General features: G+C 41.1%; 4 protein-coding genes across 8 annotated transcripts; 2 read left to right on the top strand and 2 right to left on the bottom strand.

The window, feature by feature from the left end:
• Nucleotides 1–38,624: 38,624 nt before the first annotated feature.
• On the bottom strand, nt 38,625–53,509 carry znfx1 (zinc finger, NFX1-type containing 1). Of its 2 annotated transcripts, XM_047584042.1 has the most exons (19): nt 53,222–53,509; nt 52,430–52,478; nt 51,430–52,340; nt 51,075–51,309; nt 50,611–50,963; nt 50,272–50,451; nt 49,490–49,596; nt 47,655–47,893; nt 47,415–47,546; nt 47,064–47,212; nt 46,753–46,896; nt 46,533–46,650; nt 45,544–45,773; nt 45,071–45,210; nt 44,439–44,571; nt 43,701–43,868; nt 42,167–42,277; nt 41,926–42,021; nt 38,625–41,682 (listed from the first exon to the last, which is right to left on the bottom strand). In XM_047584042.1, exons 2-19 carry the CDS (start codon nt 52,473–52,475, stop codon nt 39,232–39,234), a joined length of 5,943 nt encoding a protein of 1,980 aa, XP_047439998.1. In that variant the 5' UTR covers nt 52,476–52,478; nt 53,222–53,509; the 3' UTR covers nt 38,625–39,231. The 2 variants fall into 2 exon arrangements, with proteins under 2 accessions (XP_047439998.1, XP_047439999.1); XM_047584043.1 differs by lacking the exons at nt 52,430–52,478; nt 53,222–53,509 and having other exon boundaries at nt 45,544–45,776; nt 51,430–52,013.
• A 546-nt stretch (nt 53,510–54,055) lies between these two features.
• On the top strand, nt 54,056–59,668 carry tbc1d20 (TBC1 domain family, member 20). 3 transcript variants are annotated; one of them, XM_047583001.1, is made up of 8 exons: nt 54,056–54,521; nt 54,720–54,917; nt 55,053–55,133; nt 55,907–56,093; nt 56,239–56,340; nt 56,752–56,893; nt 57,215–57,393; nt 57,559–59,668. In XM_047583001.1, the coding sequence occupies exons 1-8, from the start codon at nt 54,425–54,427 to the stop codon at nt 57,821–57,823; spliced, it is 1,251 nt and encodes a 416-aa protein (XP_047438957.1). In that variant the 5' UTR covers nt 54,056–54,424; the 3' UTR covers nt 57,824–59,668. The 3 variants fall into 3 exon arrangements, with proteins under 3 accessions (XP_047438957.1, XP_047438958.1, XP_047438959.1); XM_047583002.1 differs by having other exon boundaries at nt 54,056–54,524; nt 54,732–54,917; XM_047583003.1 differs by having other exon boundaries at nt 54,057–54,521; nt 54,732–54,917.
• A 551-nt stretch (nt 59,669–60,219) lies between these two features.
• rbck1 (RanBP-type and C3HC4-type zinc finger containing 1) lies at nt 60,220–67,358 on the bottom strand. Of its 2 annotated transcripts, XM_047583000.1 has the most exons (14): nt 67,143–67,358; nt 67,003–67,050; nt 66,481–66,625; nt 65,410–65,506; nt 65,045–65,243; nt 64,660–64,811; nt 64,375–64,548; nt 63,731–63,891; nt 62,615–62,711; nt 62,313–62,492; nt 62,113–62,211; nt 61,786–61,929; nt 61,578–61,659; nt 60,220–60,951 (listed from the first exon to the last, which is right to left on the bottom strand). In XM_047583000.1, the coding sequence occupies exons 2-13, from the start codon at nt 67,040–67,042 to the stop codon at nt 61,579–61,581; spliced, it is 1,569 nt and encodes a 522-aa protein (XP_047438956.1). In that variant the 5' UTR covers nt 67,043–67,050; nt 67,143–67,358; the 3' UTR covers nt 60,220–60,951; nt 61,578. The 2 variants fall into 2 exon arrangements, with proteins under 2 accessions (XP_047438956.1, XP_047438955.1); XM_047582999.1 differs by having other exon boundaries at nt 60,220–61,659.
• A 737-nt stretch (nt 67,359–68,095) lies between these two features.
• Nucleotides 68,096–106,084, top strand: necab3 (N-terminal EF-hand calcium binding protein 3). Its single transcript, XM_047584259.1, has 13 exons — nt 68,096–68,410; nt 73,598–73,622; nt 83,255–83,363; nt 84,853–84,878; nt 85,867–85,964; nt 88,340–88,476; nt 91,219–91,340; nt 93,038–93,117; nt 96,353–96,406; nt 101,356–101,468; nt 101,848–101,925; nt 102,735–102,826; nt 105,007–106,084. The coding sequence occupies exons 1-13, from the start codon at nt 68,270–68,272 to the stop codon at nt 105,033–105,035; spliced, it is 1,104 nt and encodes a 367-aa protein (XP_047440215.1). The 5' UTR covers nt 68,096–68,269; the 3' UTR covers nt 105,036–106,084.
• The last annotated feature ends 435 nt before the right edge of the window (nt 106,085–106,519 follow it).

Raw genomic sequence — 106,519 nt, 5'->3', positions numbered from 1 at the left:
CATCCCTTCCTTCAAGCAGCATACTGCTCAAGTAACACCTCTTAGGAACGCTTTTCTCTTCACTGTCTCTCGTCTTGTGACTGTCTTAAGTAATGTGGCCAAGAGTTTCAGTCTGAATACTGTGCAGAAGCTTTGAAAGGTTTAGAATTTTACTGTAATTTTTTCTGAGTAGCCCGTTAGAAAACAGAAGTGGAAATTGGTTTAAAAGGAAAATATTTAAATCCTGCTGAGGTTAACGGACAACGACATTGACCTGTGTCCGAAGAAGAATGGGTGAATCAAACTTGGTCCAATGGTCTGTACTAATTCCTGTGTGTATACGTGCAGGCAACGGAATGACTGCTAGATCTAGGATTTGAAGAATAAACAAGTAGAAAGTCAGGAGCTGACAGGTTATCAGGCGCCACGTTTGAAAAATTGTGAACTGCAAAAGAGCAGCACAGTCTAAAACAGCTTGGACGTGTAAATTAGCATATGTTAAAACATTAAGCCAATACCGGGAACATGGAAACATTACATTTGCCAGCATAGCAAAATACCAGCGTTGTTAGCGTGGGTATATGCACACTTAGTACAAATAGAAGCTATTAGCAGTGTTGAAGCTGTGTTCAGAGTGCAGGCAAATCCGATTTGGTTCTCAAATTGCATCTTGAGGACAGACTTTCTGCCCCATGATTTGCAAATGATTTTGTGTGTGCAGACATCACCAACCTATCCGCGTGAGTTCTGCTAAATTTCTGCCAGTTTTACATGTTGTCCTTCGTAGCGATCCGCTAGTTGCACCATGGATTTTGATGTGTTTTGCATACTGACTCAAAAGACACTTGCAATTTGAGCAACTCAAAAAGCCTTTGCATTGTTATCTTTTGTCCTTCATGCTTTCTCAAGTAGATTCAACGCTCTCTAAGACGGAGCAAGGGGTCAAAGCGGCTTAATGAGAGCAAAAATAACATGAAATGAACCATAAACTATGCTTCAGTTTGCAGATTTTTTTTCAGCTGAGCACAGAGAAGACTCTGAAATAGTGCCTGAGATAGTCTACGTACTTCATCATCATCAAAAAGTCAAATAATGAAAATATGGTAGGTGTAAAATAACACTCAACTTAATGGCTCAATGCTGTTGCTCTAATTGTAAAAGTAATTTCTTAAAAGCTGCAGAAGCCTCCTATTAAAAATCAATATGTATAACTTCCAAAAAATGTCTCATCTGGCCTGATTATTTTTTACAGTATGTGCAATATTTACAGCATGAATGAAGCTGGAGTCAAGAGGTTCATGTGTGTGCAAGAACCTAGTGGGTGAAGCTTACGTCTTCATATTTAACCATCTAACTAAGTGTCCAGTTGCATTGGGATGTTTGACTGTTTATCACAAAAAACAGCACAGTTCAGTCACAGGCTGAGAGACTCATTCACTTATTCACTCAAGGCCGCAACATAGTCAAAGTTACACAAAGAGATATTTACACTGCGATGCACACAATGGGTTCTTGGTAACTGTGCGAGCACTGCGACACTAGAAGCGCAGGCAGTCAGAGTTAAAAAAAAATAAAAATAAAAATCTCAAATACACATCATGCAAAATCCATCCCCTGACCTCCCTTACTTTCTTCCTGGCCTATAGCAAACTCTTTTTACTTTTCACACTGATGCCAAACACACAAGGTTCTTTGAAGTTGCTTGGACAAACGAAATGGGTGGTCTCATCTAATGATCTTTGGCTGGGAAGAAAAAAGGATATGTGACAACAAACAGAGGCGAGACTGCGAGTCCGTTGATCGCAGATGCAGCGGGAGCAATTGGAAGTCAACCGCACAGGTGGTGAAACAAGGCAACTTAAAAGGGATCGAAAGCAGCATGAAGTTTTTGAGTTATGTGAGGATTCCCACTGGGAGTCTGGCAGTATACATCAGATTATCCTTCTTTAGAGCTTTGCATGTGCCACTGTCACTGTCAATATACTGTATAAACATGTTCGTTTTTAACAAATTACTTTAAGGACTCCAAACGCCTCAGCTCGAGAGAGACCAAAGATACTCCATAAATGTGTGTGAAAAGGAAACAGAGCTTGAAGCTAGCTGAGTTAATGTACTCGGCTAGCTTTTCACAGAAGGCAAGAAAATGAAATAAAGGCTGACAAATCTCTCTCTCCATTTGACAGAGAGTTAGCAGAGTAATATGGATGGCCATGTCAATACGACCGGCTCTTTGTTTTATGGCCATAACAGTCCACCATCCATCCTTAGTTTACAGGTTATTGATTGGAGCAGACTCAACATCATGTGAATTCTATTTGTGCCCTTGACCATGATGCAGAATAAAAGCATAACTGCACATTAAATCTCTTCCCAGTGCTTGGGATAATCGTGGCCCTTGTAGCAGCAAATCCTCATTAAGTTTCTTGTCTTACCTTTATTAAGTGACACTAACTCCTGCAGTGTAGTGCACAGTCAGGAAGTACGCTGACATGAGGATGAAGAAGGTTTTGAACCGAGGGTGCTGGACAGAAAATAGATTTACCAGAAAATAGACCCAAATGTTTATCAATCTCTTTATCCTGACACTCCCCATCACATATAATCTATGTGTTTATATGGTATCTTTGATGATACTGTACATCACCTCATCAATTAAGTAATTGTCTGTAATCCCAAACTGATCAAGTATCTGTGGGATGCACTAGAACAAGCCTGATCCACAGAGCCCCCCCAACCCATATTACCCGAAGACCCCCACTAACAACAGACACCACAGGACACCGTCAGAAGGCCCATGTTCTCTGATGAGTGGAGACACAAGGAAAACCTAGATAATATTAGGAAGGTAGTCAGAATTTAATGTCTGGTCGGTGTATAAACATATTAATTATTCTCAGTTTCAGCTATCATAATAAAGGGCTCTTCAAGAATTTAAGAGCAATTACATTAGTAAGATCCATCGCTGTATTATTCTATTAATCAACACTTTACATCTCTTTACTGTCTTGTAATTCTACTCGTCTTACAATGCAAACAGACCCAACAGGAGGTTGCTCACCTGTTTGCCTTTTTCTCATCAAACAAAACAATATTAAATCATATCTCCTCCAAAACAGAGGCACATTTGATGTGACTGCAGGTAAAATTGATGCTTTCCTACTGCAATTGTTCACAAAAACACTCAACTTTTCCACCATACTCGAAACAAACTAAATACTAAACTATATTTGTTCTCACTTTTTGAAGTTACAGACAATAGTTCTCATTCCTGCCTCTCTCCTGCAAATGCATACAGAAACATAAACCCTGGAAATTATAACTGTATCCCCTTTTGTGGGGAAGAAACACTTGCATCGCATGTCTCTCATATGTAACAACATTTTGTTATGAGGATCAGCTGCACATTCGTCGACGCCACACAGCCCCGTCACCAATAAATCAGGAGCGCCACAGTGTCAGCTGAGGCCTGCAGCTGATGAAAAATACACCACCAGAGATGCGCAACTGTGACATATACTGCACCGAATGTGCAGGCATGCATACCATTAACATCTGCCAGTCCGCCATCCTTAAAAAACAAACAACCTGCAACGGAGGCAAACAGATTTCCCCTACATCTGCACGCATCATTGTAATGCCACGCAATGCCGGGCAGCCAGATGGCGGCGAGCAGCAGTTGAACAGAACAGATCAGGTTTTGAACTGCAGCTCCTTCCTGTCTTGCTCAGGATGGTAACACAGAGGCTCATGGGAAATCGTACAGGCAATAAGGCCAGGCGGGCTCCTCATGAGGTGAGGAGCAGACCACCTGTGCCTGCGGGGTGAGCGAAGGCAGTGTGAAAGCGCGTGGGTGTGTGTGGGTGGTGTTTGCCTTTTCATGTGTGTGTGTGTGTGTGTGTGTTTGTGTGTGTGTGTCCTAGAATGAGGTGATGGATGAGAAGATCTACTGTATGCAGGGATACAGCCAACCAAGTAGGGAATGATATTTTTCTTTATTTATGCAGAGGACGGCCGCAAAGAAATGAGGAATTTACATTAATTTTTACACTTTAGAAGTGTGGCATGTTTTCGGGCTAACCAAATTTCACGAGGTTAACATGCACGGGATATCTCCTATTAAGAAGTCCTGAATAAATTCCTCGAACAGGAAGCTATTTGATGTCGGGTCCAAAGGCGGACTCGAGGTTCAGAGACCACAGAGGTTTTTATAATGTTGTCAAGTGTGCAAGAGGTGCACCTCCCCTAATATTTCCAAGTGTCCATTGAAGTAAAAAGTAATTTGGCACCACACACTCAAACACATACACACACCGTGAATGCTTCATTAAACAGCATCTATCCTCCCAAATGCGCCTCACTAAACCCAGAAGGGAGGACTACAGATAGAGATGAAGACCAATGTGTTTCTGTGGCAGTTCAGCTTATCTCGGAGATAAGATGGAGACCCTTCAGGGAGATGAGAACAGAGACTGAAAGATGGAGGGAGAGAGCTGGAGAACAGAATGTGATGGGACAGCTGTTGGAAGAAAAAGAAACAGACGGGGGGAGTAAGACAGGAATAGATGAGATGGAGAGAGGAAGACGGTATAAGACACTGGGCTTGACTTGCTTCAGGTCAGCACCCTCTGTGTCTCTGTTCCTTTATTTGGTGGTTATAAATGGGAAGATTAGGACTGTGCTCTGCAAATGTAAATCAGCTGGTGGGGAGATCAAACACTTTTAGTTGATTTTGCCCTTCGGTCCTCGCACTCGCTTCCTATCAGAAGAGAAATAGTTACAGTTCTGCCTCAGTAAACCCTGGGAGAATAAGAAGTCAGGAGACTGCAGGAGCATCAGCTTAACTTTCTCGTTCTCATCCTCACAGCTCAACTGTGACCCCAGATTTAAAAGAATGTGGCGAAGCTGCACAGTATGAAAACCGATATACTTGTCTACAGTGAATATATTAGCATGAACTAAAACCGGTTTTCAGTAGTGTTGATACTGCTGTGTGGAATGGGATGTCTAGTGGGAAGAATCAGTGGTAATTAGGGTTTGATTGAAAGGCACCCCGAGGAGTACTGTTCGGGACTCTCCCAAGCAAAATATTATGCAGCGTCCATCCTCGAATTTACAATGGAGTGGTTGGAAGTCAGGTTGGTAACCTATTAAAATAAACAAGTTGTTAAAAATTTGGACTGGGATTTAACTAAATCAGAACACACGCCATAAATGAATATACAAGGCACTTGATAGCTAAATATATATGCCATAAATAATGCAATAAGTAAATATCTAAATAAAATTATTAGTCAGACTTTTATCAGAAATGACAATTGAATATTGATGAGTTTCAAACCTGGTGGATTTCTTTTACATTAGCTTATTGGGAGCATTATAAGATTACAAAAAAAAAGTGTAAAAATGCCATAAAGGTAAGAATTGCTTTAACTTGGCCTCCGTCTAAACATCAAACCCAAATCAAAACCATAAAAGGTCAGTAGCTGTGTTTCCATTACAGATTTTTGCAAAATTAAAGTGATATTTCTGAAATTTCAATTGCGGTTTGAATGTGTTTCCCTTGAAAGGTGTTTTGCGAACGAGCTGTAACTCTCGTATCGCAATATCCCATAATTCTCTTAAATTCTCGTCAGACGAGATTTCCCTTTGAGGAAGATGGACTTGAAATTAACTGGTCACGTGACCCCCTGCGTCATCTCCGCTGACGCCGTTGATGGGAAAACGCAAAAATGGTGTTTCCGTTGCACTATTGCGATGCACTGTTATATTGTTACCTCTGAAAACCCACCTGAAACATTTGAGAAGTTTATTCAAAGTGTAAGCGCTTCATTCAATTTTCATTGCGATATTTAGGTTTTACGCATTTCTTAGGGTAATGGAAACACATCAACTGTCTACAGCTGCCAATGCCTCTACCATGCTGCTCTTAGAGACGGTTCTCTTTTTAATTAGCTGTAACATACTAATGTTCAGTTTTTAATTGGCATCACATATTCTACAGTAGTATAGCAGTGGCCACTTGAATAACCATTATTTCTACAGGTGTTTGACTTCCACGTACAAGTAAAAAAATAAATAGAAAGTTAATGACTTACTCTGGTGAAATCACCAGAGTAATTTCATTTCAACCTACTGGGACCATGAGTGTATTTAATTGGCATGCCATCTAATAGCTGTATTAGTATTAATCCGCTGGCAACACTGATGTTAGGTGTGTAGGACATTAGCAATGACAGGAAATAAATAAAAGTTGGACAAGGACATATATTAAGATTTTATTTGTTTGTGTTGAGTTAATTTAAGGATTAATTGACTATACACAGAAAGTAACCGATGGATCAGTTGATCAAAAAAGATATAAATCATAATATTTTTACACTATTTCTGTGTGACTCATCAAATCACATCAGTAGAGCAAAATCTAAAATTTAAAACATGTTGGTCACTATCATCAGGATTTGTTATTATTCTAGACCAGAAGTGGTCGAACTAACCAACAGACCAAAAATGCCATTCCCATCCCTCAAGCCTTGAGGTCATTGACTGAGAATATAAAATTATGTGTAAATTGCTTGGTTAAAAAAAAAGGCATATTGCTTTTATATTAAAACTGTATTGTATTGTCTGCAGGCAAACTGATTTCTCATTTGTCATTGCAAATAAGGCTGGGGACTGAACCCTGCAGGATGCAACTATAGAACCCATTTTCATTTTCAAGCTGCTCAAAGTCTGCCCGAACTCACAGTATAAAGCGCATCAGCAGTGCTGCAAAGGTGAGCGCGACTCTGGGGCTCAATGAGGGTCACTTTTAAAAATGTATGTTGCGGGGCATTTTAAATCTGAGCAGATGTTACCCCACATCTCCAAAAGAACTGTTCATATGAGTAGAAGATATTTTGTTGAGCACAAAGGGTTTAATGTCTCAAATGGACAACTGCTCAAAGATTAATGGTGAAAAAGGGAGGCTGAGATACTTACTGAACTCCGTATAGTCGATGTCAATGTGTCATAACGGCTGGTAGTGACAGATGGCTTAGAGTTAGACATTATATTTGTGTGCTCCTGACCTTTTTTTTAAGTATAACCTGGCAATTCATTCAAGCCACTTCCCTTCAGCTCATTTTCAGGTCTAAAGACCTGCACCTGGCTATGCAATGCATTGTGTCAATTGAATGTCCTAACAGAGATAGAGGCATGGGTTTATGGGCATGTGTCTGTTCCTGAGTGACTTAGTTCATATTTAGTCTGTAATGCTCCTGAGCGCAACCATCTGAGACCCATCACCGCAAGACTCTGCAGCCATGACATTTTAAGAAATTTTAATTCAGCCGCCTCCTAAAGGGAACAGGCACTAGAGGGAAAAGATGATGCAAATCACACTGGTGACTTGAGGTTACAATCTCTCTATAACATTAAGAGGACTTGCAAATCTCACACTGTGGGAGCCTGACAACGCAATTAGCATTCAGAAAACACGACATTACCGTTGTGTCCAGTGAGTTATATTTTCAGTGAATTACAGGACTTCACCGCCAGGCACCTCAAACCTGTGAGACCACATTGCCAATGTACTGAGATGAATAAAAGATTCTTCACTCATGATTAAGTCACAGTTCCAGCAATTTAACTAGGCAGCCACATTTGGTCTCAGGGAGAATAAGCTGAAGATTTAAAGTACTGTTATCTGGCACCAAGTGAAAAGTCGTTGCATTATTTTTTGCTTATAGTGTATTAGACTAGTGTATTAACTTAATAAAATCTTTCACGGTGTATTTGGCATTTTGAGCGTTGCCACCATGGTGGAGACAGACATGACATTATTCTGTGAAGGGCTGGAGCTTTAGGGAAGCCAAGAGGGGATCCGACAAAGAATGTGGGTTAAATATCTCTAAACTCCTCTAAATGCGACCATAATTTGTAAAATAAACATCATTCTGCACTGAAGAATACTTGAAACTATTGATTTGGAACCTAAAAATAAAATGAATTTAGTTCACATAGCCTTCTGTACAATTTCAGTGCTAGCCATTAGAAAGAATGCCTTTCCATTATCTTTGGTGACCGCATACATAAGAAATCATGAATTATATCAAGAAATATCAGCAATCAGCAACGGTTGATTAAAGTTTGGTACAACAGAAATCAAAAACAAAATAAAAACATAACACTCGACTGTTAAAGGAACATAAAATTCTCTTTACAGGTCGAGCTTGCCATCCATCTGCCAGTTGGTGAAATGTAATTATAATATGATTTAATATACACTGCCAAAAAAAAGTCACCACCTGTATCTAACTAAGCAAACAGGTACGAGTCTCCAATTGGATAATTACTGCATGGGTGATTATCTTTAAGCTGGAAACAAGTTAGCTCCAACTGATGAAATGAGTGTCTTCTCATTTCTTAAACAAACAAATATCTAAGGAGACTGAAGCAGAAACTTATACAATTTGGTTAAGAACTGCGCAACAAATTATTAAAAACTGGAAGGAAAGTGGAGAAACATCGTCTTTGAGAAAGAAATGTGGTCAGAAAAAAACATTGATTGATAATCAGCGATCAATTAAACGTTTGATGAAATCAAAACCAAGAAAAACAACAGTAGAGAACTCAGGGTTATGTTTAATAGTGAAAGTTAGAGCATACGTACAATGTGAAGGGAACTCAAGGGATTGGGACTGAACGACTCTGTAACCTAAAGAAAACCACTAATCAGTGAAGCTAACTCAAAGTCCAGATTTACGCTGTTCCAGAGTGATGGGGCATCAGGGTAAGAAGAGAGGCAGATGAAGTGATGCTCCCATCATATGATGATCTGGGGTTGCTGCAGTTGCTGAGGTCTAGGTTCAGCAACATTATGCCCAAAGAATGAGGTCAGCTGACTACCTGAATATACTCAATGAGCATGTTATTCCATCAATGGATTTTTTCTTCCCTGATGACACGGACATATTCCAAGATGACAATGTCAGGCTCAAATTGTTTAAGAGGGGTTCAGGGAGCATGAGACATCATTTTCACACATGGATTGGCCACTAGTCCAGACCTGAACCAGACTGAGAATCTTTGAGAGATGTGCTGGAGAAGGCTTTGCTCAGTGGTCAGACTCTCCCATCATCAATACAAGATGGTGGTGAAAAATTAATGCGACACTGGATGGAAATAAATCTTGTGACACTGCAGAAGCTTATAGAAATAATGTGTACTCATATCAAAGTTAAAGGCGGTCCAACAAAATATTAATGTGTGACCTTTGTTTGGTGGCGTTTTTTGTTTTTTTTTGGTCAGGCAATGTATAATATAATATTTTAAACCAAGTCTGAATTGCAACTACATACAGTTTATTTATTAAAGTTATCTGGGCCTCTTGAGAGCTCTCGCATCAAGCGTTCCCACGAATTTAACAAAAAACACCACAAACATGAATAATTCTCTAAGCAACGAAAGGTTTATTCTCAGGTATATTTCTATTAGTGCAGCTTGGTCTACTGTCTCTGACAAAACTTAATTAATATCAAAATATGAGTCTGGTTACACGCCATTTTGTATTTCATTGGTGAATGGGTTTCAACTGATACAGAGAAAAATAGTCCTACTACCAATCAGAGCCACTTGGTGCCGGTGTTGTTTTTGGCCGCCATTTAGATTCAGTCGAAGTCTTTTGGATGAAAATGCTTATTAGTTATAGTCATTTTAGTCTCTCTACATGCAATGAAAACCCAAGAAGGTTTTCTTTCAGTCTAGTTTCAGTCAGTTTTTCGGGGGAAAAAAATATATATTAGACTTTTAACAAATTAATTTAGGTCTATAAGTAATTGAAATTGAAATCAAGGTTGACAGGTTGTATCAAGTGCTGCAATTCATAAAACAACATTTAACCTTATCGCTTTTGTATAATAACCAGATTCGTTACCAGATTGATAGCTCTATCCTAGACTTTCCCATTGATGGAGATGTAATGCTGCCATGCAGTACTTCATTGCTGTTAAGCAGAAACTTTTATCTCCATCTCCATGTTTCAACTTATGTTTTCTTTTTCCATGAACTGATGCCCTACTTCATCATGTCACAGAAAAGTTGCAAAAATAGCAGATCTACAAGCTCAACACATTGTGAGCTTGTAGATCGTCTATTATCACCAATGATTAAAGGAATGGTTTAAGACATATGGTTTCCACCCAACAACAAATATTTTATGATATACTAATGATTATTCATTACACACAGATAAAGTGGTAAGTGGATTGTCACTGAATGTAAACATGGCTAAACATACTGCTAACGTTAGAGAAGCCAAGTGTGCTGTTCATTTACTCGGAAATGAGTCAATATGACACCGCATTTCACTTGCTGCCCAGCCAAAAATCCCTTCATGTTCCACATACAGTATACAGTAACATACACATAAGCTAATGAATTGATGTTAGCCTAATCAAGCTAATTTTGGCCTGAAGTTAGCATCCCATTTGCACCAGGAGTTATGTGGAAAACTTACCATGAAATTTATCACAAGCCGTTTGTCGAGTAGCATTCCATCACCGTCTCGTTATCATCATGAAAAAAAGGGGCACCACCGAAATAATTTCGTCAACAATATTGTTGAAAAAAAGACAACACTGCTTGATAGCAACTATTCTGTCCATCACCACATGAAACCTGTTGAAACGATTCGATTGGCCTGTCAGATCTTTGCTGGAGTGTCGTCAGCCCCCAACAGAGAGACTCCAGATCAACTTTCTGCAGCAAAAAAAGGGGGAAAGTTGGGCTGCCTTCCAGGCAACCATTGATGATGAATTCTGGCATCTCAAGTGCTAACACAGTAATCACAGAAATATACTGTAGTACTTTCAGTCATAACCAAGGGGAAATGAGTAAAATTATGGAGGTAATTATTCTTCCAAGCAACCTCCATTCTTTTATTACTGCAATGCAGAACCCACCTATTAAAACTGACACAGCATGTTTCACAGAAACCCACAAAAGCTGACTTAGGGACTTTCTTAACTTTTCAACATTTGGCAGTGGCCTTAGAACATACTCATCCAAAGACTCAAATCAACCACCCACGTATTTTTCTCAATTGTGCAGCCTGTTCTGATAACTGTGTGTCACTTCCTGTAACCAGCCAAGATTTTAATATAAAGCAAAGCGCTGAATAATCTTGATATATGATGGATACATATTAACAAATTTGTGGGTGAGAATTTACATATATGTATATATAAAATGTCTAATCAACCAAAGACTTTTCTAAAACTAAATTCAACACTCGTATGCCTTTTACTAAAGGAAAGAAGAGTTAATGTATCAAAACTGAATTTTGAATTCAGACAGCTATAGACACTTTTGGACCCAATATATTAGAAAAGCTATTAACTGTTATAGAAAATTGAGAACACAAGTTCATGTTCTCAATCTCAACTGCATTCGACCTGAGAGAGTGACATGTAAGTAAATAACCTCTGCATAACAGGACTCTACGGTTAAATATTCATGAATTCAACATTTGTGCCTGTGTAAAGAACGGCACTCCTCAAAAATCATGGCCTTGTACCTATAGTGTTCTCAACAACTAACAGATACTATAGATGTGTCAGATGTAACCTTGCCATCTATTTCTAGGCACACTTTTAATAATCTTTACAAACTCAGTCCTTGTACAAAACAGCAAAATCATGTATTAAAGTCTCATATGTTCACCCTGGAGGAGATATTTAAGTTGTATTATGCATGCTGTACTGAACATTGTACATTTTTCCCCATTTAACTTGCCTTTTCCCTGAAGTTTTCATATCAGCATTAGTCTAGTCCCTTCTTTAGAAAGAATCCATCCCTGTCCAATTTGAACGTTTCCAGTAAACCATTCATCAGCAAGCATCTTAAAGAAAGCAATGCAAAATCTAAGGAAGGTCCTCAGTGCTTTGATCAACTGCTGCATTTTATATAGTAGTTGACATTGCAGTAACGATGGGGCCTTTGCTCTTGCCATACCTAATACCCATTACATTACATATAGCTCCACAGGGATCAACATTTGGCCCAGTCCTCTTTTCATCATGCATGCTTTATCTAATTAAATAAGCAAATTATGACAAAACAGAAATCACATATCTTTGAGCTTCTACTTAAAAGGGCGGAATTCTTAGTGAATCTACAAACCTTTGCAAAATCATGTATAGAGGATATGCAAGTGATGCCACAGCAATCAAAGTCTCCATGGTTATGGCCAGTGAGTGGGAAAAAGTGACAGTTGTGCATGGAGATCAGCAGCATTAGTTTGCAATGTAGACTTTAATACCATCTACACTGTAAAATTAAATAAATAAAAAGGTGACGTCCTGTTGTGTGATTGACCTTACCAACAGATTTGAAAAGCAGTCAGAGATATATTTTTACAGATATCTCCGACTGCTGAAAAGAGAAAAAAAAAGAAAAAGAGAAGTAAAAGGATCGCTGCATTACAAAGAAACAACTGCAGGCCCACAAACCTGGTGTTGTGGTTCACATTTTGTGTCAGGTAATATTAATTTACTCTGTATTTTTTTTGTTTGTTTGTTTGTTTTGGGGGTTTTTGATCACGTCATACCTTAAGTTACTTCTTAAGTTACGTTCTGGAGGGCTGTCAGATTAAGTTTGTCAATGTTGTTTTGGTGTAGTTACAGCCGACAGTAGCAATAAAACAATAAACAGAATATTTGTGATCATTCCTCATCATGCTTTTAATGTCCAGTTGGAGGCCACAGTATTGTATTGCATTGTATTGTCTCAGTAAAGACATCTTTTAATATCAGAACTGCTCCATATAAATATCAGGAGGACTGATTTCTAGCCATATGTCAATGTTTTATTTGGTCGTTTGTATGGATCCTTTTTGAGTCCCATTGTCCTTAATTTGGCCTGATAATCCACATTTTCCCTGGTTTCCCTGTATTTACAGTCAAATTTCTCCATGTCATGTCATGTTTGACTCAGTGGGTCTTCAATATATATAGATATAGCTAGAGATAGATATATAGATATATAGATATAACACAAATCCAAACTAGGGTGTCATAGAGACAACTCTTAAAATCATAAATTTCAAAGTCAGACACTAAGTTAGTCTAGTAGTAAGTTATTCCGTTATGACTGATCTAGACTTGTGCAAAATGTTGCTGCCAGAGCAAAGAGAACATATGATAACAGTTTAAGCCTCTTTACATTGACTCTCAGTCTCATTTTAAAGTGGTAACAATGTTAATGGCATAACGCTTACTCTACATAGCCAACTGTCTCTCATGCTATATTCCAAGTTGTTGGGAAGCTGACCGGAGCGGCATAAGTAGGAGGCAGACTCAAGGCCGTTTGTTTAGAAAAAATCACCACAAGGTGTTTATTTACAGGTGCTTCCAGCTTTGTTTTGTATCAACAAAAGTATATACAACAGAAAAAAAAAGGTAACTGAACAGTTAACCGAGTTGAACTAAAGAAAACTCAACTTATAACAAACGCAAAATTCAACTTAAATCATGTGTAAATTGCTACACCTGATAAGCACACTGTCTTTTCCCCCTTGACGGACAAAAGGCCTCTGCTTAAATAACCTCTCCTCCTCGTAACACAGCATCCCTGGCTGTACCACTACGGGAGGAGAGTCCACTGGCTCCTAATAAAACCATTTACAAAGCTAATCTCTGACCTGACTACAGTAAAACACCTTTACCTACATTACTGATGATCCCATATTTAACCATATCTTCATTTAATAACAAATAAACCTAAATAATACTTTTTCGTAATTTCCCTTACCCTTACCCATTTGGACTAGTCCAATGACCTGCCCCCAATCATGTTACCTGAGTATAAAAGCAGGAAATATGGCCGCACTCCCTCTTTTGACTCTGGCCACATGGTGAGTATGGTAAGTAACACAAATGAATATCAACATAACTTATTTTAACAAGAAGTAAATCAATAAACTTAACTAAATCTAACAATATGTGTAAGTGTTTATTTTAACCAAGATGTTGAGCTACCAAATATAACCAAACATAATACAAAACACAAACAAACCCGGGATAGTCTGTATCTGCAAAATGGTGATTACTGATGGCAACATAACTGAAACAAACAAGTATGGTTAAACTAAAGATGGTAATAATGAGACAAATGGTCTGACCCACTTTGTCACACAAGTCTTAGCCATCAAATGTTAAGCATTAACGAGATCAACACTGATGATTAAAACATATAGAAAGGTGCGGTGATGGACGCAGCCTTCACCACAGCCCACACTCACTGTTAGTTTTAAATGCAGTAATCACCCTTAAAGTCAAGTCATCTAACTCAATAGTCGGTCTTAATTTAGTTCTTTATTGGCTTTTTGACCATGTTATATGGGTGCATAAATTAAAAATATGAAGTTGTTGGCAAGTTGTGTGTGTTTTGTTGATCTTTACTCACCTGGTAGTCCTGGTGCTTCCTGGTAAGCAGACGGTGAGGCTGAGGGTGGAGCTTAAATGAAAACTGGAGCCAGCTCAACAGGCTGTACCATGTACTGACATGGCATGGGGGTAAATTACTTGGGTTTACTTGGTATTTAGTTCATGTGTGTTTGTCTACCCTTTTGATTTTCATTTGGTTTCATCAGCCGGTATTTAACCCCCCTTGTGTGTCTCTTTGTTGAAGGAGGCCTATTTGGTAATTTGGTATTGTTTTGTTTTGTTAGTTTTTTTGCACTTGAGTAAATAAAACCCACTTATTGACAATCAAAAACAACTATTAGTCCCTAATCCTAGTCCCTTATTTTTATTTTCAATTCAACTTGGTTTTGTTTTCACTTTGGCATAATTTTTATTCATTTTTAAATTTATGTATAATTTGTGTATTGTTTGTATTTATCAGGTGCAATACAAAAAATATTAATATGTGAATTTAGGGAAAACAATAATGTAATAATGTAAAATATTCACACTTAAGAAGATGCATTTGTCCTAAAACGCATTATGTCATCATAAAACAAAAATGCTAATTTGTATTCTATGTTTTAATTGTTCAATGAATCAATTCCTTCAGCTCTGTCAAACAAACATAGTACTCATTCTCCCTGTTTTTTGTTTTCATGTTTTTGTCTCTAGCCTAATGCTATTTGGCAGAGCATGGTGATGCATCTGCTGTCCATCTACACGACGAGTACATCCGTTATCTATTCCCGACTTTAGACAGGTGTTTTCCTGTCATACAATATGTATCCAGTGATCTGTGCTCTATAATCCATTAAAAAAAGAAGGAAAACATCAACCTTGACCTTTCTTGAGCTGCTGAAAACTTTGATGAATGTGCAAGCTTTTGAAATAACCGAGGCTGGTTGAGAGGCACTGGTTAAAAGAAACTCATTGCTTATTTATTGTATACTGTACACAGTACATTATTCATACCATTCAGTTATTGCAGACATATTCCATATATTTGAAATGCCTTTTGTCTTACATGGGCTGTGCTGTGATTTCCAACACAAGCTCATTGATCATACAACAGGCTGTTTATCCACCACTGACAGTGTAGAGGTGCACTGCATGGGCTATTAGGGTTTACATCCTCTATTATATTTAGCTGCAGTTGTGTTCGTTGTTAGAAAAAATCAATGCTTCCTGCTTATATTCTTGACCCAGTGTTTTCCTCAGACAGTAATAAAGCATTCCTCATTACACCAAATAGCCAACGCACCTATTGTTGGATGCGGGTGACGTTTGTAGTCAGTTTTCATTCATTCACACTTACAAAACTTACATTTCAAAACAAATCATTTTCTAAAGTAGTGCTAAAAAAAAGAAATATTCAAATTGAAACAGTCCACACCGAGGTCATATTTCTCATGAAAGAAGTCTTTGTCAGGTGGCTCTTTCAGAGCCATTTCAACGCAAATGTCTTGCTGCAGTGGAAAAAAAAAAGGAAAGAAAAGAAAAAAGCCTCACGTGAATCCCCAACTCACCCTAGCCCTTAAGACATTTCAATAATAAATGTTCACTCCTTCCTGAACTTCTCCCATGGGTCAAGAGCTGATGTATGGGAGCCCACGGGGGACATATGGGTGTATTAGCTCAGCTCAAGTATACACAAATAAGTGAGTGATGGCAGAGAATGTTGACATCCTTTGACATCTCAGACAGAGAGAAAACAAGGCATTGGCATTTAGGCCCTTGACGGCTGCAGACAGTCAATTCATACCGAAGCAAAAGAGTGTCTGCAGGACTACGACGCAGGGCGAGAACATTGACCATGAGATAATTTCTTACCAAACCTTTGGCAAGCTGTGAAATGTTTATCATTATTATTATTATTTTTTTTTTAATCACTAATCACCCCTTTCTCGTTATTGAATCCCTGCTACGCTTTGCCTGCTTTGCATAGTGTCAGCCAATTAATCTAACTTGGCCTCTCCCTCTTTGAGTGCTAATGTGATTAATGGGATTGTGACTAATGCTAACTGGATGTTTGTGACCATGCTCTTGCTGCGGGATAAAAGATGTGACATACAGACACTCTGTATACTTACAGTCCCAAGGCCAAAGAAGACTAAAGAGATATTATAATACCCTCTTGGCAGAAGGACAGAAAGGACAGAAAAGTGGGGACGAAGGCCACCGGTGTCTCATTCCAGTGTTTGAGCAGACATTTGTGTTGAGCTTATTCATCAATCAATGGCTTGGTACCTAAGGAGTTCATTGTAATTATGAAAATTTTGTGCAGTATCTGTGAATTTGTTCTGTCTTTCAGGCCTCTCTGCCTTATTTTTTGAAAACAAACAAAAAAAAAATCTTACTTTTAGATAGTAAACCGGAAAGGCTATTTTTGTGACATTTCATGTACCGTGAATCATGCTTTCATCAAACATTAAACTCACTGAGCTGTGTGCAGGATTCTTTCAAAATATATAGCACAACAAAACTATAACTCAAGGTTTGCAGTGGACGGATAAATTGGAAGTGAGCCATGTCCTGATTGTGTGTGGTCAGTTCAACTACACCCGCACCCCCCACACCCCCAACCCCCACCTCAAAAAAAAAAAAAAAGAAAAAACGGTCCTCGGTAAACTCCATCCCACAGGGGCCGCTGCCCTCAGAACTGCAAAGCGGCTCAAAGTGTTTCACAAATCCAGAGACAAAAGGCAAGCAAGAGTGAGCAATTTAGTGCTAGCTGCTTTGTGAAGGGCCTCGCAGCCCACACAGCACCATTCAGGGGACTAAAACACAGGCCAGGATTACGCTTATCGAGCATCAACTGTTTGGTCGCACAGACAAAGGCTTATTGCTGTGGGACAACTTTAATGGCTTGTGGCTGAGTGCAGAGAGCGCCTCTTATAAAAAAAAAGAGGGTGAGTTAAGGGCGAGAAAGAGAGGCGGCCGCAGCAGCACAATCACTACTTTCGATAATGATGGGAGCAAATGAAGGGATGAGTAGTTAGGCTGTGTGGAATGGTATTATCTCTTCGGACCATAATGAAGCAGCACATGAACCACAGAGTGAGAGACGGAACAATGGCAATCCCTCATCGTCCAGAGGTCCATGTGAGTTTCAGAAGCTAATAATGGCTGGATGGTGGATGAAGGGTGTGCTGCTGGCTGGAGTATGAAGTGCGGTGGAAATGTTGTCATGGAATTCCTATTTGTCAATAACACGCTGTCAAAACAACACAAGGAGCTGTTCCAGTTGGTTTGGCACAGATCCATAAAAGACAACGTGCACTTGCATGACCTTGGAAAACAGGTGTGATTGCACCACCTTGCTGGTGCCTGCATGTGCTAAACGCCTATTAACACAATGCAAATCACTTTCTCCTTTGTCATTCATTCAGTGTTTTATCCTCTGTCTGACAATTTTTATATTTTTTAAAATTTTTTTTTTTTTAAGAAGTTTGTCAATTTTTCTATTTGTAATCCTACTATTGTGACGAGAGAGCTCCAACAATTTAGCAATACAGGCCTTTTTTCAGAGAAGTAAAAGCACTGGTCCGAATAATGGAAATAATTTCAACACAAAAGAGCTATTGTTGATTTTAGACCTGTGTATTCTAAGTGTGAAAAGTCAAAATATGAAAAGAGAATTCACATGGGGAAAGATATTAGTGAGTCAATCAATCAGAAAACTTGTAAGAAGAAACCTCTTGGGTGAACTGTTCGAAAGAGCTGTATTAAATGACAATTATTACCCAAATTATCCATTGTACTTTTCAAGATGACTTTTGCCTCAGATCCGGCCCCAGGAAAACCTGCCTGCTGCAACTGAGCTAACACAATCATCCTGTGTAACAAGATGATGTTATTCACATTCTGGTTAAAAGGAAAAAGATTAAAAGTGGTTATTCATTTCCTTGTTGAGATTTATGTAAGGAGGCAGACAGCTATCCTGTATCTACAAATATGAATCCACCACAAGCAACGAGTTACTTTGTGGAGAGAAAAAAAAAAGGTAACAGTAAATACAGTTAGCCCGGCTTTTTACTTGTTTGTTCTTTTCAAAAACACTTATTTTAACCTCTGGATTTTAGATTTAGAATTGAATTTTTGATTATAGATTTGTTTTGGATAGACCTGGATGTTGCTGACTTATTTGCAAACGCTGAATTTGTCTTGCATCCATGTGCCCAGAAATGAAAAATGACTCCATCATAACTATTAAAATTATGACTAAAACCACTAAGATTAGACCATTAGAGGCTGAAAACGTGAATAAAACAGTGGGGTAGCCTAGACCAGACCAGACTCTTCATCCCCACACTGTCTAGAAACCCAGAAAGAACACAGAGTAATCTCATAGAGAGTCTATACTGTGTTCATGGTGTTGCAGAAGTGTTTCAGAGATGAAAAGAACTCAGGTGGGATCAGGAGCTTAACGTCTTATCTCTTGACATCAAGCTACTGGCTTCATTGCCCTGTAATATCTAACAGTGTTGTTGTGGTTGGTCAGGACATGTTAGCAGATTTTCCACAAAAGAAAGGCTATGAGTGGGTGTGTTGAATCTTGCTTACAGCTGAGCCCTCTGCTCTGTATCGCTAAATGCTAGGCTATAGAGCTCCGATCGTCACGTGACTTTTGTTGTTGGTGGCGCCATATTGGCAGGAAAACTCTGAGGAAAATGAGGCGCCAGTGCTGATTTCAGGCAGTCAGCGTTTACTGCACTCTGAACAGATACATAATGACCAGTACAAGGCAAAACTCAACAGGTAACATATCACGGACGCATATCATGCCCCAGGTTTTTTTGAGCATTAAAACAGCCGGCGCTGACAATGTTCCTGACCTGGAATATCCCGATATATGCAACTACATAATTAACTTTCCTTCATCCTACTCCGGAGTCACTGAAAGCATTCGGGAGCCTGGAGGGGTCAGGTTCTAAATATTATAAGTACATTGTACTGTGACCAGTAACATAATCACAATAATAAGTAACTGTTCCAGAATCCAGAATTTCTTTCTCATTGTGAGTAGTTTTAGTGCCGAATGAGCAACATCCCTTTGTAATCCACGTTATAAACATTAGCCTAGCTTGTTTATTTAGCATGTTTTTAACATTATGTCCAAAAGATTTCTTTTCATAAAGACAAGACATTATGCTTGGAAAACACTGGATTCTGTCCCTGATAGAGTCAAACCCCTTTCTTGAGGGACCTCACCGCACCGTTTTCTCTTGTGGGATCTTTGGGAGTCCTACAAAACCATTTCCATTTTTTGGCACAACAACCCCAGGTTAATTGGTTAGCTGCTCACAGTTATTAGAGAACCGCACTTTCCGGCGCCATGATTAACCGCGCAGAGTGACGTCAGCTCCCGGAGCTCTATAGAGACTAGAGAGTCTCAAATCATAGTTGATCATCTCCTTGAACTTTAAAGAGCCACGCAACACAGCACTCAGATCCAAATCACAACCAGGATGATGACGCATCAGTCGTGTATATAAGCCAGTGCTCGTTGAGTGGGAGGGGCTTAGATGACGTACAATGAGAGCTGTATTTGTTTTCCTTTTTCCCCCAGATTTCTGCGTAGCTCACCTTTAAACCAGGTAAGACATTGGTAATATCATACACTCCTATCTGCCATCCTTGCCCGGGCTTGCTTTATTTAAAATCCATTACAGCTATCACCATTGCAATACTCTTCTAGACTCTTACTTTTGAAATGAGAGAGGAAACTGTATTTCTGTATGTCGATTCTCTTGTATCCCATCCCAAATGACATCCCATCCAACAGCTCTTATCTGCGCACGGTACTTTAAATTTATTTCGTCAATGCTTTCATCCTAACAACAGCAATACCCAGAGTTTGTCAACATATTGCTGTTACCATAGACTCTTCCAGAAACAGTCCTTTACTCTGTGGATCCAGTCTCTCTCATCTCCCCATCATGTCCTTCTCATCCTCAAATGACTACTCCCAGGCCGGCATCTACCCAAGGACAATATATAAACAAGGATAAGTCATTTGGCATCCCTCACTGCAATACATTTCTCTCCCAGTTCTCCTCCTCCTCTGTCTCTTGACTGCTTCTTGTCTAATTAAAAGGCAAAACATTATATTATGACACTGGAGCACCAAGCGCAACTCTTCACAGATCTATGGTACAGGGGTCAATTATATGAGGCAGTGCCGAGAAAGATTAAACCCAACATTAGCTGCTTTGCGCCATCTGCTTTATTGCAGGGTGCGCTCGCAGAGTGATGCTGTGTATCTCGGCCTGATTTCTCTTAGAAGGGCACGCACTGCTGACTTCGCTCTTGTCACGGTAAAGCATAATTATCGCCAAGGAGGTGTGTCCCGGTTAATCACATTCGCTGATAAGATGACAGATTCACTACTTACGCAATCACACGTCAGCCGGTGGAGCAATAAGATGTGTGTTTTTTGGTCGCACCGGCCCGCCATCTGAAATGACACGCAACGGACCAAAGCCTTCTATGCCACCTCGAAAACCAGGCCATTACTCTGCCCATTGATATTCCATAAGAGTTCAAATTCTAAGGCTTCTCCTCTCTTGCATCCCATGCCTTTGCTCTGATGTGACAATCTTTATTTGCACAAAAAAAAAGCAGCACAACATAGCACAGCGCAGCTCGACACTGCACAACCCAGCACACTTACACAAAGATTCAGTCAAAGGGAGGGAGGTCGATCAGCCATTCTTCATTTGCGTTTGTTCTCAACGTGACAGACTTTCCTGTGGAGTCTGTGGCAGCTGAATACTAAAGAGAGAGCACGGCTGTGATGTGGAAGAGGCGCACGGGTCTCAGTCACCTCCCCAGAGACACCAGGTGCCTCAGCGAACAAGGAAAGAAACGGAGACTTGGACTTTATTCATTGATACCGCCCACCGAGCTAAAGAGTTTCAAATAGGTGGAATTATAGGATCAATAGTGTGATTAGCAGAGGCCTTGTAGCTCCAGCGTGTTGTTGGCAATCCATTGCATCAAGCTAAACCCAGGGGATGAGGGGGGTCTGTTGCTCTTTCCAAGAATAGAGGCCTAAGGAGGAGGAGGAGGTGTGTATTAGACTGAAGTTTAACCAGTTGGCTGTAGCAAGCATTACAAACAGATTACACATAGATGTTTCTCAATGTTATAACAAAAACAAAATGTTTTCTTAATGGAATTAATTGCACATTTCCTTGAAGCAAGAGAATTTATAGGAATTAGTAGGAGAGATCATCATTCTCTTCGTCGGCTCCCTTCGTTGGAAGTGAAATTAAAATCCTTCGACTGGGGGCTTACCTGCCCCCCGACAACATGATCCTCGGATTGAGGAAGTGTTCTATAACATAAAGCTTTAGAGACTTAGGTTCTCACTCGCTGTTAAGACCAGTTAAGACGTTCCAAGACACATGGAGCAATTTTCTAGGAGTGGTAAACTCCATTAACATATCTCCAGCCCTGGAGGAGGACTGAGCGCCTATTTTTAATGTTCTATTCTCCCTTAGCAATAACAGCAGAGTGTATGTATGCATGCATACGTGGGTATGTTGTTTGTCTTACTGAGAGGAATTGTTTGGCTTTGACCTGAAAGGAGTTCAATAATAACTGTCCGCTACCGCTGTATGTCTGCATGCAAAAAACTCCTCTCAATAAAGAAAGTTGGAAAGAAAAGAAAATCCTTCTTCTTATACAGAAGGACCCTAAACACCAAGGTCCACCTTTAGTCATACTGCTATAGACCTAGAGACTTCCCATGATGCTTTGAACATCCATCCTTTGGCTATACATGCATTTGTATTCTATTACTGCATGAAACTTCATTATTCTCTATCTATCTATCTATCTATCTATCTATCTATCTATCTATCTATCTATCTATCTATCTATCTATCTATCTATCTATCTATCTATCTATCTATCTATCTATCTAATCGTGTCACAAACTGTATACAGTATCTGCATGTATGCTTTATCCAGATGCATGAATTCACCTCCTTGCTAGGTCTCCAACCTCCCTATTTTTCCTTCTATCCTGCTGGCCTCATGCAGATGGATTCCTCTATATATATCTGGATTTTGGTCAGAACCAATCATTTTGTTATAAACTAATTCACCTCAACGACTGTAATTCCACTCAATGTCGCTGCCATTCTTCTGTCGCATAAAACCTATCCAAACAACACCGACTCCAGATCAAGTCAGGGCTGGCTTTCTGGCTACAACTAAGTGGAAATTCAACTAAAATTGAGTGGTTGGAAACATTTAAAAAGCAAAATATCCCTGACAACAAAACAGGGCTAGGACCGAGAAGCTCTCTTCTCCTTTTATAAGTGAAGTGTGCTGATGGAGATGTGGAGATCTGACTGCGCTGTAAAGAGATGGGAGAAAGGCAAACTGATAGAAAACTGATAGACATATGGTGGAAATAGAAACTAGTTTCAATATTGAATTTGTATTTATTCCCGCAAGGATCCCGCTGTCAGTTTTGTTCTAGTTTCCTGTTTGAAAAGCAAATGCAGTCATAATATCCCACACAAACTGAACCACACTAAGATGTACATCCAATACAGTACTACGTACATCAAGAGGTTGAGCCTGATCACTGTTGTGTTATACAAACAACTGCGATACCAATAGTCGGATGTCTGCGTGTAGCTTCCCGAGAAAATTAGTTCACCTCATGTCTAATATGTCATGCATACAAATGAGCAAATCGAGGACATGTGGTTTCAGCTTCACGTTCGGCGTCTATGACTTTGTTGTTGTCCTTTTTTTCATGGGTGTACAATTACTGTCGCAGGATATTTTCTCTGTTAATGAAAAAAGTCATGTTGCACCTGCCCCAGCTGACAGTGCCAGGAAGGTCTTTCAAAGCACAGCCAGCGCAGTCAAAGCCACGCATTTCAAGTCATTTTAGGATTTTAATGACTCGATAGAATGGATGAGGACTCTGAAAATGGTAGCTCATTTTAGTAAAAATGACTCACTAATGCACACACTGTAAAGCCTTCTACTGCACTGTGCTTGAGTGCTGATGATTATTTATGATCTCATTAGTGTCTTGAACTTGAACAGTCTGTGTGTGTATGTGTGTGTATGTTAATGGTGTTAAAACAATATCCTGATTTGACTTAAATCAAGCTGATTTTTTTTTCTTGTGCATTGTCATGTATGTGCAGCATGACCTTTGCAAATGATCCCCTTTGCTCATTGATATACACTCCCCTTTTCAGCGCTACGTGTTCTTTTTTTTTGGCCATGCTTCTTCTCTTTGGTTTGACCAGACTGAGACCAGTGCCATCATCAATCTTTATTTTAACTTAAGCATCACTTTAATAGGTGTTTTTATACTGGTCCTAATTCAAATATCCGACTAAATGAGCCGTAGACACTTCCAACTTTTATCAAATTCTAGAAACAAAAATCTGGCATGTGTCTTTTTGAGCTGTGCACAGAATGAATTTGGCCTTCCAACCTCCCGTAATGGACTGCAAAGAGAGTGGTCCAGCTGGTTTTTGTTTTTTTGGCTTCCATGTCCAAATGTGACTGCCAAAGAAAAATCCCTAACAAACAGCTCAGTAAAACACAAGTTCATGACATTACATTAAAAAAAAATCCCCACGGGTCCGCGGAGCGGTTTCCCCTCTGAGCAAATTCGGGCCACTGAGGGCTAGTACATATTTAAAGAGGTGGAGCATGGATGCTAACCTCCGCTGAAAGTGGCACAACAGCAGGCACTCTGCCCCTTGTGTGTGTGGCTCCACGGTATCACCAGTTTACCTCAGTCCAGGCCAGTCTTTATGCACTCAGAGCTGCAGGCTGTGGCGTACTGGCTGCATTTCATTACATCGTGCTATTACACGAGCAAGCTGCTGGGCTGGCTTCGGGACGAAAAGGCCAATCAATACAGTCAGTATCTGCCCCCTCTAATCTCTGTCGCCTGTGTCAGCCCCACTATCTGTAATAGATCTTAAGGATTAGGGAGGCCCTTCTTAAGACACTTCTCTTTGCTGAGAAGTGGTCGGCCAGCAGGACCCATGGGGGACGGACCCAGTCATGCTGATCCAGCAGGCCAAACGCATGGGGAGCGCCGGCGGTGTGGTGGGAGCTACACACTCACGGCTAAAAACGAAGACAGGGGTGGGTGAAATAAAAAATGAGTCACGGGGAGGGAGTTGAGGAGCAGAGCCCCCATGACACGGAAAGACTGAGGAAAGACGAGAGGAAATGACATGATTGGGGAAATGGTTGGTAAACAGAGAGCAATGAGAAGGAAGCCACGACGGGCGGAAAAAAAACAAAAAACAAAAAAAAACAGGAGGGAGAGCGAGAGAGAGGGAGAAGGAGATGAGAGCAGAGGAGGATAAGCACCAGTCCAGGAAAGAAGAGAGTCTATGTAATTTCTCTAATCCTCCTGGCATTTACACTGTCAGAAGACAGATAATGAAAATGGAAAATAAAATGGAAAACTTCTTCACTCGGACTGGGCAGGGTTAGTTTTATTTTTTAATCTGTTGCACCGCTTAACTTTTTTTTTTTTTTTTTCTGTTCTCCTTTTCACAACGCCTCAGTGGGTGTGTGCCGAGTCAGCAGAACTGTTTGTGTTATTACTTTATGTCACGGAAGATGGGATTTACTAAGGCCTGGTATCATTAACTACAAAAGAACAGAAAATGCAGATAGATAGATAGATAGATAGATAGATAGATAGATAGATAGATAGATAGATAGATAGATAGATAGATAGATAGATAGATAGATAGATAGATAGATATGTGATTAGTGCTCAGGCCCACACAACCACACTGTTACAGTTTCTTCCCTCAAGACTCTCTCTGAAACTGGACTGAACACACACAACACGGCACACACACATTCACAACTGGGGGCTGTACCGACTAGTTGACTTTGAACTATCTCTAGTTTATGCACTGTCTGAACTTGTAGAATTTCTTGAAGACGTTTCACCACTCATCCGAGTACCTAGTCCTGTGTCTACATGTAGCTCCACAGTCCTGGAGGAACATCCTCTCATCTCACTATGTACTCACTCTCACTGCTATATATGTTCGAAATGACAGTAACAAAACAACTCTACTGACCTTTCTTTTTTTTGCAATATTTTTTTTTTTTTTTTACCCAAATGTATTGCTTTCATTTACTTTTTCGAATTTCTTTAAGCATTTCAACTTCATTATATAAATAAGGGGTCTGTTGATATAAAGTCTTGAAAGGAGGAGGACACGGTCTCTAACCGGACACTTCACCTGAATGCAACCAAAGCTTCCTTAAATATGGCCCGTACAAACTTCCAATACTACAATCTTGTCCCTTGCCTAAAGATTATTCACACTCCCATCCAGGGATTTACTTATATTTAGGTTACTATTATACAACTGTATAATTTCATATGAATCGTAGCAGTTGGTCTAAAATCTCTCTCTATGTCTCTCACTCACACACACACACACATAGACGGCAGATTGAACTGTTGTAATTGTGAGCTGGAGGGTAGGAGCCATGTCCAATTGCTTTTAATGTGCGCGGCATGAGAAAGCAGCTCGGATACACTTGTAAATCAGGACAGACGGCAGCCAGCCAATTAGAGAGACGTCACTGTCCATAACTCACAATACATGTTAGCGTTTTCTTGTCAGCATGACAAGACTTCACGGCACACACCGGTGGTCCAGCACTTCCTCAGACGGTGTTTTCCAGAGAGGGAATTTGTTCCAACAAGTAGATAATCTTTACATGGAAAAGGTGTGTTGAGCCTTCAGAGCGGTGAACGACGCTCCTTGCCACGATTTAGATTGTGTGGTTCGTTTCTTAACAGCCTTGGCTTTTCACTGCTATTCAACAGAAAGTAGCAAGGACTTGTGTGTTTACACTTCCTGCCAGGATTTAAATTCACTTGTGTGCTACGCCAAAGGATAAAAGGGCTCCTCCCTCTTGAATGAAAAATTAAGAGGAGAGAAAATTGCTGACTTTTTAGGCGGTACACAAAGCACTCCACTCTCATCTGCCGCTCCTTCTGGACTCAAACAAATCTGTCCCCTTTTTTTTCAAAGCACATCACAATTAACCTCAAGTAGAGCTGGGTCAGAACCAAGTCATTTCAGTCTTTTTCAGTTATTTCTACAAACTCTGATGCTGCCGTTGCCCCTGCATCTTCCTGAACACTCCCACTTCGATTGGTCCAGCCGAGAGGCCGATTGATGTGTGTGAAGCCCGAGGCAATCAAATGTAATTGCAAAAATAAAATGTAGAAATGTTAAATATACTCATCACCACTATAAGCGAGTAAGGGCTTTTATGTTGCCTCTGATGTGTGTAATCAAAATGAAATAGCAGAGAACTGAGACTTTATGTATCAGTGTTTGATCATAACCTTGAATTGTGTGTGCACAGAAGTAACAGGAAGTCCTGCACAATTTAAGCCTCAGCGTTGCAAGTCTCTTTAGCTGTTATTAATTATGAAGCTAGTTTAATTATCTTTCTCTATTCTGCATTATCCAAATTAACTGTGTGAGTCAGCAAATGCATGGTGTTTGAAGCTGCGTTCAAAACAGTCTTTTAAAGGAAACAAACTCTCGCCGGCTGTCACAGGTGTCTACAGTTTTCCAGGTGACTTGTTTGAATTTCACAAAGCTGTGCACATCACAGTTAGCATGCTTTTAACAATCCCCGCAGCCCTCCAAGCGACTGTCACAACTATTTCACTACAAACCGGACCTTTTTCCAAGCGACGCTGTCTGTGTTACTCTGTGACTCTGCGCAATCGTTTTTTTTGTTTCGTTTTGTTTTGTTTTTTGTTTTTTTGCTGTGTCAAATCACAGAGTAAAGTACGGCATGCTGTGTTCACAAGACTGCTGAATTTGTGCGTATTTGCTGTGACTGCAGCTGGACTCATGACAGGGGAGGACTGTGGGATGAACATGGCTGCGTGCCGGAGCTGACACAGCAGGTGTCGAAATAACATGAACACGTCGTAGTAAGTGCTTGAATTAGCGGAAGCGATCCCAACTATCTAGTCAGTCAGTCTGGCTTGCTGTTTCCAACTCTGTACCGCATAGCTCTTCAACAGTGGGTCCGCCACCCTAGAGGGACTGCACGGATACTGCAGGGGGAGTCGCAAAATCTTTGGTTGATTAGACATTTTTTATAAACTTTTACTGTTATACGTTTGAAATAAAAAATAAAATATGTATGATAAATGATCATAATAATGTATATTTTTAAATAGCACTAGGTCTAGTTTAATACATATAATAACTCGTATAATATAATTAACACATATAATAGGTAGGGGGTCCCTCCTTAGTCTCTCCATCAGTTTGGAGGTCCTAAAAATGTTGAAGACCCCTGCTGTAATGGGTTGTTAAAGACGCAAGATGTTATATTAATGTGGATAAACATGATGCACAATTAGGTGGGTGCATCAGGATTTTGCATTTAAAAGAATTTAACTATACGCAGGCAGAGAGACGATAACGTTTTATCATATTGCTATGACAAGAAAATTGAATTCAATATAATATGAATTTTAAAAATGCAGAAAAAATACAGATTCTTTTTTTTTTTTTTTTTTTTCATTTATTCATTGTCTATCTGTATAATTGGCACTGGATGTCACCAAAGCGCTATGGAGTGGCGAACAGGTGGGCGCGTGGCCCCTGTCAGCACGGGCGCCGTTCTGTCACTAAAGGGACTGACAGAGGTCTTTTTCAATGGCTTCTCTGCTGACTCCTGTTTTGCTGTGGCGACACAATGTGACTATCTCGGCCTTGACAGCTATCCAAATTCCTTTTTCGCTGCTCACACGATGTGCACGGACCAGACAATTTCCTCCCCAGTTTATCCAGGAAACAGGAGCAAGAAACTGTGTCAAGATCCTCAAACACAGGTCTACAATTGAACACTGGAACCAACAATTTTCCGCGGTAGACCTCCAGGTATTAGCCACGCCATTTCGCCACTTCAAGGTGTGAAAGTAAAGGGAGGGCTTGCACAAATTTTCGGCTCCATTTGATGCTTTGCTTCAGTGTAAATTTATTCAAATTGAAACAACCATTTATCATTTCACAACTCTTTGACTCCACTTAATGTCTCCGCTATTATAGCCTTGCAGAATTAATTTCATTTCACCCTGCATCCCTTCCGACGTCTAAGGCGGATCTGAGGTGCTGACATATTACTCATACCATGTCCTATATTAGTCTCAAATGGCAAAATGTTAAGTGCAAATTTATCAAATATCCAAGGATGTTTTCTAAACTCAGTGCTTGGCAGGATGCCTAATGAACATGGTTTCCCCACACAGTCAACAATAAATGAATATTACAAGAGTGAATGCTTTCGAAACACCTTATTTTGTTCAGAGGGGTATATTTATAAGTGAATAATAACTAGTAACATTTCACATTTAATGACAGCAGGCCTTCATTGTTTTACCCAGCTCAGTGGCTTTGAATGCACCCAGGGTGGGAATGACACCAAGCCACTCTTTGATTGTTAAAACATTTAGCATTTTCACTACAATTGTATGCTGAAATATATTGTTTAATTAGGTAAATCTAAACAATAATTCCTTCCAGCACATCGTCTACCCTTTGTCACAATAAGGCAACAGAACGAGGACGACGTAAGACCACAAGCATTTCAATGAACCCAGCAAAGCATAAACATGTGAATGAGACAATGGTGGGTCTTCCCTGCCGAGTGAGAAGCAGTCATGCAGGGTAAAGCTTACTGACTACTGTCACTAGTAATCAGATCTGGGTCTCACCTCCTTCTAAGTGATTATAGTTAAACTCAGCAGAAGGCTACTTGCTAAGTAGGATGTAACCACATTTGTTTTTCTTTTAAAGTGTAAATTCAGTGGGGCAAAAAATGTCTTTTCTATCAGCCATTACAGAGTTTAGTCTTAAACTATATGTGATTGCTAAAGGTTTGGTTAAAGCTGTTATACAGCTTTGGCTTTTGGATTAGTGTGGCGTCGGAGGCAACATTTGCAGGAAGAAAAAAAAAACAAGTTAAAAAAAACTCAACATAACCATTATTGCTTCTGCAATATCTGTAAAGAGATATCAGGATATGAATGCAGGATGCTAAATTGTCATTAGAAGATAGTGGAGGTGTTTTGATGCAAACTAAACACTGCGTGCAAACCAGCAACAACAAAGAAGGTATTTTATTTTGAAGTAACGGCAAGAAATACACCATGTTTTGTAAGTGAGCCCATTGTTGGCAATTTTAGTTCAGCGTATCAGAGTTTAATATTTCAAGGAAAAAATAAGGAGCAGACAAAGCGATCTTTTTTTTGTGAAGAGCTGCAGGTAATAGGCTGTGCACCTCCCGCTTCTTTGTGAAGCAACCAGCTGGAGTCTCCAGAAATTAGATCATGGTCGCTCCCAGGATGTTGGAAAAAATGATTGCTTAACTTTGTTAAAATGAAATGTTTCAGGATGCCACTTTAAATTCTTAATCTCATATTACTGAAATTATGTGAATGAGAGATTAACTGAATGCTTCACGTTGACTCCGAGAGAAGAAGTACCCCTTTGTTGATGTTGTTTTCACTTAAGAGACACTCACCCTGCTCTGATCGTACAGTGGATTGGCGTTAAGAGAGTGCAGGTTCTTTCATCACAAATGGTCTTTGACCAAGTGCAATCACCAGCTGGAAAGAGCACATTAACCAGACAGCAGACAACTTTACTGTTGGCCTGTTATCAAACACCCTCGCAGAATTGCCATTAATTAGTACAAGCTGATACAATCTGCTGCTGGCAGTATGCGTCATTTAATCAGTGAAAGTGGTGGTCAGCACCAGCGGAACAGGAAAAGCTGCTACCTGAATGTCATGTACGCTTCTCTTCGCTGAGAATAACTCGAGCCGGAGTGCTGCAAATCCAATGCATTTGTTAACCCCCATGTCTGAAGTCAGAGTGACTCAGAAGTGTGCAAATATGCTTTTTACCATTTACATATAATGTTCAGTCATACGGGGAAAGAGGAGGAACACCGCAACACTGGGAGAGTGAAGAAGACAAAACGCAGTTGATTTGAATAAAGACTGCATCATGTGTTGATTGGAGTTATTTTATCCCACAATTTCTTACTAGAAATAAGCCTTGATCAGCTGCTTTAAATCAGAATACATTAGTGGCCAGTAGGCAAAAAGAGTGTCAAATTGTCACTGTTCTCAGAATTGTGTCCATTAATCCTGCATATGCCGCAAACTAAGGAACACAACTCAAAATTCACAGTTCGAAGGTGTGATTTTTGCCTCTCTCTTCTTTCATCTGCTCCCTGTGTGGTTGCCTGTTTACAGGAGGGCAGGGCTCCTCACACGAACGCACACACACTCTCTCTCACACACGCACACACCGATAGGGTGAAAAGGGCTTTAGGTTATTTCTTACTTAAGTCGATGACAACGATGCTCGTTATCTCTGTAAGTGCAACAAAATCCGCCTGTAAGGGAGACAATGTGAGCAATTTATCAAACACCTGTTGAAGCTGAATATAAACAGCATTTGTTCCCCAGAAAACACAAAATAGGCAGAAAAAAAAAACTTCAATCACTCCCCCTTACAGTGAACACGCGGCTCCATCCAGAACAGGTGTGACTTAAACAGATAAACTTGTGTTCTCTATGCTAATGGGGGTATTTTTGAGAATGAGCTAGAAACAAATGCTAATTCCATGTAATTGGCTGTGCATCTTAAATTTAATTGAATTCATGTGAGACTGACCAGCTTCGCCTCCACTCTATCAACAGTACATGTTGACTTACACCTCTAAGTTATATCAGCAGCTTGCTAATAAGCAGGTTGATGTAATCATAGTTGCAAAAAAAAAATGTTAGTTCTAAAACCTATTTTCTGTTAATGTTAGTAAAATATACTGTATACTCATTTTCCTCTTGTATATCTGTCAGTAAATGAGTGGTTCAAGAGTCACAACCACAAGAGTCACAATAAGCCCTTCCACATGGTGGTAGGTCATGCATAACCTACAGTAGCCTGCTTCATGGTTGTCTTCTCATAGTCTGTGATGCTCTTTCACGAACAAATTTTGATTGAGTTGCAGTTAAGCCACAATGTCACAATGCCATATGATGCAACTGAGAGACGAAGTGTCAAGTCAGGGGTCTGCCAACTGACTAGTGGATGCTACAACTCTGTAAATGGCAGCACAGATAATAACAGTAGGCGTTTTAGGTCCTGAAATACTCTGTACAAAGCAAGCGAGTGTCACATTGTTTTTGACATAACTGCTACATTGTGATTCAGTGCTTTCCCTGGTCAGGAAACAACATACCCGCCTTTAATTTGAAAGTAAATATCTGTTAAGTCCCTTATTTGTTGCTAAATTAGGGGATAAAATGGTAATGTATTTACAGTATTCACAACTAACTGTCTGCTGATACATTCCAGTGCAAAAGTGAAGCATGTGTGATCAGTCATCCTGTAGTTATCTCTTAACTAGAGACAGCAGGCAGGTGTCTGGGTGGATGTCTGACTTTGTTGCCAGATTGGACGGGTACAATACATACAAATAAAATTTGGGCTGGTTTGGGAAGGTAGCACAGGAAGATGCCGAGTGCATTGTCATCAGTCTGTCTTCAACAAGCAATGTTTGGTTTTAAAAAGTAAAGAAGTGCCCCATAGGCCTCTCATTGGACTACACATGGTCATCATGAGGCTTTGTTATGTGTGAGTAGTTGTGACAGTTGGCCACTGCGGTTTCTTGCTCTTTGTGTGCTTCAACCATAATGCTTTTTAAAAAGATTTGAACACCTCTTGGACTGGAAGCTGTCAGCAATTTTAAAATTTATTGCTTCCTCCATCGATCCATCAGTCTTTAGCAGAGACCATTTTAGTCTAAGTTGCCTTAATGTTGATATCCCCAACACTTTCCCCATTATTATGCATTTCCCACGCTTGGTTAACCACTTGTTAGCTTGCTAAAGTGTTGGCCTCAGTTGCTTAGAAGGCAACAGTCACCTAGCAGTGGTGTTCTCAAAATTTCCATTCTATTCTGTATGCTACCACTTGAACATAATGACTTCCCTTGAGATAATCACAAGCTCACGAGTTCCATTTCAAGGCTTTATAACTACACTGGCCACCATTGTTAAGCCTGTATGCTAATTGCTAATACCAGTTCCTTACTGTAACATCTAACTAATTTTATTAGATCATATTCGCCCACTATGCTGCTGCATAGCTTTGCACGTAAACTCAAATTCTGTGTTGCCTGTCATTCAACCGAAATGCAAGAGACGTGTTAAAAACTACATGAAACACCTCTGGTGGTGTCATTGGCACAAAATGACTTCATTAGCTTGTGAACAGATCCTTTACGCTAACTCTAAGAAGACCTTCTGAGATGTACTGTTTTCTAAACTAGTTTTGGAAATGCAGAGTTTGTGGGTTTGGAGTGAAGTGACATGCTGATGCTGCAGGGCTATGTAAGGACCCTTAATGAACTAAAAATAGCCAAACATGAAGTGGATACTTCAGACAGCCATAGAATTGTCGAACCTTTCATCATGCGTGTTACTGTCCTGCCCCTCAGTAAATGTGGATATCTGTTTTCTGCTTTCCATTCAGCCCCGTGTTTCATTCATCCTGGCATAAAGAGGTGTAGTGACAAACATTTTAATGCAGGGCAGTAAAAAAAAAAAAAAAAAACAGGGGCTTGCCAGCTGTAATACTGTAGTTCCGTACTGTAGTAGTGAACAGGATTGAATCGATAATTTTGGTGCTTCACAAATCAGAACCGCACAGGCCTACAAAAATCTGAAGGGTAGTGTGCGTGCTGGTCTGCTCTCACACCCATTCAACTTCTCTGGCAGACTCAGCAGTACTGGGCTGGTGCCAGGGGGGATGTGAATCTTTGCTTAATGCTTTCCCTCGATGGAGCAGAAACATAGTTTGTTTTAGTCCTGTCATGGCCTGTTGGGGCTTTGCTCGATGCTGGGATGCCCTAATACATATTGATAATCATACACTGATGGTAATGGTAATAAACCACCTTTGTCATAGCACTCCAGCATAGCAGAGTAGAATGGATTAGCCTGGGTATTATTTCCCCTTTCTTGGCCATATTTCACTGCTGCTCTGTGAAACACTAAGCCAAGCTCAATGCATATTCTGAAAAGCACATATGGTCTCGTATTAAAAATTTGGAGGTAAATCCAGAGTTATGAAGCGGCGGGAGCAGCACTCGGAGGCCCAATGCAGCAAAACAACTTAATGTCAGTCACTAATCTAGTTGCAGGTGTTCAGAAGAGCAGAGCTCAATTAAACCAAATTGGCTTTCACACAGTTATTCAAATTAGTTTAGAATCAAACCCTCGCAAACTAAATATGCTTACCTGGGCAGAACTGCTCTCTCCGCTTCGACTGCCTCCCATACCAAGATGCTGCAGAGATGGGAGGAGCTGAAATAAAAATGAATTTACATTTAAATCAGCCTGGAATGTGAACAAAAAATGTGATCAGGGTCTCTGCTTTTCCCACTGCCTTAATCAAAGTCTTGATGTGATGACATGCACACCCGTGAGAAGTAGCCTGGCTAGCATCTCTAGAGAGGCCCAAGGTAATAAGTAATTAATGCACTGCCCACACTGAAATTAAGCATCAATTAAAACCACAGGTTGTGTGTCTGACACATTACCAGCTTCCAAACCTATTGAACTGGTCCCAGACTTCCCGCTCTCCTCTGAGTATCTGACAGTCATGTCATTCCACGGTTGTAATTATGTTTATAATTAAGAAAAAAAAATAGAACACATTCAGTGACACTTATCTGTTTCATGATATATGATTTTGTTTACTCTGAGTCGTAGGTCTTCAACAGGGGGTCCGCGGAGGTAATGCAAGGGTATCACAAAATCCTTGGTTGATTAGACATTTTTATATATATTGTTTTTAAATTGTCCCCCACAATTAAGTCCCACAAATTTAAATTTCTTTAAACACATGTGAACAAAAATCCAACATACTATAGTATGTTAGCATTTAGCTATGTTTGAACCTGTGTATTGTTTGAATAGACTGAATGCAAGATGACATAATAATGTATGTTTATAAATAGTAGTTTAATATAGAACACATATAGTTGGTGGGGGTCTCTACTTAATCTCTCCATCAGTTTGGGGGTCGTTGGCCTGAAAAAACGTTGAAGACCCCTGTGTTTGTAGCTAAGAAAAAGCACAGGACATAGGTTTCCGGATGCAGAAACTTATTCTGTTCAAACAGGGCTTGTGGTAGATACATAACATTGTGTTGTATCAGATTAAATAGCCATCGGGTTACAAGTTGTCTCAATTTGATGTTTTCGGACGCTTTGTAAATTAGGTGTGACTCTTTTGGAACGGAAGCTTATAAAATTGGAAGCAAACACGACCGTCTTTATGGAAAGAAAATCATCAGTCTCCTCGTGCGGTTAGTACTCGGTTAGCCTTGTGTGTCTCGAAACCCAGTGGCCACTTTGCAAATTTTAATTGTAAGTTACGTAATTCTTCTCTCTTAGGCTTAATTGAAATTAAGCATGCTGTGGATGGTGAGTTGAATCAATCAAATTACTTAAAAAGCTGCATTCACATTTGCCGTAATAGATGAGGTGTTTACGCCGAAATCTGAATTTCAGTGACTTAATGTTGGCGTCTCTTCATATGCTCCCACTATGAAAATGGTTTTCCTTATGGTGTCTCTTACACTGGAAGCCGACAGAGTATGAAGGCAAGTTGACAATATAAAGCTTAATCTGACAACCTGAATCTGAAAAATATGTCAGCCTCGCTTTTATCCTTGTTAGTTTTTAGCTCCTCCGCTGATTTTAACCTCCATTCACATATTTTTCTAGCCTTCACCATATACCTATAGTCTTTTGATCTTGATTCTCTTCTTCCTGCCTGCCTCCCTGCCTGCCTGCCTGAATATTTCTCTCTCTTTTACTGGTCCAGTAGAGAGTACGATCAGTCAAACTACTCCATTCACTTCATATCAAATCAAGCCTTTTCTTCCTCCATATCTCCCCTTTCTCTCTCTAGTATCTGGTGGACTGAAAACAGATCAGTCAATCAGTCCAGTACATCCCCATCCCATTAAATCTGACTATTTTACCCTTGATTTTATCTTCGCCTGTGAATCGCTGTGTGCCTTAGTTGCTGCTTGTCTTACTGTCCATCTCTTTGTGTGGCTTACTCTGTCTCTGCTGTCTGGTAGATAGGGATCAGTGAAATCCAGTGGGAAGTGAACAGCATGTTAACAGAGCCCAAAGCACCTGTGGGAAGGTTGGCCAGGGATGGGAGGCCAGTTGACGCTAAGTGAGTCTGCCACTGTCGGCTGGAGGGAGAATAGGCCCGGTGATCCGTTCGGTCTGAAAACAAACACCTGGGGTTGCTGACAAATTTGGAGGAAATTAGAGCCGGTGAGACTGCAGAAGGAAAAGAAAGGCGAAATTACGTGTGATTAAATTGTGATTGCTGTCCTTTCTTTGATAGCAACTTCAGTGGCTGATCCCTCAAAAGGAGTGCCAGGTGGACTCAGACCTTTTTGGATTTTTTTGCGCGAGACAAACTTAAAGTGGTATGTGGCTTCAAAGTGAATATAGTGAAAGATACGATTTAATTTCCTGAAATCATTAGGTGTGAAAACGCAGAAAACCGCATACTGTTTATTATTTAAAGAAATTGTCTGGGTAATTCCCCGTATTTGCAAGATGTATGTAATCATTTACCAGCATAAATATGCTGCAATTATGCAATGCAGTAACAAAGTTAAAAGACAACTTCTCTGGAGGACAGCCATGTAAACAACCTCTCATTTATTATTTAACATAGAGACATGCTTCACAGCAGCACAGAGACTTGAAGGTAATGCTTAATACTTGGGGCTAATGTTTTAGTAACTTTGCTTTAGATCTTTCTGAAAAAGGTTCCTGTGTGTCTTTGACACTGCATCACACACAGTTTCTGTCTGGTGGAGACTCCGCAACCTGCTTCACTGATGAAATGCCTCCAAGGAAACTTTAATGAGCAATTTTCTGATAATACAAAGCCATTACCCTTAGCCAGCATCATACCCGCAGTTCATTCTCTGAACGAAAACCTTATGTTTCCCCAGAAATAGATTAATACTGAGGTTTTGTATTTTGCTTCCATCGGATTTTTAATGCAAATAGGGAAATTGATGCGGATGTTTCGAAGGTGGCTTGAAAATTCAGAATTGAAAATTCATAGTTTATTGATCTAAGACCGTGGATGCATAATGCACTAAGAAGCCACCTAATTTCAAAGAATGTTTCATTTTAGTTTATATGACCCTGCACAGCGTAGGTCTTCAATAGGGGGTCCGTGAAATCTTTAGCTGATTAGACATTTGGTATATATATATTCCCCCCACACACAATTTTTCCATCACAAATTTAAAAACACATTAACATGAATCCAGTGAAATACGAGACGCATGCTGCAATATCAGCGGATGAGAAGCTAACTGTGCAGTTCGCAGCCAACTACTGAGTCCAACATGTCTTGGTTTTAATGCTTTCCCTCGATGGAGCATACTTCCCTGCAGCTACTTTTGGCTATGTTTAGGTAACACTTGAATCTGTCATCTGTCAGTACTCCACTTAGGTATGTTTATGTTTACGGCAGTTGCATGACCCTACTGTCACGTGTTTGAAATAAGGAAAATAATTTTTGAATACAACATGATAATAATAATGTATATTTATAAATAGCACTAGGTCAACTTTAATATAGAACATATACAGTAGGTAGGGGGTCCCTACTTAAACTCATCAGTTTGGGGGCTCTTGGCCTGATAAACGTTGACAACCCCTGCTGTACACTTTATACAGCATAACTATTACTAACTTGCAAAAACTCCATGCCCTCTGATTCCTACTGATGTCTTTATATCTTCGAGCGGCCTTGAGGATTCTTGTTTCAAAAAGCCTTTCTTTAATTTTGGTTGTCATACGAAAGTTTTTCACTTTAAACTCTAGTTAAAGTCAACATAAAGATCATGTACTGGCATACTTTGGAGCCTCCTTTGGTGCATCATTCCATTTAATTCAGTCATTGGCTACAGCCATCTGCTGTGGTCACATATTACTGTTAACCTGCAAGAGCTATTGTAAAATGTACAAAACACACCGGAGATACTAATAAAAGAGTGATTTTGTTTTGTTTTGCACATGACTGCCATTTACTACTTACAATAAGGATTGGTCAATTCAAGTCTTAATCATCTCAATTTTTTTTTCTTTTAATTTGATGGAATAGTAGTGAATGTCACCTTTGAAGGGAATTATCCTTTTTTACACTTTTACCAAATAATCACAACACCTAACAATATATGGAAGGGGTGGCGGTCAACTTTGAAGTTTTTATTGCAGAGTAACCCAAACTCCAACAATAACATACTTTAAGGCCACCTGACATGATAGATGAGACAGTCCGCCCTATAGGATATCACCATTTTTCTGCAGTGCCGACTTTTGCCCAGCTCAGTCTCAACCTGGCGCTTGAATCCTATAAATACTGAAAGCTTTTAAAGTTTGCTCAGTTTTAACACTTGCATTGACAGCACATTTTTTGTTGCCCTCGTTTTCCCTGTAGACAACACAGTTTGCATTGGAGCTGGTTTCGTGACAGGGACACATTCATCATGTAATAAAGTGATGCAAGCAGTCATGATACACCTAAATAAAGCTAAGCAACTGTGAGTTCTGTATAGCAGTGAAGAGGAATTGTAGCTATTTCAAGGTTTTTTTAAAAAAATTTTTTTTTTTTGGTCTTCACTGCCAATGATGTCCTGTCACAGACAAAAATGTTTAACTATTGTTCGTATGAGTTCAGTACGTTTGTGTGTCTACGACAGCATGAGAATGGAGGGGATTCCAATTTTATTTAAAGACAAGGAGAAAATCTTTTGCTTCTTTTATTTATGCAAAATAAAATCAAGAAAAATCTATGTATGACGATTAATATATGTTGATCACTTTTTCTGTGTAGGAGGAGCTCTTCCTGAAAGAATTTCTTAAATGATGGTGTGTGTGTGTGTGTGTGTGTGTGTGTGTGTGTGTGTGTGTGTGTGTGTGTGTGTGTGTGAGCTGTGTGGGATGTTTATAGGGGGACGACATTTAAAAGAAAGACCAGAATGAATGCATTTGGCAGGTCCAGATATTCTTTAATCTTTTATGAGCAGACTGCATTGTCATTTTGCAGTGTTTTACTGCCACCTATTGTTAAAATACAGGTCAGGTATTCCTCAAAAGAGTCTTGAACATAACAAAGGATTAAAGTCATCAATCAAGTGTAAATCATCAAGTTTAGCATTAAACACTATCATCCATCACCTATGCAGCCGCTTAGTATAGATCCTTGGCGCATGTTTTTGGCAGCACAGCATTTTTCAAACAACGCTACTCACTATATTTAAGAGACAACATGCAAAAAAATCCATGATTTAGAAGTCAATTCCATGTGATCTCATATAAGTTAAAAAGTATCATTGATATAACTGTAACTAGTCAAGTCAATCCTTTCAATAACTGATTTCATGCATGTACATTTAAGAAGATTGTGGTGTCAAGAGTATTCCTCTGCCCTATACATCTCTTAAGAGCCTTGAACCTGTCACACTCTTTTAATTACATTTTACCACACCTATCTTTGTACATCCTCCTTATAGATCAGCATAAATCGAAGTGGTCATAAAAACCACAACCTTTTGATGTCAAAGCTGCACGGACAACAGTAGACTTCTCTTGGTGGTGTTTACAAGTCAAGATTTTCAAAGTTTAGAAGGTTATTCCCTTCAGACCAAGCCGTGTGCAGTGACCCATCCATCTCTGTGGCAACTTGGTTGCCGCTGGCAAGTGTATGGTTTCCTCCACCAATAACTGCGCCACAGTCAGGGCAAGATCGTCTTTCCATAGCGCCTCCACACTCCGTAATAACATAGACGTGCCCATTGGGACATTTGTTCCAGTGTCCAGGCGGCATTTTCATGGCTGAGACTATCATCTTTCTCTCTTCGTCACTGATCCCCAAGCCTGTGACTGGAAGCTTTTTGTCTAGTTCCTTCAAGGCTTCTTTCACACTGTGTTGATCTTGGTCAGCAAATTGGCCAGGCATTTCCAAAACATCTCTGATTTGTTGAGCCTCAGAATGAATTTTGTCACTTTGTCCTCTCTTTTCTGCCGTGTAGCAACGGACATTGAGTTGAGCCAGAAGTTTCAATCTTTCTAGTTCATTCTGCAAATCAAAGACCTGTTGGTCAGTGAATTTTTGGTGGTGGTCACTGAGCCAGCGCACAAACTGTTCGATATTCTTCCTGAACAAGTAGCCCTGCGCCGATAGCATCTTTTCTTTTGCAACCTTTAGTAACTTTGCAACTCTTATCAGGAAATCCATCTTGTTTTCTATGACCCATAGATCATTTGCAATGAGGTATGGTCGTTCCAGTCTGAACTTGATTTGCATATACTCAGCTTGGTCATACATATCATGGTTTCTAAGATTTTGTTCCCACTGAATTTGAAGAGTGTTTCTGTGCTCTTCAATGTCTGACGTTTTTCCATTTATCTTCTCCTTTACCATCTCTATCTCGGCCAGACTGCGGTTGATGTGAGATCCATATCGCAGATTCTTACGTATTGGAGTTCGACACTTTGGACATTCCTTTAGTTTTATGGCCAGATGATCTCCATCACCTGCTTGGTTGTCACCCACTCCCATGTATTGGTCCATTGCTGTGTATTCAATGAAATGCTTACAGTCTTCCAACTGTATAAAGTAAGCTTCAGGCTCATCTTCAGTCCCAAAGAAAATCTCGGTGACCTCATCATGTTGACAGATGCGACATTTGCTTGGGCATTTGTCTCCACACAGACCTATGCAAGGGTGGCCACAACCCAGAGTCTTGGGACAGGGTTGGGTGCATGGTGGACGGTCGCATGGCTCATAGCAAAGCTTACTGCATTGTTGGTGTGGGCACTGCCAAGCACAGGGCTCAATGCAAGGAGCACAGGGCTGTCCGCATGGCTTCATGCATTTACTGTGGACACAGCAATTCTCACAAGGTCTCTGACAAGGGGGGCAGCCACGAGTACAAGGTTCCCTGCACTTGTGAGAACAAATCAGGAGACGTTCACATTGGTGTGAGCAGGGGAAGTGGTAGCGACCCTGAAAGCACTTGCCACATGTACCACGACAATCATGGCCACATTTTAGCTGGTGCCGACATGGGGTCTTACATTCAGGCCCCTCGTTCTCCGTTTTGTAAAAGCAAGAATCTTTCTGACTGTGTCCACACTTAAGTTTGATGGTGACCTTCACCTTGCACTTCCAGGTGCATGGTTGTCCACAGACCGCATCACATGGATGCCCACAGGGGAGCAGCTCCTGGCAAGGCTCCTGACATTCAAATGTCTTCGGATCCTGGTGGCAAGGAATCATTTGTGTGTGCTGACACCGAGGTATGACCTTCTCCACTTTCACTGGACATTTCTTTGGGCATTCTTTATGGCACACAAGATTGCACCTGTGTCCCTCATTACATAAAATCTTCTGACAAGGCTTGAGACACTTATATTTCTTGTGCTCTGGGTCATATGGGTGACAAACCCTTGCACAAACATGGCCACAATCCAAACGGAACTGACAAGGCTGGGTGCAGCCCCCCTCAGGAGCTTTTTTGAAATCCTCAGCACAAGACACTTGTGTTTGTCGGTCTGGATGATTTTGACAACACAGGGTCAAAGCCTTCCCAACCTGGTCCTTCTCCCTCAAGGTGTGGAGGATGTTGCTCCACAGAGTGACGTTGCTCAGCATTGAGCTGTTGCCAATACAGTAGAGGCCTTTCTTGGCCCGTGACAGGGCGACACAAACACGATTGGGAATGTTCAAAAAACCCACTTTGCCCTGTGGGTTGCTACGAACCAAAGAGAGCAAAACAATATCATTCTCTTCTCCCTGGTACTTGTCCACTACATGCACTTTGACCCCTGAGAACTCGCTGGCAGGCATTTGTTTGCGCAGACAATGAAGTTGCCCAGTATAGGTCGTGAGTATGGTAATTTGCTCTGGTTTGTAGTCCTGGAAGAGAAGGTAGCGACAAAGAGCAACCACAAAATTTGCCTCATGACGGTTTTGATGGCTTCTTCCATCTTTGATCTCTTCTTCCGGGTGGGTGTGTTCCACAAAGAATAGATTGGTGTTAAGGCCCTGCGGGATAGCATTTAATAGAACATATTTTATGTTATTCTTTAATATTTATCAAAGCCTTTGAATTCACTGTTGTTAACTTTGTAAACATGGGCCAACCTAGACTCAAAATGTGTTTAAAAATCTAGACCATGCAGACTTACGCAAAAAAGAAATTTCCCCCATGCCACTGAGTAAACAGATATTTACTGGTATTAAATAAGCATAATAGGAACTTTGCAGGAGAGCAAACAAAATATATACCTTGATGTTTTCGTACTCCAACACAGAGGGGTGATTTTCTAGTTCTGAGTAAATGTGTGGGGTCAGAAGACGGGCAATATCTGGTCTCATACGATGCTGAAGAACAAACACAAACACAGATTCAAGTCAAGTCTAATGGTTTCAGCTTTGTCCTTAATTACATAACCTAAATATGGCTAGATGTTTTCATTGACGTATTTTGCAATAAGATGAACAGATTTATATATGGCAAAACACAAACCTGGTAGTTGAGCCTGACAAAAGGCAGTCTCATCTTCACTAGCCTCTCAAACATGGACATCTCCAGGTTGAAGTTCTTAGCAAGGTCATATACTGTGGCACTGGGGCGCAGCTAAAAGACAAATTAAATGTTCAGCATGTGCATGCTCAGTTACCTTTCTAAACTTTTCTTAAATAACAACGTAGGATATGCATTTACTGTATCTGTACCTGAAACTCAAAATAGTCATTGACTTATAGTCATTGACTCATAAACCTTACTTGACTTTCCTAGACACATACATCTGATGATATATATAGCAAACTTGGTAGACATTAATATTATTCTATGTGTTGTTGTTGTTATTTATTTTTTATGTTTTTGTTCATTTCTCTGTTTGAAATTGAAAAAAAAATCTATAAAAAAAATTGTCTACTATGAAGTTGTCTTTTGGGGTGACTTGATGGGAATATGCAATATATGCAAATACACTGTGTGTGTGTGCACTTGTGCGTATGTGTGTAAACCTAATTTAGCTAGAGGACAGAGTGTGATTGTATATGTATGTGGGAGGGGTGTGGGGGAGGCAAGAAAAAAATTCTAGTATAAATGTGAAGCGCTGTGTTCTGCTCAATTCAACACCAAACTTGTGATTAATGAACAGCACAACAATGCCAAAGCTTATTTTACTTGGAGAGTGTGATCCATCCACCTCCATTACATGCGCACAATCAGGCTCCACAAAAACAAAGCTCGGAATGCTTTGTTGAGTCAAAATCAATTCTTTAGAAAACGTAAAACAAATAGACGGAGATTTGTGACCTCCGAAAACCTTAAATGATTTGTTTTTAGACTTATTTTTTATTTTTCTGTCCATAAATAAGACTTTAGATGTCAACACACCTCAGTCAACATGTGTCTGGCCATATTAAACTGTACCAATGTGTCTCAAACAGTGAAGCCCGCAGCAGAGAGGTAAATTACTTGTAAACTAATCTGATTATGTATAAAAATCTCAAAAATTATTTGAAATGTATTTTATGTAAAATTATTTTCAACTTTCAGTGACACTGTAAGGAATTCAGCGTTTTTTATACAGGCCAATGCTTGAATAAAGCCATGCATAAACTATGTAGCACAAACAAATATTAGTTTAGAGCAGACAGACGTTACACAGCACGAAAAGGAGCGAATGTTGTGTGATAGAAGTGTGTGTAGTTGTGATTGCATGGTGCAGATTGCTAGACAGGCTGCCTGGCCATATGTCCTTGGCAGGCCCTGACAAGATGTAGTATATAGTCTACTGATGTACACCATATCACTTCTGCCTTATCTTTCTTCTGTCTCTTGTAATAGTTATGTTTTTTCTGTCTGTCTTCAGGACACACAAAAATGATAAAACAAATTCACAAAATCCCTCATGGCATGCTCACCTGGGTAAATGGGTCATTTCACTCAGAAGATAGTGGCTTATTAAAAATACACCAGTACAGAACTGTCCATGCAGAGTTTAATAAGACACACGTCCAGGAAACAGTTGTTTGTCTGCCTTTACCTGCTGGTGGTCTCCAATGAGGATGAGGTGTTGGCACGCTTTGGTCAGTGTGGTGATGGTGTGTGCCTCAAGAACCTCTGCGGCCTCTTCTACAACCACCAGACGTGGACGCACTTCCTGTAGCTCTTTGCGGTACTTGGCTGCTCCTGTTGTTGTCATGCCAATGACCTGATGGACAGGGAAAGTGATTATTTACACATGATACAGACTTCCTCAGCTATTTGCGGTTTGTTCCATTCTCGAAAATCAGTTATAACATTGCATTTAGGAGTAGTCAGAAGCTAATTCGAATACAAGCACATTTACATTACATGTTTCACTGTCCGTCATTAAAGGAAAGATTCAACATTTGCGAAAATAACTTCAGGTGATCCAACATTTTCCTACACCTGTCCATTCCTCTTCATAGTCAAAATACTGGGAATGTGGGAAGAAAACCTGGCAGGCTCTGTAGCTTTTACAGGGGAACTTGTTTGGGGTGAGCACAGTCCTGGTGTCTCTCCTAATTGCCTAGAAACCTCAGTTTGCCTACATGCCCACAGGAGCTTCTCATTACTTTCTAGCCCAGCAACATTCATTCTGTAACCTTACACGGTTTGTGATTTATCTAATTACAACCATTTAAAAAATGTCATATTGCAGTTAAATTTGCACAAGTGCTGGGATTGTCAAAGAAATAATTCGCCGCTTTGCATAACAGGGGGTGGGGGAAAAAATGCTATTTAAAGTTCCAGTTACCGTGGCTTCCTTGAGGAGGCAGAGGCTCTCCTGGCGTTTTACATCGGCCAGTCTGTCCACCGCTCTCTGATAGGCATCTTCAGACTGGAGGGCCCTGGTGCGAAGCTCTATCCTGTACCGTGCCACCCACAATCTGCAGAAACAGAGTAATTTATTAGTAGTTTAGTAAAATACTGATAAGCAATAAGACTCTGATTATTTGAGAGCGAGAGCCAAGGTCAAAAAATGCAGTATAATGCCAAGGTGATATCACAGTTTGGTAGAACAATTACAGCAAGATGTACTGTCTCTCTCTCTTGGAAGGAAATTGCCCTATTTGTTAGTTTGAGTGATAATTATGACTATGTATGCATGGGTCCTTACAGTCTTGTTTTCACAGTAATAAAGATCTGGAGTTATGTCTTGGCTCTCTGTGGTGAGAAAATCCTCTGGGATACATTTTCCTGGTGATTAGTTGACTTAATTATACGCACTGGGAGCAGACTACTACTACAAGACATAGGTCGCCAGGGGATGAGAGGAGAAAAGCAGCAGAAGGAATACAAATGACGATGGAAGAACGACAGAAATGTAAGCAGTCGAGGGAAGCGTAGAGTTGAACGTAGGAAAGTGAAAGACACGTGCAGGCCTACCGATAGAGTCTCCATCTGTCTTGCAGTGGGAGTGACCACAAATCGAAGATGTTCTCTTCCTCTTCTTCACTCATGGTTGAACTTTTACACAGCTCTTTCCTGATGTTCTTCTTCATCTTTTTCTTCTGGTCCCGTGGCATCTGTATAAATCACAACAGGGTTGACCTTGAGACCATCAGTTCATTTTTGCTTTTCAATGATTGAATTAGGATGCTCCAGTCAGTTTCATGTGACAGATGAACACTAGAGGGTGTTTGGGGGAAGTATGTGGATTAAAAAAGCAGTTGATTTTTCTGTTGGTGTGACTAGCATACCAATATATTAAGTAATGCAACAAAAAGGTGAAAACAGAGACCACTTTTAATAACATGTGCATGTAAATATGTTGCAAACCAAACTTCAGTCGTCTACCACCAGCCTCACAGGAACTGCATAAATACTTGTTAGAGTCTCTGCATGAGGATTCGTCTTACCTCCCATCCATTCTCGCTTTGCTCAGCCTTTATGTCATCTTTATCCAGGTTCATAGCCAGCATCATTTCCTCCACTGCTCTCACAGCTTCATCCATGTCTCCCTTCTTTCTGCCATCTCTACCACCTCTGGGATTCCAGTTGTCGTCAATAATCCGCTCTGCCTGGATCAGATCTGCCTCCTCTGCAATTTCAATGAAGTCCTCTTCTTCCAGCTCCATTGCTTCCTCTGCTGCTATATAACAAATTGACCGAATCAGTATGTGGATTATGTTATTGTTCCAGTACAATACATTTACTGGCAACTTGGAACAGAAAGATAGCAGGGACTGAGTAAGTGGACAGACAATGCCAGACTACGTTCAAAATAATGTGTTAGTAGTAGTGCTATGCAACGATCAGCCACAACATTAAAACCACTGACATCATGTGGATGTTGCTTAGACATGAACCACCCACCTAAACCAGATCAGACACCCCCACCCCATAGCAATGACTCTCCTTGATGGGAACAACCATCCCCAGCAGAATGCAGCCCGACACAGGCACACACACAAAAACTGTTTAGGAACAACTCAAAAAACATGCCTCAACCCACAGGACCCAAAGCCCCCCCCCACTAACAACATCCTGTTGTCAGACACCACAGGACATCCTCTGTCCATTCTCTGATGAGTCACAAATGTTTTGGTGGCACAAGGGAGACCTACACAATATTAGGAAGGTGGTCATAATGTTATGATAGCAGGTGTACATTCAATTTAACGTATGTACTATATATGTGCTATTTATTGGAGGATGTATGTAATCCTAAATTCCTGAAATTGTCTAACTGAACTGTGTGCCCTATTATATTGTGATTATTCCGACACAGAATCCTACTTGAACTTAGATTTTAATGGTCGCTTTTCAGTTTTAGCTGCTCTGGAAGGCATTTATTAAACACTCTCACGCCGTTACAGTGCAGCATCACTTACAATAAAAGGCTTACCTTCCATTCTATTTGCATCCTCTGTCTCCCTCTGCAGGAAGACGGTGGAGCCCAAACCCAACCACTCCATCATCAGACTGAGGTTCTTCTTACCCCAGATGTCAAATCCATCCTGTGTCTACAAACCAAATTTCAACCATTAAGTTTGGACTGTCTTCCATTCTGTTTATTTTCACAGAAATACATATGCCTGGTGTATTCCTTTGTTGGAAGGACTCACCGGTGGTTCCTGCAGGCTGTCCCAGTGTATGTCTGACATGCATGAACATAAGTAGCTTTCACGCAATACACCTTTCAGTGAACACTCCAGCCTTGTGCTCTGTGCCTGGATCTCCCTCTCCATCTGACATAGCTCCTTGTAAATCTATTCAGCGGGAAGACAAATCCCATAACAATGTGTGTGATATACTGCAGCACTGTATTCTGAGTAAACATGAAATATACATACATATATATATGCGTAACGGAAATACTTGCAAGGCAACTTGAGACATTAAGATTCGCACTTTAGGTCAAGAAACATGACCTCACCTCATTATACGCTGAACGCAGGTAAGACGGAAGTGTACGTCTGAAGTTGCTTGAGTGGGTCAGCTCCCTTAGATTAAAACGCTTCAGGATCTCACTGTTGCTGCGACCTCCGACTCTCACAATGCCCTCTTCCTGAAATTTATGAATACCTGAAATGCAGAGTCAAATCAAATACACATTACATTCCATAAAACTGGAAGCACATTTGTATTACATAGTCAATTTCTGTGAAAAAATAAATAAATAAAATAAACTCTAACTTCACATATGTTTCTGTGGTTCATTATAGAACATAAATATATTCGCCAAGAATTGATATTTGCTATGCTATGAACTGGCAAAAGTGCTTACCCTCAAGGAACTGATCCAAGGCGTGGTTAGTGTAACACACCACCAGCATTTGAGCCTTTCCGCTTTCATTAGTCCAGAGTTCCTGATTGGTCAAAAGAGCCTGAGCAATCTTTAGGCCAACGTAGGTTTTTCCTGAGAAATGAATTAATGTAGTTTAGGGAGATCATTTGCCCTTTTACAGATATGTAAAGTACATTTACACATTAACAAATAAATAAAGTCCTCCCTTGAACCTCTCACCAGTGCCAGGAGGTCCCTGTATGATGGCCAACTCCTTTGTGATGGCCAGTTGGAAGGCTTTCATCTGAGACTCATCCAGCCCCAGCTTTTCCATCCTTGGCCAGGCCTCTTCATTCAGGCTGTGAAAGGGCGGTATTCTGTTCTTGTAGTCAGGGTCAGCGACGGATGACAGGTCATAGTCATCCATTTCTTGCAGGTAGGCTGGGGGCTGCACATTTGTGTTGCACTCAACAATGTACCTGGAGGCATGGTGGATGATTGTTAAATGGTTTCCACTTTGTCAATCACAAACACATAAAAGCAGTTTAGCATTTGTATAAACAAAGCGAGCGCTACTGTATATCCGTATTCTCTACACTAAGCCAAGCACATATCTGGTGGAGGTTGGACTCCACCAGGACTGCTTCTCTCCATTCCTGTTTATGTTATTCATGGACAGAATCTTAAGGCACAGTCAGGGAAATGAAGGTGTTCAATACAGGAACATTCAAATCACATCTCACATGATGTGGACCCGTTGGCTTCGTCAGACTGTGATGTTCAGCACACACTAAGTGAGACGGTTTGCAGTGTGAAGCAGCTGAGATTAAAGTCAGAACCTCCAAGCCTGAGGCCATGGTGCTTTGCAGGAAAACAGTGGATTTCTCTGTCTAGGTTCAGGGCAGGGAGTTGCTGCCCCAAGCAAAAGGAGTGAATGAGAGATGGAAAGGCAGTTTGGAGCTGCAGCAACAGCAATGAGGGCACTGTATCTGTATGACAAAAAAATACGTTTACCAGGGAATCCCCATGTCAAGCCATAGTCCCTATGGTCATGATCTTTGGGTAGTGACTGATGGCAAGTATGGCACAGAGAATGGAAGTTGCCAAAAAAGGTTTCCTCTCTAGGGTGACTGGGCTCTGCCTTCAAGATATTCTGAGCAAATCCTGAGGGAGCTCAGAGTGGAGCTGCTGCTCCCCTGCGCTAAAAGTGGCCAAATGAGGTAGTTTGGGAACCTGATGAGTATGACTCCCGATGTCTCATGGCCACCTGGGAGCAGTGGATTCAGAAGTCACAGAAGAAATTACATATCCCGACTGGCCCAGGAACACCATGGGATTCCTCACGAGTTATGCTATGCTATGGAGAGGGACATCTGGGATACTATGCGCCTGTCGCCACAGCAACCCAACTTTGGATAATTGCATAAAAATGGATGGAGGAAAAGATTCATACAAGGTAGGATGGATCCTTGGTCTTATTTTTTCCCCCAAAAGTCACACTGATTTGCTTTAAATCAGGCTTAAAAGCAACATGTGTGTAGTTATATAAAATATAGTAAAACTGTGGGAGACATTAAAACTGAGCTCGAAATACCCACAGTTGATGCAGGGACATTTGATAGAATTTACGAGAAAATAATTGCCACGGTAAACGATGATTAGACTGCACTATTTACTTAGCAACACTGTCATACCAAGAAAAACATCATGACAAATGATGCAGGACAGTTTTAACTCCCATGGTGTATGTCTTAGGGAAAGAGATGAATGCTGTTGACAGACGGTCAAAAATGATGATACGTTATGTTTCAGTGTCTGTGAAGGACACTGGAGGTGTAGATAATAATCAAATTTTTTGTTCATCCAAACATGACAGCTTTGGGAAAAAGCAAGATGATATAATTAACTTCTAAAAACTGACAATTAAGGAGCGTGATCTGTTTATTCTTTAACTTATTCTCTGCTACCCCAAGTGCCCCTTCCAAAACATTTGTTTGGATTTCATTAAAAAACAACAACAATGACCTTGACAGCAAAATCTGAAACTCCTTCAATGTATAGGCACATGCTCTTACCGCTGAAAAGGCAGGTCATCCTCCTCCTGCTCTTTTAGCCCCTCTAGGACGTACCGGTAAGCCTCAAAGTAGGCAGTGGTCTCAACCATCAGGAACGACTGATCTTTCTGTGAGATAAAGTTTTGCACTTTATATATCCATTTCAAACAGTACCACTGTAACTGTAAGGTATCTACAAAATTGGCAAGTCAGCATACACTGATCAGCCACAACATTACAACCACTGACAGGAGAAGCAAACAATATTGACCATCTTGTGAAAATACAATGTTCTACTGGGACACTTTTAGACCTGGCATTCATGTGGATGTTACTTAGATATGTACCACCCACATGGACCAGACCAGGCACCCCCACCCCAGAGTAATGACACTCCTGGACGGCAGGAGCCATCCCCAGGATGCAGACTGACACAGACACACACACAAAAGCGATTTAGGAACTCAAAAAACATGGCATTCCTCTTCTAAACCCATAGGACCCAAAGGCCTCCACTAACAACATCTCATCTCATCTTCCATACTGCTTAATCCTCACTAGGGTCGTGGGGGGTTGCTGGGCCTATCCCACTAACAACATTCTGTTGCCAAATTCCACAGGACACCCTCAGAAGGCCTATGTCCATTCTCTTATGTGTCACAACTGTTTTGGAGGCACAAATATTAGACAGGTTGTTATCATGTTACGCCTGATCGGTGTCTGTTCCTTTAATAGCTACTGGACATTTGAGAGGAAGGAATCAGGCATCATGGATCTGATTACACACGTTGTATCGTCCTCACCTGAATTCTGGCCAACTTCAGTCTGCTTTCATCTGTAAAGGTAAGCTGAACTAGACCTTTCTCCAGATATTTAGGGTCTCGATCTGACACTGTGGCAAACAAGAAGCTCTCAAAATTGTCATATGACAGGCAGACCAGAGAACCGTAGATCAGTCTCTTGGAGTTCTGCCAGCGTACAAACTGAAAGAGAGACGAAGGAAGCATCATTAATCTACATGTTAACATATGTCTTTACATATTAAAGTGCTTGATTGTATTATTTATAGCATTTAAATAACATGTAAATGACATTAAATTATGCTGGGATATCTAAATATCTAAATCCATTAAGACGCTAACCTTAAGTGGCTGAATGTCGAACTGGGCTATGTAAGCAAGGCCTGTCGGTGTGCACTTGGGCACAATCATCTTTGTGTCAAAGTATATTCGGATATCATCAAAGCGCTTCGTCTTCAGTGGACTGTCAGTCCTTCCTCTGTCCATTTGATTCCTGAGCAACTGCTGAATCCCCTCACGGAGTGGCCGCACAAAGTCCTCTCTGAGCAAGCGGAAGTGTGTATCAAGGTAGAGGTGGGTGTTCGTGTAACGCTTGGTGGTGAGGTTAGGTCGAAGGAACGGCCTGTGGCCCTGCTGGAACTCCTCAGGGGTTGGGTAAATCGGTATAGTCCTGAAATTTTGCACATCTTCTTCGTCTGGGTTAAAAATAGACAGAGTTTCAGGCACATTATGCCAACGTTCACAACTCACAAATGATTTTCTAGCTAATAACTGCACAGTGTGATGATTTCAATGGATGCATTTACCTGGATTCTCAACACCGCTGTTTAGGAGTGCATATGTGTCCTTGTCTGAGCGCAGGGTCCCCTCCCTGGATCTCTCCTGGAGGTGCTTGATCAGGCCTTGAAGATTTTGTGCGGATTCCTCCATTTCAGGCTGTATGACCACACCTGATGCCCTCAGGGTGTTGATGGAGGCTTGAAATATTATCAGTAGCAAACTCACGGGCTGAACAGAGCTTGCAGGGAAGGTGTTGAGCACCTAAGAAGTATACATTGAGGACAGTTAGTTAAGATATGACCGTGTTTGTGTATCCCTTCATTTATCATTAAACGGTGTATTTTGTGATTGCCTCTTTTATTAATTCATTGCTTTCTTTACCTGTGAGAGAATGGTCAGGATGTTTTCCAGGTGGCGTGGGTACTGTTGTCTGCGGGCATGATTAGACTCTGACCCCATGTTTCCCACATAGTGAGGCAGGATGGTGCGGAAGAACCCTGAATCTTTTATGATGCCAGCGAGGTGCTGCAGGGTGCCTCTGTCAGTACGTGATTTGAAGGCCTTGCTCAGCACCAGGCAGAAGAGTGCAATAAGATCCGGCCTCATGTTTGTCTCGCCCAGAACATCCTTGAGGGCAGGGTTTGAGGAGAGAGTAATGGCGACCGTAGACGGGTCTTTTTCAGAGAGTTCTTCCAGTGCTTTATAGCCCAGTCCACGGCCCTGTGGTGCCCTAGCGGTGTCTGCAGAATTTGATCTCGCCCCATTTCTATCTTGTCTTTGTCTCACACCGTCTCTTCTTTCATCCCTCCAACCCTCTCCTCTGTCCACACTAACTCCTTCTCTCCTTCCGCCCACTCCTGCCATCCCCATTCTCGCTCCTTGTCTTCCATCTGGCTCTTGATCTCTTCCTACTCCAAATATCTGCCTGTCTGCACCCTCCCCACCATGTCCACCCCTCCAACCCCCTCTCTGTCCTCCTCCTCTTTCTGCATTTCTCTCGCCCCCCCTGCCTGGATCTCCTCCTCTTCCTCTTCCCCTTCTCCGCCCTCGCACCCCTCCACCTCCACCTCCACCTCCACCTCCACCTCCACCTCCACCTGTCTCCGGCCTTCCTCCTCTTCCTGCTCCTCTTGCTCCTCCTCGCTCTCCTGCTTGTCCTCTTCTTCCTCTGCCTCTCCCACGCAGCCCTTCCCCTCCTCTGTCTGTTCCCTCCCTTTGGCCTTGATCAGCCCCATGTGTACCTCCTCGCCTCCCATGTCTCAATGCGTTCTCATTTTGACCAGTATCAGCATCTGGGAGGAAATATAACATTCATATCATGAGAGTTTGAAAAATAATCACCTGGGTTGTGCTGCAGGAGCTGGTTTGATTGTATAGTTACCATTAACAGCTCCTCTTCTCCCTGTTATTAAAGCGAGTAGTTCCATGTTCTTGTATATGGAAATGTAGAGTGGCGAGAATGAAAGGAAACACAAGATAAAACAATATAGTGATCAGTGAGAGCAATGTGTGATTTATGCATAAGCCCAGAAAAACATGATGGCATAAGACGGCACTGGATGATGATAAGTGGTTACTTTCACTATAATGCACAGTGCCCAGGCTGCCCTTTCAATAATGTGTATGGACAATACAATCTCCAAGGTCACTCATCATAGGAGGGAAATCAAGGAGATCAAAACAACCATTAAACTTTCTTAGCTTTTCATTGCGAAGGGTAAAAGGGTACTGTGAATGACATTGAATGTGGAGATTAGTAGAGAGACGTTATTCTGAGACATCTTTACTTGTAATGTTTTTTCCCTTGCTTTTCCGGAGTGTGCTCCAGTTCAAATTGCGGCGACTTAACATAGGTGAATGGGCGCCCTCCACTGGCAGCCTTGTCCGCCACTATAGGTTTCTTTTCACTGGAAACGAATGAATCATCCTCACCAGAGGGTATCTTGATAACTGCTGCTGAACTAAATAACCAATGGATCTTTATACTTACCCAGCAAGCTTTAATGTTAGGTACACGATGTCTTTTATTGATACTTCTTATCTGATATCATATATTCTTTACTAATTCTCCTCTCATGTTACTTTAGCTGCAATTCAGTCGGTTTCTTTCTTACATAAAAAAACAAAAAACAACAACAACGAAAGAGAGAAGGAAGAAGAAGACATAACTTACATGGTTGGAATTCCTTTGACATAATATTTGCGTGTCAAGCGTGGGCCGTCATGTATGGCATCTATTGCCTCGATGAGTGTCCAGACTGTCTTCCTGCTTCTCACAGACACTCTGACTGTTCAGTTCAGGAGGCTGCCTTTTATATGCTTAGTCATTTTCGTTTTCGTTTCATCAGAATAACAACGGAGACGGTTCTGAAGGGAAGTTCAACGGGGCATGTAGAGTCATGCACATGAATTACTGACAATAATTATTTCTCGTAGCTATAACGATGTCATTTACAGTATATCTAGGCATATAGTGCCACGGCTGTCAGTCAAATACAGTAGATCTACAATGTGTCATTTTATTTATTTAATATTGCAGTGTTCCAATAACGTTTGTCAGAATAGTATATTTAACAATGGATTATTAAGACAGTCAATCTTAATGGGTTATCTGGGCCTCCCAGTTGTTGTCAAAGGCTACCCTACAACTAATGTGGATAATAGAAAGCTATATTATAGCTCACGGATTAAACTGTAGTGTAGTGGAATTGATATTCTAACAGCTATTAATAATAGCCATTAAGGCAGTAACAGCAATAACAACATTTTAATATTTGTGACAGCATTTGTATTGGGTTAGGTTTAAACTATGCCCTCCCTCGGTAAATGGGCTAGACACACCTATGTCAGACAACCACTAAGCCAATAATACTTCTAATTCTATTATTATTATTATTATTATTATTATTATTATTATTATTATTATTATTATTATTATTATTATTATTCACCGTAAGGCGCCTCCTCTCGTCGGCTTCATAGATATCTATGGTCGTCTTGAGCCTACGTCACCACTAAGGGAGGGACGCTAGCTAATGCAGATATAGCCTTGGACGTTTCCGCTATGGCTTCCGCCAATGTAAACATGTAGCCGTTTCCTCCGACTGAACATATTACTACTCTGGGGTGTTTCATTTTCGTTTCTTTTCTTTTTTACTCGCTTTGTCAGTGGTCCACACAGCTATGGCGGTGCTGCTGAAAATAGCCGTTTGGGACCCGGAGCAGCGCCGTGTTAGCTTGGTAACTAGCTAACACCTCATAGCTAATAAACTAACCGTATGGGGCTGGCCTAGCTAATCACACAGCAAGCTAGCTATCAGTTGGCAGCCACTACGGGCTAAACCGAGCTGAGCCGAACTGAGGAGGATGGAAAACAATGACAATGTCGTCTAACGAAAACACACCGAGAAGAGGAGAAAGAATGCAGAGGTCTGGGAGTGTGGGTGTACCGTCACCGGTGAATGGAAAACAAGGTAGCGGTGGCTAAATAAACGTGTCACGTAAAGTCAGCTGTTCTCAGTCCAGACTGTATCTTATGATATGGAGACGTAAGCCGTAAAAACAGTCTCCAGATTGTTTTAATGTCTCATCATTTCTGGCGTCCACGAATGTATTAGCTGCGTGTAAAATTGTTGTTTGTGGGGCAAAAGTCAACAACTAATAACCACTAGTTTCTGTCTCAGACTCTGAGACGAGACGCAAGAGGAAGATTGCAGACATCACGCAGGCCCTCAGTGTTAGTCCAGTGGATGTAGCAGCCCTGAGGAGGATGGCTATCAGTGAAGGAGGACTGCTGACTGATGAAATACGATGTCAGGTCTGGCCCAGGCTCCTCAACGTCCCCCCTCACCTTTTGGATCAAGAGCCAGGTACCATATTAGTTACACAAACTGTGCAAGTATGACTATCTGCGTGCCCCTTTCGTTCTGTGCATGGGAGCATTAGCAGATGTAAGCACTGTTATTTACTGTGGTTACTGATAAGAGTATGTATGTCTTATGCAGAAACAGTAGAGCGGGAAAACAACAAGGACTTCAACCAGGTGTTGCTGGATGTCCAACGCTCTCTGCGGAGGTTCCCACCTGGTAAGTAAAACCCATTCCTGATCAAACAGTGAAATGCAGTCCAATCTCACACCTCAGCCATACATACTGCTTTTAAAAAGCTTACACATTTTATCCTGCTCAATATAATGCAGTTTAGTCCACTACCGCCTACTAGAAGCATGTCATTCATTGAAAAAAGTAGTGGAACGTGAAAGTACCTCTGCAACTACTTTCAATCAACACGAGCTCTGTACGGTTACATCTCCTACTCTGCTACTGAAATCTCTGCCTGTTTGTGCTCCTAGAACTAATACTCAGATTCATAAAGTAAGATCTTTTAAAATAAGACTATACTCATGAGGAATTTCACCAACAATAAATAAAAATATGATAAAAGGAAAGATTTCTGCACAGTGGAGGTTCTATGAGGTGCAAGTTTGGTGATGTTTGATCTGTGCCAAAATGTGTCAACTGTCAGTGATGAAGTGGAAGCCAAAATGTTTTCCTTCAGAGTAGAATTGTATAATTATCTTGGTGTGTCTATTGGAGGGGTTAGAAACTCTGTGCCATGTTACTAAGCATCATGCTCTATGCATCATGTCGACTAGTCATTGGTCATGTGACGATAACAACATGGATGCTTCGACAAGTGAGGAGCTCAGTGGGTTGTTGCAGAAAACTAGCAGCAGTTCATCAAGATATATATGAAGTATTTTTGTGCATCTCATGAAAATTTTATGTTAATGGGGCCACTGAAATAGTGGCATACCCAAAGCCTGTATAAGGTAACAGCTGTAGGTGGACCTTTACAGGTATGCCGGATGAGCAGAGAGAGGGTCTTCAGGAAGAGCTCATCGACATCATCCTCAGAGTCCTGAAACGTAATCCCCAGCTGCACTACTACCAAGGATACCATGACATAGTTGTCACCTTTTTATTGGTCCTGGGAGAGCGCCTAGCAACTGCTCTAGTGGAGAAGCTCTCCACGCATCACCTCAGGTACCTACCAGAGAAATAAATGAGTCTGCAGCAAGTTCTTTATTCTGTAACCTACTTTTTATGTTCTTTGTGTGCAGTGTGTTCTTATTACTTCGTGCTTTGAAGAAGCCTTCACAGTGTGCTCTTCGTTTTATCCCTTCCCTAGGGACTTTATGGATCCCACCATGGACAACACAAAACACATTCTTAACTACCTGATGCCCATCATTGAAAGGGTCAACCCTGAGGTGCATGACTTCATGCAACAGTAAGAAACAACAGGCATTAATGTCTGTCTAATGTTTAATTCATATCCAATAGAGTTTGGCATATGGTTAAGAAATATAATTCTACAAGTATCTGGTCTAATTTTGTGAAAACATACAGTATAATACAAGCATGGCAACTTAACAAGACACAAGGCATGCATGTGCTAGATTTTATCATTACACGCACACAGCTTTGTGTTGTCATGTAAATAAACCCCCAACAATACTAATATTTATTTAATCATCATCCTTTACAAGGTTAGTATCTTTTTCCAAGTTTTTGTCAGCTTAGGTCAATGATAAAACTCAACATGCTCCACTCAAAAGGTGTCTTGTAGAGTCTTTATTCATCAACTGTTTTATGTGTGAGTATAAGTCGATCTCATTATCTGTCGTGCATTGATTTTAAGGGCTGAGGTGGGTACAGTCTTTGCTCTCAGCTGGCTTATCACCTGGTTCGGCCACGTGCTGTCAGACTTCCGCCATGTTGTACGGTTGTATGACTTCTTCCTGGCATGCCATCCATTGATGCCCATCTACTTTGCTGCTGTGGTGAGTTTCTTGGATTCACCGCGCCCGGTGTACTGAGACATTTTTTAATAAGTTAAACATTTCCTTGTATGATCTTCATCTGTCTTCTGTGAGTCACAGGCCATGCCTTGTGGATGTGTAAAGGTTGTAGTTGATTATTGATTTTCTTTCTTGATACACGTCCAATAAATAGACCAATCCCTTTATAATAAGGTCACTGCAGTTATGTATGGTATCAGCTAGGGATTGTATAGCTGACCCTGGTTATGTCAGTTTACTGTGTCAGCCCTTACTAGCGTGGCACTTCGTAAATGTCACATGCCTGTGTGATATTCATTGCAGATCGTGCTGTACAGAGAAGAAGAGGTGTTGGAGTGTGAATGTGACATGGCCATGGTTCATCACCTGCTCTCTCAGATTCCCCAAGACCTGCCCTATGAGACGCTCATAAGCCGAGCAGGAGACCTCTTTGTCCAGTTTCCTCCCTCTGAATTGGCTAGAGAGGCTGCTTCACATGAAAGGTACTTTTGTCCTGCGGTAGGACACATATCACTTGTTATATAAAATAATATAGTATACATTTAATTTTTTTCTACTTTTCAGTAACTAATTACTCGTGGTTCTTATGTAGACTCTTTCATGTCTCATCTCTCTTGGTCTCTGTGTCTTTCCTTTGACCTCACAAGCACGGCGGCCTCTACCTTTAAGGACTTCGACCTCGCGTCCACCCAACAACGGCCAGACTCAGTTCTCCGTCGCCGACGCAGACAAAAAGAAGCTGCAATGGAGAGCTCCGCAGTCAGCTCTGTAGTGACGGTGGCTCAACCTTCAGTGGCGCGACGGTTTGTTCGTTTAGCAGTTATGGGACTGACGGTGGCTTTAGGAGCAGCCGCTCTCGCTGTGGTCAATACTGCCCTGGAGTGGGCCCCAAAACTGGACTTATTTCCATGAACCATTTTTGTTTCACCACTACACTCCACCTTATCTATGCTTGACTGAACTGGTGGGGACTTGTTCCAGGAACCTTTACTATCAAACCACAAACTGTGGAGTCTGTAACACTGTCTGGAAAATACTGCTGAACCAGAGTGCTAGGATGTGCCTAAACACCCTACTCTACAATGGCTGCTAAGGCCCTTTCAATGATCCCTGATTAGTGTTCACAAGATCAACAGCTGCTGGTGTTCTGCATTGAAGGATCCTCCTTGTTATAACAAAGAACTCTTATTAATGGTGTCATAATAAAAGTTTATTTATATTTCGTATAAGAATAATCTGATATTGCGCTCCCTGAGATTAAAGCTAAAAGCTTGGTGAACTCACTACTGCTGCCAATTTAGAGAGCTGGAGTGAATGTGGATGTGTGTGCGTGTAAATGTGTGGTCACAACACAATTGATATCTATTTGATACCCAGACTGAGACCAAACAGAGGATTCTAATCCTCTCTTAGTATTATTTACTGTTTGCTTATCTCAAGGTATGCATCGAACGCGTAGGCACTTTTAGGATCACCATTTTCTTGTTTTGATGTCATTTTTTTAAGTTGTTTGAAGTAGGCTTTTCAGTCCAGGAGAAGTAGATTGTTGGACTTGAGTAACTTTAAAATGCAACTGCCTTGCAGCTCCATAGTCACTTTTTAAGGCACAGTTTACTTTGGGCTGATACCTCGGGTTAGCTAAACTTATCTGTAATGACCAAGTGATGAAACACAATTGGTGTTACTGCAGTCATGGTAAATTTATGTAGCATAATTGAGACAAAAAAAAAAAAAAATTGTATCTCTAAAAGTTAATCTGGAGACCCAACAGTACAGCTTTCACAGTCCAGGAAGTAAACCGTGTCAAAATGTTTTATTGTGAGCTTTCCAAAAGTTAAGTTGGACAACCATGGAAATGTTTCCCCGAATGACTAGTTTACATTTCCTGTGACTGCGCAGATGATCAGATATGTCCGTATAGTTGCGCAACATGTTCTTTCACTTAATGCCTGGTTAGAGAAAATATCAGAAATGGGACAGGCAAAATAAGTCTTCAGATTGGCACGGTCTGGGACCTAATTTGCACTGACTGCATTAGAAACTTGATACATGTTTTTCTTTCTCCAGAAAAAGCGCCTGCGCCTCCAGTTAAGTGCTGTTTAAGATTTTTATTTTTAACTTAAGCTTCCATTCAACATAAACCAGCTACAAGAAATGGTGTGTTTTGACAGTAGAATGGGCAGCATTCGCAGCTACATGACAGTCCAGCTCGTTTCAGTGTCTTTTTTTTATTTAACCACATGCTTAAATAGGGGATAATGTATGTTTCAGTTGTTTGGCACTCAGTCTTAAAGCAAAATACATAGTAAATAGTTTGTCAGAGAGCTTCATTCTAACACGGCATATTTGGATGTGATGTCTTGTTTTGCATAAATATTCACAAGTACTGAAGTGAAAACGTCTCACTGGACATGAAGTGACGCTAAGACGCCCTTTTTGCCACCATATACCGAGACCTAAACACTCTGCATCCTTTGCTGTATTATGGTTGATTGGTTTATTGGCCTTGTAGTGAAGTACTGACTGAACAGGTGAAGGATCTACTCAAGTCCAAGGGCACCCTTACGCTCCTGAGACAAATAGGCCGTCAAAAGTATTGTAATGCACCACATACCTGCACTCAGTGGTATAAATTTATTTTCATTGCACTAAATGATTTATCTGCCTTTGTTTATTTTGTTACAATGAAACTGTCATACTAATGTAAAGTTGTACAGGAAAATGCTAATAAACTAGAGTGATAATGTTGTATGTAAATGTTTGAATAATGTTTTAACATGAACTAACTTGGTTAGTCATCTTAAACCATACTTTAACAGGCTTAGCTGGACTGAAGTGGACTTCCTCAGCCCCAGTTTTCATTTAGCAGTTTATTTTTTAATATACACTAATCAGCCACAACATGAAAACCACTGATAGGAGAAGTAAATGACATTGACCATCTCGTGACAATCCAATGTTCTGCTGGAAAACTTTTGGAACTGGCATTCGTATTGATGTTGGATATGTTGGCTACCACCCACCCCATATCAATGACACTCCTTGATGGCAGCAGCTAAGAGAGACCTGCACAATATTAGGATAGAATATTAGGAAGGTGGTCATAATGTTATGCTTGATTGGTGCATGTTTTAATGTCAGCTCTTTTCACAGCAGAAAAGCAGTCAGTGACGCCTAACGTGACAGTGAACCTGTACAAGACGGTCAAAGCAAGTCTTTTTGCTTTTCAAACATGAACTATTTTTATTCTCAGTTTAAAGGCACAACAATAAGAACCTTTTGATTTCACATTTCATACGTGCTGCATGAGAGGTCAAACCCAACAAGCTTTAATGATACATGGCATGAACAAACTGTTTCTCATAGTACATGTTGCCCCTGCATTTCTTGAGGGACAAGCCCGTCGGAAGTCCAGATGAAGAGCTGAATTAAGGTACAGCATCATTATTTTCCCACCACGCTACGACTTAAACCTGATACTTCAAAGTCATTAAGTGCATCAGAGCAGCCTGGTTTGCATTATCAATACATTCATTCAATGTAAACACTGGAAACAGCATCCTTCACCACAGTCCGATTAGTCGACTGAAAGAAAAGCCACCGTCCACAATTAACACAGTCAATCAACACATTCTGGAACTTGTCAAGCAAAAAAATATACCTATTTCACAAAACACTTGGAAGACGATATTCTCAGCTCTGGCAGTTGCCTCCAATAATTATTTGTCAGTAGTTCTCTTTTTAAAGACCAAACAGTGAGTCTTAAAATAACAATAAGGTTTTAATAAATGGAAATTAATGTTTTAATTAATTAGTTGTTGCCAGGAAACTCAGGAAAAAAGGGGGAAGTCCTTAATCATGGATTTGTTGTCAGTGCGTGTTCACTTGTCTAAGTATTTTCTTGCTATTTTACATATGCTTGTCTTCAGTTAAAAAAAAAATATATATATATTATGGCTCATCAAAATCATCAAAAAAATCTGTGTTATTATGTTAGAAGATTCCAGTAAAACATCTTTTTCTCCACAATGACAGTTGACCTGTAGATAGATGTAGAAGAAACAGCCAGCAGTTAGCACTGCTTGGTAATAGCATGTTTTACAGAAGAAAGGTGCACTTCATTATTAGGACACCACAGCCCTGAGTCCAAAACTAGCTCGTATAAAGCCACTGGTCCAAGCATCTGAAGAGGTTGAAAATTTCCCAGACTCTGGTAGGGCTTTTTGAGCAACATAGAACCGCTTATGTTCTTATTCACAAATACAGTTCTGGTCATACTGACCAAAAATAGATTGGTTTGCAGACTAAAATACTTCCAATCGGAAATGGGGAGTCATAGCCATGATAGAATCACAAGTGGGCACGCACTTGTACAAAATGAAGAATAGGTTTGTTGCTTGGATAGTCCGTAGACTCTACTCAGAGAAACAAATTGCTTGCTGAAGAGTTGGTCGGGTTTCTCCGAAGTTTAGCCAATTCTGTGCAGAACTGATAATAATGCTGTCAAAAAATGTGTCCGTCTGCTACAATACAATTGTGGTTCTTGCACAGAACTGGAGCATTAACAGGAACCGAACTGATTCTTTGTAGGTCGAGAAACCCTGTTGTCGTGCTTGCAGCAGCCCATATACTGTATATACTGTATGTGTTTAATTAGTGTGCTTGCCTCAGTGGCAGTTTTGGCAGTTAGGATGACATGGCTGGTTATTGACTCGGCACCTACAGCCTCCAGATATGTCGCCATGGCCCTGTACAAAATAAAGAAAGCAAGCGTTAGTTGCACAGCTCACCTGGCAGCCTTCTTGAATGCATCAACACAATGAAAATGTAGTTTTCTGCTTCTGTGTATGTATATGTAACGTGTACGCATTTACATTTGGTCCCCATCGGGCTTGTTTGGTGACCCAGCAAATCTCTGTCCTGCACATCAAACAGCAAATCCAATCGCAGCCATCTTTTTTCTGGACGATGATGTCACATCGCGGGCATTTCATGGCCTCCCCATTCAGCAGCATGCCCTGCGGTGAGACACAGTGAAACGTCACGAAATGTACAGTAAGGAAAAGGATGAACTGCTCACACGATCACAACATAATGGCAGTTAAATGCCACTGAGACGGTGATTTTAAAAAGCACACAAAGGTAGTTTAATTAAACAGTTGCCTTTCATCCACCTGACAAGATCTTCAAGGGTGGCCTACCTCTAGCATCTGCTTGGTTTTCTGCGCCGCTTCGTCGTTCTCTGCTCTGATGCGCAGGTCATCCTGGTATTGCTTGCAAGTCATGTCTTTGTGGATAGCCTGAAAATATACACAACATCCTTTATGCTTTCGCTGCTCTTCCATTCCGACACAAGAACCACAACCTTGGCTGGTTAATAATGTAAACGTCACAAAGCTACCCTGCAGAGGATGCAGTTGGCTTCACCACAGAGTTCACACTGGAACTCGTTGACGTCGTCCTCGTAGATGCACCACCCTCGACAGTTAGGGGTCTGGCAGTGGAAGCTGTGTTCGGAGCGGCTTTCGGCGATGCTCAGACGCAGCTCCAAAAACCGCTGGTGCTCCTCTTCTGTGAGCAGCTGTGGGATCATGAAACATGTAAAAGGTTAACAGTCCACCTTCAATATGAAGCTAGATACTCTTATAACTCAATTTTCTCCGATTCACACTGTTTATTTTAGGGCTCCTGGTTTGCACTCACCTCTTTGATCTCTCGGTCCAGTAGCTTGCTGTCACAGTTGTCAGGACAAGACACCTCAGCGTCTTGACTGTTTACTATTGTGCCTTTTAGACACTCCCTGATGAAGGACACAAATATACGAATGTGTGAATTTAAAACTGTGTTCAAACTCAACCTGCAGTCTGTCAAAGAATATACAGTTAAAGTAAAGACGGGCATTTTGGTATATCTGCTCTGGGCAAATGAATCAGTGACCTGAGTTGGGCACAGTAACAGCAGTTATGTCTGACAGCTGCTGCTAAGATGAACCTGGAAATGTCATGACTTAGGGTTCCTTTGTTGCCGCAGTTGATTGAAAAGTTTACTGTCATTTATTCTAAACTGTGAATTCTGCAGCATATCTGAGAGTGCTTGATGATAATGTGAGGCCATGTGTCTGAATTTTGAAACTGCACCGGTGGTAAACTTTTCAACAGGGTTATGATCCTTGCACACTGGCACTGGGAATGGCTCAGCCAAAGCCAGGTTCAGATTCAGATCCATTGAGGAAAAATAAAAAAAGGAATTCAAGAAGATATTTCTGCTAAAGGGAACGAAACTAGCTTCCGATGCCCAAGAAATACAGATGTATGGCATAACAGCTCCTCAAAAGTGAAGCCAGGGCAAGTAGAGCTCCCCCTGGTGTTTGGCTGCAGTATACCATGAGAGAAGGAATAAATAAATAAATAAATAATAAATACAGTGTATTATCCAACATTTCTTTGTAACTGGCGGAATAAGTGCAAGGTACAGTGTTCATTGAATGAAAATGTGAGTGACTATACTGCGCAGACTCTTGCTCCAAACTTGGAAGGCGGTGCCACCCGTATTATCCCCATGAATATAGCATCAGTTTGGTCAGTGCAAGGGGGTGGGGACACATTGGCAAAATTTATAAAGAGTCTATGATGTAAAAAGATTTTCCTTCTGGGGCCACAGATACCACCCTCTTCTGCCGTTAGTATGCTAGCCAGTGGAGGGCAGATCAGCATTAGCTCCACTGAAAGCACCCTCAACAAGAACAGGAAGTCAGTATAATTATATTGCTTTTTCATCATGTACAAAATGAAAAAAATACAAAGTGGTTTCCTCTCATACGTGCAGAAGGTGTGCAGACATTCCCTGAGCACGATTCCCTCTCCTGGCTGAAGGGTAGAGAAACAAATGGGACAATCCGTCTCCACGGTGTTAAGGATAAGATTCTGGTCCTCTGTTGCCAACAAGTACAAGTAGTTCTGCTCTCGCTCCTCCTGCTTGGCCTTAGTTACATAACATAACACAGAAACACAGAGACTGAAATTACAAACTGTTCATGACTCACTTCCAGAAAACAGAAAGTGAAACTGCTGAGTGGTGTTCTTAAGCCATGGCCCTCTTCTAACAGAAGTTGTGTATTAAAAGATTGTGTTGTGGCTCATTTGAACGTATCATAATCTGTGAATTTTGCTAAACTGAACAGCAGCACTATACATCTTCAAAACTGGAATGTAAACAAAACTGAATAGAACAAAAATCGTGCTGTTAATATATGGCATGCAAAGCCCTTGATATTATATTGCTTCAAGTTTTAGCAATAAAAAGTATTCAACTTGGGCTCAGATGCCAGCTGCACTGTGCGGCATGGCTACAGCCAAAGGTCCTCCAATAACCATACATTTTAATGAGTCTGGGAGATTGGGGTTAGGTCAGATTTACACATATTCCTGTCACCAGGCTAAAATCATTTCAGGAATCCTGGTTACCTGCTCATACTGCAGCAAGGCCAGCTCTTCCTGATGAAGCCGTTCGACCTCGTCTTGGTCTGGCTGGTAGATGTCGGGGACCCGGTAATCCTCAGGCCGTTCGTGCCCGCACATCTCGCACCCTGGACGCGTTGGCTTGTTCATGAACGTACACAATGAACAGGCCCAGCCCAGCTACACAGCAACAAACACAGAGATACTGTTACTACACAAAGATATGTACCGTTCCATAGGGAGTTACAGGCTCATTTACACTACTGAGAAAACACCTGGCTGCTTTCTAACCTGAGGTTTAGGGGGAACAGCGGGTCTACCAACGTTCTGGCCTCTCGGAAGAAGTGGAGGAGGAGCGTCGTTGGTTTCTGGTGGAGGAGCCCTCTTCCCACCATCAGCTCCTCTGGGCAAAAGGTTCATCGTCTGCATCGAATCCACGATACCTAATAACACATTATCATTACATAAAACATCAGTGTTGGTTCTGTTGACTATACTTTGATTAAAGGACAGAGGATTTTACAAACTAACAATGTATCTGTACCAAACACCTCTGTCAAATAGTACAAGTTTAAATCCTTGCATTGGTCAATTTACTAAACTGTCGATCCAATTTTGCCAAAATAATGATGATTACTGCGAGTGTATTTTTATGCAAAAATGTCATTGCACTGACTGTCTAGACGGTGCTGATTCTCGTCCAGCTTGTGCTGATGCCGGGTGAGGTGAGCATTATTGGCGGAGAGGATGAACAGGAACGCCTGGTCCCCGCTCTCGCGGATGCCGTGGCTGTATAGCGTTTCCCGGTCACGAGCCAGCCGCTTCCCGATGACCCAGCGCTGCAGCAGTGGGTGGAACCCAAAGTCATGGTTGATCTGTGAATGTCAAGCGGGGGGGAACGGATCATCCAGCGAAAAAGTTCAATTCAACCAATTTAGGGAATTTGAAGGAACAGAATAATTGGTCGACAGAAGCCAGTTGACCTGCTACCACAACAACAGAGTGTTTCTGTTGAGAACAATGCATGCGCAAGAGTTGCACCTTGTCTTTAAGCTCCGCGATTGTCATTCCAGCGGACACCACAACGGTCACTGGGACGTAGTCGTCTGACTGAGCATCCTCCACGCCGACCTTTAACCTGCGGATTAGAAGTAAATATTCATGTCAATCTTAATTTTACATGATTGTTGCAGAACATTCATATACGAACACAGCAGACAGTCCATTAGGTACACTAGTGAAAACAAATACATTCCACAAAAACAGCCCGGCACTAAATCTTAGCATCACGAAGTTACGGCAGTCAGATCCTGTTTAAAGTAACTGGTTGCGGTTTGTAGCTTTGTAAGTGAGCTGGGCTAAATAATGGAAACACTTATTGTGTTTGGGTCAGTGTGTTTAACGGCACCACAAACTACATCCTCCCATGATCATACAGTTGAATCGTCATCTTTTCATTTTACACTGTTTCAACATTATAAAAGTCACAAAGAGAGATTTAGTGTGAGACTGTTATAATAGAAGTGGGCCGGTAAAATCTCCACAGAGCCCTCACACCCCAGACGCGATCTATTTAGATTCCTCCCCACAGGCTGGCGTTACAGAGTACTGTACGCCAAAACCACCTGCCACAAAGACAGTTTCTTCCCTCCCACCCTGATGAACTCTGAGTAGTCAGTGTGAGACCATTCACATGATCAATAACTCTACATTAAATGTACTCACTGTTCAGCTGCACTGTACATACTTTTGCCCTCTATTTTCCAATTTTGTACTTCCGCAAGTCTATTTTATGCTGGACAGTCTTAATTTTACATGTTTATTTTTACACTTATTTAAATTTTGTGGTTTTGCACAAGTGAGCAAAGTGGCCGGAGTCAAATTCCTGGTATGTGGCCAATGACGCTGATTCTGATACTATTTTGTCAAGTGACAAAATGTTCATCTACCACTCATTTCCATATCCCCAGCAAGTAACCACTCGTTCATGCATGCACACACGTTTTGTTTTCCATTGTCTCACTCATTGCCCTCTGCCCTTTCCTGGATGTGATCTGTCCAAAACAAAAGTTCGTGGTTTACTGTTTTTTTTCCGAAATAAGCAAGACCCACCTTATCGAGTCCTGAGGGTACACCTGACCGTTGATCGTGACGCACACCGGCACGGAGAGCTCAGACAGCCTCTTGCACAGTTTGACCGCTTCTTCGGAGTCCCCGCTGCTCAGAGCGTCACTGAGGGAGGACGCAAGCTGCTCCGCTGCGCAGGGAGCGAAGGAAAAGTTCAGCACTCACGTGACTTATTGTCAAACACAATGCATTTCTCTTAAGTGACAGTAGCTGCCATCGGATGACACTATTTTTAGTGGGGTGTACTTCAGACCTCTGCACTTTGCAGAATCCGCACTTGCAGATTGGCTAAAAGCAAAATACGATCTGGCTGTTTTTTAGTTTGGAATGATTCCCATATTAAGAACTACACCTTATAAAATAAAAGCTAAAACCTTTACGCAGTTAAACTGTCACACAATATAATAGGACGATCCTTTAACTGGTATGCAATGCAGCGAAGTTGTCGTGGCGTAAAATGCGCGCTGATCCCTCGCTACAAAATCGAAACTATGTCGTTCAGCTCACCTTCTTTCAGATCGACTTTCGGCGCAACTTCTGAGGCCATGATTACACCTGAAACGACAGGCAAAAACAAACGTGTGGCACAAACATCGTAAATATTGTGACAAAACAGAGCTGTTAATAACACAAAGTTCACATCCAACCTCCTCAGCTCGTGTTGCTGCTGCGGTTCGGTCCAACATCCAGCAGACGCTCCGTCCGTTCGACTCGACGGCAAGAAAGGTGCTTTTCTGAATCCAACGAAAAGACAGAAGTAAGACTGACACGGGCTGTTTCCAAGTACTTGTTTTCTACTCCGGTTTCGGCGTCGACCCCTCTCTTGACGGTCGCTGAACGGAAACTGAAACTGACTCATGTTCAGGAAGAGAAAATTTAAAAGGATCGCCTTGGAATTTCTCTGCTCCGCCCAATTCCCCCTCAAGAGTTTCTATTTTAGGATTCTGTTTTGATAAATTACGCAAAAAACAAAACTCTTGTCAAAAAAATCTTATTTTAATGACTCACAGCTCAGCATTTCTTTGCGCCTCTTACAATGACTGGAAATGGTCGAGTTGCACATGTTAGGCTCTGCAGCTCTTTAGTTTCAATTCAGTATTTCCGAAACAGAAGACTGCGTTATAAATGACTCGCTGACATGGAATATAACTTGATTTTCTTTTTCTTTTCTTTTTTTTTTTTGAACAAAAGAAAATAATTCAATGCAATAGCTTCCATCAGCCAGCAGGGGGCAGCGTCTGTCAGAAAAAAAAACTGTTTTAAAGGTCAAATTCTACTTCCACGTGAATAGTTCCAGATTTCACAACTTCCTTTTTAAAATAAATCACCTCACATTGTGGGCTGACTTTATGTTCGAACTATACGGTTTAGACGAGGCACTACATAAAACGTAAATCATAGAAATCATGTTAACAACATACTGCACTGTGGCAGCCTGTGATTAAATTGCAGTCCCGCTATTGCATTTTTAAAATACTGATTCGTGCATAAAGCGAAGATTTGGTTCAAGTTTGATCCAGATGCAAGGTGCAGATAAACGAGCCAATCACAGCGTCTCCAGCAGGAGGGGCTGGAGGCTCTGCTCAGCAGCGCAACACAAAGTTGCAGAGCGTCCCTGAGCCCCCGCCTGCCTCCCTCCCTGCCTCCCTGCCTGCTTCCCTTCCTCTCCTCTCTGCCTTCACTTGACATCTCTCACACCTGCAGCCCGCCTCTCTCGTCCACGGCTCCTCTGACACCCTTTAGACTTCAGCGATTCCACGGTCAAGTCTCGAAGATGCTGGCTTGTACAGAGATGATCACCATGTGCCTGCAGTCGGCCAAACAGAAGCACATTCGGGCTCAGCAGCAACAGCAACAACAACAGCAACAGCAGCCGCTGCACAACGCCGGACAGGGTCTTACTATCTTTCATGATGTGAGTTGATCTTCTCTCTTACTCGTGCGTCACAGTTAAAAGTGGCATTGATGCACCATAATGGTTCTTGTTGCTAGTCTAAGAAGCATTTTCAGTGTTTTTCCATGTTGACTCAAAAAGTCAACTACCATTGTTAATGGACTAAATTACAGTAAACGGGACGGAATAAATTGACCCCAAATTGCCCGCTCCCCTTATACTACTAGAAAAACGAATGAAAGTAAAAGCAGTCATATTAAGCAGTGTTATTTGATTAGATATTCTCCTGTGTGTGTGCGTGTGTGTGTGTGTGCGCGTGTGCGTGTGTGTTTCAGAGGAAAGTAGGAAAGAGCTGCAGCTGCTGCCTCTGCATGATAAATTAAGCTCTCAGTCGGACAGGTTTAGGGGCTGCTGGGGGTTCTCCTCTTTTTGTTACACGCAGATGCACTTCTGGTCTTTCAAAAGCTTGAAAAAACACATGCAGTGTGCACACACAACCACCTGCACACACACACACACACACACACACACACACACACACAGGCAGAATATTGATGAACGGATAAAGCTTTAATGGTGTGATAGGTTTTATGGCACTTTTATTCTTGGTTGCTCTTATCTCACACAATTTGCACACAAGCTTTCTCGCCGGCACACCTACCACAAACGCCGCTTAAGTCAACGACACCCGCTGTCTGATTAACCTGCACCGCTGCCATAGAAACCGTACATCTTGCTGGAGGTTTGCAGGCCAGTGATGAGCCCGGACCAAGGCTCTCGGCATCTGACAGCTTTCCATCTAGCCTCGTCACTGCAGTGTCGTCAAGAAAGCTTCACCTACAGAAAGGCCTTTTAGCTTTGCACAATTGTCAGTGTAACAGTGCACACTGTCCCTGAACGGGGAACGGCACCTTAGTGTCTCTAGTATTCAGTTTTCAACCTTGAGGTTTGTTTTCTTCTTCTTTCCAACACACTGACAGGAGAGATTTACTTAATGGTTCCATCCTCAAAACATAATTATTGTTCCAGCTGCCTTAAAAACAACCTCCATGAGAGATAATGTGTAGAAATACCCGGTTCCCGTCAGATATCGACATGCCGCCTACGTTTGGCTCGCCATTTTTCCGTGTTCGGTATCTTTTTTCACTTCATTTGTTCTTTTTCATTTATTTAATGCTTCCCCATCTCATTACGTGAAGGAGAGCAGTGTGCGGAGACTGGAAATGCTCCCGCCTGTGGGCTGCCCAGTCAGTCCGCTGGGACAGCTGACAGATTCTTACTTGAGAATATTTAAAGGAGACTTTACTGTATGCTGCCGTGGCATTTCCATCGGTCCCAGCAGTGAGAGGGAGGCGGGAGAAAGTCAGCAGGACAAAAGCCACGCTTCAGTGATAGTGTTTGCATGCCTCCAGTAAAACTTGTTAAACAAATCAGAAAAGGATTCATTTATCAGAGTTTTAGGTTTGTAATAGTGCACATTGATTCTCGGATGTAATGATCAGAAGAATTTGTTTTGAGAGTTCATGGTATAGCTGTGCACGCAAAAGACATAAGACTGTTCACAGGAATCTATAATGTAAGAGATGCAAAGACTGGAACTAATCATAGATCATGCATCAAAATGCCCAGCTCAAAGGCAAGGGACAATTAAAAATGCTGCCTATTTAATCACTCACATCACTGGCTGCTTCTGTAATGTACTTGTTAGCTCCGCGTTCCAGAGGCTTCCTCGATTCCCATCAACAATTTATTCCATCTCTGCCTTCCCACTTCAAATGTTCATCCTTTCCACCCCTGATTGGTTTGCTGCTCTCGAGCAGTAGAAACAAAACACAAATCTCACTGAGCATTCATCGATAATACCACGTAACATTTACTCGATAAAATATGATAATTGGCTCAGGTTTTTTTTTTTAGTAGCATGTCAGTGGGGCCTGTCTTAAAACCTGATACCGTGACATCAGAACAGCAGCGCTCTGGGAAGCAGGTCTGACCTTTTCCGGGCTTGCTGTAAATGATGCATTATCGTCTCCTGACTGAGAGCCCAAAGACACAGCCAAACAACAAACAAGTTTAACGCCACCGGCCCTCCACTAGAAGATCAAGGCGGTGGGGGGGGGGGGGGGGGGGGGGGGGTGCTGGTTAGATGGGTTACAGTGCCAGAGAGAGAAAGGACTAACTAAACGAAAGTATATTTATTGTGTAATAATCCCTAAAGCAGCTAATGAATGAATATCAGATTCTTGTGTTAAATGAAGAAAGACCAGGATCTCCAGTCATCGTGCCCTGGGGAGCAACGTTCTGCCTTAATCAAACAACATGCGGCAGTTTGCAGCTTTGCAGTCACCTTGGGATCTAGACAGACGAATCAAAAATAGAGCAATGAGGGTGCTACGGAGGGTTCGCGATGACCTGGCAGCACGGAGGCTGTAAAGAGGTCGAGATTGACAGACGCAAGGGCAGAAGTGCAGACCTTCAGCTCGTTGACCTATGGGAAATGAAAGTGAGGGGAGCAGATTCTGCTGTTATTAATAACCTGTAGGTCGAAACTGACAAGCGTGTCAGTTCTGACCGCTGCCTAACAATGGAAACAAATCCCTGAGGGAGAAGAATACAATCAATAAAGGAGCGCAGATGTTTGTTTTTTTTTTGTGTGTGTTTTTGCTTTTATTTTATTGCATGCTGTTGCAATTGCGTTCATGTCAGAGTTGCATTTTGTGCACCTCGATGAGTTGCATACAGGAGATCAAATACAGAAATATATTTCCCGGGCCACTCGTTTCAGTTTTGAATTGCCTCAAATGTGGAGCCGAATAAACAATTTCAATATTCAGATTTTAAAGTCCTTCTCGACGCAGAGTGTAAAATGGATTCCGCCGTGCTAGTGACTCGTCCATACTTTAACCATTCTGTTGGTTTCTGTTGATCCGTCTTATTTCCCTCACTGGGGAGAGGCTCGTTACAGCGCTGCTGTGGTGGCTGGGAGTGTTTAAACCTCATCACTTAAAAAACAGGCTTCTTTTTAAATTGACTGCTACGGTGCCTGCCAACTCCTGACCAGCCGCAATCAGAGGCCTGATGCCACTGACAGCTTCTCAACAGTGAGGAAGAACAAGAGTTCAGAAAAGGAGGGGTTTGGCTTTTTGGAAATGTCAAACGGTTTTGCATTTTTGTGTCGTATAAATGCACAGATAAATGCACATGTACCAGTATTTTTCTGTGAAGCACAGACTAATGGTTCCTTCATATGGGGTCATGTTTGCTTCATCCATGAGAAAAGTCCATTTGGAAGGCCTGCTTGTATTCATGAAGTGGAAATGTTCGGAAAATTTGTAACATAGAAGAGGTGCGTGGCAAGTTTAATATATCATCATTTAGTCAAATAAAGTCTTAATTTTAAATTTCTGGGGAAAATGTTGATATTCTCTAACAGCTTTATCGTTTCATTACGCAGGGTTCTCAAATTTAGAATTTAGCTTGGGAGTGAGATTTTTTTTTCACAAATAATATAATTATTGTTTGTAAAATAAAATAAAAATAATAGTTATAAATTGTAAAAGTGATGAAGTGACTTCATACCGGATCACAGACTTCCTCTTCTTCTTTGACGAGTACACATTTTTGCGCATTTGTGGAAGGCGTAGTTATGGCGCTCCTGTTTCACCTGGCCCGCTGATATTTTCTGATTGGCTGATTAGTCGCTGATATTTTCTGATTGGTTGCTGATTGAAGCAGAGCAGCGTGCCTTCGCCTCATCTATTCGTAGATTAAATTCCAGATAACTAATCTCTTTCGAAGTCTGTGTGTGGCGAGTTTTGTCATTTTTCGGCGTGAGTGCGTGTGAACTAACTGAAATGCGTGACACTGTCTTTGGATTTTCTACATTAGCGTTACCCAGATGTTAGCCCGTTGAACTGTTAGCCTCGGTTGCTTCTAGATAGCAACAGCTACCTTGTGACTTCTTCCCATATTCCCACTACTACTCTCAAGCACAAAGTTTCATTAAAAGGCAGCCATATATATATATATATATACTTTGGCGGTGGTTTCATGTTAATATTAGATTTTTGTAATTTGTGTTTGTTAAGTGTTCATCTGTCCCTCGTGCATTCGAAAACAAGCTCATCATAGCTTCTATTATAACAAATAGGATTGACTCATAATTACCAGTCTCACCTGCTAATTAGAAGCAACAGTGCACCAGAGCCCCATTTAGGAGTGGAATGAAAGCAACCAGCCCTAATGTAATTGCCTCGGTGCTGTTTGTAAACTGTGCAACATTATTATAATTGCTGAAGTTTAGAAGATACTTCATGAATCAGCTTAAACACCATTTGAGTGGTAAAGTAGGAACACAGCGATGGCTGTTGGCCAGCAAGAAGGCAGTTAGCAGAAACGACAGCAGCTGGCAGAAGCAACAGCTCAAGTAAGCCGTTTATTTTTTTTTCACAGCAGAAATCTTGACTTGTCATAACAGGAAAGGCGCAGTGGTTAATAAGGACAATGTTGTCCTCACTGAATTTAAGTGTAATGAGCCAGCATGCACGGCAACGTGACTCCAGAGCTGCAGCCTGGACTGTGATTTCCCTTCCCACGACACGTTTAAATGGCCGCGATCAAAATGAACCTCACACCGGCGAAAGCTGGAGTGTTGGGTGGGTGTGGTGTTGGTTCTTGCGGTGCAGCCGAAGCCAGCTGCCAGTGAAGGCAGCGAGCTGCAGCCCAGGCGCAAAGCAGAGTAGTGGCCTAATGACTGATGTTTGGAGTCATCATTAGCGGTTTCCCTGGCAACAGCCTCCCTTCCATATGAATGTATTCAACAAAAACGCTCATAACAAATGCAACAAACCTGACATACTACGCTACGTATGAGTGCAGTTTGTGTGTGTGTAGGGGGGCAGAACAGGAGGCATTTTCCCGACTAAGGCACCTGCAGGATAATGACTGTCTGCTGTCTTTGCTCCACAGTGGCATCACGGGGCTCCAGAAATGACTTTTTCCCTGGAAGTGATCATATTTTGGCAAAGACATTATCAATTGGCATTCAGTGTAACATAACAGCTGCTGTGAACGTCCTTGTTGTTGTGGTGTTTCTGTTCGGTGCAGCAGGGTAACTGAACTGTTTTGTTAACTATCCTGATAATTAATGATCTGCTTATTGCAAGAAGTGACCATTTCCTCCCCTCTCGTTTTTTTTTTCTTTTCCAGATTTTCCGCAGAGCAGACAAAAATGGTGAGTAAAAACAACACTACACACGAATACTTGCTGTTTGCACACATCCTTCCATTTCGCTATCATGCCTCAGACGATCTGGGTGGAGCAGAGGAGGAAGAAGAAGAAGAAGGCATTTGCATGAATAACTCTTCAAGTGAAGCTTCTTCTCCCCTTCATGCTTGAACAAGTTTTAGTGCAACCAATTAAAATGATGCCCAGATTTTGGATTACAGCCAAGACTTGGAAGAATGTGTCACACAAAATAAAGCCCCCCTCGTCAGTGTCAACACAGATGACTGGGCGCTGTTTACAAATGAATGTGAGTCATGTTAATACAAGCGGAGCCGAATGATTTTTTTTTCTCATGGCTTTATTAGCGAGCAATCGCAAGAATGTTTTGCTCCTTTGAAATGTTCTTCATAGTCAGACATTTGTTCAAAGGCGTACAGCTCCTGTTCCTGTATAAACGAATGATTTCTTTAGTGCCTAAAAGCAGCCGTGCTGCCCCAAACCAGTGCTCCAGGAGACATGTACTGTATTTAGCTGGACTGGCCTGTATATGATATATACACTAACTGATTTCTTCCAGCATTTTTAAAATGTTGCATATGTAGGGTGCAATTATCTACAGGGTTGCAATTGCAATTGCATTGATCTACAGTGAGGATAACGCTAACCTGAACATCCACGTTAATGAGTTTTACCTCCCGCAAATATTTCACAATAAGAGCATTATTAAGAAATGAATGGTGTGTGGCCGCTGAAACAGTAGAAGCCTCTAAATTTGAAATGGATGCAGATTGTGTTAAGTTTGTATTAACTGCATCGTGCAGTAACTTTGAACAATGCAACCCGGGAGCGAGATCTCTTAATAAAACGAGGTAAATTACACTTATGAAACAGAAAAAAAATCCTGTTACACTCACTGTCACTGTAGTGACTCTCAGTCACATTTGAGTAAAATAATCCTGTTTCTATAAATATCATATGATCTTTTTTAAAAGATTTAATTTTCAAGGATTTCAATTATTTTATTTTCACAGACCCCTTGCAATTACACAATGGACTAGTAAGGGTTTAGGGAATATAAAAAAAAATTGCAAAAAATGTTGAAATATCAACCTCATGTCACATTGTAGCAACCATGTTGGTGTCATTCTTTTTTAACTTTCTAGTTTACACATTGTTGCCCATAAAGTTGGAATAGTTTTGCTCTTTTTATTCCCACTTATGCAAGTGTTTGGAACAGACTGAGCAATAAAGTTTTGAGAAGATATACACTTTGTCCATCAAGAATAAATCATGATGATCATTTGATCAGGAGAGGTAAAATATATTCCAACTTTATGGGCAACAGTGTGCATGTTGGACAACATGAGACATGAGACTGAGACTATATTTAAGCAGTTTAATCTGGCCAAGTAGATATTATTAGGCTCTACAGGTGAGTCCGACTGCACAGTGTGCAGTGGCCTTAAAGATATCTCAAGCATAAGTGTTATAGAAGTTTGTTGTGGCACCCCAGGATACCTCTTTACTGCTATGTCATCAGTCTGTGATATTAAATGCATTCCGGGAATGTAATGAAATTATTATTTTTCTTTTGTTGCTCCCACGTTCCCCTCAAGCTGTCTCATCAACTTTTGCATGAGCAATTGTTTTGACTTGCTGAGTCTTGGGAAATGAGACTGAATTGAAGCTGTAGGTTATGCCGGGTGCTCATTTTAGATTTCACTTCAAAAATAGTACAAAAATAATCGCGGCTTTGTCCGGTGGTAACCTCTCACAAAGAAATTGGGTGCTTCTTGCGGTGCAAATGGAGCTAAATGGACACAGAAGTCCAAAATGCCTCATAGCCTTTGGGCACCCGAATCGAGACTCTGTGACATAACTGTCCTCCCTGCTTCTGCAGGTGCTTTGCCGAGCATATACTGTCAAAGAGAGATTTATTTTATTCTTAAAACAGATGAAAGTGTTCATTAAACACGTAGACATTGTTATGTTTACCGAACGCTCAATGAGCATGCCTCCGATCAGCAACTGACTTGAAGAAACCCCGATGACTGTTGCTGCCTGGCAAATCTATTCCCTGTCATATTGTTTTTATAATGAGCTCATTGGAGAGGGCTGCCATCGCTGAACCGACTCCGGAGAAGGAGGGGGTAGGAGGACCACTATTAATATAAAAGGAAAACCCAAAGAAAATATACTGTCTTACATCGACTGCTCATTATCTTTCAGCTGTGAATACCACTGGGATTAAGCAGAGTATCAGATGCAAAACCAATAAGATGGTAGTGTGAGGATGTGTTGAATAAATAAAAAAGTAATACATTTTAAAAGATATCTAGGTGACATTTACTGTAGAAAAACAAACACATCATTAATTGATTTACAGGATGAAACAAGAGAACAGGGATAATGATGATACTGTGGTGCCTGTGGGACCACGTGCTGGAGGGGGTTTTCAGTTGTGTACCATGTTGAGCATTATGTTATAGCTCCTTTGTCATGCAGATGAATCTGTGAACATGCACTTCAGCAGCAGCGCCTGTGTATTTTTTATTCAATGTGAAACACCAAACAGTACTTCACTTAATCTGGAAAGAGCCAAGAGGAAATAGTCTCATTTAAACAGGTGGTTATACCTGGATGAAGACAAGCGAGCGCAAGTGGAGCGACTGAGCTCGGCACAGAAGGCATGCCTCAGAAAGACAGGGTTCCCCACTGATGCTGAGAATCATTCCTTATTACCGTGTGTAAGAAAAACGGTTCCTTGTAGTGACAGCCCCACAGATATGTCACATGAGTGTGTAGTGCCCATCTTTCAGCTGTTTGTTTTAGGCCCACAGCTCGCATAAACATCCAGCTGCACCAGGAGGCTGTTTTTAGTTTTCTTAAGAATGACTGACAGACAAAGTTAATGAATGGTTGGTGAACGTAGTGAAGTGTTCAGTTGGAGATGAATGTGACTCATGGGGCATGTTGCTCTGTGTATGCAAGACAGAGTCAAAACATCACAGTGATGGATACTTGTGTATTTTTACTAATCGATTGGAAATATTCACTTATTAGCTTTTTGCAAGCAACATATACAACGATTAGGTATAACATTATGACCACCTACCTAATGATGTGTTGGTATCCCTTGTGCCTCCAAAACAGTTGTGACTCATGGGCCTTCTGAGGGTGTCCTGTGGTATCTGTGGGAGTCTATGGGTCCTATGGGTTGAGGGGAGGGGTCTCTGCAGATCATACTTTTTCCAGTCCATCCTATAGATACTTGATCAGTTTGGGATCTAGTGAATTTGGAGGCCAGGTCAATACCTTGTGCTGTTCTTCCTGTTTTTTGAGTTGTTCCTAAACCACTTTTTTGTGTGTCTGCATCCTACTATGGATGGCTCCTGCCATCAAGGAGTGTCATTGCTATGAGTTGGGTGTGCCTGGTCTGGTCTAGGGCGGAGGTACATGTTTAAGTAACATCCACATGAATGCCAGGTGCAAAGTTTCCCAGCAGAACACAATGAATTGTCACAAGGTGATCAATGTGAAGCACCAAAAGCAAATAGTCGACTTAAGGCTGCAAAAGCAGAGTCAATCTCCACAGACCTCCAGTTTGAAATTCCCAACTTTAAATACAGCAAGCATTAAAAATGCTGAAACCTGAGATTTTGTTCAGATCCCATCTGTTGTATAGTCTCAGACTTGTTGTACCACTAACAAGTTAGTGGTACAACAAGTCCATCCATCTCTTCGGCAGATGAGCACATAACCACCAGTGATGACGGATGCGGATGAAACCTTAAAGGGTTATTTTTGCCCCTTGGTATTGGAATGGTTATCAAAGAGCTGACATTGACCTGTTAAATAGAAGTTTATGTTTAACACAGTTTTACACTGTAAACACATCCTGCTTTTAATGACTGCTGCAGCACTGATGTGAAGCCCTGAGGATAATCAGAACACCTCCCACTGTTTCACTGTCTAGTTGCCTTAATGGTGCCGGATTAGGTGATTTCAGGTGAAAACGCCAATTTAAGATATACAGATTTGCTAAAAATTGTTATTCCCCTTTTTCCAGAATTTCAAATTTACCATATAAATGTCAGTGTGGTAGCTGACGTCATGTCCACCCTTTCCACTCAGCTTTTAATGAACCTCCTTCCGTCTTGACGTCTGTTCCAGTGCAGAGGAACAGAGTAGTCAGCTTGAAACCTTTAGCGAAGAAGCGGAGAATCTAGAGGCACTCTATGATACGTGGTCTAAAAGTGGCATACAGGCTTAAACTGGGATATGGATCATAGAGAGGCAGCTGCACAGATGGCCTGGTGGAACACATCCTAAGTAGAGCATTGATACTAAGAATACCAGAACCTGTAAGGGTTTGGGTGGTGCACTGGAGTTTACGTAAAGAAACAAGACTCATCTCTCTTAGCAATACTATTGCTATTGAAGCTGTGGTGCATTCTGGGGGAATTTATAAACCACTTAGGAGAGTCTGCAACGGGACCAGCCTCTAGATAGATAAGAGTGCGGCCTACTTTGTGCCCTACATTACGGGTCGTCCTCACTTTCAATTTGGTTCCTGTTTACTCTGATCTTGTGAAGACTTTGTTGTAAAGTAAGCTGACTTTTTAAAAGAAGGAAAGGCAAAACATGAGCTGCATGTGTCCTGTTGTATTTAAGAAATGACCCTCTATTACCTATCTAACATTTGTTTTACCTGCGCAATCCAAGTGTTTCTGTATTAAAGAGCAAATGATGCATATGGATTCTGCAGCATTGTACTGTTTCATAAAGCAGTATCTGGATTTAACTCTGATATCAGTTCAGTTTGTACTGCCTCTCCTCTTATACGGCCCCCTCTTGTGGTATTCACAACCTCGTTAAGTGGAAATCTTAACGAGTTGTGACATGTCGCCTCTGACGCTTTCAGAAACGGCAGAGGCAGATGATAAGTTAATGTCATTTTTTCCAGACACCACTGGTTGTGTAGCAATGATGTTCCTGCGACTGACGGCTGCTGCTATCACTTTAATGTCAAGCGTTTTGTGTACATGACTTCACATGTCTTAACGACAAGCCCACGGGTTCCATCTGAAGGCAGCATGAATATTCTCCGCCACATCTATGTTTAGCATTCAGGCAGTTTGTTGTTGTCAAACCAATCAGCTTCAAATGACAAAATTCCTTCAGTGATAAACAGTTAGAGGGACTCCGCCTTATCATGCTCCTAGAAATAATGAGATATGCAAAAATCCTTTGTGTTTCATTCCCCTTTGTGTTAAAAACACAATCATTACATATGTAAAAAATTTAAACGGTTTTGTGTCTAGATTGAAATGCACTGAATGTGTTTTCTTTCAGAGAAGCCACATTTCCTTTAAAAGCAGGCCAACAGCGTGTGCACATGCAGAGAAATGAGACATTTTGCAGAATGTGATTTGAGTTAATCAACAAAGAACTTATTATTGTGTTCCCCAAAAAAATAAAAAGTCCACGCAATAGGCGCTGTAAAAAAATCACATTACATTCACATTATCTGGAACCAGCAGAATAACAACGCCGTTTCCATAAAACGTGTCTCAACAGTACACAGCTGGACTGATTTACTCATTTAAAGGCATCAGCTCACATTTGGTGCTGGATCCATGCTGTAACCGGGTACTGTAGCTGTTTAATAGCAGAGAGACGACAGTGACATTTAAGGGCACCTTGTGTTTATTGTAACACAACGCTGATCAGTGCTCAGAATATTTCATGTGTTTGGTTACGTGAAAAAGTACACATTCAAGGTTAAAAATCTCTTCCCTGAGTAAACAAATCGGTGGACAAACTGCACAACCAATACAGATCCAGTGGTAAATATTGCCACTTCGTTAATGATAAACATGTCTTGAATGACGCTTGACTGAACAAGTCCCATTTGGTAAATTGCGTCAATTCCCCCATACGTCCTTCTCGTCCTCTCATCCCTCAAGTCATTGGAAGAGACATATGTGACAGAAGTGAGGATGCATAAATTGCAATTCAGAGGAGACCAGCAGGTATGCATCTGTAGATAATAAACGCATAATCCCCCCACCTGATTGCAGATTCTGTTCCTGAGGCTTATGATGTCGTCTTTTTATGCCATCTGTCACCATCGTCACTTAAGATTTTTTCTATTGCTTATTGCTTGATTTAGAAAAAGAGACACCTGAAGAGACGCTATCCTCAGGTATTCCCTACACAAGTCTAAGGGGTGTCAGTGCTATGCCACGGGTCAGCATCATGCCAACATCAGCCTGAGTCTGAAAAATCGCATGGAGGCCACGGCTTGTGTGTTTGTTGCAATCATCTTCCTTTAGCATGAAGCCATTTAACCCAGAACTGTCAATACGATCAGAGGAGACTGTCAGTAGTCATCATTAGCCCATGAAACGAGGAGTGTCACTTCTGAGCTTAACTGCTGTCTGTCTAGTTTGGCACTCTAAATATAGGAATCTTTCCAAGTGCAACTTTGCAAGGATAGAACGTGGAGGGATTTTGAGTTTCTTTCTCTGCAAAACCAACCACAGATGGCATCAAAATAACACAAAATATAAACTGGAAATAGACAACAATGCATGATTTGAAAAAATCTCCATAGAAAACCAGTAATTAAGAAGCCTCATTATTTGATTTATTTATTTTTTTCTTTTAAACAAAGAAGCAGCAATTCTAGATTACTAATTTTGCTGTTCCATAAAAATGCCAAAGGCCCTCTCTGGTCTAGTCTGTGTTTGTTCGGTCTGGGCCAGTGGAAACATGAAGGGCAAATTTGACGGATAACAGGATTCATAGTTAGAAGTGACTATACTAAAAGCATAGCAGTGAACAGTCTGTTTCATTTAATTTGTCCGTTAATACTACACACGGGGGTTTACAGTCTTTGTATTCCACATATGCAGTGTGCCAAATTGTGAACACACTTTCCTTTAAATTGAGTCTTGTTATCAATTTGGTGAAATTAAGCAGGAAAAGGCGTATCAAAAAGGTATGAAGTGGATCTGAATGAGAAAGTGGGCCAAGTGGGCAACGAATTGCCTCAACGAGCACATTACATATTCTGGTGTGAGGTAACGAGGGTCAGTGTCAAAGAGGCTCCAGATGAACAGATGGTCTCCGAGCTTGCCCTTGAGATTTTCATTGTCGGTGAGTCAGCCAACTGGAACTCCACGACGTGTTAAACTACTCTCATTTTACCTTGTCTGTGGGCCGACAGGGTGAGATTTCTCAGAGAGTCTGTGACGTTATGAAGCCAGTAGCCGCCCTGCACTCAGGAGCCAATTTACAAATAAGCGGTGATAATTTAATGGGCGCAGTAATGACATAACTGGATTGCCTCTGTTTGTTTCAGTTGATGTCTGACTGTCTGAGACAGAACCAGTCTGTTTGTCTGATTTAACGACTTCACAGTTACACTCATTTGTGTGTGTGTGTGTGTGTGTGTGTGTGTGTGTGTGTTCAACTTGGCTCTATACTATCGCTGATCATTATAGTCTGTCCTTGAGTCACATTGAGTGAGGATCCAACTCCTCCCAGTGTACTTCTGGTTGCTTGAGTGCCTGTCATGGCTCGGAAATGTTCTCTCCAGATACCAATCTATCTGTTCATCTGGACTCTTATATGAGCATTAAAACATCTGGCAGTTTCTCTCTGGCAGGCTAACTGCTGACTGATCTGCCTGATCTGTGCCAGCAGACAGACTGATAGTGGACTCACGATGGAGCACTCCTTCACAGATGACAGCCAAAATTTATCTTCTGCTATTGATTTGTCTGTGTATTGCCTGTCGTAGTGAATTGCACTCAGAGTTAAGTAGTCTCGATAAGAGCAGAACATTCCAGTCTGTTGACAGTCTGTAGTCTGTCGACTGTTTGTGATAATTCAAAAACAGTTCAGGAACGACTCAAAAAATGTGAAGAACAGCACAAGGTTGACCTGGCCTCCATAGATCCCACTAGATCCCAGACTGATCAAGTATCTGTGGGATGATCCTCCCCCGGGACACAAAGGTCCCCACTAACAACATCCTGTTGTCAGACACCACAGGACACCCCCAGAAGGACCATCCCCATTCTCTGATGAGTCACAACCATTTTGGAGACCTACACAATATTAAAGAAGGTAGTCATAATGCACACATGTCGCTTGTCAAAACATTTGATCCTAATCCTAAATCTGGCTTCATGATCGGTCTAATGTTTGATTCATGTTGGAACAGTGTGAGAAGGGTGGTGATTCAACCCTACGATCGCTTTGGAGGATGGAATTTGTGGTGGTGTTAAACTTTAGAGCATAAAACACAAAAGTGTTTCTGTAATTTAGCCTAGGCCACTGACTAACACGGGATTGTCTTGATAATGGGAACATGTGTCGGCACAACACAATAGTTTCAGCAGTGCTACAAACTGCAGCCTTCACAATGTAAACACAGTTGAATAAAGAGCTCTGTTGTTGAATACTGTAACCTTCTTAAACCTTGACTATTTTACCTGAACAAATTAACCGGCAAGTGAGCATTAATACAATTTATTTTAAACATGATAATTGTTGTTAGGCGCTTTGATTCATGGCAGCATGACTCACATAGAAAGACTTAGAATAAAGACTAAATCTAGAATAGCTTCACAACTACCCATATGCATGATCCTAGCGTCCATGTGCAGGTAAGACCTCAGCGAATGCCCCGGTGTCTTTCTGAGTGAATTTGGTAAAAGAGTAATTTACATTTTCAATCCATTTTTAATTTAGATTAGACAGCAGATACCATAATGACCACAATGGTCGTATGCACAGATGTGCTACAGTAAAGTAGATTATAAAAGTGTGATTAATTTTCGCAGCAGGATGATTATCACTTAACTGATTTATTCTCGTCTCCCGTTCTCCCGCTTCACTGAGATGCAAGATGAGCTAAATGCGTGAAATACCGATTGGCAGAGTCTTGCGAGCTGGTTTCCTGGGCACCCCTTCGCTTTTGTTTTTGTTGTTGCGAGATTTTAATGCCTCGTGACCTTCTAACAGAAGCTTTAACTCTGCTTGGGTGAAAATCTGCACCCTCTGTCTTGTGAAGCCGTAGAGTTGCTGATTATGACTTCCGGTCTTGATTCATGGCCAAGTCAATGACTGAATCTGCCCACTCTAATCCAGTCCTTGTGTGTTTGTGCTGAGTAAGTGGATGGATAGATGGTGAAGAGCTATACCTTTTGCATGTAGTATACAGACATTTTATAAACTAAACAAGTAATTGGCCAAAAATAATAATAATAATTAGTATCATTTGCATCCTGCCAGGCCCTGGTAGTTTTTTACTTGTGCTCATACTGTAAACTTGTGATTAGACGTAGCTGTCACATCACTGTCAACAAAGGGGTTTAGACAAAGGATTACTCTTGAGACATTAGATTTAGATTATAGGGGATTAAGTTAGTGGATTAATAGTTGAAGCTCATAAGTGGTAGATACAAGGGTTCTGAAATACTCATGGACCTCCTGGGATTACCTGAAGATGACCCTCACGAGAATTCATTCATCTGGGCTCTTATGATTGTTGAGATTCGACCTGGTGCAGGTTGCAAGTTGTTGTTGTGTCTGCAGTAACAGAGGCCTTTACTTTGTTTCAGATGATGGGAAGTTGTCATTTGAAGAGTTCAACGCTTACTTTGCCGACGGGATCCTGACCACCGAGGAGCTGCAGGAGCTTTTCTACTCCATAGACGGCCGACAGAATAAGTGAGTTTTTAACAATTTCAATCTGTGTCGTTTTAAAAAGCTTCCCGCCAGTTATCAACTGGAGATTTCACAATCAGAAATGAGGCCGAACAAAGTGTAACTTAATATGTGCCTTTCAAGTCGTCAGTTATGGGCTAATGCCGCACAGCTGGAGTCAGTAAAAAGGAGCCCTGTAACCGGCTTCAAGCGGTCTGATTTAATGTTTACGGCCTTTATTTTGGATATAAATACTGCGGAGTACACTAGCCACTTCAAAACCTACTTGTGAAATCGCAATCGAGAAAATCAGCCTCGGGTTATTGCTGAAATCTGTGGTCTGCAGTAAACATGTCAGTCGGTGCGGCGATGCAGGCAAAGACCGTTCCTGCCTCGCAACGTGAATGATTTCATCCTTCATCTGAAGCCAGTTTACTTTATTGCATTTGACAGATAAGAATTTGTATTCATTGGATGTTTCTCAACTTTTGCTTCTACCCAATAGTGGGAGGCTAAACACGGTTTTCTAACTTGGCTGTCAAACTGTTTGTATAAGCTTGTGTGATAGCTGTGATCGTTGAATCACTCAAAAGCATAAATAGACCAGAAAACACACACACACACAAAAAAAAACTGGGAACTGGGATGCATTGTGCATGTTGTTGCTTTGCACCTAAACAATTAGAGTATTTGGCTACAGTAACAACTCTGCATTTATGTTATTGATGTGGTGCCAGTTCTTCTATCACTGTGTGATAAATTGCTCTTGGACGTGCTTTTAGGCTCGGACTGTCTCTGAGGTGACACAATAGCCCAGAGACTTCTCTAACCTTCCTCCAGGCTTTGAGGCAGTTGGCATGTCCCGAGCTCTGATGTCTAATTAAAGGTCTTGCTTGTTCTGAATAATGATAGTGTTAATTACATGACAACCTGCATAGGTTTTGGTGGCAATGCTTCAATTTACACAGCACAGCTAAGAATCCCCTTCAACAGAAAAGAGAGGGACGGAGATCAGAGATGTTGAGGGACTGCAGACGCTGTGCCATATCAGGCCATTAACCAGCTTGACGTTTGGTTTGAGATAAGATATGTCTTTACTCATCCCACAATGGGGTTTACATCAGACAGTGAAAAAATGACCAGCAAAATGCCATTAACGTAACAGGGGGACGCTTCCGTTATTAGCCTCTACCAAACTGTGACAAAGAAAACAGTTTAGCCTCCAAAGCCATTATTTCTGCCATGACTGGTAACCAAAATGTCAATCTTTTCACTTTTTACGGCCAAATACTGTACTGTTTTTCTGTTAAGTTTCGAGTTAATAGTTTAATGATGCCTGTGAAAGCATGTCTAATTTATATGGTTTTAACACTGTGTGTCTTCCGGTGATATTCAGACAGTTAGGAGGCACTAAGTCTCTCGAGCAGAAATGAAAGCGACAGGGCTTTGAGTTTGACCAATTAATTTTTTCAGTGCTTTCTCCATTTATCTCCTCCTATGTCCTGCCCTGCAGCAATCTGGACACCGACAAGTTATCAGGTTAGTGGGAAATTTAATGTGTCACAGTACATTAGTTCTTGTAAAGCTCCTTCCTTAATATTCACTGACATCAGTTGGGAGATTTTGTTAACTTTGGACCTAACTGGGTAGCGTTTTTTCCCATTTCCACCCATATGCTAACTGCACATACTGGCTTCCCTGAAAGTGTTGTCAGTGGTCACTTTAATCTGTAAAAATTAAGAAAAATATGACTCAAATCTATTAACCTATTTTCTTTTCTTTTTTTTGTATATTGTAAAATTACGCAAGTGTCAGACGACCCGAATAAACTGCAGAAATAGAGCAGAGTCTGGTAAACGCCAATTATACCCAGAATAAAACCTCTGCATAATTTATGTCTTCCTATTGACATCGACAGAAGTTGACCGTTTTCTATAAGAGGATGCCCCTCTTATTTCAGATTTCCCCGGACATTTATCCGTCAGGGCATGTAGTTCGCTTGTGCTTCAGAATGACGTGGGAAAGTCCGTTAGGTAACATACTTGATTCTAATTGAGGCCAGTCTAAACGGTGGTGCTGATCCATTAACCTCGGAACGCACTGTGTGTTATATCGAGTGCACTCTTCGGATCAAGTAAATTAGGTTTTTAATTAAGTGTAAGAACTAATTAAGACTGGATTCTTGCACCATTTAAAAGGTTTGGAGAACTTTCTCCACACAGATTTGTACTGTGATTAATAAAATTAATTAAAAATATAGTGTAATTTTTTACTGTGAACTATATTGTGACATGAATATGAATGTATGTTGGCCATATCTGGTATGAGGTTATTGTATTATATACACAATGTTCATTAACAGCACATAGGAGTGGCTGAGCTACTGTTAGCACTGAGGGATTGAAATGATTAATATAAAAATGTGTATTTTTACCCTGTGGTAAGACACTGGAATCTGTCATGGCTACATATTGTGTTTTTTGATTGTTTTGACAATGACTGACATTGTCTCTGCTTCTTTACTTAGATTATTTTTCACAGCACCTTGGCGAGTATCTAAATGTCCTCTCAGCTCTGGAGAGCCTGAACATTGCCATTCTGAAGGCAATGGATAAAACTAAAGAGGTGAGATCTTGTCGTGTCGTGAACCATTTGCAGTGATTTTGTGGCAGTAAAACCTGTGAAAACAAGCAGAAGATGCACGCACACACACACACACACACACACACCTCTTGTGATTCCATCATCACAGAGGACATCCTATTGATCCTATTGACCCTTTTTTTAATGAGGGTTTAAATTTAAACTTCACAAGTTAAACATTGAGTGGTTCTGCTGTAAAAATGTCCTGTGTTTACCTCAGTGCTGATTCCTGGCTATTGCAGGAAGCATCAATAGAGACACACGGAGCCGATGCTGCTCTGAGGTTACCAAAAAGTGATGAGTTAAGATTTTAAAACATTTCAGCCATGGACACAAAAGCAAACGTGGAGTTTTCAATACTAAACTGAACATGAACACAAAGCAGCAGGGTTGTATCAGTATCAGGAGGAGGATCACAAATGAGGAAGAATAGTTTGGAGCTTTCATGTAGGGTGGATTTGCTCCTCTGAACACACATTTGACACATTTGAACAGATTAAGTCTTTTAAGATGTTACTTTGCTATGTCTCCTTACTAGAAATCTGTCATGCTTTCAATTAAATCATGTCGAATGTAATGGCTCAGTCTTTATTTGTGAACCTGTAACATGTGAAAACTGTTGTCAGTGATAAATGGGCTAGTGCTGTGGTGCGAAGCCAAAGCTGGTTACTTGAGTACTTGCCACTTGCCCTCTGCTGCTCTGGGGAACACTTTCCAATGTGCGTTCCTTCCCTGCAGCCGAGCTCCACTGGTCCTCTTTGTTGCTCCAAAGATGCTGACTAGATTTTGGCTGGTGGCTGCTGGTCAAGTGTGCTCAGCTCATTTGTGCAGGTCCAGTAGGGCTTTACTGCGTTCAAGCCGCAGGATTTCCAGTTTGCCACTTGACAACCACCTTCTTTTAATGTTTAACTTTAAGAGATTGATCAACATAGTGGCAAGCATGGGTGCAACTTAACTAACATGACGATACAGTTTTTTGTTTTTTTTCCTGAAAAATCACTCCATTTGTGTCCAGTGTTCGCTGTCACAATCAATCCGTTCCCTGTTAACGTGTAGCTCTATAGGGTGACTGACAGAGACAGCCTGGCTGCTTCCCACTGCAGTCTATGTGCTGAGCTAAACTAACAGCTTCTGGCGGCCTCGTATTTACTGTGCAGAAACGAGAGTGGTATCGACCTTCCCATCAAAACTCTTGGCAAGAAAGCAAACAACCACATTTCCCCAAAATGTCAAACTACTATATTCATTTGAATATAGACAAGGGAGCATTTGGTGTCACAATTGGTGTCAAACTCATTTTTGTTCAGGGACTACATAAAGTCTAATTTGATCTCCAGCGAACCGTAACATAACAGCATAATAACCTATAAGTAACGACAACTCCATTTTTTTCCCTATTTGTTTTAGTGCAGAGAAGAACAAGTAATTTAGGAGAATGTTTATATTTAACAAACTATCCTTGAAAAAAAATGAAATCTGCAATTCTGTCTCATTGTTGTTTGCTGTTTAGTCTCAGGGTTGTGTTCTGTCCACGTGTTTGACTAACACAGTGGAAACATTATTAATAGCCATTATTTTCAAGTCTTCTACGTAATTTTTGCACTTTGCCAATTCATGCTGGAGGCCAGATTAGACCCTCTGGTGGGCTGCTTTTGGCCCGCGGGGCGTATGTTTGACACCTGTCAAAACATACGGCAAAAGTCTAACATTTTGATCCCCAGTCATTATACAGATTTATTCGGGACTTACTGACGTAAAAACACTTGAGTTTGGGATTGTAATAGAACAGAGAAGGAGAAGAAGGAGGAGAAGTGTGCTGAATAATTAGCCATCCTGTCTTAATTAGAATTAGACAGACCTTACTCCTCTCTTCTGGCTCTTCTTTAAAGCTGTCTAAGTGGGGATACCCTCATAGGACTGTGCAATCACCAGTTAGCAGCTGCAGCCTATCAGTGCTCTGGACTGCTAATCCCATGATGCATTTTCAGTAGAGGCTACTTGTCATTATAGGGCCTGCCAAAGAGCCCTGCGCAGTTCCTACATTAGCACGTTGCATGAATAAGACTCCTGTGAGAGTGCATAATCACACTTGTGTTTGCAGACTTGAGCAGCAATTATATCTCCTATTAAAGTCCTTCCACCTTGAAATTGGGCTACACGCCGCTGAATAATGTATTACTCGTTCTATTACAGCTGTCACGCATTTCACAAGCGGCGGTTGTTGTTGTTTTGGAGAATTTGTCAAATGATTTATCTTCATCTGTGTGTGGTCTGTCGGAGCTGCTTTCACTTGTTTTGTTGCTCCGTTTGAGAAGTTTAAGCTTTAACCTCTCGTTCCTTGTGTCACTGTGTCTCAGGAGTACCAGGGTTCCAGCGTGTTGGGCCAGTTTGTCACCAGGTTCATGCTAAGAGAGACGTCCAGTCAGCTGCTGTCTCTACAGAGGTCCCTGCAGTGCGCCATGGAGGCTGTGGAAGAGCAGAGCAGCCCTGCCCCGTTAGTACAGCCCGAGTTTTGTTCTCCTTGAAGTCTTGCAATACATTATTTACAATATTTTATGGGTTTGGACCACATGCAAGCAGAGCCCTGCTGTCTGACAAGCCGTCTGAATGGCTATCTGGTCACTGTGACAAATTTCCAGGGCAAAATGATACTTTTGTTTGCATTCAGTGCCGAAACAAGAAGTAGCGTGCGCTGTTCTGCCGCATCCATTTTACTGGTCCGGCAGATCTTTTCTGGGGCATAATCAGCTCCCAGCGGAGAGATTTAGTCTGGCTTCCAAGGCTGACTACATATCCTCAAGACTGAAAAATGATTTGTCTGCACCACGTTGGAGAGTACAAAACCAAATAATTTCCTTAGCACATAAGTAATGCTACTACTTTTATTTGGTATTATTTCATCATCTTCATAGGCCGCTATTACTCCAGCTTGTTGTGGACCGGCAAATTCCCAGGAGGTAAAACTGTTACAGCCTGGACCACAACAGAGAACTCAGAGGAGCAGTGATCAGGGTTTTTAGATTTAGATTTTAGATTTAGACTTAGATTTTAGATTTTTTTTGCACATACAGAACACACAAAAACAAGTTAAATTAATTTAAGATAATAGGAAGTCGGATAATTGTCAGATAATTATCAGGTCGTTTTGTCGTTCTCAAGAGCATTAAGGTACATGTTATCAAGTGTGAAATAATGTATTCAATGAATGAAATCCCACACAGCATGGTACGGCAAATAAGCTGTTGTACGCAATACAGTGTCCAGATAAACCATAGCAATGAAAGCCAATAGTGACACGACAGTAGGGATGATTCCTCTGCCAGACTTTGAACTCCCACGTTAGACTGCTGCATGTTATGTTATTCCATTATATGGTAATATAATGATATGCTAATCTAATCAGTAAATGAATTACACAGCTCACTGTATAATGTCTCTTTTCAATCACAAAAATATACATTTTTCTATTGCGCTATTAAGAAAAAGCTGCCAGAGAAGTTAGTGTCTGTCTGAGCAGTGAATAAAATCAATTAAGCAGTCATACCTCAGACATCCTTCTTTCAAGGCGAGCCTTTCAGTGCGCAGCTTTGAATGTATTCCCACAGTCATTGAAACAGTCGTCTCACTAATAGGCAGAACTTCTCTCCGAGGCCTTTCATCAAATGTAAAAGGGGGCTGATGGAAAAAAAAAATTTAAAAAAGGAAAGAAAAGCATGTTTAAATTATTGTCACCTGTTTGAGATTTGTTGAACCACAGAGAATGAGTCACTGTACACAAGGCATCAACTGATGGCGAATTGTTGCTATGTGACGTGGACTTTTTTCTCTGTAATTGTACTATGTGAATATTTTTAGTTCATCAGAGGTCTCCTGCAGCACGGCCTCCCCCTGGTACGTCAGATTCAGAGTAGAAGATGTTCGGAGAGACAATCCGTCAGCATTTGATGAGATGATTATGATGAAAGAGTTAATGCTACAAATAACAAGGGACGCTTCCTTCATTTTTCACGGCTAAACAGTTTCCCATTACAACTTGCTGATGGGGTTTGTCTGTTGCACCGCATGTGTCGGGACTCGGTAGAGCTCTCCTCTCCCCCCTCTGGGTGCCACACTGGCATTATTGGAAATAATAGAGCGATTATAGCCAAGGTGAATTATTGAGAGGGGACCGGAGGGAGGCGGAGGTGGGGCTGAAGGAGAAAGGATGATAAGGGCAGCGATGGCTTATAGAGCAAGTGATTCACTGAGGAAGAGAAAGCAAAGAAAGAATAAATTAATAAGACAATGGACAGTCTGGGACATACCATGAAAAAGGTATCAATTAGGCATACGGACATGACAAGGAGGGACATGGCCACAGATTGTTCAACAATGATATAGATTTTGGAAAGACAGAGTGTGTGAGTCTGGGGTGTGATGGAATTAGGGGCGCAGAATCAAACAGTTTATATCGCTCTTGTTGCTACACTGCAGTGGATTTATGGCTGATGCAATGGCCTTTGGGCTCCAGGCTGTTCTCAGCGTGAGAACCTCCTAGCAATGCGCTCCCTCTGCGCTGCCAGCGGGACGCTGCACGCACACAAACGCGTGCACGCGCAGAGACACAACAAAAAGCAGGGACAGACTGGCGGGCACTAACGAGAACAAACAGATGTGCTCGTGCATTTAGACGCACGCAGAGAGCAACACACACACACACACACACACACACACACACATTTGTTGTGACTGTCACACTCTTAAAACCCAAAGAGCTTGAGGTCCTGCCCTTGGCGCTTAGCATATCGCACAGCAAACACTTTCCATCTACAGCTGAGCTGTGCGTATGTCCATCCTCCTTAAATCCCTGCCTGCAGGGTAATAAGTGCTGGTGTGTGTCCAACCCCTCACTAAGTGTTTTCACCTCTATTTAACACTCTTATATCTGGTCATTGTGTCTGTCCAGTGTTGACTGAGCTCTAAGCCTCTTGCACCACACATTAACCTATCTCAGTTTCTGATTGGGATCCATTATTCATGTCTCCTTCTCCTCACTTCCCCTCCCTCTGTATTGCTCTTGCGCTTTTTCCGCTACCCTCTCTATTTCCTCCTTACGTTCATTTTATATCCGCTTTCCCCATGTGAATACTTCTGTCTGCCATATCTTCACATTCTTTTTTTTTTACACACTCCTCTGACAGTTGCTGTCTTTCCCTGTGATGTTTCTCTCCCTGGGTTTCCACCACTGTCATGGCAGGAGAGAGGCGAAGGCACCGGAGCTGACAGCGGTACAGACAAATGGCAGGCAGTGCGGTCGCAGGGTCCATAACAACCTGTGCATGTCCCCGTCAGGACCCTGCTCTGGAATCCTGACCACGGGTATGATTATTACCTCATTATATTTAGACTGGCGAAGGAGAAAGCTGATGTTTCCTTTATTCTCAGAGGATTAAAGGAAGGCCAGCCTTCAGCTTCTCCTTTTTTTAGGCTGTCAGTTTTTTGTTTTTCAGTAGATTAAAGGTGGCTGTCATTGCTTTGTTCCTATCTAAACTACCATACATTGTTGATGGCTCTCAACCTCAAGATCAACTTCTCCTAGTTAAAATGCTGTCTTCATATGTCTTTTGTAAAGTTGCCTAAATACCTTTTGAAAACAGCTGGGAAATGTATTTTTAGCAAAGCGTTTTTCTGCTGCACACTTTAAATAAACTCTCTGGTCCGTTTTAGTCCTAATTTAGAAGCACTGACACTTAGTGTAATGTTGTCATTGATTTTTGGGGGGTGACAGCAATAGAACAGAGCTGACACAAACAAGTAAATTAAACCAAGCTTTGGCTGGAAAATATTACAAATGAGAAGCTCGGCGTTTTGTTGTTTCATGCATACACAGGATTAAAAAAAAAAAAGAAATACCCCATTGTTAACCTCCTGAGACCTGTGTTTTTATTTGGTCTGCGTTTTTCTCCACAGTATTTGGTAGTATTAGTAGAGACCTATGATGTATAAAAACTAAGCACCATCTTTGAACAGGAAGAGTAGTTTTGAAAAAAAAAAACAATGTCCTCGCATGGGGACACTGGGATTGTTTCACTATTTATATTACAATAAAATCAGCCAATGTGTGACAAAACATAAAACTATTTATTTTAATGGCTGAACATGGCTGAGCAAAGACAGAACAATGAAGTCCCAACGTCCTCAAATGAGTACTTGCTAATAAGCGACATTGTAGCTCGTTGCTATTGATAGTTTGTTAAATTTGTGCGTCTTATCAAACTAGAAATGTTAATAAGAGTAAATAAAATATATAACTGTAAAATTCAATGATGTTTTCTACCTCATACTTCTGTCCTGTGATCGTCTGTAGAATGAATCCGCTATCGTTACGCCTAGTGTATTGATCATTTGCTACCACTTGATGGCAGACTAAAGCACCCACTAATGAGGACAACGGATTTAAATGAAGCAGAATAAGATGCAATAAAACCCAAAACTTTATGTCCCCATATGAGGACGCAGGGTCTCAGGAGGTTAAAATGCTAAAACACACTTTTTTTGATGTCCACATTCGAACATTTTCACTATTAGTTTTATATTGCTCCCTAAGTAATGAGAATTTGAGACTAATCAGATTGACTTTTTAACTATGTTGTGTATATATTGTGCTCAGTGGTGTATACAAGGACGGTTCTTATCACTGATATTAGCGTATTAGTGCATAATTTAAGGATGGCACCTAGTTTCACCGGGAGATATTTTTCACCTGCAAAGATGATGTTGACATTTTCTAGAGATAATTATTTAGACATCAAAGCATGAGGCTGCAATGGATGACTTAGCTAAGGTTCTACATAAAAGTAGCATGAATCAAGAACTGAATGTATTTTTACATAACAAGAAATCCAGTGATATACAGTACAACAATTCTAATGTGAGAGAGCAGTTTTCTACATTGTTCCCTTCGTCGTTTTTACATGATGGAATGGTCTCTTCTGCATACTGTTAAACAAAAACTTGAGAAATAACTATCTTATGAGTCTGAGCTCTATCATATATAAAATATATGTTGTCTCCAGGTGTCAACATGGAAGATGGAGAGAACTGGTGCTCTCAGATCAACAGGCTGCAGCAACTTTTGGACAAACTGGAGTGTCAGGTTAGCGTCAAGCTTTTCTTCCTGTATATTTAGATGGATATAACATTTTACCTAGTAGTATTTATCCTGCTACTTCAAAGGCTTCAATTTCTTAATTCCTTTACCCTTTAGTTGCGCAAAGGTTGAAAGCAAAAATTTTGAGACAGCTTTTGACATCAAACTGTGGTGATTAAAAATCTGAGTGCACTGAGGTTCAATAAAATAAGCCCCTGTGTTGTAAAAATAAATTTGTACCCAGGGGCAGCTACTTCCTACTACTCAGCAGAGCTTTCAGGATTTCTTTTAGCTCCTACTCCAGGCTTTCCAAGCACAAGAGGAACCTGTAGGGCAGTGTTTTTCAACCACTGTGCCGCGGCACACTAGTGTACCATGAGAGATCGTCAGGTGTGCCGTGACACATTTTCCAATTTCACCTAAGTGAAAAACTAATTCATTATTATCTGCAAATAATATGCCATTGTCATTGAGTCTGTGCTGTAGTAGTGACTGGCAGCGTAATCATGCAATACTCTACCTTATCACTAGATGGCAGCAGGTAGCGAAGAGCCAAGAGAATTAGTGACGCATGAACGCGACCGGTAGCGGTGACATCATTGTGTCTAGTAAGACTGCGATGACAGTGATGGAGAAGTTTTTGAAAAGGAAAAATGCTAAGTCCGAACTGGGCCCTGGACAAAATTCGGACCCAGAAGAAGCCACACACCTGTACGGGGTACGGGGATGCTCCATTGTGCTGTGTTGTGTGGCGGTGAAAAGCTATCCATCAGTGTTAAGTTACCAAGCAAGCTAAAACGCCATCTCCAAACGAAACACCCTTCGCTGTAAAACAAGAATGCAGACTTTTTTGAACACATGGAGAAACAGGCAACTTTTATGAGAAAAACCACAAAGGTAAATGTGAGAGCCCTTAAAGCTAGCTAGCAACTCTTCATATTTCTCAGTGCCGTGCAGTGACATCTTTCCCACATATAATTGCTTCTCTCAGAATAAACACTATATTTCTGTATTTCTGCTAACAGAATGCTTTTGGACAGAATTAGCGTTTGCAAAACACTTTGAAGTATTCTTCTACCTCTTTAGTTTTAAGACCACATTGTTGTGGCATTTCATGTTCAAGCTGTATTTTTGAAGTGGGCATGTTAAGTGCACTTTATTTGAAAGAAGAAATATAACTTAAAGGATGATAAAGAACTTTTTCTGTGTTTATTTGATTCCTATTCAAGACGCTTTGATGAGAATGGCTATACTGTTAATTAAATTGCACTTTTTATTTGAAAGAAGAAACATAAGAGATCATAAAGTACTTTTTTGTTTGTGTTTATTTAATCCATATTCAAGCCACTTTGATTTTGACACTTTTGGTTGGTGGTGTGCTTTGTGGTTTTTTTCAATGGAAAAAAATGTACCTTGGCTCAAAAAAGGTTGAAAAACACTGTTGTAAGTAGGTAGGTAAGTTTCTGGGGTGACTGGCCCTGTCACAAGCGTGCGGGGATGGCATCCGCCGCTGTAACGTGTGAACATGCTTTATCGAGCCCATTCACAAGATTGTTGAATGTTGTTGTGAAAGTTTACAGCATAAGCACCAGCTCCTTATGCCATCTTTAAAAATGAACCGTCCATGTAACAGTGTCAGTTTAGCTATAACTGCGGGACGCATTCATTTGTGTCAGCCTTGCCAAATAATTTGGAGCAATTATCGTGTTCCAGTATTTGGTGCTTCTCTGTAATTTTCGCCCTGTGAATCAATTTGTGATGTTGTTTTTAAAAGCGTTATGCTAAAAATACTATTTGCCTAAATGATAAAAATGTGTGTTGTGGCATACTGATCCCGGTGGTCTCGCAAAAACTAAATGAATGCATAACTGTCATTTGAATGCAAATAAACTCTTCATGCATAATTAAACAGCGGATTTATGCAGAGACAAAAACAAAAACATCTAATACAAACATAATTTGCCTTTGAACCCCAGGAATATTAAATTGTTCAAAATAAAGGTATCTGTGTCGCGTTACTTACAAACCCACCTGTGAGGCTGCATTTGTACAGCCACGAGATTACCAACAACACGCTGATTTCACAGGACTCGTCTGGTCTTGTGTTTTCATTGTTGCGTTTGAGGCGAGGTGCTGGCACGGCGCCTGAATGCCTCCAGCTGTGATGTGGAAAATGACAGCCTGCTTGAGACAAGGCCTGTTGTGTGTTTCAAGTTGGTTATGTCTGTTTTCGATGCGAGTGTGTGGTGATAAAAAAAAAAGAAAGCAGAACGGGTGGAGTCATTCATGAATTTAGAAAAGACTTTTCTAAATGGAGTTCTGTGGATCTGTTTGTCCGTGAAACTCACGACGCTGTCCCCTCACTACGTCACTCTGTGACCCACCACCACCGCATCCTGAAACCTCTTTCACGCTCTACTGCCCCATCTTCTGCTCCATCTGATCCTCTTTCCTCTTTCGTTTCTTTATTAACTCCTGTGATTCCCACCTTTGATGTTCATTCTTTCCCTCCTTTCTCAAGCATTTTTTTTTTCTATCTCCAGTCCAGATTTGTCAACCCGGGGGGACTCGGAGTGCAATATCAAAGCAATTCATAACCTGCAGAATGTTCTGAGTGCAATATCCATCCCCACACCTCGACGCTGCCGCCGTGGCGCACACACCCTCTGTCCATTTCACTCCTATTCGCTCCTCTCTCAGATGCAGCACAACGAGTTTTCTGCCCCAAAGGTTATATATTATATGTGCACACGCACAAGAACAATAACCTTCAAGACAGAGAGCTATTTTATCACATCAATATTATTTCATTGTTCACATACCACATATATATATAGTTGCAAAAACTAAACAATGAGTGGCAAATTACATGTTTTCTACATTTCATTTTCTTTGAAACTTATTTCTCTGTCTCATTGAGTTATGACTGTTGATATAACTCATCTGTTCAAAGTTCAAAGTTAGATTAATTCCCTCATTTATGTTTGATAGTGTTGTAAGAATTGTGTTTATTTTTGTTATTTCTTTTCAAAGTGGAATTAAAGTAAATTGGTTTCTACATGACTTTAGAAGGAATATAGTTATTGAATCAGAGAATATCCAGTGTGTTCAGTATGTTAATGTGTTCACGTAGGTGGTTTAATTGTAGTTAAATATGCTCGTTCCTCACTGATATTTGTTTCCTGGATGAAAGATTTGAGCTTTCCTGATTCCTTTCCTGTTTGATGTCTTCTTCTTTCAGAGCCCCAAGTTGGAGCCACTAAAGGAGGACACACTGGCCAGCACGTACAAGTCTGTAAGTCAGCGCTGATTGCAAGATTTCAACTGGAGTACTGACCTGAGTGAATCACTGATTAGACTTTTTTTTATTTTTTCTGAGTGATTAATGTTGCCTAGTCACCTACACGCAAGAAACTGACATAGTTTTTTTTTTTTTTTTTTTTTTTTTTTAATGCAACTTAGTTTTTTTGCAGATAGAATTTCACAGTCATCAAACAGTCAAGGTCGTACCATGTGGTGAAACCTGTGCAGTGTGATGCTGAAACATGAGAGTTCTCTGCCTGAGGCCACTTGTGTTACGGTATAACTCTGTCTTTGACAGACTGTGCTGTACCCTGAGTGCAGACTGACAAATGACTCACTTCAGTTTTTATCTGCTGATTAAAACAGCTCAAATCTAACAGCTAAGGATGTTTTCACCTTTTGGAATCTGAACTCAGCTCCTTTTTGTTGAAGGACCGCTGACTGCGCTTACACCATCTCATAAATGCCAGGCACGCACTACCACAGATTATTTCATTCAGAACATTTGTAGAGTAATTCACCTCTAACTACATATACAGCTCCTTATTCTCTCCACCTCAGTCTCACAGAAGTTTGTAAAACAGTCCCGACTTTTTATTTAACTGTTTCGTGTCCTTGGATACAAAGTTTTAGTTTTTTTCTCAGAACAACTTTTACATAATGTATTTCAGTTGGCAGAATCCACTTTCTGGAAATCGTGTATTTGAAGCCAGACCATTTTCTAAACTCATCCAAGTGCTTTAAAGGTTGCTTTCACACCTGACCAAGAGGACGCGGTTCAGTTAACTAAATGTAGCAAAGCAGCAACAGAAAATGAGAGAAAAGAACCCCAGCCTCCTCGTGAAATTCCTACCACACCTTACAAGTACTGTCAACTGAAACTCATGGTCGTCATGAATCAGTGGTATTCAATGAATATTAAAATATTCTCAAACACAAGAACACTGCATTAACCTGGAAGCCAGGATGAGCTTCTCCTAACCATAAGATTTTCATGTGGGGGAATGTTAGTCCGTGCTTCACTCCCTTGGTAATGGGGTTATGCCCTGGCAAAGATCTGCCAGGCCAATCAATTAGGGCAGGCTTTATGTAGTGATGGATGGAAGAGTAATGGCTACATAGTCACACACACTATCTGAGTGCTGTAGAGTTGACTTTGTTCACAACAAAACGGCTTAAATGGCTGGTGTTGCAGGACTATACATTTGGGTTTCTTTTTTTCACTTTGTATCATTTGAGTCATGCCCAGATTCAAAGTAATCTGAATGCCAAGGCAATTTGTTATCCACTATTTCAAATAGGCTCCAAGAAAGCTCATAAAATGTGATTTAAACTCTTTGTCATAGGTCTTCAACAGGGGGTCCACAGAGGTACTGCAAGGGGTTTGCAAAATCCTTGGTTGATTAGGCAGTTTTATATATATAGTATATATTTTTAATTTTCTCCTACAAATTTCTACCCATTAAAATGAATTAAACATATTTTAGAAAAGGGTTTAATGGAGGTAGAAGACGTTATCTATCTTTCAGTCAGCACTCAGTCAGTGATACAGGAGCTGTTTCACACAGACCGAGTCGAGACCTGTCAATCTAAGCTTCCTGTACACAGTAGGCCCCGCCCTTATTGCTGCTGAGCCAATCAGGAGTCTGCATATTACACCCTGACTCTGTCAGGTTCCCTGCAATTGGCCCAGAGCCTATTCAGTCCCCAGTTGCACAGTCACCCTACTGTGGCACGTTTGAAATTAAAAAAAAAAAAAAAATGAATATTTGTACCTGTGTGTTATTTGAATAGGTTAATATAGAACACAAAGTGGTGATAATAATAATGTATATTTATAAACAGCACTAGGCTGAGTTTAATATAAAACGCATATAGTAGGTAGGGGGTCCCTATTTAATCTCTTCATCAGTTTGGGGTCCTTGGCCTGAAAAACCCGTGTTCTAGAAAATGCATAACGTTGGAATTAGGTCACCGTCCAGACCGACAAACCCCACAACAACCTGCACCAACAGTTCTAATGGATGTTACTAAAGCTCAGTCCAGCTATGAAAATCAGTATATCACAAGCATGAAGGTAAAAAAATAATGAAATAAAATGTCAAGTGCACATGGGTCGTTTTAAGTTCACGGGGATCCCATTGAAATGAGAGAGAGTTTGTTCTAAATTGTCTGATTTTCGGTGTGAGTACATTTGACATGTTCACATATGGACAAAAGAAATGACTGAGTCACGATACACTTGAGAGGTAGAAATGCTGTGCAAACACCCACAGACAGGTGAAAGCCCATTATTCAGTTTAACAATGGTGACAGTTAAATAAACATAGTCATAACAGTAATAGTAAAGCGCTATTTCACACTAATTACTAACTGCGGGAACGCATCATAAACACAGCATAAATTGTGCTTAATTATAGAAGTGATTTTATTTAATATTGTTAACACTTGCAGTGGTAAATGCAATAGGTAGAAAGTTATTCAGCGATTACTCTCCACAGTGATTGTGTTTGTGTGCTGTATTCCATTGGTTTAAATGCTGTGATCTCCATAAATTATCTCCAAACTACTCCACTGAACAGGGGTGGTGACCTCCAGAGACTTTCAGAGATCGTCCTCTCAAAATAAAACCTACATCGGACCTAAGAAGGTTAAATCTGTGAATCGGAGCTCACGACTTAAGTTTAATTTAGATGCGTCAGTGACTCACTGCAGCTTTGAGTTGTTAAAAAAAGTCAAGCAGGACCTCAGTTCAAGCCCTCGGTGAATTGCTGCCAGTTGTGGGGAGGTTGCTCTGTTTCCAGGTGCATCAATCGAAAAAGGGCATAAAGTCCTGTCTGTTCCTCTGTCGAGAGGTCCATGGACTGATGTGGACAGCAGGCAGGGAACTGAGCTTGTCATTTTATTCTCATGGCACATTTCATTGAAGGGTTGCAGAAAGTGTGTACTGTCACTGGCTGACATACTGTTATGCCCTCCTGAAATGGACTAAGGCGTGAGGGAAGTGACAATAAAAACAAATTCCTGCGAAAGAAAAAGGGAGTAATATCCTAAGCTGAGTACGCTACAGCGTCTCCCTCATGCAACCTGACTGCTGCCCAACTGGTCCACACTGACGATGGCTGCAGCTTCTCAACTCGTCTCTTTGCTACCAACGCTAATAAGGAAGTGGGAGCGCACTGCATGAAAAGGGAACGAAGGTACCTAAAGCACATAACTGTTGCCGTGACCCAGTTTACACTTGGTATAAATCAATAAGCTGACATTTGAGAAGGAGAAGTCCAGCGTTAGTTGCTGTTGTCAGTATGTCACGTGCAGCAGAAAGTGACAAACTACTCTGAATGACACTCTGAGTGAGATGTCATGGCAACACGGTTTCTTAGGTGCAGAGCTGGTGATGGTATTCTGTTTTGGATTCGGTTTGCTTTAGCATCAGAAATGAGGAATCTTTGAAATCCACAAAATCAGCCTCAGAATCAGCGTCTCCATCTTGCCTCGTGCAGCTACACTGTCAAACTAAACCAAAAGCGCCTTTAGTGTTGGCGTCAATAAATGACATAACATTTATTTATTTATGTGTCATCTATTGTTAGCGATGGTAAGATACGTACGTACCCTTAGGAAAATACATTCAGTTCTCCATCAAGCATATCTGTCTTGACACACACATGCCTGGATCTCAGGGTGACGCGAGTTTGATGCCTTCACACACACACACAAACACACAGTGATTGGAAATTGGCGGAACACCTTTTTTTTTTTTTTTTTTTTACAGAAATCCTTGTAATGCAGAAAAGACAGAAAGCATCCGTAGATGTGCGTAGGAGGAAGATCTAGGCTGAATTTTCTGTTTTCTCGACCGGCATTTCAAGACATGTAAATGAGGAGATGCGTGCACTATCAATCACAGCTGTTGCTCTGCTACAACGAATACTTTTCTTTTCTTTACTTTGGAAGGCACACATCAGGCTGCGGCACAGGGCACATACACTCACTTGCCACTTCATTAGGTACACCTGTTCAATTGCTTGTTAACTCAAATAGCTAATTGGCCAATCACATGGCTGCAGTTCAATGCATTTAGGCATGTAGAGGTGATCAAGACAGTTTCAGAAACTGCTCATCTACTGGGATTTTCACGCACAATCAACAAAGCATGGATCCATCCTGCCTTGTATCAGCGGTTCAGGCTGGTGCTGGTGGTGTAATGGTGTGGGGGATATTTTCTTGTCACACTTAGGGCTCCTTAGTACAAACTCAGCATGGTTTAAATACCACAGTCTACCTGAGTATTGTTGCTGACCATGTCCATCCCTTTATGACCACAGTGTACCATCTTCTGACGGCTACGTCCAGCAGGATAATGCACCATGTCACAAAGCTCATATCATCTCAAACTGGTTTCTGGAACATGACAATGAGTTCACTGTACTCCAGTGGCCTCCACAGTCACCAAATCTCAATCCAATAGAGCACCTTTGGGATGTGGTGGGACGGGAGATTCACATCATAGATGTGCAGCCGACAAATCTGCAGCAACTGTGTGATGCTCTCATGTCAATATGGACCAAAATCTCTGAGGAATGTTTCCAACACCTTGTTGAAAGTATGGCACAAAAAAATTAAGGCAGTTCTGAAGGCAAAAGGGGGTCCAACCATTTACAAGCAAAGTTGTCTGTGAGTGTAAATCTAACCTTATTCAGCCACGGCCAACCACCCCAACCTAAACCTAATTCTAACCTGACCCCTAAAACCAAGTCTTTAAGATCAAGTGTGTGCAGTCGAAAGTGAGGGCTGACAAAAAAACATCCTTGCTTTCCACCACCGTCCTCACCTTCGCCGTCTAAAGCTGACATTAGACACACAGGAGAGCAGATACACACAGATAAATCCGTTGTCATCTCCTTTCATCCACTCCTCTCTGTTTCTGGTTGCCAACAGAACATCCTGCTGGTTCAGAGGCAGATGTCTGTGACTGATGACGATCTGGACAACTTCCAGAAAGTTCTGAAGAGCTACATCGATGCCACCTCGGCCCACTCTGACAACCTGCAGTGAGTGTCTTGCCAGTTTCCTGGAAAAGCAATAACCATTGTGTCTGGCTCTGCTGCCGCGGCAGCTTTTCCAGCGACGAGCGACGTTGAGTCAGGGGCTCGAGTTTTCAGCTGTGCAAAAACTGATGTCAGTGAATAGAAAGGGCAATGGGAAATATCATGTCATGTCAGCTTTTATGTGGTGATAAAACGTAGTTAGTTATAGAGTAATAATGGTTTTACAAATTGACACCGCGTTGCTGTCGCGCCTTGTTCTAACTGCCATCGCTCAAAAGATTCAAACTTTTTCATGTGCTCCATCTTTGCCGAGGGTAAACTCTGATTCACTTTGTATCCTCTTCTTGCCCCACTCTACTTTCCTTCTTGATCTCACTGTCAGCGTGTCTGTTCAGAAGCTCCCGGGAAAGTCGTGTTACATAATGTATGAGTTCTGGCAAGATCGCATCTCCTGGATGAGGTCAGTACAGTGTGTACGTGAGTCTGTGTGTGTTTGTGCATTAGACATTGGCAGACTGTTTGGCACTCTAAACTTTTTGATGGAAATGTTCCCCGCCAGTGAAGATGAGCAGATGGCCCATCTCTCAGTTTGCGCGCACTTGCACAAACACACACACACACGTTTGTATGGCTGTCTTTATGAGGACATTCATTGACATAATGCATTACCCAGCACCTCACCCCAACCATCTCAACCATCTCAACTAAATGCCCACCACCAGCTCTTACTCTAGTCCTAGCCACAGTCTAGTTGTAACCTTTAAGTCTTAACACTCAAACAGTCCTGTAAGGACGTGTGGACTGGAAAATGTCCATACTTGGCACAAATGTCCTCGCATCAGTGGTATTGAACTCAAACTGGACATCAGACACTCACAGTCACACACACAGACACACACATACAATGACGCAACTTAAAAGATTTCAAATTATATCTGTGATGTCATAGCACTGGAATATATATATGTGTGTGTGTGTGTGTGTGTGTGTGTGTGTGTGTGTGTGTGTGTGTGCGTGTGTGTGATATATATATAATTATTAATAATTTATTTAATTTATATAATAATTCAGCTTGCACTTCTAACATTTTACATAAAATAAAAATAATCAATAAAAATCCAGCTGTTTCTTGCTTTTCTGTCTACATAACATGAACATACAGGCTTAACCCCCATTTCACCCAACAACTATCATTACTTTCATTTGAAATTCTTACACTACGATTGCTTTTTTTCACCTTCTTTTGTTTCTTCATTTCTGTCTCTGTAGCTATCTCCAGTCCAACAGCAGTAAAGATTTCCAGCGCTGCGTCATTGACATGTTGGAGGATGCTGAAGTCGTATCCACTATGTTGCTCCCAGGTTTGTATCTCTGTCTGATGGCATATTTTCTTAAAATCCTGTCTTTAAATATCATAAATATCAAATGTCATAAATGGCACTATCTTAGAGAACCAGGTCCCGGTGCTCACGCAGTGATTGCTCATTAGACCGCAACGCTCGCATGCTGAGACAGTGTAAACAGCCCATGCTTTTCTAACTGCTCGCTTTGGCCACCGCTTCCAAGATCTGTTATTTTTCAAAGGCTTTCTGAGTCATTTGTGATCATGCGGGGTCACTCAAACTGAGACTCGCTTCTCCCTCTGTGTCAACAGCAGCAGTGACTCCTTTGAAGAATTTTTCTCTGAAAAATATAGCTGAAAATGGTACACTGAACTTATCGGGAGCATGTTCCACCGTATGGCTGTGAAACATCCTAATGACTTCAGTTAGTCAGTCTGTTAGTTACTGTTTCCACAGAAAATCAAAGCCATTTAGTGTACAAGACATAAACCCATTGAAACTCTGGTTACCAAAGTCTCTCTGAAACTAGTTTCTTAAAAATAGCAATTAAAAAAAAACAAAAGAATATAGCATTGTGGAACAATAGTACTGAAATCAAATGTGCACGCACTGCAAGCTCATAGGTCCCCTTTGGTACAAATGTCTTTTTCACATTGGTATAAGACTAGTTACTGTTGTTGCTACTGTATGTGAGCAGCCTCAATAATTCACTCCAACTTTATCTCTTAAGCCGAAAGGATGAACATCTCCTCATAAAAGCATGGATTTTATATCCTGTCCAAAGACATGAGGCTATTTTCTTGCATCCTTTAGACAATTTAATACGCAGAAAAATCCAAATAGGAATGTTATATTTGGCAAAGTGACGCACATGCATCATATTTTACTCGTCAGCGACTTGTCAGCACACAGCGCAGTAGCATGAATCACCTCCAGGCCACCCTAGAATCATGACTCCTCTGCCATCTTGACATTTGGTTAATTTATTGCTGATGACACCGTTAATGTACTTCATAAAGCAGTACGGTTAATCATTATTATTTCTGCCTCTGATTTAGCTGTGTGGGCCGCATGGGCTGTGCTTGTTGCTAGGTTACTGTACACGGTTGTTTACTTCCACATCTGTGACTCGGATGTGGTGTGCGCTTTGCTGACGTTTTCAGGCACGAAGGCGTCACTGTAAGGAAGCAGGTATGAAGCAGAACGAAATATCAGAGAGTCAGAGTTGAAAAAGTAGTAGGTGTTGATTGCTTCACTATGATAGTTTCACATTAAAACTTGATAAATAAACTTAGTAATGAACAGGATTAACTTATGAACAGATGGAGTCCTGTAAAATATACCTCTGCTGGTTTAACGAAAGTCCTGGCTTTATCTCCTTGCATGCTATGTTTTGACGAGTTCTGATCTTATTGTGGTGTTGTTAGTCAGAGAGTTGCTTGATAGGTGGTTGGTTGCTGGTGATTCCAGGAAGGGATATGAGAAAACTAGCAGAAAGTAGCAGAAAACTCCTGGAGGCTGTTATTATTCTCTCTCGTTGCTGACAGTCACTGGACACGTGCAGTGTGTATGTTGAGAGCCTGATCTTTTGGCTCTGCTCCTTTATTAGACACGTTCAAAACACCATTGATCCTTGTTTGTTGCTAGCGTGGAAGCCAGTTCGACTGTAGACACCCACAAAATTTTCGGACAGACATGTCATTTGACCACCGTGGACTTGAGGTTGTTTACAGCAAAATCCCTCTGATCGACTGTAGGACCAACTGTGAGTTTTATGACAGTTTTTTATGTTTGTTTTTTTCTCCCTCTGTATCGGTTGAAACACACCCAATAATGAAAAACAAATGTCGTATTCAACATAGCTAAAAGTAGTAAGGACAGTGAATCACCAAGACATTAATAAAAATTTAAATTTGTGATGGAAATAAAAAAAATAAAAATCTAATCAACGAAAGACTGTTTATCGGACCTAAAAGAATATGTGATGAAGACAGAAAAGCTATGTTCACACAATTTTACGACCGCAGTGTTGTGTTTTTTTTTTTTTTTTGCTCTTGTTCTTTTTAATTGTCACTATCTCTAATTTGTGGCACATTCATTAATAAGCTGGTGGAAATGACGCCCTGAGGTATATGTATGTACGTACGTATATTGGTGTGATGTGACCTAACTTTGGCTCTGTGTGTGTGTTTCCTCAGCTTCCTGGTGGATTATGACTAACAACTAGCAGCTAAATCCCGAATGTCACATCTACTGCCTACACTGTCACACGGACAAAGACACACTGGCGCATCAACCCACCCACCCACATGCACTCTCATACACACACATGCATACAAACACACGCTCACACACACACGCAGAAGAATTCAAAAGGCATCCATGTGTTTGAAAGCAACAGGAGACGGAGACAATGGCTCCATCCAGCACTCTCCAGCAGCATCTTTTAATGTTCCTGTCTGCGAATGCTCATTATTGTGCCGCTTGTATCAAAAGGAATAGTTGCGCCCTACAGCCAATCTATAGACTTGAAAGTAATGGAGTTTTTGCAATGCAAAAGCCATTTTATGATTTTTTTTAAAAAAAATTCTGTCTCTGGCTCGTGGTATGACCCTTTTTCTCTTGCAGTGTTTGTCTGATATTATGCCAGTGGAGACCTGAAAGGCGCTCGTATAGGCTACTAGAGCAGACCCAAATAGGTTGTAATGTAAAATTACGATCTCAGTAGTGTTTTGTGCTTTTAATGAGTTGTTTATATTCGAATTAAGATGAGAAAGGAGGGAAGAGGAGGAGATGGAGGGTTCCTGCAGCCTACACATGCATGTTGATGTGGCCACGTCGTGCTGTATGATACTGTAGCACGTTTTACGTTCATTAAGCTGTCCCACTGTCATGTGCACAGAATGCCAAAAAAGCTATTATCAAATACGCTGCATCTATTTATTGCTGAATATACTAGTGACTAGTGGTCAGTTATTAGTTACATCTCCTCCTATCTTCAGTCTGAGGCACATTCTCAGTGAAAAGAAAAATATCAATCGTATCTTTAAGGAACTCTTTGTGAGGCGATCTCATTATGCTCTTTATAACTTCGCTAAGTTATAAAGATGAAAATATATTTAATGTATCATGTGTTTACTTTGATCATGGTAGAGTTGATTCCATCTGTAAATACAGAATTCACATACAGCATATTCATATTTCTGTTGTGCTTTGGTTTGGTAATGTACACCAACAAACGCTTGAAAAGCAACTTTAATAAAATTATTAAAGATACTAATTGTTTGTGGAAATGTCTCCTAATCATATTTTATCATTTACAAGCTTTCCAAACCCGCTGTAGACTGTTAGGGAGTGCACGGAGAACATAGTTTAGCATTTAATAGCTAAAGAGTCAGATAATTCCATCTGGACCAAATTTTGAGCAACCAATTTAGGTTGTAACAAAAAAAAAAAAAATAGGTGTCACCCATTAGTTTAGTTGGATTACTGCTTTGAAGTATCAAATTTGACCTTTAGTCGTCCCCATCTTGGTATTGTTTTCAGACAATTTTGTGGGAAACAAATTCGCGGCCAACTGTGGTATTGCTCTTTAAAAAAAAAACACTTCCACATTAACTTCATACAGGTGACCATATGTGAACAAGAGGAGGAAGCTTAGTGTGACTATGGTTTGGTTTGATTATGCACCACAAGATAAATCTCAGCACT

The sequence above is a fragment of the Mugil cephalus genome, chromosome 4, assembly GCF_022458985.1.
Source record: "Mugil cephalus isolate CIBA_MC_2020 chromosome 4, CIBA_Mcephalus_1.1, whole genome shotgun sequence".
In the NCBI taxonomy this organism is placed as follows: Eukaryota; Metazoa; Chordata; class Actinopteri; order Mugiliformes; family Mugilidae; genus Mugil; species Mugil cephalus.
The sequence above is the reverse complement of the archived record's forward strand: the minus strand, read 5'-3'. Positions and strand labels throughout refer to the sequence as shown.

Excerpts from the sequence above, each read along its gene's own strand:
- znfx1 (XM_047584042.1), bottom strand. The coding sequence starts at position 52,475 with ATGGAACTACTCGCTTTAATAACAGGGAGAAGAGGAGCTGTTAATG. Across the intron at positions 49,597-50,271 it reads TGAAGTTGGCCAGAATTCAG|AAAGATCAGTCGTTCCTGAT; the intron begins GTGAGGACGATA and ends TTTATCTCACAG. Across the intron at positions 47,213-47,414 it reads CTTGGATCAGTTCCTTGAGG|GTATTCATAAATTTCAGGAA; the intron begins GTAAGCACTTTT and ends TCTGCATTTCAG.
- tbc1d20 (XM_047583001.1), top strand. The coding sequence starts at position 54,425 with ATGACAATGTCGTCTAACGAAAACACACCGAGAAGAGGAGAAAGAATG. Across the intron at positions 55,134-55,906 it reads TCTGCGGAGGTTCCCACCTG|GTATGCCGGATGAGCAGAGA; the intron begins GTAAGTAAAACC and ends GGACCTTTACAG. Across the intron at positions 57,394-57,558 it reads GAGGCTGCTTCACATGAAAG|CACGGCGGCCTCTACCTTTA; the intron begins GTACTTTTGTCC and ends TGACCTCACAAG.
- rbck1 (XM_047582999.1), bottom strand. The coding sequence starts at position 67,042 with ATGGCCTCAGAAGTTGCGCCGAAAGTCGATCTGAAAGAAG. Across the intron at positions 65,244-65,409 it reads TCGCGGAGCTTAAAGACAAG|ATCAACCATGACTTTGGGTT; the intron begins GTGCAACTCTTG and ends TGACATTCACAG. Across the intron at positions 62,493-62,614 it reads TGGACCGAGAGATCAAAGAG|CTGCTCACAGAAGAGGAGCA; the intron begins GTGAGTGCAAAC and ends ATGATCCCACAG.
- necab3 (XM_047584259.1), top strand. The coding sequence starts at position 68,270 with ATGCTGGCTTGTACAGAGATGATCACCATGTGCCTGCAGTCGGCCAAA. Across the intron at positions 93,118-96,352 it reads TGGACAAACTGGAGTGTCAG|AGCCCCAAGTTGGAGCCACT; the intron begins GTTAGCGTCAAG and ends TTCTTCTTTCAG. Across the intron at positions 102,827-105,006 it reads ATCCACTATGTTGCTCCCAG|CTTCCTGGTGGATTATGACT; the intron begins GTTTGTATCTCT and ends GTGTTTCCTCAG.